General features: G+C 39.3%; 6 protein-coding genes across 8 annotated transcripts; 2 read left to right on the top strand and 4 right to left on the bottom strand.

The window, feature by feature from the left end:
• Positions 1–11: 11 nt before the first annotated feature.
• On the bottom strand, positions 12–2,080 carry pou3f2a (POU class 3 homeobox 2a). The gene is given in 3 exon segments (XM_037981468.1): positions 12–1,335; positions 1,337–1,470; positions 1,472–2,080. Coding segments are annotated over 3 exon segments (1,446 nt in total). The 5' UTR covers positions 1,514–2,080; the 3' UTR covers positions 12–65.
• A 32,731-nt stretch (positions 2,081–34,811) lies between these two features.
• LOC108247671 (G-protein coupled receptor family C group 6 member A-like) lies at positions 34,812–44,701 on the bottom strand. Its single transcript, XM_017435983.3, has 7 exons — positions 42,049–44,701; positions 41,765–41,931; positions 41,214–41,332; positions 40,275–41,063; positions 39,688–39,894; positions 38,269–38,395; positions 34,812–38,122 (listed from the first exon to the last, which is right to left on the bottom strand). The coding sequence occupies exons 1-7, from the start codon at positions 42,633–42,635 to the stop codon at positions 37,092–37,094; spliced, it is 3,027 nt and encodes a 1,008-aa protein (XP_017291472.2). The 5' UTR covers positions 42,636–44,701; the 3' UTR covers positions 34,812–37,091.
• Positions 44,702–47,891: 3,190 nt separating this feature from the next.
• On the bottom strand, positions 47,892–57,739 carry LOC108247686 (G-protein coupled receptor family C group 6 member A-like). 3 transcript variants are annotated; one of them, XM_037981583.1, is made up of 8 exons: positions 57,572–57,739; positions 55,150–55,267; positions 54,856–55,022; positions 53,945–54,066; positions 51,991–52,758; positions 51,247–51,459; positions 50,506–50,629; positions 47,892–50,377 (listed from the first exon to the last, which is right to left on the bottom strand). In XM_037981583.1, the coding sequence occupies exons 3-8, from the start codon at positions 54,989–54,991 to the stop codon at positions 49,341–49,343; spliced, it is 2,400 nt and encodes a 799-aa protein (XP_037837511.1). In that variant the 5' UTR covers positions 54,992–55,022; positions 55,150–55,267; positions 57,572–57,739; the 3' UTR covers positions 47,892–49,340. The 3 variants fall into 3 exon arrangements, with proteins under 3 accessions (XP_037837511.1, XP_037837510.1, XP_017291495.1); XM_037981582.1 differs by lacking the exon at positions 57,572–57,739 and having other exon boundaries at positions 47,892–50,239; positions 50,327–50,377; positions 55,150–57,543; XM_017436006.3 differs by lacking the exon at positions 57,572–57,739 and having other exon boundaries at positions 55,150–57,541.
• A 52-nt stretch (positions 57,740–57,791) lies between these two features.
• Positions 57,792–70,500, top strand: tmem63a (transmembrane protein 63A). Its single transcript, XM_017436007.3, has 23 exons — positions 57,792–57,986; positions 59,307–59,469; positions 59,780–59,859; positions 60,001–60,079; positions 60,297–60,334; positions 60,460–60,602; positions 60,794–60,845; positions 60,971–61,079; positions 61,166–61,236; positions 61,366–61,446; positions 62,014–62,131; positions 62,290–62,423; positions 62,826–62,969; positions 63,786–63,939; positions 64,029–64,135; positions 64,219–64,305; positions 65,145–65,210; positions 65,560–65,722; positions 65,947–66,052; positions 66,157–66,324; positions 66,571–66,686; positions 66,769–66,819; positions 67,812–70,500. The coding sequence occupies exons 2-23, from the start codon at positions 59,332–59,334 to the stop codon at positions 67,950–67,952; spliced, it is 2,346 nt and encodes a 781-aa protein (XP_017291496.1). The 5' UTR covers positions 57,792–57,986; positions 59,307–59,331; the 3' UTR covers positions 67,953–70,500.
• A 9,337-nt stretch (positions 70,501–79,837) lies between these two features.
• Positions 79,838–83,495, top strand: rsph9 (radial spoke head component 9). Its single transcript, XM_017435976.3, has 5 exons — positions 79,838–80,064; positions 80,154–80,319; positions 81,186–81,315; positions 81,570–81,716; positions 83,287–83,495. The coding sequence occupies exons 1-5, from the start codon at positions 79,838–79,840 to the stop codon at positions 83,445–83,447; spliced, it is 831 nt and encodes a 276-aa protein (XP_017291465.1). The 3' UTR covers positions 83,448–83,495.
• A 119-nt stretch (positions 83,496–83,614) lies between these two features.
• Positions 83,615–88,589, bottom strand: mrps18a (mitochondrial ribosomal protein S18A). The gene is made up of 6 exons (XM_017435977.3): positions 88,404–88,589; positions 87,462–87,493; positions 87,170–87,274; positions 86,952–87,075; positions 84,220–84,292; positions 83,615–84,112 (listed from the first exon to the last, which is right to left on the bottom strand). Exons 1-6 carry the CDS (start codon positions 88,549–88,551, stop codon positions 83,968–83,970), a joined length of 627 nt encoding a protein of 208 aa, XP_017291466.1. The 5' UTR covers positions 88,552–88,589; the 3' UTR covers positions 83,615–83,967.
• Positions 88,590–102,298: the final 13,709 nt, after the last annotated feature.

The following is a 102,298-nucleotide window of genomic DNA, read 5'->3' as shown; positions in this document are numbered from 1 at the left end:
CCCCCCCCCAGTGCAGCCTGTGTCCGTCCAAATGGTCCGGTTCTGGGCTCGGAGAATGAACCGGATTAAAGAGGCATTTCCTCCTGTAAGGGGGTTCGGACCAGAGGAGGTAACTGCACAGGAGTCTGTCCTCCGTGGTGAGGCGGGGTGTCCCCGTACATGTCCTCTCCTCCTCCCGCTATCTGCCCCCCGACGGGCGTCATCCGCTTCTCCTTCTGCCGCCGGTTACAGAACCAGACCCGAACCACCTCCTTCTCCAGCTGCAGGCTGTCCGCCAGCGAGTTGATCTCCGCCGCTCCCGGTTTTGGACACTTGAGAAAATGGCTCTCCAGAGCCCCCTTCACGCCAACCTCGATGGAGGTCCGTTTTTTCCTCTTCCTGCCCTGCGCCGCGATCTTGTCCAGGCTCGTGGGGCTCCCCGAGGTGGAGTCCGCCTCCTCCAGCCACTTGTTCAGCAGCGGCTTGAGTTTGCACATGTTCTTGAAGCTGAGCTGCAGCGCCTCGAACCTGCAGATGGTGGTCTGGGAGAATACGTTCCCGTACAGGGTCCCGAGGGCCAGGCCCACGTCCGCCTGCGTGAAGCCCAGCTTGATGCGCCGCTGCTTGAACTGCTTGGCGAACTGCTCCAACTCGTCGGAGGTCGGCGTGTCCTCGTCCGACTGGTCCTGGTGGCCCCCGTGCTGCTGCTGCTGCTGCTGGTGGTGGGAGATGGACTGCTGGTGGGCCCCATGCTCGCTGAGGTGCGGACTGTGGCTGTGGTGGTCCTCGTCCCGCAGGGGGTGGTGGTGCATCCCTCCTCCTCCTCCTCCTCCTCCTCCTTGCTCCCCAGCCGGCATCAGAGCGAAGCCGGACTGGGAGTAGACCAGGCTCTGGCCCTCAGACGTCGCCATGGCGGCGCTGGTTCGCCATGCTCTGGCGTCGTGATGCGCCTGCTGCTGGTGCGTTAGGTGGGGGTGTCGCTGCTGCTGCTGCTGCTGTTGCTGCTGCTGCTGCTGCTGCTGCAGGCTGCTGGAGTTCTGCAGCTCCTCTCGGTCACTGTCATGCAGGATGGGCTTCACGTCCTGCTCTCCGAGGGGACTGGAAGGCCACGGCGTCCCGCTGTCACCGTGCGACAGCGCCGCGATCCACTGGTGCGCGTGGCTGAGCGGATGCCCACCGCCCGCTAGCGTGCCGTAGTCGCTCTGGAGCAGGCTGTGCGCGTCCCTGTACGCTGCCGCCTGCTGCATGCTCCCGGACTCCGCGTGAGGAGGCGGCGGCGGCGGCGCGCTGCTGGGGGTGCTCAGGACGCTGTAGTGGTTGGACGCTGCGGTCGCCATCGCTCCCGGAGCCAGAGTGGCTGCCTTTGACGGGAACTCTTTTGCGCCACGGGGCAGCGAGGCGTCTCTCTCCAGCATCTCCCGGGCGCTGTGCCAAGGGGACGCAGAGGCGCGCACCTGTGGTCCGCCTCGCTCCGCTCTTTATTGGCCGAGAACTGGTTGACAGATGTGGTTACCCCTGACAGCACCCCGCTCATTGGTCACGGGAGAGCGTGGTGAAACCCCAGTCGCTCTGCCCAACAATGCGCGCAGTCCTGCAGCGCGCTGGCGAACAAAGTGGAGTTAGGCATCTGACGTTCGAAACGCGGAACAAAAATCAGCCCCAGAACCCGCGCCGCTCGGAGGAGTTTATCATCACTGATCTGGGTCAGTGGGCCACGTTTCGTTGGCGTCAAAACGCTGCGTAAAACTTTCATTCATCAAAGCTCCTGAGATTGAGTTTGAAAAAAAAAAAAAAAAACAATAAATAAATAAAAAGAACAAACTTTGCGCATCAAAATTCAGAAAGTTGGCGATTCTTGTTGTCGTTTCTGTCTTGAAGCGGGATATCTAACAGAAAGCAGCAAACTTCCAGCTGCCTCTCTGCCCTCAGGACTCTGTCCACAGAGAGACAGAGACACAGAGAGGACCGCGTGCTTCCAGCTTCTGCCCCGTTGCCATGGCGAACGCGCTGAATGGAACAACGAGGCCCACGTCACAGCTGCAACTCGCTGCTTCTTTTTCTTTTTTCTTTTTTCTTTTTTTTTTCCAAAAAAGGGGGCTCACTGGGGGCCGCGCGCTCCGGCCGTCGGAACAAATAATGGAGGAGGTGGTGGTGGGTGTGGGGAGCGGAGAGGGCAGCTCGGGGGCCAAACAGAGAGGAGGCTGCAAGAATGGATCCTTCAGTCTGCTGTGGCCCCCCTTCCACCTGCTTGTTGGGTAAACTTTGAGATGGATGCTCCCTCGGAGGCACGCGGGGGCTCTGCTCCAAAAAGTCACGAGCAGCAGCAGCAACAACAGGCCTCGGCTTTTAAACCAAACATTTCTGCTCTTCATGGCCAACATTTTGCATTTCGCTTTGTTTTTGCACAGTAGAAATAAGTTAATTGGAGGTTCGACTTGGTTTGACACAACTTATAAATCTAAATAATAGTCAGCTGTGCTTGAGCTGTAATTATTTTGTGCATTCTGTAAATTTATGCTGGACATGTTATGAAATCTTAATAAATCAACAAAAAGCAGCCAAACCAGAATGTCTCTGATCACACTATTATCATCATAAATAATCAGTTCGAGGTGTTAAATTACCCTTTACTTCATATAAAACGAATAAACTGATAAACAATGAAGGCAGCTTAATGTTAATTTGATCCATTAATTACAAACCAGAAGTTTGTTCATGAATTGTTGTATTTCCAGCCCAGTGCAAAAGTCTTAAATCATCCCTCATTTCTGTATATTTTGCTTCTAAGCAGCCAAATTTTCTTTGATTTTTTTCAAAGTGGTCCTGATCAATAGTAGTAGTAGTAGTAGTAATATGGGCACTTTGGCTGCTTTTGCCCTCATTTTCAGGTCAGAATACTTTTCCATCAGTCACTTAACTCAAACTTGGGATTTATTCAGACACTAAAAGACTCCAAAGCTCAAGTGATGAACAAGTTTTTGTGTTAACAGGTAACAGGCAACATTGAGAAAAACTTTTAAATAGACTTTTTAGGTTCCTTACCAGCAGCTTGTTGCTAAGATACAATTTGTTCCCATTTCCAGTTGAATCTATGGAAAGAAAAGAAAAAAAGACACAGAAAGTTTGACATAACCCTATATTTTAGCACCAACAAATGATTCTCAAACAGCTGTAGCTAAAAAAACTTGGCATACAGGTGATAAGATGAAAGATGATTCATCGCTCAGGTCCTGTGTTAGGTCTTCGCTGGATTTCCCCCTCAAGTATATGACTACTCTACTACTTTTAACAATATGGTGTCATGGGGTAGGTACAAGAACAGGACAGGAACTGAGTGAAGAAGCAGACAAAATTGAATGAAAAATGTCAATATGAGCGCTGGAGAGATCCAAAACATGACAAGAAGTTCTGGCTCTTTGGAAGCAAACTGTAAAGAGGTGGAGCATTTCTTTTGTAAATGTTTGACAACTACTATTTAACTATTAGCTTCTCATATTTGTATGAAAGGTGAAAATTTGCAGGTGTAATGTATTGCTGCATTCAAGCAACTGAGCTTTAGTTATTATTTCCTGATGCTTGAGCCTTTCAGTATGGGTTCCTTTTTATGTTACTGATTGTGCCACTATTTGCACTTCTTTTCCCACAGTTGTTGACAGTTCATCGTACCTTCAGTCATGTAAATTCTTAAAAACAGAGATTTATTATCTTTTCAACATAAAGGTGATCCGTGTTTGTAGAAAATGACAGAGAAGTTATGAAAAAAAATCATCAAAGCAAGAATTTCACAGTATCTGCTGCTCCTATCTGTAAATTAATTGAATGATATTGAAAATTAAAGTGTTTCTTATTCTACAGAGTCCCCCCCCCCCCTCGACACTTTCTTTGATGCCCGGGGCATCCCTGCACCTACTTTAGCAGCTATAACATTTAGGAAAGTGCGTTTTTATTGGCTCAATGTGGGGCAGGGGGTGTAAATCAACCCAACTATGAGGTTAAAGAAATCTCAAAGAACAAAATATATTAAGTCTTCGGGTCATGGCGCCCAACATCATGTCGTACTGTACAGCTGCACTCATTACGTAGTCAGTGCACACAAGGACTTTTATACGAGTGAATAAAGACTGGTGTATTGCACATATTAATGGGTTAATCAGTAAATCCTGTGAATGATCAAGCCGAGGATGCGCTGACCTCCTAAACTGACGCAGAATTATTGGGATGGAAGGAACACTGGCTTATGACTGGGGTGCAATTCAGAGAATCAGTAAATGTGTCACCAGAGGGTTCTGCAAGCCGTGTGTTGAGATGGCCAAAACATATTACTCTAATAGACTAATATGCAAACTACTGGCTGCCCAATTACAGAACTTAATAATGCATAAACGATGAGAGTCCTGTTCTTACAAGTCAAAGGGATCGCTGCTAATTCTGTCAAAGGCCCGTGTTTACTGTTAGCACACGCAGCTGCTGCATACACTGCCTGCATTCAACACCGAGGGTTAATGATGAAGATTCTGAGCGTTAAATTAACAGTAATTATGTGGCCCCCCCAATGCTGTAAAGATTTAATTTGTTTGGAGTTTAGCAGGTCTAAGTGTCTCTTTGTGCAGGCTGAACTCTGTGGGAGAGATTCGTGATTAAACAGCACGGAAAGAAAAGAAAAATAATACCAGAAACAAAACGAGAAGGACACGATGTCTTTTAATGATGATAGAAGTGCAGCTTGACCTTTGCACTTTTCCAAATCAGATGTGAAAAGCCGTTTCTGTTTGTTGTCCCTGTAAAAACTGCCACCTGCTCTTCCTCCTGTGAGCTGAAGCCATTTCTCTGAGTGAACCGGCGGAGTTTCTCCAGTCCGGTGCGTGACCCACTCCTGTCCCTCCCCCTGTGGGAACCCTAACACAGGGCAGCGAAGGTGGAGGAGGAGGAGGGGGGGGCTTCTTTTCATGCTGCCGGACACAGGGAGATAATGGCCATTCCTCCACAGCTGGCCCTCACAATCAAAGGAAGAGGGAGCTTGGAGGATTCCAGCTTTAACCAGGCCATTGTCTGGGCTAATTACATCTGAATGCAAGACCCCGAGAACCCCCCATCCCCACCCCACCCCCCACCCTCACCCACTCTCCCCCTGGACGAAACCTGCTCAGAAAACCCCAAACAGCCCTTCAGAGAAGACAGACACAGGGCACACATGCGCAGAAATATATAAACCCTGGACTAATTCAGGACCCTTTAATGTTAACACATACACACACTGAACTTGTTCATTACCCAGACTCTCTCTCTCTCTCTTTGACACACACACACACACACACACACACACACACACACACACACACACACACACACACACACACACACACACCCATCCCCAGCAGGCTCTCATCAAAGTGTTGTGCCTCACTCTCACTTGTGGCACTTGGCATTAGATCAGATCTCAGTTTGCTGCTCTCAGAAGAGATGAGGAGGTCTTAGAGGACTTAGGTTGAATAGAAAACACAGTGAAGAGCCTTTCCCTGATGCACCCCCATAATCCCAATCTATACGCTCCCTCTGCCCCCCTCCCTCCCCCTCCCCCTCCATCCTCCGGTGCTCCACTCCATCTGTGCCCTGAACTACTCAGCTTCGGCTTGCAAAAACTGCTTCAGCGTTAGAATAACATGAGCCAAAGTTAGGCTTCTCTCACGGCTTTTTTCTTCGCGAGTACTAAAATATGTTAGATTTGCATGTCAAGTATTTAATGATTTTTTTTTCTTCCTGCACACATGCACCCTTTTTCCTCATTGGCACCTGAAAGTATCCAGTCCTGCCAGAGCCGATGTGGAACTCTGCTGCAGATCTGGAAGAGAGGACGGCTTTTACAACATGAAAGTGTCCGCTTTGTTTTTTTTTCTGTGGGTGAAAAGGACAACAGCAACATCATGGCGAAATGCAAATTTTGACCGACTGATAGTAAATGTCTGATAGCTGTCAAGAGCTCTGCTTCACATTTTTGAGTGCAGGCGAAGCTCAGCAGGACCGCTGAATAAACGATGAAGCTAAATTTTCAAAATCTAACCTTTAGTTCGACTGAAGGTGTCACTCTCAGTGGAAATATCATGAGCATGTTTGCTTGTTACATGATTAAAGAAAATGGATGGATGCATGACTGGATGGATGGATGCATGCACTGAGTTCACAATCTACAGTTTCGAGTCCCTAACTTCTCCTACACTTACAGTCAAAATGTAGACACAGAAATTCGATAAAACTCACATTTTAGGTTTGAATAGCTGTGCTAAATGCTGAGATTGGTGTTACATATGTCTTTGACATACAGTAGCTTGATCTTTGCTGATTAGATGGTAGTATTTCATTAGGTTCTACAAAGTCATGGTCAGGCATGTGGAGGCCATTTTGTTTAGACTTTTAAAGTGACCAACTATGACTCATCATTCAATAAATAAAGGGTTAAAAGTTACTGCATCAAAGCTGTCACTTGTCTCCTGTATATTCTGTGTGGGGTTTGCGTAGATAAATGAGTGGACTTCAGTTCCCTCAGACGCATTTTGCATTTTGTGTTGTTTGTGTGTGTGTATGCGTGAGTGACAGCGTGAGGGTTAGGAGGTCTCAATGGTGCTCAGTTTAGCATTGATTTATTCTCTTTCTCCAATTTATTTCCCCTTCGCCTGATCTGCCTCCCGGAGGACAAATGGAGGAGAAACGCCAAGCACAGTAACTATCCCTCTCCTAGTTGCACACACAAAGACACAAAAACATGCAACACAAACACAGCGGAGAGCGTGTCCACATGCAGAGATCCATGTTTCTGCACAAAACTCCTCAAATGCACTTAGGTCTCTATTTTGGTGGTCATTCTGTAGAACTATAAATTCAATACAAGTCCCAAAGCTCCAATAATACTTCCTATGTTGTCTCGTATAAGTGTCCTCAAAGAACCCATAAAGATATAAAAGGGGCACCCGTACCTTTAGCTGAGTGGTCATAACTCACCAGCGAGTGTTTTTACTGTGACATTGCTGTCGACATGGACAGATTCATCTTGTCTTTGTACTTTACAGTGTCCGACAGGAAAAGCGCGAGTGCCGTTTTCATTTTACCGGCAGCTCACGTGATTCTGTAACACTTTGGAGCTGAAGGGCTGTGTTGGAAGAGGAGTTTACAAGCACGTCATTTCTCCTAAGGGGTGTGGTAATGAACCTCACCTCTTTAGTCTCCAGCAGGAAAAAAAAAGAAGGCATATCAGAAATGGGGGTGCGAGGGACGGGAGAAGGGGCAGGCAGGTCGTTAAACCCACTTGAAAGCTCAGCGCCCTGATCGATAGTCTCGGGCCGAGCAGGGATTAAAATCAGGCTAAGTCTGTACTGATCAATACTGATGGCTAACCCAGAGGTTAAAACACGAGTAAATCACCATAAATGCCCATACACAAATCTGCACTATGCGATACAGTACAGACACATTCAGATGCAAATGGAAAGGTAAATGGTTAACGTGTGAGCGGAGTCAATGTGAACAAGTGCTGTAGTTAGAAGATCAAGATAATAAATGTAGATTTGTCAAAGTTATGGATAAGACTGATGAAGGTTTTAATAGGTGTTTGAGGTACAGAATGTGGACATCGGCCCATGCATAGAAAAGAAAACTGTGTTGTTGCTGTATTTGCATCTGTACAAACAACCAGGCTGCGATGGAAGTGATGATGACTTATGATACATTACAATAAGATTCAGACCAAAATGATACAATTGGATATATTATATTACATACAAGAATATACAGTACAGTTCAAAACTATATACAATACAAAACAATACAAGACAACACAATACAAAATGATACAATGTCGTGCATTTAACTGTCTCCTAGGAAAAGTTTGTTTAAGATTTGGTCCAGTCTCAAAGCTTACATGTATAATTGACTGTCTGTTTTACACCCTGATTGTAAGTGGACATGATGACTGATCTGATTGATCTTACAAGTCTGCCCATCAGTAGCTAATACTAATCAATGTACTAACAGACAAATGGAGAAAAAGTAGCTAATCTAAATTTCGTCAGCTGACGTCTGCAGGACAGATGTGTATGTTTCTGATGAAGGTCTTGCTCTCACCTGCGATCATCATGCTTTCAAACAGTCAGTGTTTTATATTAAAAGTGCTCTAAATGTTATGTTTAAATATGCAAACAGGACAATGCAAATATTGAAAACCCATCATTCAGTGTCACCTGAAGCCTCGGCTTTTGGCTCTATTTACTGCATTATAAATAATTAACATCCATCAAGGTGACACCATATACAGTAAAGAGAAAAAGAAGGAAAAGTGTGGCATGTTTGCTTTATTGTAAACATCTGGCATATTTTTTACCTTTATCATATATTTAATTAAAAAATAACATTCTTTACCACATCTTATAACCATTTTCACACACTTCTATCAAAACAGAAACTAACAAAAACCTGGCAGCTCTGTCCGAAGCACTCAAAGCCAACACTTTTTTCCACTTTTCACTTGGATTCCAAATCACACCTTTTTTTTTTCCCCGCCACACACAGTTGGCCACATTTGGCACAGTTTTTATACCACTTGTGCACATTGTTCTTTGTGACACTGAAGTGTAGCGATCAGGTGACCTATCTGACAACTCACAGGTGCAAACACTACAGTCACCAAATCGGTGCATTACAAAATGAGGCTTCTTTGGAGACGAATGGGCGTTTGTCAGAGACGCAGCAACAACTGAAGAGTAGTTGAGAGAAAAAACAAGGGGGGAAAAGTAGCTTAAAAGAAGAAGGAGAGTGGTTGTCATTACATTTTGTAAACTGGGCCTTTTTTTTGTTTTCGCTGATCAGAAATGTGGGAATCCAGACTTATTTGCTGCTGTGCCTGTTTTGATGGTGATACAAAAGAAAGAGCAATTGTGTTTTTATTTGTTCACATATGAGCATGTATGTTTGCTTGTCTGAAGCGTCTAATTAACTTGGATTCAATTCAATTCAATTAAAGATGGCCACCACAACCAACTGACCCTAAGAAACACAAAAATCGCTATGACTCGGCTGATTTTAGAGATATAAAGCTAAAGTTTGGAGTGGATAGCTGAGAGTCGTTCCCAACACATACTCTGAACAGTATCAAATTGTACAACATCTGTGCTTACAACTTTGGCTTTAACAGTAGCATCAACAGTCTGTCTGTTAGCAAAATATCTCCTGAACCAGTTGGCAAATTTTAGGTAGGTACATTTATTTATATAGCACTTTTCAGCACAAGGCAACTCAAAGTGCTTTAGTGGCGCACTCAGAAAATAATCATTTCACAGTGCAGCCAAAACAAATTTAGACTCCTAAATGTGGTTTTAAACAGAATAATATTCACAATTAGTAATAAGATCTTTCCATATTTTAGGAATAAAAATACTTCACTTAACTTTGTACTTGTTTTTAATCAACCATACTTCTTGTGTCTTGCTTCTAATTTTTTTTTTCCCCAAGAAAATTCTGTGAATTTCTTTAAAGCTTCATAAAACGCTGTCTTTGTGCTCTTACAGGGTCAAAATGTACCGTACAGTGAACACAACCTGATAGAAACTTAAACCGTGATTACACATAAAGCTCTCTTCCTGAAATCCAGCCAAGGTGTCCGGGGATCGAACCAAGATGGATGGCAGAGAGACCTCTGGGAGCAATAATGTGTTGTTCTCCGAGTGGTAATCAAACTAATCTCTACCTTGTTCTGCTACTTGTTTTCTGCCTCTAACACACAGTTACAAACGATTTGTCTCTTATTCCAGACAAGATTTCCTTGTTCTTTCTGAACATGTTTTTTATTTGCAGTAACACGTCCTCCAGGTATCAAACCCCAGTATTTCCAGTCTCCAGTTACTACGGGCTACAGATGTGCCCCGGCGTCTCTTAGCGAGTGGAATCTGCGTGACTTCTAATGAACAAACTCACCCTCAACTAAAACGCTGAAGCCAAAAGGGAGCATTTACTTTTTGAATTATGCTTAATGCTCATCTGCTTACACATGGAAACAATTAGTCATACACAGGTTCTTTTTATTTGAGTGGCAGATGCTCAAAAACTGAAGGAAAGAGCACAAGTGATGCCTTTGTGGAGCAGAACTGCCTTACACGCTCTTCTCCCCCATGCATAACAAATATGTCTCAGCAATTGAAAAGCATAATCCAGGGTGGAGGAAACACAGAGGAGCTACTCTTGGAGGCACGCTCACCAATTAATTTGCAGCTCAGATCTCAAAGCCTCACTGGAGAGGTGCTAGGCTACATACCACTGGGCTAATTTGTGTAGCAGGTCTGTATTAAATATATGCATGAGGCTCATTCAGTTAGTGTCGTAGCCCTGTGGCTGCAGCTCCCATTAGCGATGTTTCTGCCTTCAGTGGAAATCAACAGAAGCCATGGTCGATTTTTTTTTTTTTGCATAAAGCAAACAAAATTAAATTTGCTTCACTAAATCAAAGTGCCAAATGTGGAACTCTCTCTCTCTTTCTGTTTATGTCTGTCTTTCTCTCTCAGAGGGATAAATTACTCCAGAATAAAAAAAGAGTCAAAAGAATTACACAGAAAGAGGAAAAGAAAGATTTTAGTCAAGTGGGATTCTTAGTCCCAATCAATCCCAGCATGCTTCAGTTTACTGTGATGTTGGCTCATGTTTTTCTAGCATGTGGTAAGAGTTTCTCTGATTACATGTTTCTTCCAGCATGTTTCCCCTCTGTGTCTGTTTGCATGATGCATGTGTTTAAACAATTTGTGTGTCTCTATCAGCTTGATCTCACAGGAAAATTCACACACATTTGTACAAAAAAAAAAATTGTGCAACACAAGAGCTCTATCGAGACTTTAACTGATGAACCATACTTTATCCAGAAAAAGGTTTTTGTTTTATGTAACCTGGAAAAAAAGTACAAAAACCTTTTTTTGCAAGAGAAACCCAGCAAAGACAGGCACCAGGTGGATCAGCAACAGTTACACAGCACTATTTACAATATAAGGAGATGCAACTGTATCAAAAATAAAAATAGAAACTTAAAACATGAAATTTTCAAGTTTATATGTTCAAAATATAAAACTAAAGTAATTTTGAAATTGGTCCAGAGTAAGTCAGTCATCCCAGTTGCAGCCAGATTCTTCATTCTGTCATTTAAAATTCCTGAAAGTCATTAACTGAGACGAGCCTTTAGGTTCAGTTTATCTGGTTTGATGACTGTTTTCCAGCAGAGGGAGAAGCAGGTTTTGCCCTTTTCTTACTTTAATTCAGACATTAGAGATGTATGAATCCTGTGAGTGAGGAATAACTTTTTTAAATGATGAGAAAAAGTCAGATGGAAGCAGATTTGTTGAGAGTGCAGACAGGTGTGGTTTGGAAACAGAAAGCAGTGACAGATGCTGCTTTTCATTTTCCTCAAAGGTAGGAACTCATATCTGGGAATGAAGTCGCACCCAGTGTGTTGCTTTTGGATTAGGATTTGCTAATTGTTGTTCTCAGTAACCAGGCTAACTACTATTAGCTTTACAAGATAGCAGCAATGAATTTCTCTGCATCTTATCCATTCTGTAGCAACATGTCACTCCTAGTGGTTATATAGAGTGTGTCTCCAACTGATTTACTGAGATACAAACTGACAGAAATGTTAAAAAAAAAAAAGTTTATTATCGCAGCTATTACCCCTTTGTCTGAGCAAAGCAGCCATATTGGATTTTGAGGTCAGGGTTGGCACAAAACCTCTGACTGGGGACCTTCCAGTATATTTTTCCAACTTGAAGCTCAGCATTTTCAACATCTGAGAGCAAACGGAAAATGGTAAAATCATCAAACCTAAGTGAACAGCTTGGAGCAGTGAGTCAAACTTTTAGGGTTTCTAATGAAGATTTTTATTTAGTGGAAGACAATATGACACTTAAGTATTTTAAGATTTACATATAAAGTATCCAACTTGTTCTTATTCACAGTATGTCAGATATCATGGAGTAAATAAAACATCCTGGACTCTGATAAATGGTAAATAAAACCCTGATTTCATTCTCTGACACGACACTCCTTGTTAGGTTTAGGTGTAAAAAAAATATTATGATTAGGTTGAGGATAAAATCCTAGCCAGATCTAAATTTACACTGCTTCATAGTATTTTGTGAACATTGACACAAATTCACAGTTTCACTGCCTTTAGATGGATCTTCATTTAGAATTTGAGACGAACTAAAACCCAAAGCCCTAAAAAGTAATGTTAGGAGGAACATTAGGTGGTTTCGCATTAAAGAGACCAAATGAGCTTGGTTTTGTTGACATTCATTTCAGAAATCACAGTGCATAGCTGGACATTACTAAAAATCATTTGTAACTAATGCAAATAAAGAATGACATTGTAAAAAAGACAACTTGGAGGGTGGATAAAACTTTTTAAACAATACTGACACAGGGTTTTAGTTTCACTGTAGCGGTCTGTCTGGGTGTGGAGAGATTCTAAGTTTGCTGATTTTAGCTAAAAAGTAAATTTCTAAAATGTTTTTCATTTACCAAGTTGTTTATGTTTTTTAGTTTGTTGGCTCAGGATGTATTTCACTTTCCTGAATATTAGACATCAGGAGTGTACCTAAAAGCTGGATTGATCCTTGCTTTTTACGAAATATAATTTACAACCAGACAGAGAAGTTCTACTAGTTTTCTTGATCTTTGTCATGAATATTACATCATTCAACCTAATAAAAAAAAGGATGTAATTATTTAGCTGGAAATGTTACAAACCTCTGCCTCAGGAATCATCTAATGCTGACATTAATGATGTCAAACAGAAACTTATAATTTTATCAGCAACTTTATATTAGTTTTTATTCTTTGTAATACTTTTCAACATTTGATTTTTTCATATTTTTTTTCTCCTCATTTAACATTTCTTCACAGTGACTCCACAGTGACACAACCAAGACCTTTCATTTGAAAAAAAAAAAGAAAAATTACTTTTATTTACCATGAAAATGAAATAATGGCAAATACTATCTGTCTGACAACATAAAATGAATATAAATAAATCAAACTGATAGAGCTTACAGTTAAAGGAAATGTAGCTTTTAAAAATCTATAAAACAAAATACACTTTATTAACAAGAGATACTGTGTATAAACAGACATTAAAATAATTGGAGAAATTATATTTTCTTCCAGACATTAACCTTTAAAATCAAGCTGGATAGCTGTGAGGCTTCGGGAACGTTGTTATGGACCTCCACCAAGAAGGTACATGTTTTTGGTAGCATTTATTTGTGTACAAGATTACTCAAAAAGCAATGAACAAATTAGTTGGATCGGTTTTGTTAGTTAGGATCTGGTTGTTTAGGGTTTTTTTGTGTTTGTCACCACATTATCAGCATCAGTTTGCCTAAAAGATCCTTTAATTAAGATTGGTTATATGAGTAATAAAAACAGTTTCATCACAAACAGACTGCACAATGATATGTAAATGACAAAAAAGAACTTTCCGCATGTAAAACTGTTCAGTTCTACATTTACAGGTCTTTGCATTGATGATATACGTCCAAAACATTGTAATCTAAGTTCCCTTTAATCAACATTAGGCTACTCACAATGCAATTAAAAAGCTCTCTGAAGGCCTGTTTGGTAAGAATTAGTTAGAAAATTTTATTCTGTGTTTGTTTTCAGAATCAAGTCTGTAAAAAGTCAGTATTAAAAAAAAAAAGAAAAAGAAAAAAGACAACCTGAGAGTGTGTGTTAGTTTTTGTGTGAGAATCAGACAGATAAGGAGTGAGAGCTCCTTGCAAAACACTGCATAGCTTGTCATTAAAAAACGAGGAGAGGGGGAAAAAAAAAAAGGGACGCTTGGCTGTTCCTATTGAACTTGACCTGCGGGCTAGATCAATGTGTGCGAGCGAGTGTGAGTGTGTGTGTGTCCACGAGCACGAGTGCAATGAGTGTGCACAGCCTGATCAATGTGTCTCTGTGTGCCACAGAATGAGAGAGCACACTGATTACCCAGGGGTGGCGCGAAGGAGGAGGAGGGTTAGGTGGGGGGTGTTGGAGGGGCAAGAGGATGGAGGATGATAATACAGAGGGGAGGTGGTGTGTGTGTGTGTGTGTTTGGTGATGGAGGGGGGGGGGGGGGGTGATGAGATTGAGTGGAGGACTGAGCAGAGACCAGGATCAGGAGAGAAACTCGGCTCATTTCATTTTCATTTTCTCTTCATTTCACAGCGAGCCGAGCCGTGTGTCGAGGCATTCCACACGGACCGGGTGCCAAAATTCAGATCCAGAGCCAGATGGCGTAGATCAGTCGGGATATGGCAACACAATCTGAATGAAATGGGGGTGGGGGTTCAGTGATTCCCGTTCTTCATCATTTTCTGACTGATTTTTTTTTTTTTTTTATCAGTAAAAAACCTCCTCATTCATAAACTCCACACTGACAGAGAGATGTGCTGCCCGTTTAAAATACAGCCATAAAATGCCAGCAGCCTCAAGGCTGTTGATGGCATTTTAAGATGTTTGCAGTGTGTGTCCTCGCCTTGTCTAGTTTCCTGATGTTTTCATTGTTAGGGGTATGAAAGATTGGAGACCAATCATCAGCTCTGCGGGGGCTCCTCTCACCTCTGACTGTGTAGTTCCCATCACTGCTTCTGTTTCCAAACCACAAGATCCAAGACAGCCAGCGTGGAGTGTGTCTCTGTAGGAGAGTGGGAACGAAGATACAAGAGGAGGTTGGAGGACCCTCTGCTTTGTTGAAGGGTTTTATATTATCGGGGATGACTACAGGGACAAGTAAGTTATTTTGCAAGTTCTCAACTTTTTTACATCTTACAAGATTCGATTTTATAGCAACATTAAACTTCTAAATAGAGGATTTCTTTGATTTTTAGTAAATTATGGCTTAAAAGACCTAAAGCGGCTAGTTTCGCAGCTACAAAAGAACTGAGACAGACTCAATCCCCAAAGTCATGATGGAAATAGCTCAACTAATGGAGATGATTTGGCTCTTGACATTGATGACCATATCTCTGAGGTATCAGACCATAATGTCCGACCTACACCTGAGGATCAAAGGAATGCATTCAAGGAGAATGGGAAGAGATGGAGGACAGGCTAAAATTGAAGCTAGAGTTATGGTCAAACATGTGGACGAGCTCGTGGAAGAGCCAAGATCTGACCCAGGTATTCCAACCAGCTGTCCACCGTCTGGGACATGTTGCCCCTCCTGAGGTGGACCTTAAATGGGCAAAAATGGAACAAAGTGGCAGACAAATCCTCCTTCTGCAAGTTGTAAACAGGACATCATCTAGTATTCACCGGGCATACAATAATAGAACATCTTTAAAATATATTTTAAAATATCTGAAAATACAAGGAGTGGCATCCTGTATGTATGATGTATACAAAGAAAACAAAAAACATTAGAAGAAAAGAATTCCATGAATGATCCCATTCAGTCACTTTAGTTGCTAATATTTCATTCAGTTACAGATTAAAACTACAATAATGACAATTATATATTAATCTTTAACTAAATTTACTCAATACTTATAGCTGACACTGAGAAACACAGCTATTTAAATTAATATGCCCTATAAAGCAATATAAAAGTAGCGATGCTTGATTTTGCTCCTAAGATGAGTCATTTTATTATGCGTAGAATAATGCATTAGTGTTTAATAATTACCAATAATTAACAACTAAAGAGACAAAGAGAAATAGAAGCTCTTGTTTCAGCATATAGTTGATGCTGAAGACATCAACATTTACAGAGCAGCAACAAATTCAAAATATGGCAAAAAAAAAATACACAAAAAACTAAAATGTTTCTAAGTAAATTACTTTTTTGAATAGTTGCAACTCTTTTAATGATCGATTCCCATTTGCTGCAGTTAGGGCATCTCCTCTGGAGTAAACCACTCATTATTTTCAGTATAGTAAGAATTTGGCTGACAGAAAAATCTCCTGTTGTGTGCAACACAACTACGCCTCGAGATGATGTGAGATAACAGTTATAAAGAAAAGGAAAACCTGAAAAGTGCTGGTGGGGAACTCCACACCCTTACAGAGACTGCCTCTGCACCCGAGGCTGACATTGGTTCATCTTTTCTCACTTTTCTTTTATTCAGAGGCAGATTTTGATTCACTTCATGAGACCAAACATATTTTGGCATTTGCAAAATAACCACATGGCAGATAACTAACCTTTCCACACTAACCCAAGATCCAAACTATTGCTTAAATCGAGCTATAGTTTGTTTACGAATGTAGTTTAGAAATATACAGATTTAAAAGATTAAAAAAATTCTACCTGCATGTGAGAAAACTGTTGTACTGTGGCCGACTCTCCTCAGACGCCCGCCCACAACAAACATCCACTCTTGCCCTGCTCCCTCTAACCCCTGTCTGTTTCGCTCCACCTCAGGAGGAAATTAAATTGGAGAGTTGACCCAGCCTGACACACGGCAAGCACCATTGATTTTTATTGAAACATGTGCCATCGATACTGAAATTGCTTTAGATTCACAGAGGCTCACTCACTCCTCTGTGTCTGTTTCCCCGACGAACAACACGATCTATAACTGACTGTCATTTAAGGCGCCTAGTTGGAGTCATCTGAGCTGCAGCACCCACAAATAAGTCCCTCACATCCCAGATTCTATTAGATAACTGGTCTCTTTTTTTTTTTGCAAATTAATATCAGATATAAAAAATGACTCAGGTTTTACTGATGAAGTCCTATTATTCTGAAAGTCTGTAAATAGTCTTGATGAGGGCATCAGCTAGAGCCACACAGCACAGCCATGACTTTTACAAAGTCTGAGCAGTAAGTTGATCTATTCCTTCATAGGTTTCATGGACAGATGTAGATTTTTCAATAACTTACAAAACGCTGCGTTTACATGTGTGGTCCGACTAGCTGCCAGAGCACAGATCACATGAACAAGGCATGCGGTGTCTACACAAAGCTTTAAAATACTTGGAGCCTTTAGAGCTGGCAGTTGTGTTGACGTTACGTTGACAAAACAATAATTCCAAAGCGTGGTAATTTCAGATGTCAGTGGGGCGTTTAAGCAGGAGAACACACCTAGAATAATTATTCAGAAATGGTTCAGGAAGCACACCAAAAATAGCTCTTGATGTTTAATCCCCCAAATCTGATCTGACATCGGTTCGATTTATAGGAGAAAAGGATCCAAAAAGGCCTTATGTTACAAGAGTTACCTGCTGCTAAACACCCCACAGGACACTGGGAGATCTTTGTGCAGCTGATCCCCTGACAGGTCAGAACTACAGTCAGCAGGTAGTTTTTATTGCTGTGGTTGTAAACTGTATTATTGCGGTTCTGCATCTGTAAAATAACATGCACTTGTTTCATATAGTAATGCTACATTAATTTTAAAAATGTAACACTTTCTGTGCACCTTAGTACTAGAAATTTACTCAAACTTTTTCTTGCATAACCTTCAAGTGTACAAGCATCCTTATTACCATTTGTCCATCATTCTTACATTTCCATCACAATTTTCAGTTTGCTACTCATGGTGCAGCTTTGGAAAAACTTGGGCAGAGAATACATCAAAACAGTACAGCGAGATCAGGATTTGTAGGCTCTGATGTTTGGTGGCTATGATGATACTAAAAAATGCTTAAGATTTCCATTTACACAACAGTGGGATTTTGCTGAAGCGAGTGAGACAACCCAGCCCTATTTGGAGCTCGTTAGACCTACTTCACAGCAGAAACATTTTTCAAAGTTTAAATGGATCACAGAAAGTTGGACTTTACGTGACTGAACTTGTCTTTTAATATAATTTAGGCTTTGCAATACTTTACGATTTTAGCTCAGATGGTTTTAACTTGTGATAATGTGTGTGTGATGATTTCCCTCGCACAAACTTTACACTCTTTATACAGTTTATACATCAAAACAGGCATTTTTATCCTCTTTCCCCCAGTGTTTCTTGTCATAGCAAAAAGACCAGGAAGACAAGAAGACCCAGCTTGTTGATTTTTTTTTTATTTATTACAAAAAAAAATGTCAAGCAGAACATCTCAAGGTTGAGACAGATCCAAGCAAGCAATGTCTTTTCAACAAGATGTGAAAAAGAACAAGGCTACCAATTTCATTATAATTGAGGGGCCACGTCAGTTTAAGAGCAGTATGACCTGGCATCAAACTGTGAGCAGATATGCATGACAATTCTGTTACCCTCAATAAGAACAGAGGGCCTATCAGTATCTTAACAGTGAATCTTATACATTATATATATTATAACATGTCTCTCACTGCTATAGGACTTGAGGTTTTAAAAAATAAAACAAAAAACACCAAGAGTGCACACCCAGACTCTCACTGAGCTCTACTGCATCTGAGCTCAGTTTTCTCCTCAAAACTGGAAGGGATGGGTCTTCATAACTTGTCATATCTCCTACATAAAAACACTGCAGACACATAAAAATGGACGTGTGAAACCACCAGACGCTTCTGCCATTTTCAATGCAACTGACAGTTTACGCACATTGACAGTTTGTTTAAGGTTTAGTCTTTAGTCTATGTTTTTGTCTGCCCGTCTTATTAAGAGTGCTGCCAGGGAGTGGCAGTTACATCGTGACTGAAATGAGCCACTGGCACCGGCTTTAACGTCACAGGTTTTTACATTTCTTACACATCGAAACGTTGGGATTTGGTCAGTTCAGATTATTACCAAAGTAAATCTCAAATGACTTTTGGTCTTTAGAGAAGAAAGTTGATGGATGTTGGCGTTTCAGGCAGTAGACCTTCAACATCATTTTAGAAATGTGGTTATGATGCAGTCAGTGTTAATGAGCCTTTCACAGATGAATCCACCTGCAGATTTATTAGCCCACGAACACAAAAACTGTTGCTTGAAATATCCATAAACTCTTGTCCAGTTTGTGCTCAGGTTCTTGGCTGATGAAAGCCATGGAAGACAAGATGCTGCGGTGCATATTGATGCCTAGCCAAAGGGCTCCCTCCTGGGCTTAACTTGATGCCAGCGTACCCCTGTTGGCTTTTCATCTCAGAAGAACAACCCAGAGTTAAACTTGTAACTTATAAACCCGCACATCATACAGACACATGCTTCCAATCGCTCCCTGCAAAGCTTCACCTCTGCTTTGCTTTATGAGCCTGAATTTGTCTTCCAGCACAGAGTCACGATTTACTGCGACCAGAAAACAAAACCCACCGACCTGTGTGTGCTGTATGGAGTTGTAAAGCTGCACTCATTTCATTTTTTTTTTATTTTTTTTTATTTTACTAACACATGCTGATAGACACTCATATTTCCTGCGGTAACAAGCGTGAAAATGGCCTCATAAATCCAAGGAGGTTTTACGGGGACCACATCAGCGGCATAAAGGAGATGTATTATGTAAATAAAACAACACGCCATCAGTAATAGCGGCTTGCTGCTACCAGCAGATCATAATGACTCAGTGGGAGACTTTTGGTTAAATGCAGCAACAGCTCGATTAGGTGTGTTGTTGTGCGAACGGGAGTGTGTTTGCGTGTGCAGACAAGCACCCCCATGCTGACACACTCCAGCAGAACATAATTTGATGTTTCATCATAAGTCTCTATCCCAGCGTGGTGTGGGTCTTTGCAGCCTGCCATGGTCCAACAATCTGTCAGCAAAGCACAGAGAAGGCAGGGCCCGGCCACTTCCTCTGTGTCATGTTCTCATACACACATACACACACAGAGACAGAGAGAGAGCGGCTACACTGTTTATTAAAGGTGAGAGAGCGAGGAAAGGTGTGTGTATGTGTGTACAAAACTTGCATACAAACATAAAAGCCCAGCCGTGCGTTTGCCGTGTGCACTGTTGTGCTGCTCTGATACACAAACATGGCTCTCTGACTCACATATTCAGTCATTCGCGCGCACGCCCTAACGGCTCGCCCAGCTCTGACCCGTGATGGATTGGCTGCACTCCTGCCGTGACAGACGAGCGATGGATGGAGAGCTGAGAAGATGAAGGGAAGAAAGAGACAAAAGGGAGGAGTGTGTGGGTGTCTGTGTGTGTGTATGCGTGTGGGTAGGGGTGTGTGTGTGTGTGTTGGATGATGGGGGGAAAAAAGAGCTGAGTGAAGTGTTCTTGGTGCCAGGGAGGACCTTACATGGGACCGAGCAGATCATTTCCTCCTCGGCAGCACGTGTCATTTCCTCTAAACAAACAGCCCTTCTGTGGACAGGACAGAACTAAAGGCCTTTCCTGTCAATCCATCTCTCGTCTCCTCTACCTCCTCGTGTCCTCCTCTGTCTCCTCTAGGAGCCTGTGAGAAGGTGTGTGTTTGGGGTGTGTGTATGATCTGCATATTGTGAACCAGAACAAGGGATAGTTCAGATTTTTGGAAGTAAGATCCTGTGGAAATATTAGGAACAATTAATATCTTACCTGCTGTAGATAGCTCTTTGAATGATCTCAATTTGAAAAAAAAAAAAACAGACTTTAATTCTGAACAAATTCATGAGCTAATGGCTAGTCTGAATCTAATCAAGACCAAAGGGTATGACTGCTGTCTTAAAACATCTCCAATCTTGAAAACTTCACAGTGGTTTATGCTCAATTATATAAACATTTACATTGTTGTACATTTCACATGACAAGATTATTGTCATTATTTATATTACAAAAAAAGAATAATTAACAATACTAGTTACAGAGATCATACAAATCCACTATTCCTATAATCAAAAACATTCAAATTACCTGATCTCGTTCACTCTTACACTGCACAATTTATGTATAACAGAATAAATAAGCTACTTCTTGACAACATTCTGTTTTGTACAACAGTACAGATTTTTGCATTTGTGGAGTGAAGTTGTGCAACAGGTGTGTAAATGTGTGTACATGTGTATGTTATATATTTGTATACACTGTATACACTGTACTTGCACATAACCAAGAAGCTGTATGCAATAATTAGTGATTACATCAACGCTATAAAAACAAATTCAGACAAAGTGGAGTTTCAAAATCAAACTTGAACACAATCAAGTGTTATTAGCTATTTAAATTCGCTATTAGCCTAGAAGCATGTGTGATGTTTCATTTCATTTCAATTTTATCTTGAAATTTGAAAAAAGAAAATAAAAAAGAACACATTAGACAGGCTTTGGTACAGTCAGGCCCACTAACAGGCATGCTACTAAATTCATTTTATTTCTCCAAACTTGGGTTTTTCAAAGAGCTATATATAGCAGGTGAGATAATAACTCTTCAAAACCTTTCTCAAGAAGCCAACTTCAAAAGATCTGAACTATCCCTTTAACACTATTGTGTAAATGCAAACTGCACAGTTCTATTGCTTGGTTAGACTTTTCTGGAACATCCTGTAGAGTCGTGGTGGTCACAAGGTGCAGGACAAATAGTTTCAGCAGCTCTTCTGGTTCCTGCAGGGATGTTCGACAGAGTGTGAGACATGATTTGTGTTTTCCACTAAGGAGTGTGTTGTGTGTGCAAACCAGCAGTTAAACTGGTTTCTAATTATACACTTAAAGATGTAATTAGGCCTGCTTGTTCCATTGCAACACAAAGATATCATGCAGTAACGAAGGAAGGCACTCAGGGAGAGAAAAGGTTCACACGCACGCACGCACACACACGCACGCACACACACACGCACGCACACACACACACACACCAACTGTGCTCCTTTTAACAGCATTGTGAAGACAAATGTAATAGCTTATTGTTGGCTTTAAGCACAAACAAAATCCTAAAAAAATACATTTTTTAACCATGTTTATTCATTTTATTGACACAAAGAGACAACTGATGTGCTCCAATGTCGAAGTCTAAACAACTAATAAACACATCAAAAATGCTAACAAAAACAGACAAATGGTATTTTCTTTGAATTCTGATTGCTGAATGACTTTAATAAAACTTACTAACAAAGAAAAAACTGAGTTGTTACAGCTAAACAAAGCAGAACACTAGCTAAAGGTGAAAAGACAAGCTAAAAATCGCAAAATGCTTGCTAAAAGCTAATACCAGTAAAAGGCTAGCTAAAATTAGCAAAATAGTAGCTAAGAAGCTAAAACTGGCAAAAACAAAAAAGCAGATAAAAACTAAAAGCAACAAAAGAAAACAAAAACAGAGTAAGTCAGCTGAAACAGAGTTTAAAATGATCAATGTTTTCGAAGGAACAAGATCTCAATGTATTTCTATGTGGGAAATTTTTGTAAACAAAGTTTAATATTTTGAAAAGTATAAATGTTATAAAATATCAAAAGTCACTGAACCCATCTCCCGACTAAGCTGAATGTTTTGATGTATGAATGGCTCAAAAAGCACAAAAGCAAAGAAAATAACAGAGTGAATGCCAAATCAGCGTTCACTCTGTTGTGGAGTCCTGTTGTGCACACTTAAACTAAAATAAAAAGCTTTGCGGTGTCTGGATGCTGCACAGAACCGGGAAAATGTGCAAACTGTGCCGATAAATTTTTTTATGTTTTTGTTTATCTGAGTCATCCTACAATTTAAATGTTGCAAATCTAAGGACATTTGTCGAAGCCTTTGGAACAAATTCGTATCAGTTTCAGTGCCCTTCTTTTCTTGTGTCTGAACTACACTAATAAACATGTCAGTCCCGCGAGTACAGCGGCGTAAAAAAGTCAATAAATGTGATCAAAACGTTGATGTAAGACTCTGTGAAATCACTGACAGAACTGCACAAACGCACCTGATCGTTACCTCAACAAGCGTGGTGGGGGCTCCGAGGCACAGAGCCTCAAGAGGAATGGAGCTCCAGCCTTCGTCTGAACCTTGAAGTAACAGTGTGTGTGTGTGTGTGTGTGTGTGTGTGTGTGTCAGTGTGTGTGAGAGAGCAAGTGTATTTAGCAGCCCTCACTCTCTGGCTGGCTGCTTAAGAATTCAGTCACATCTCTTGCTAGCAGGCAGGCAGTAAGGCGCTTTCACGCTCACAGGTTTGCTTTAGTTGGGTCTAATACCACTTTCCCTCTGTGTGTGTGTAAATGTGAGTGTGTGTTGTTGTGCACGTGAGCCTGAATCTGACTTCATGTGTGTCTCACACTCTCCGCTTCTTTGTTTCTTTACTTTCTGTCTGACAGTTTTGTGTTCAAGTTCATGGCGTGTGTGTGTGTGCGCGTGCGTGTGTGTGTGTTGGCTCTTAGCAGCAGTGATAAACCCACTTAGACTCTCCCCTGATCTGTGTGCTTTGGGCTGGCAGCCCCCCTGCCTTGTACGACACACACATACGCGCACACACACCGACACACACACACCCACACACCCACACACCCACACACCCACGCACACACACACTCAGAGCCCTTTGCTTTAGCTGCTAGCTGATCTGTGACGGCCTGCCACTCAAACGCAGCTCTGCTGAAACACGGCACAAAGGAGGAGAGGAGTCTGGGAGAGGGAGAAAGGAAGGGAGGAGGGGGAGGAGGTGATGGTGGGAGGAGAAAGAGGGAGTGAGAGAGGGGGTATCAGTGTCTTTCTTTCAGGTTCCTGCTAGCTCCCCACTCTCTGGCTGACTCCTTATCTCCCTGCTCCTCACTCTCATCCAAGTGACTGGCTTTGGCAGCTGCTCCTCACTCCCCTCCCCTCCGACTCTTATCCTCCATCCTTGTCTCTTTCTCTGTCCTTGTTTCTGTTTCCTTTCATTTATACTTTCCTACCGGATGAAATGTCAGCTCGTCCCCCCCACCCCCTCCTCATTTACGCCTCAAAACAGGAAGCATGAGGAAAAGGGGGAGAAAAACGTGAAGAAAAATGAAAGAAAGGCAGATCACAGGTGGAGACGGCTTGAGTGTTGGGGGTAAAAAAAAGTGCACAGAATAACTGAGGAAACAACCTGATAACACAGAAAGAAAGTCTGAGAGGGGAAGAGGTGGAGGCAGACTGTGGGAGCAGAAAACAAGCTGTGGTCTTACAGGGTTTGTGAGTTTAGGTTGAACTCTGCAGCTCTCAGTGCTCAGCTTTCTACAGTAATAAAAAAACAAACCCCAGATGATCAGAGGTCAAAGGTTTTGTTGTCTGTAAACTAATACTTCTTCATTTATTAAGGATAATTGTGTGTGCATTAGTGATGCATCAAATGACATTTGAAAAGAATTAATGTGTGTGCAAATGTCCACGTACATCTTAGGCTTATAAAAACAACAACAAAAACAAAAACAACAGAGTAAATGCTGACTCAGCATTTACTCTGTTGTTTCCCTGTTTATAGATTCTTCCGTACATCTTATGGCACCTAATGAGTTCAGCGTACTTTCAGCAATTTTAACCAAACATAAATCAAAATGTTCAGCTCATTCAGCAAATGGATGCTGTAACTTTTGGCTTTTGTAATTTTTCAACTTTTTAAAATATTTAACTTTATATCACTATTATAGTTTCATTGAAATCAATAGGGATCTTTATTTTTAGCTACAGTAACTTCACCATTTAGGCTTTTGTTTAGCTTATTTTAGGTTTTAGCTCTGGATTTGCTAATATTAGCTTTTAGCTACTGTTTTGCTAATGTTAGGTTTTAGGTATTTGCTTTGCTAATTGTACCTTTGAAGTGCTAACTTTAGGTTTTACCTACCACTTTATTGGTTTTAAGTTTTAGCTACTATTTTAATCAGTTTAGCTTTTAGCTACCGTTGAGCTAATTTTATGTTTTAGCTACAGCTTTGCTAATTTCAGCTGTTAGCTACACTTGACAAACACTGATTCAAGATGTCTGCTAACAGAAAAATCAGTCAGTTTTAAGGACTTTGAGCTAAAATTGGATGTCCTGGTAGCTGAGTCATCCCCAACACTCTGCATGTATGAGATCTTCATTTAAAACTTTTAACTGTTGGAGTCAACTTTGTCTGTTAGCAAAATATCTCATGAACCAGTGGACAGAAAGTAATCACTGGATGTTCATCTGCAACTGATGAATGTTTGGAGTCAACCTGATTCAGTTTGGCTTCCAAAGCTAATCATCCTAAGCAAACACAAAAACAGCTACAAGTCAGTTAATTTTAGACATAATGAGCTAAAGTATGGTGGTAGCTGGGAGTCACCTCCATCACATACTCCAAACTATAACAGATGGTGTTAAGTCTTTATTTAAAACCTTAGCATGCAAGGTGATGCATTTCTTCAAGGAGTGCTACTTTTATTGTTTACAGTATTTGACTTTAAAAGCTCTAAAGACCCGTACTAATCAACAGTCTAGAGAAATTAACCTCCTTTTCTTCCACTAACACAAACATTTTTACTTATTCATGGTAACCTAATTGTGTTATTTCCAGCCTTTGAGGTTACTGATTTGCATGTTTTGGGTAGACATTTAATGCTCACAGATAGAGGATTTTCTTTTATCTATTTTTTAAGCTGCAATGTCCTGAATTCTCTGAGCCATCATATACCTGTATATGTTCAGTTCATCAACTTTCCAGTGGTGAGCGTGTATTTGAAGCTCTCTGTGCTGCCCCCAAGTGGACAAAACACATCAGACCCTGCAGTATTTTATCTATTTTCTCCTCAATATATTGCTGGGAAACCAACAATACAGCAACATGTGCCAATGAGTTTCCTTAAGGTGAAGACTCTGAGAAAGGGAGGCAAAGAAAGTCCATACACGGTGGACAGGATGTATGAGTTGGGCCAGAGGGGGTAAAAGATAAAAGAACACTTTGTTAATGAGGAAGGTGATCTCCAACAAGCTGAGATGAATGACAGCAGCAAAGTTGCTGAAGGCTGAGGTGGAGAAAAGAGACAAAGAAAGGATGTGGAAGAAAAAGAGCGTGCTCAGCAATATGGATCCATAGCCCCAGGTTAGAGAAGACAGAGAACTCTTCATCAGCATCTCAGCTGCTGCCAATATCGCTGACTCATCATCACCCTGGTACACAGCTGCAGGCTCTGTCACTATCACCTTCTTCATCACCGCTGCCATAAAAGTTATCACGTTTCAGTATAAAAGAGAGTCCAAAAAACAGTTTAAATTCGTGTTCTGAATGATTCAGACTGTTGGTGGAGTTCAGCCTGTTAAATATTCCTCCCAAAGCCTTGTGGGAGAAGCCTGGAGCTGTTGGGCATCTGTCCCAGTGCCAGCGTTGCACCTGCTCTCGGCAAAAACAGAATAACTCTGCAAAAATTCTCTTTCAGAGCCCGTCTCCTTCCTTGTTTCCTTTTTTCCCCCCATTTTTTTATCGGTTTTTAATTAAACAGAAGCAGAGGGCTGCGAAAACCTGCTACTAATTACACAGTCGCTGCCTCCCCCACTCTTCCTCGCCCTCTGTTTGCTTCTTCCTCCTTTCCTCTCCTCTCCCTCTCACTTCTCCTGTCTCTGAGCTGGGCTGGAGCTCTGCCAACAGCCTGTGGAATCACTTACCAGCCTTCACGGCGGGGGGAGAGGAGGTATTGTTGGCGGATAAGCACAAAATGAAGGCATGAAGCCGCACTGTGTGCAATGCACGTATGAAGACAGGCGTGCGCAAATCAAAACGTGCAAAATGGCAACTTGGAAACACAGAGGTGCCGCTGCAGACTCCCTGATGTGCTCCTGCTTAGCAGCTTTGCTTTTGCACTGCAATTATTTGTATGTGTGTGTGTGTGGGATGGAGGCACGAGCATGATCACTTCCCTGATGAGAGAAATCAATAATCATATCCCACATCATCTGGACATGGGCCAGTTACCGTTTTCAAGGTATACCATGATGTTACGAAGTCAGGGAGTCAAAACCACAAAGCTGTTCTGTCATACCACTCCTACGGTTTAAATATATTTTAATAAGATACGAGAGATAAAACATTTGTATTTTTTCTCTTCTGGTCACGTGGAGCACCGAGCAGCACTTGTTGCTCCAAGCTGCCATTAAGTTGTGTCAGATGGCCAAGGGGGGGAAATTCCCTTAAACCTTTATGTTTAAAAAGATAATCTGTCAAGTGGTTGTACATTTTATCCTGAGGATAACCCAGTCAGTCATGGCTTATTTACCAGAGAAGCAACACCTGTCTCTCTTTTTTAAGGTAATGCTGTTTTAAAACAAAAGTTTGCAACAAGCTACAAAAATTAGCAAGCTGGCATCCTGTTGCTGTTAGCCTTGCCAAGGAGGCGAATAACCAGCTAATAGTGTGAGAGCTCAGTTAGCATTCACGCAGCTGTTTTCCTGTTCGTAGTTTGTTCTGTAAGTTTTTTACACTGTACTTCAGCATACTTTCAGCTGTTAAAACAGAAATCAAAACATTCAGCTCATCAGGACATTATGGCTATGACGTTTGATTTTTGTAACTTTGAAAAATGTACTTGTTTTTTCACAGTTTTCTCATTAAAAATGCACTGACAACTCTTAAAGACCTCAATAACCTTCGAGCTCTTTGAAATTTTTGTCAGCATATTTGCTTCATTTATAGCTTTTAGCCACTTTTTTGCTAGTTCTAGCTTTAGCGTTGTGCGTTGTGATCGTTTTGAACTTCTAGCTACTGTTCTGCTAATTTTAGTTTTGAACAGCAGTTTTGCTAAGTTTAGCTTCTTCTTTGATCATTTTAACTTGAACAACTCAGTTTCAGCTCCTTTAACTCATTTTAGCAAAGTCAGGCAGCACTCAGCATTCGCACAGTGTTTTCACAGAAAGTGCAAAATTTGTTTAGTTAATTATTAATGTGAGCTTGTCAGGCTACCAACTTTATTTTACAAAGAGCAGAACAGCAGGGAAGAATTACTATGGGTACAATTACTTTAAAATTATAAATGAATATTTTAAAAACAGCCTGTTGACTGTGGTGTTTTAGTACACTATATTTAAATTAAAAAAAATATTAAATTATAATTTCAGCTTTGATCTTTTCATAATAATCATAATTAAAAACATTGTAAATAAAGTGGTTTAACATCTGTCCTGAGTTCCAGAAATAAGCTGAAACACTGATTTTAAACAGAGTGACTGTCAGCACGTTCACTTATGTTCTCTGACTATATTATATTATTTAGGCAGAAAAAGTAACATTAATTGCATTTACACATTTAAATAAAAGCAATGATACAGGTGATGCATTTTTAACTTTTTGTTTTAATACAGTGAAATCATGGTATTCATGGTTATTATACCATCAGAATATTATAATGGCACATTTTTAGCAGGTTTTTAGCCCAACCTCAATTTCCTCACCCTGTTTCCTCCTGTCAACTTCCTTCTGTCTTCATTCCCACCTTCCTTCTTTTCTGCCCCTTTCAACCATTGACTCGTCTTTTCCTCTTTACCTCCAGACATCTGTTAGAGTAACACTAATTTAACGAGTTGTGCAATCCATCACAACTATAAAAAAAAACCCACTCTGAGTGGAGTTGGACGGAGGACTGAGGGGTAAAAGTGTAGCTTAATGATAGAAGAGGAAAAAAAAGGGGGAGCAGATAGGCAGTTTTAACTGAAAGTATCTGGACAGCAGGAGTGGGCAGGACTCTGAAGCCCCCTCTGCTGCAATCAAGCCTCCGTCACCATCTGGACGCCATTTTAAAACCATCAGCTCTGGCTCCCCCTGTAAACAAGGGCGTGACCCCAAACATGCTCCCCTCACTAAATGAGCTTGTTCTGGCATCTGCGGACCCCTGAAATGACTGAATGGAGGGGGATTGGAGCCAAAATGGCTGTTCTTCATGACTGCAGCAGTTCTAAATATGAGCAAAAGATGTTGAGTTCATCCAAAACAATTTGTGATTTGTTACTGTTGGTAGAGCAAAAAAACCCTCACAGAACTGATATTTCTGCAGGAATCTGCAGTTTACAGTTCAGTTGGATTTCACATTTTTATCAACGAGCTCATGTACTAAATAAGGAACAACATTATGAATCATTAAGTTATTTTTTAGCATGTTAATGAAAATAGAAATGGTGCAATCTAAACTTCAAGTCTAATTGGATGCTTAAACTCAAACCCAAAAGGTACACCAGAAAATATAATTCTAGTATGTGTTATAATAATCAGTTAAATTTTACTCAAATAAGTCAACAAGTGAAATCTATACTTTCAAATAACTTTTTTTTTTTTTTTCAAAATTAAAAAGAAAACTCCTCAACAAAATATTGATCAAAGTCGCATGTTAAATCTTAGTTGCAGGGTTAAGTAACGCTGGATAAATTATTCTGATTATATATTAGACTATACTGGACGTGTCCCAAGGTTTTACCTTGTAGAACTTTATTTTAAATGTTTGAGACATGAAATTGTGACTTGCTTCATCAAAGAGTATATTAGACTGTACTGCTGACTGCTTCTTAAATAATAATTAGAAGAACAAAAATGCCTGACATAGTATAATGTGATGTTTCATTAGTGATAGGAACATGTTATAGTGGCTGCATATTCATTAAGGATTTTCACCAAGATGCCATAATTCTTATGTAAGAAAAAAAAAACAATGTTTTGTCAATCTTACTCTTTCTTGGTTTTTGTTATCTTTACTTTTTGTACTGTCTCTGTCTCCAGTGTTTTTCCATTCATCCTCAGTCTTCACTTGATTTTCTGCCACGCCCACCTCCACCTGTCAGTAATAAGTTTCACACACCTGTGCCCACTTACCTATCATCGTCTGTGTTTTAAAAGCCCGGTCTTCTCCTCCACTCTCCGCTGGTTCATTGCTTTTGGTTCATGCTTGTTGTTCTTCGTCCATGTTTCGCTTGTCTATGTTTGTACTTAGTCTTAGTTTTTGCTGCCACGTTGTTTTTGTTTGTTTTTATTTAATAAATTAGTTTTCTTTAAGACGAGTCTGCACTCCAGGGTTCGTCTCCGTTTCCCCACACTCTGACATTAACAAGAGACACAAATGACCAAAGGTTTAAATAAAACACACAAATGAATAAACATTTGTAAATAACTAGATGAAAAATTGAGGAGAAATGTTGAGAACACATGAGTGGCAGAAAGTCTGGGAATCAGTTAAGTGGTTTTAAACCATTTTGGTTGAACAAGTTTAAAACCATGTAAATGATTGCCTTCAAAATCACAATATTTTAATGAAGATGTATTATGGGTGGGGGTGGGGGGGTGCATTCCTAATCACCTGCGAATATATATTTGGGTATGTGAAACAAATACCATCTCAAATGAAAAACTAGATTTCCCTGAAGGAATTCATATAGGCCATCACTTGTTATGCCAAAGTTTTAACGAAACATCTTGTGCATTTTGTTAGCACTCAGTGTATGTGTGGAAATGACTCTCAGCTACTACCAGACCAAATTTGAGCTCAGTATCTGTAAAACTGACTGAATTGTAGACAGTTTTGTGTTTAATAAAGTCAATTAGCTTTGGCTGTCATCTTGATTTGGGCTGACTTCAAGAGTTAAATAGCTGTAGATGTACACCCAATGATTACTTTCTCAGTCTTATTAAAACCCATCCATTGGTTCCTGAGATATTTTGCTAACAGACAACACACAATCGCAAACATTTACTTATTCACCTGGCTTTCACGGCTCTGGGCAATAAAAACTAAGAAGACACACAATCCTGTTGCTTTGCTAACATTTATCATCCACTGAGCCAAACTGCAGATTGCTACGTCACAAACTGAGCTTCCATTGTTCAGCCTACACATCTTTATTTCTTTTTATGATCTCCGACAATCTTCATCTTTAAATTATGCAGTCTGCTGAAGGTTACAAATCTTAATTTTCTAGACTACTGGTGTTCGGCACTGTCTGCAAATGGCACACAAATAAATAAATAAATAAATACATGATGCAAGCGCAAGAAAAGTTTCTGTCTGAAATATAAATCTTTGAAAACGTTCTCACCCCTTTCTACAGCCGAGAGGCTTTTTGTTTTGTGCCTTTGTCATAATTTAGTATGGCTGCACTGGGAAATGGACATGCGGCGTGATTGCAAGAGGAGAAGTATCAGTTGGGTCAGTTTTACACTCGGTGTGGGAGAGTGTGAGGTCAGTGTGTGTGCAAAGAGAGCGCTGCCTCTGATTGCAGGCGACCAAAGGAAGGTTTCACCTAAATGTCTTACAGAGCAGCTGTCAGTGGGAAAACTTCAACTCTGCTCTACCAGATGCGTTAATTCTTTAAACGGTCAGAGATGTATTCATATGGTGTGTAATAAAGGTGGGAATCTTTAGGCAACTTGAAATTTGATTTATTAAGATTTGATTAATAAACTATTAATAATGCATCCATGATCACGATTCAAACAAAATCCAGAGTATAAAATCTCTCAGATCTAAAGGGAAAAAAACAAATTTAGCTCTACATTGCAGTATTCAAACAGAATTTTGGGGAGCTAAATGAACAAAAAGTGGAGTCAAGATTTTTAGTGAGTGCACTGAGATAAGATTATGTGGTAATGGATGTAACAGGATCACATGTTAGAGCTATCTAACCTGCTTTCGTCAGTGTTTCCACCTCCTTGGTTTTGGTCCTGAGGGAGGGAATGGCTGTGCTAGTGTCTTTGACATGAGATGATCATGTTTTATTTTGGCTCCAGTGGTGCAACATAAGGTTGTGACTCACTAGGCTGAGACAGTCTCACTGAATTATGAGCGTTTGCAACAAAGTGACCAGCAATTTTTCTCCTCCCTCAGGGGGAAACATCTACATATTTTACATTTAGTGTGTCTCTTGTAAATGTCATTTTCCCTTTGACTTCATAGAAGCTGAAGTACTTCCAAACACTGGCATCCGTGCAGAAGGTGCCACTTGTTTGTTGCGTCTTGGTTGTGTGCGCCGTAATTGGTCTGGGCTTCATTTATGTACTTTAGAGTTCTGCCGTTTGTGTTTCTCAACTAGACATTATTAACATTAAATCACAATAACAGAATCATGTCTGTTTGCATCAAGATGTCTTGAAAAACAATTTATAACACCCACCCCTAGTGTGTGCTACAGCTGCAATCCAGGTAAAACTCTTTTTCCATCAATCACAATCGTATATTGAGTTTCTTTATTTTATGTTGATATCACTAAACAGGTTAAAATGTCGAGATCAAGGCATTTAGATTAACTAAACACTCATTCACCAGGAGTATAAATGGTAGATTATTGAGAGTTATGATGTGCTAGCATGAATAAAGAGATCGATGGATCATTTCTGATGGTGAAAAAGAAGAATGAGATGAGTGTATTCCTATAGGATGTGGGATGGATGTGTGTGTGTTAGCGTATGTGTTTGTGAACCTGAGAGAGAAACACAGCTGAAGCTCGGATGCAAAGTTCACACACATGCACACACACACACAGATACATCAGGCAGCTGAATGATAACAACATGGAAATGATATGGTAATGATATGGTAATCTGGCAACATTATTCTGCCCACCAGAGACTCAGGGGGAGAAGAACCTGCCACAAACTACACACACACTCACACAGGATGAGGAGAAATCTATGGACTCACATGGTTAAAGAGAGTTAGACCAGAAGGTGTGTGATGTGGCTAAAGTTAGGTTTACTGCTGATAATGATTTGGTATGCTACAGATATTCAATAAGGAAATGAGTCTAAATTACAGCATGACAGCCACTGTTGGCTTCCGTTTAAAGTTCCTCACATCAAAACAAGTTTATGATTTGCAGACACATGAGCTGTATTATATCTGGCACTATAAAAACTCTAAGCATGTGCTGGAAGTTGTTCATATATTGTAAAATGTTAAATTTTATTATATGTAAACATTGAGGCAACTAACATAAATAATAATAATCCATCCATCCATTCATTTTCTTACCATATTTTCCTTTCTGGATCGCAGAGAAGATGGTGCCTATCTCCAAAAGATATTATGTGAGAGGTGGACTACACCCTGGACAGGGCCTACTACTACTACTACTACTACTACTACTACTAATAATAATAATAATAATAATAATAATAATAATAATTACATTTATTTAAAAAATGCATGAATGTAACTTAGTTTTGATACTTATCCCCATTTTCTCAGTAGAAACTGTATTCATCTACCCATCTTTACCCACTTGTTCTATCTATCTATCTATCTATCTATCTATCTATCTATCTATCTATCTATCTATCTATCTATCTAAATATTAATATACAGTATATTTGAGAGTTTTTTGCACTAATTACAAGTTTTCCACGATGAGTACAACACTGCCACCTTCTGACAAAGTGATCATCCTACAACATTTGAACTTTACATTACATTTTACTGTACACAATGATGACTGCACCTCCACCTCACACCACCACCTCCAAAAAAGTGCTCATCATATTTTTGAAAGTCTAAGGGATTTTTTTTTGGATTGAAATCAGTTGATATCAACATGTAAATAAAATCTTCAATTAAAAAAGATACAATTGATCTAACTGATGGCTTTCTTTGGTTTTTAGTGAATTTAGTTTGCTTGACAGATATATCAAATTAATTTAATGTTAAGCCTAGTTTCATAATTCAGTGAAAATAGCATTCCTTGAAGGAACACATATCACCTGACATGCCAAGGTTTTAAACCAAGATCACCCATTTGTGTGTGTTGAGGGTCAGCTTCAGCTAGTACCACGCCAAATTTTAGCTCAATATCTGTAAAATTGACTGAGTTAGAGCCATTGTTTTGTTTGATAAGTTCAATTAATCGTGGCGGCCATCTTAAATCAGGTTGACTCCAAACACAAAGGCAATTTAATGATTGCTCGCTGCCAGAAAAGATAGGCAATCATGTAATTGCCTCTAGAGCATAGTTCAAATTACGGGGGAGATGGAGCCACCTAATAGACTTGGAACACCACCACCACCCCTCCCCACTCCTTGTCCATCCATGTCATGCTGATGGTGATGTTTTTTTGTTTTGTTATGTTATGTGTTTTTGCGGGGAGGGGTCCATCAGGTAGGTTTGCTTTTGTTGTATGTTTAAAATCTGTTTTGCTGGCATTGCTGCTGCTTGTATACTTTATTTGTGATCCCAAAGATTTTGATTTAACTGGTCGAATGAATGTAATTTATTGCATTATTTATAGATGGAATATCTCACATTAAAACAAGCAAATAATTGAAAGGAATTTAAAGGCTATCCCGTAGCTGTATGAGACTGCCACACACCTCCGCTCCCTGTCCTCATCCCCATTTGTTCACATTATGTATAATTTGCACTCTGATAAGAAATTCGATGGTTCCACATTTCTAATACCCCAATCCTACTTTCATACAAAAAAACCTAACTAATTAAGAAGATTTTGTTAAGTGTAACTGTTCACTTCATCACATATGCTGTGGGAAGAGTTAGGTGAGAATGTTTCTGATGTACAGAAAAGAGAAAAAATCAGGCTTTATCCAAAAAAGTCAGCTGAAGCTTTAAGCTCCTTAACTGACAACAGCCCTGTTCCTTCCTACCTTTCTTTTACTCTGTTCCTCTCTGGATGTCACTGTTTGCAAGTTGCTCTTTTTTAAGTGGCTGTGATTGACAGCTGGGCTATATCCATGCAATATCACCCTGCGCACGTTCCTATTCCCTCCTGGAGCCTTCATCCGTCGGTTAAATTAACCTTCCGTGCCAACGGGAGGGGGCCCTGCGCGGGCCAATCAGCAGGTGATTAGGCCGGGGGTGGGAGGGGTGAGGGGTCACTGCGATGGGGCCATCGTAAGCCTGATTGGTTTCAATCAGCAGCCAGCCGCAAGGACAGCTGGGAGCTGTGCCGCAGCGAGCACTAATCAACGCATCCCACTGCGAGGCATGAACAGCCACCACACACACACGCACACTCACAAACAAACACACACCAGCAGATTGATGTTTGTATGTACACACACTGAAATCACTTACTTCTCTGCATGTACACACTCAGAAACAAGACGTACACAAATCCTCGCAGCAGGAAAGGAACAGCCAACAGATAAACAGAAAATGTCATCATGAAAACTGGAGAAAAGAGACATTCTCAGAGGAACCACAGAATCTCACAGTAAACCGACTAATTGCATCTGTTAAACCGAGCACTGGTAAATCTGGTTGAGACCCAAGACATTGGTTTTATTTGCTTTGCAACCCACAATAACATAATAAATGTGCCATCACCAATGTCGACAAATCCAAATTTCCTACATTTGATTACTGTTTTGCAAATTATTGTTCAAATACAAGTGAAGTTCAGCACTGACAATTTTCCGAGCAGATAAAATAAGACATATCAGAAAGAGTTATTCATACAGTGGCTTATCTTTGGTGTGTGTAAACAGAAGAAACACTGATTTGGTTTAGCCATGTTGCCTGGTGGGATCATTAAGAGGAAAGTAGACAGCTACACAAGAACTAATCTAATCTAACTCAACAAATTTCTCATTTGCAGCAGGAAAGGAACAGCCAACAAATTTCTCATTTGTTGAGTTGGTCAATTTTTTCAGTTTTTTGACCATAATAATTATATATACCACACTGGCTTAGTCTGTCTTCTATTTAAACCTGCACATAACAAAATTACATCCAAAATAAGAAAGACAAAGATGAGACAATCAAAAAGCAAAAAAACCCCACAATTTAGAGGTTTAGCTGACATGAAGTCATCCTTTTCAGTTTTACAATATTATAAGACACCAAACAAAAGACACTTGAGTTGATCATTGTAGTTACCACATGGTCAGTCACAACTTTCCATTTACTCATAATGTATAACAACACTGGGTGAGCCTGCTATTTATTTCATATTCCCTATTTTACCAGTAAAAATAAACTTTGCAGATATATTTACAATAAGATGTTGTGTATGTAACATCAACAAAACTGGAACGACCCATCAAACGTTGCATCAGTTACTGCACATTTATACAATTTTACAGTACCTCAGTATTGATTATCAAAAGGAAAAAGAAAAATAAGTAAAACATTTATATTAAAAAGTATCACATATTATTTCATGTTACCTTTGGTAAGGTATTATTGTAACAGGTCTTGGTAGTGTTTGAGAATTTTCAGTCTATGTTTACTACTTATTAATGCCAAACAATTCATAAAATGCAAGATTTTAATGTTCTTGGCCTCCAGATGTTTGGTCAAATAGGCAACAGGAGCAAATCAAAGAGACACAATTTTGTAAACTGTGCTTGATTTTGAAAAGTTCTTCCATTTTATTAAAAACAACTTGCAGAAGTAATAAGCTTTGAGCTCTGAATAAATAATTTCCCAACTCTTGAAACGTGGCAGCTCTAACATTGTTTAATACACTCACAGTCAAAAAGGTGAAGCACCCAGAAGGAATGATTTGGATCTAATTTGCTGCACATGGCAACCAGCAATGGGTATGAAAATGATTAGATTTACCAAAAGCTGGCACATTCAGAACAATCACTAGAAGGCATATGTGGTGGCATCATGAGTGGGGAAATAGTGTTATCAAGCAGTTGCCAGAGCAATTGTCAGTCAAAACAGTGGGTGAAGGTCACCAAACACAGATGAAGCCTCACAAACATATTAGGCAGCATTACTAGCACTTGATGGACAAGGGTCAGATTGTGGCTTGGCATGAGACTGCGTGGTTATTTTTTGCAACTGCCCTTTATGTGGGGTGTACGGATGTCACAGTGGCCTGATGTTAAAACCAGTAGGTATGTGTGGAACTAGTGGGTACATTTGTGCACCCACACATGTTGTCAAGGTTCTGGTTGCTCAAGACAGACCAGACCAAGGAAGCATCATTGTATTGTGTGCCAGCATTACAGAAATCTGGCATCAGGCATCAACTCTAACCCAGTGCCAATCTCGAATGCCTCTTACAACAGCTGAGGGCAGACTTGCTGCAGGAGAACGCAAAAGCTGTAAGACTGTTAGGTAATGAAACAATATTTGTATCCAGGTCCAAGGAGGGGCCACATCTTACTGGCACCAGCAATATACCCATACCTCCAACTTATACATTTGATACAAAATTGGATTTTTTGCAGTACAGTCACATGAACTTTTCAACATGTGCGGCTTCATTTCATTTCCACCTCTCCATCTGGGTGCTAATCGTCTTTGTCAGTGAGTGTGTTTTGTGTTGTAGCTGCAAAAATGTTTAACAAGTTTTGTAAATCTTTTTTGTACCATCCAGCTTAAACATTATAAAGTTAAGGTGTTTTGCATCATGATATGTTGAGGGTTTTACACTGGTGCAGGAAAGAATGGCATCTCAGAGTTTATGGACCCTTATCTGTCAGTGGCTTTGATGGCGCTGGCTCTGACATTGATTCCATAGATAAAGCAGGGTTTGGGATTCCATCAGAGATACATGAAGATGGAAACCAGTTTTCATCTTTGTCTTTTCCTATGGAATATTTTCTAATATCTCTGCAGAAAGCAACTTCTGTGTTTGCTTCTCGCTTGAACAGGATAATGTAACACTTGGTGAAGAACTGACAAAACAGGATGCCGTAGGCTGAGAAGAGGATGACGACCATTTCAACAGCTGGAAGGTACTTGCCTGTGACATTGATATATACTGGGCCAAAGATGATCCAGGCAATGAAGTAAATCAGCATTGAAAAGGTGATGAATTTTGCGTCATTATAACTTTCAGGCAACTTTCTTCCCTTGAAGGCAACAACAAAGCAGATGATTGCTAACAAACCAATATAGGCTAACATGGCTCCAAATGCTGCAGGTAAGCTTTCTTCACAATACCAAAGACGTTTAGAATCCATTGGCTTCCATTCCTGTTTTGGAGGGTTGACTGCAAGCCAGACTGCACAGATCAACACTTGACCTGCCATGCACAATGCAATGATGGCATAAGGCTTGTAGAGCTTCTTGAGAACATCTTGTGTTTTAGGGTCAAACTCAAAGGCCAAGATGATTTTAAAAGACTTGACCAAGATGCAGGAGACACACAATGTGAAACTCAAGCCAAAGAACACTTGTCGTGCTTTGCACTTCCAATCATTGGGTTCATCACCAAATAACACTACACTTCCAAATGTGCTCAAAAGAGAAAGGAGGAGAATGATGCTGATAGGACCCACACATGAACGTACAACCGGTGTATTCCAGCAGGCAAGGAAGATGATGCCAACAATGAGGGTGAGCAAAACTCCTAGAGCAGTAAATGCCAGCAGCACATTATGATATGGATTTTTCCAACGCATGAACTCATCTTCTTTTAGAGTACAATTTTCTGTACCCTCAAGTGAGTAATGGGTTTCAGTGTTACACTTATAACACTCAACAGAATCTGCAAACAGAAGGCAAACACTAATCATCATTTAATTTTAGAGGAGCTAAGATGCCAACAGGCCTCAAAGAAACAACTTTTGTCATTATGATTTTGCTTTTACTGAGATTTAAAAGTTGCGACTGTTGTTTTATTTAAATACCCACCGGTGGTGTTGGAATATTGATTCTCAGGACACTTTCTGCATTCAAAGCAGCAAGTCGGCTGTCCTGTAAGTGACATTTTCCTTTCACCTGGAAGACAAGTCCTTGCACACCTGGAGACCACTTTTTTCTGTGAAGAAAAATGTCATAATTATGCAAGGGATTTTTTTTTTTGTTTTAAGTTGTTGTTTGCTTGCTTTTAAGTCACAAATATATAGGAAAATCTTAGCTTTGACTCATAGATTGAAAAAAATCTTAAAAGTTCAATTCATTGCTGAGTTGCTCAAATTATACAGGATTTGTGGGGCAGCCTTGATTAAGTATTCTAACAAAGAAGAACCCGCTGAATAAGATTTAGTGACACAATATCTTTTGAAGCACTTGTTGCTATAATGATTCCTGCATTTTCTGTGGAGCAGAGGGAAGAGGTGAGGAAGAAACACAAACTCAAAATTGAACCTGAAACAATATGCTGCTGTACAACAACAAACTGCAAGTCTCAGAAACCTCTGGTGGCCATGAGTGTAAATTTCTATTTAAGTACGATGCATTATGTAGGACAGGATAAGCAGGCCCTCCACTTCAGGGTTTGTAGTGAAAATTCTGAGCTCAGATAATTTTGTAATCAATAAGATTCTCTGTACTCTGCAGTCCTAAAGGAGTATGAGACATTCTGGGTGAAAGAAAACAAAAATCTATATATTGTGGTCTACAAAATGCATAGAATTTGTGGTATTTTGAGGAGTTTTTGGCAAAAATCTTGGAAGATTTAGAACAAAGTTTGAGTGCATGATATCACACACGAAGCTGAACATGACTTGGTAAAATTTCAAAATATCATAAAACTTTTTTTTATATGGGTTTTCAAAAGCTTTCGTAGAAGTGCTGAATTGAAAAATGTAATGAAAATAAAACAATAACAGACAAATTACAATGAGTGATTCAACGCTTAGGCGTTGGTACCCTTAATAAATTGAGTGCTCATTTGTTTGATATTACATTATGCATAACGTTAAAGGTGAAGGACACAAAATTATGGTATTTGCTTTATTTAAGAGAGACATTTGACTTGAATTATGCCAGGACTCGAGATCTAAGTAATTTGTAATTTACAGGTAAAGGTAGGACAGAGTTACTAAAGGTAAATCAAAAAGTTTATGAACAAAACTAAGTTAATGTTATGTCATAGTATGAGCTACTTCCTCAGATTCAGCTCCAATTGGTTATTGGTTTGTGGAATATAACTCAATATTTTCTGCATTTGGTTATTTCATTATTAAAAGACACCACATGACATACAAGGAGTATAAAACAAATAATTAGCTAAGATAAAGACCTGATAAACAGACATTGTATCCATAAAGCTACTGATGAATAAAACGTACGATAAATTTTAAAAAAGATAAATAACATAATACTTACGGTTTGGATATTTAGTTCATTTGAGGTGAAAGTCATCAACTTGTGTACTATGTCATAATGACCAACAATGTTGTTCATGTCCAAATCAGGAGGAGAAGCGTACTTCCACAGGATGATATCATAACCTGAGTCAATGTCGCCATGCACATCAAATGCATAACTTTTCCCATTATATAGGAAATTGGCTTCTTTTAAGGCACCTCGGAACTGAAATTGCAAAGTGTTAAAAGTTGTGATTAGGACTGGTATACCTAACAGATGTTTATTAAAATATGTTATATTGATGAAAGGTTGAGCTTTTTAAATTTAATTATTTCTACATCTATCAATAAATAAAGTATTTATACACCATAAATGTTTCTTCTACGGATAGCAAAATACTAAATTAATCAATTTTGTAAAACAAAAAAACCACACACACACATATATATACATATATATATATATATATATATATATATAATCAACTTTTGGTGCTAGAAAATAAAGTTAGTTAAAGTTATGTACTCAATCACAGAAAACAGAAATAATAGTCATAGTAAACATAAAAATACATGGTATTAATCTATGTGTGTTTGGATGCATACCTGTGCTGGTTGTAACGTGGATGTGTCACACTTCCTGGTGATGCAGAGGTCTTTAACAACTTGGGCGACTGCTTTAACTGCCAGCTCAATACTGAACACAGCGTATGGCTGTGTCATGCTGATCAGTTCCTTGATAGCTGCATTCACAGACTTGTTGGACACACTTGATTCATTAGTAGAGTACCTTTTCTTGTTTAGAAAGTCCATCAAAAATGAGTTGCTCTTGTGGTGGTCAGCATTCACATCAAGGGTACGAAGATATTGCTCAAACTTGGATGTGTTTCCAGATTTAAGAGTGATCCCAAAAACTGTTCCAACATCTGTCAAACTCCATCTTTTGGTATCCAGTATTTCAATTGATTGGGACCAGCTATCACTGGCCACCCAAACTTTGTTTCTCCCCCTGGAACTTTGGAGAGCCTTCTCAAAAATGTACATCATATGGTTGGGTTTTGCAAAAGACACAATGACTGAAACATTTTCATTGTCAGTGATGAATTTGACTGCGTCATTAACGTTGTGTTCAAGGTTTTCGTCAAAAAGGAACTCTGGCAGGAAAGAACTGAAGGCAAAGCAGATGTCGTACTCTGCTGCATAACGTCGGAGGCGTTCAACTGCGTAACGACCATATTCTCCATCAGTTGCCAAAACACCAATCCAATTCCAGTTGTGACCTTTAAGAATCTCAATGATGGCACGGGATTGGTGATCATCCTCTGGAACGGTTCGCAGAAAGCTTGGGAAACGAGTTTTATCACCCAGGAGACCGGAAGTTGCACCATAACTTATCTGTGATGGTATTACAAGAAAACCGTTAAATCAGAAACAAATTCATCAGAAAAATAAGAAATTATAGTATCACTGTGTTTATATAGTTCTCTTTTATAATACAGATATAGCTTTTAAAAAGGCAATGAAGTGTTTTCAGCTCAGTCGTACCTCAGGGATGCTCTCCAGGTTAAGTAGCCTTGTAACCGCGATAGATACTTCTGAGTGGTAATCACCTACAACAGCCAGCACCGGTGGAGAGGAGTGCTGTCTACCATCCCCGCTAATGCCTGAAAAAAGTCAATTTATGAATGAAGTTACTGTATCAAGTAAATTCAAGTTCCCTTGAGCTCAAATTGTATGTGTTAATTCTTATTAATGTTGTAGCTTGCTCATAAATCAGTATTTGACCAAAGAAAAAAACAACATACAGTACATGCTCAAAATTCTCTTAGTGATATTTTTGAGTCAATTCCTGAAAAATTAACTAAAATGTGGACCCTTACAAATGAAAAGCATTCATTAGTCTTTCTTTACAGTGAAGCTTGATAAACTACTGGGTTCTTTAAGACAAATTGTACTTTGTGAAACATTTCATACTGCAGGAACATAGCTAACTTAATCAAGGATGGTTTAAATTTAGAAGCTTAAATTAAAAAACTAAATAAAGTCAAGTATTTTCCTTCGTCAGTCATGTTTATTCTGATCTTGAGGGTACTTACTGGTTTCTCTCATGAAGGACAGAGTGTTGTTCAGTGCAGTGGTAACGTCACTACAGGAGTCACGTATGAGATATCCCAGAGTGATATTCCCCAGCTCACCACTCTGATTTATCTCCTCTATTGCATGAACCATAATCAGGGACTGGGCCAGCCGGGCAACATTGAACCTGAATTACAAAAACAGCTTCAATATAATCAACTACATTTTATTTTAACAGATGCATTCACACCCAGTGTTAAAGAGTAAGTGTATAACAACATTCATAACATTTTTAAAAAATTACCTGTTGCAGGTCCATTTTATGTCTCCATTCATATTGACAGCTTCAACACTGTCGTGTATTGGGAACAATCCTCCAATAATAATGTCACCTGGAGCCTTGGCTTCATTTACGCATTCAGCACAGAAAAGTTGGAGTGAAAAAACAGCTAAAACAAAGCCAAAACTGAAAAAATGTTTCATCTTCGTTTGTCTACTTTGCTTAAATTTTCCTTTGAATATCTCCAGTAAGCCGATTCTGAAATGCAGCTGTGTGTGCGCCTCTGGTGTGAATGAAAAAGACAAAGCTGGCAAACTTCCTGAGCTTAAAAGATAACTTATCACTTTCTTGATCGTTTTGATGATCACATGGGTTACAACAATTTGCGTGAGAACCTGTGGAATGTAAAAAATGTTGGTTCTCTTCCTGATTTTACCAGAATACTTTTGTACTTCTGAATGACAGTAGCTGGACACAACTGACATTTTGATTTGTAGTTTACTTAAGTTATTTCTGTCCACACTGTTGAAAAGAATACTTAGTTTCAAAGAGATAATGTAACAAAATGCATTTAACGCATCAGTTAGATGCACCTCACCTAAAACTGGCATGAGAACAAAGCCATGACATTCCAAAAAAAAGGTCTAAAAATAAAATTTGGACAAAGCCAAAGGAAGCAAAGAAGTTATTGTGCACTTTTAACTGTTACTGTACATCTTGAAGCTGTGTGTTGGCTACAGTTAAACCAAGAGAAGCATGATTTATTTGTTGGGGAGGTGGGATGGTCATTGAATGTATTATTTAACCTAAATTCTCAGAAAAATAAAATGTCTTGAGCTTTATTCTATTTGTATTTAGAAGAAATGTTTGTAGTAAATTTGAAACTTTGCATTTTAGTATTTTGAGCTCATTTTTGTCAAATAATTGGTTTCCTTTTTAATACCATGTATTGATTTTACTTTTGATTTGCATTTTTATGGGGTGACTTGTTGTCCAGTGCCTTTGACACCATCAGACTAGCTCTCCTGGGTCAGAAGCTGACAGCGATGCAGGTGGACCCCCCACTGGTGTTCTGGATGATGGACTATCTGACTGATAAACCACAGTACATGCATTTGCAGTGCTACAAGTCTGACAGGGTGATCAGCAACAACGGGACACCACAGGGAACCATCTTCTCCCCTTTCCTCTTCACTCTCTTCACCAATGACTTCAGTTACTGCACAGAGACTGACCACCTCAAACACACAGGAACTGGTGATGGATCTGAGGAGGACCAAGGCTCTGGTGAGCTCTGTTAATATTCAAGGGTCATTGTTGAGTACAAGTGCTTCGGGGTGTACTTGGACAACAAACTAGACTGGTCCAAGAATGTGGAAATGACCTACAATAGGAGCCAGCTCTATTTTCTGATACATCTAATATCTTTCAACCTTTGCCAAAGCATGTTGTGAATGCCTTATGAGCCTGGGGTGGCCATTGCTGTCCTGTATGCTGTTGTCTGCAGCAACTTGAGGGTGAGGGACACCAACAGACTCAATAAGATTATCAGGAAGGCCAGCAATGTTGTGGGTGAGAAACTGGATTTTCTGTGCTCTATGCTTTTGGGCTTCCATCTTCCCTGACTGGTCCCCTTCACCGTTGCCACATTCTCTCTCATACTCATTCAAGCTTCAAACCTCCTTTTTCTACTGAAATATCTGGCTTTATCGAGACATCAAAACCAACTACTGGTCAGCTCTGCCCCTTCCCCTCTGTTGTGGTAAAAGCCTGCCTGCCCTCTTTGTCACCCTCTTAATCACAATTATTATCCACTCCTCCCTTACCACTGGTACAATTCCTTCTTTGCTTAAGTCACTATAACTTCTCAAGAAACTTAGAGCAAACCCAACTGATTTAATTAACCTGCATCCAATCTCCAACTTATCTTTTATTTCTAACATTCTTGAAAAAAACAGGTGTATTTCAGGTTTAAAGCTACCTGAAATTTCAGTTTGGTGTCAGCTCCTCACACCGCACAGTAATAACTATTGTCAAGATTTTGGAAGACTTACTTACGGCAGCTGACTGACTATTACCTTTGACACTGTTTCCCATGATGCCGTTCTCCAGATTAGCTTCTATTGGATTCATTCACACACCTTTCAATTGGTTTAAAGCTTATCTCTCTGGCTGCACTCAGTAAATTTTGATCAAAAGATATAAATGTAAGCCATTTCCAGTCACTATTGGTGACTCAGGGGTTTGGCCTTGGGCCACTCCTTGGTAACATTTTTTCACATATTCAATATAATTTTTATTGCTATGCAGATAACACCCAACTCTGTATTTCTTCTAAGCCCATTTCCACCCTTTCACCTACCTCCTTCTCTGATTGTTAATATGAAATATAATCTTGGTTCACCTCAGATTACACAGCAACAAAAATGAGGTTCTTCTTGTTGATACTAAAACCAACTGTTTCCAAAGCTGACAGCTGTTTTCTCACTATTGGCAACTAAATTATTTCCTTCTCTCTTCAGGTTTAAAGTCTGTATGTCCTTCTTGATGGTCTTCCTTACAATCCAGCTCACATAAATAATGTCATCCTGTCATGAAAAGGCAGTCTGTCCTTTCATCTGCATGCTCAAACCGACAGAACCCTGAGCACAAGACACAAGGTTACTAAGTTGCAGCATCTGTGCATTCATAGATAACAGTGACAGCGAAGTAGTCCCGCTTCCATTTTTTTCTTTACAGTACAAGGAAATGGCACTTCCCACCAAAAACACGAGTCATTTACTGGTAAGAATGAGTGCATGCCACAAACTTATGAGCAATCTGTCAGTTAGGTATTTGCTCTTCCCAAACAAGAAAATCAAGTTAGAAGAGAAGCACATTCTTGTTTACTTGATGAGCAAAGTTTTGCGCAACTTCTTTAACAGTTTAACCAACTAGTTTATAAACTAGCAGAACATAGTGAGAGTTAGTGTGATTTGCAACTTGGTGAGTGTTTATTAATGAGCAGAGGTAGGTTTTGTTCTGTTCATTTACTAAGTCAAAAAAAAAAAAACTGTGCCAAGCAGCTGTTTGACACACACACAAATGTTGCTATTTGGTTGCAGACAGGCTAAGAACTATGCCTGATATTGTCCCTCTGCTATGTACTGACTTTTAAATGTCATTATCAGCAGTTGAAGGCAGTTAGATTTCGTCCTCCTTTTAGTTTCTTCAGTGACAATAATATCTAGAAAGGTTGGGTTTGAGAGATGAGTGGATTACTTGTTACTAATAGAAACTGTACTATAACTTACCATAGATTTCAGAGTAGAAATCAGTCACTAAGACTTTCTTTTTTTTAAATCTTGATTCAAGTCCAGATTCTTTCTTAATGAAAATGAAAAGTTTACAACCCACAGATTTAACCAGTGTTACACATTAAGTGTTTATGGACCAGACTAAAGTATGATTTTTGATTCTCTCTTTAATGGCTAGTGTTTTTTAATATTCTGATACAGATAAATCTGTTGATGAATATGATACAAAACATTACGAAAGAACAGTCAACCCATGTCAGCTGAGGAAGAAGTGAGGGGAGGGCCTTGTTCTCGGGGCAGATTCACCAACCTAATTGCTGACTAATCACCTATAAGTGAAAGTATGAAGAAAATAAAACTGACAAGGCGGCTCTATGACATTGTTGCCTGTTGTTTTTGGCTTGGCATCAGGCATGTAGGTGCGGCTCTCTGCAACTTTGAGTACTGAAGATACTGTAGTTAAATGGAAGAGTTGCAGTGAGAGCAGGGAAGAGGCCTTCTTAGATAAGAGACTACGAATTAGTGCTTTTCAGAATTTGTGTGCACATTACTAAAATTAGGGTAAAATTCAGAGTAGAATTTAAAAAGTTACTTGACATAAAACACTCTCAACAACCAAGCTCCGGGTTATATTAAAGATCTCATTGTTCCAAATCTTTTTAACGGAGCACTTCGCTCTTAGGCTGCAGGTTTACTTCGGGTTCCTAGAGTTTCTAAAAGTAGAATGATAGGCAGAGCTTTCAGTTATCAGGCTCCTCTCTTGTAGAACCAACTTCCAGTTTCTGTCCATAAAGACTTTCATTTCTGATAAATCCTTCAGAGTTGGTTTGGGTTTCCTGAGCTCTCCCTTAGTTCTGCTGCTATAGGTTTAGACTGGAGGATAAATTGACCACATTTCCTCACTCTGCTGCTGTTTTTACTCTCTCTACTCTCTATGTTTGTATTTGCAGTTATTGTTGTCAGTAATTTTGTGCTCTTTGCTTGTCTTCCCATAGAAACTCCACCGTGCCCAGTGGGTGCTGTGTTTGTCTTTGTCTCTTTCCTTCTCTCTAATCCCAGCCACCCATTCTAACCCCGGTTCAACTGGAGGTTTCTTCCCGTTAACAGGACGTTGTTCATTTTCACTGTTGCGTACTTGCTCAAGATAGGGGCTTGCGTCAAAGTAAAGATTTGATGCAATCTGCTGGCTTCCTTACATAACTTTACTTTCTGTTGTGAATTTTTGTTGCTATATAAACAAACTGAGCTGAATTTAGTTAAATGTTTTGAACTAAGCACACTGTCCACCTTCATACTGTTTTGCCAAGCAGGAATCTGTTGCTAAAAATGATAGTCTTATGTCAGTCAAGCTTAATCCGGTCAAAGTCTTCCTGTGCAAAAGGATGTTCCATGTTGTCTCCCTATTTCAGCAGATTGAACTCCAAATAAGTGTGTTCTACTTAAGATTGTTGCATTGTTTTTACTTTTATTAACATAGAGTGTCAGCTTATCTTTCCCTATTTCAGCCAACTTTCAATTGTCATGTTTGTTTTTACTTTTAAAATAGAATTTTATTTTCTGTCCAATGTTATCTTTCCAAATGATTTTCTAATATAGTTGTTTAGGATGCATCACATTTAAAGATGAAGCTTTGTTGCTAACAATTTATTATTTTTCTGACATTCTAGAAACTAACAAATGACTGATTGTTGCAAGTTGATTTGTGAATGACAATATTTACATGGAGGTTTCTAATTACATGAATTAGTGTGGTAGTAGTTTTACCTTAAAGGCACAGTACTGCGATCTCTGTGCTGGTCTCACAAACTGCTGGTCTCACTGCAGTGATGTTTTTCCTCTGGTGTCCTCTGCTGGACTCAAATGGTACCTCTCCCAACCTAAAACATTGTAACTGCTGCTGAGCTCCTCTTTTCATTGTATGTTTCTTCATGCCTCTCATTTTATTAGGAACAAATAAGAGGTTAAAAATTATCTGACAGAAATTATGCCTATAGCTCTGAATGGCAGAGTTTATAAACTAAAATAAGTTCTAGTTGTTTTTTAAATGTCGTGTTTTAGCCTAGGTTATTTAAAATTTTAAATTACACCTGGCTAAATTTGCACTGTTTTTGTCTCGTTGTGCTATCAGAAAAGCACATAAAAGTTTCTTCTTAACTATGTTTATCTTTTGGAGTCATATAATATTTCTTTTTCTGTTCTGTTTTTCTGCTCTTGACTGCCTCACATTCTCAGAACGGGGTGAGTGTTAATCCTTAGTCTTATTGAATGCTTTTGTCTCAATAAAATATAAAATCACTTGTTGCAAAGAAGGTAAAATATCTGAAGTTGGATTTCTCACTAAGTAGCACTTTTATTATGTGTTTGTGTTTCACTGAAGACAAGGAAAAAAGAGATGTGGCATCAACACTGTAAACTACCTGTCCTTACAGCATCATTTCGATAATGCTGTCAGTGGTCAATAATAACGTCTCCCTCACATTCATCCTTCCACTGACCATGACTGTAAAACTGTTTAACGTCACAATTTTTATCCTCTGTCTAAACCAAAAACACAACAAGAGATCATAGCTGTCCAGTGTTCAGTAATAATGACCGACTTCGCTTTTTTATTTTAAAAAAAGAGAAATCACAGTGGCTCTGAGGTACAAGGAAACAACAAAACAGTCCAAGAAAGAACAACTTAACCATATTTAAATACATGAAACTTAAAAAGGTAAACACGAGGTCATTAATAAATGCAACCAGTTATCGTATACAACAAAAAAACACAGTAACAAAAAATATGACAAAACCAAAAACATCTTTAAAACCACAAAAGAAGAGTAGAGGATTCTTTTCACAACACCGCAAAACACAATGTAACAGAAAATACTACAGAAGCCCAGATGCCCTTAAAAGAACAACAACAAAGAACTATTTGGCGAAGAAAACCATAACATTTCATAAATCTTGAGTTTTAAATGTAAAAACGTTTATGACAATATATATTATAGTTGTAAAGAAAAGTGAGATGGTTTTATGATTTGAAAAGTGAGGCTTTGTAAAAATCAATAACATTGCATTTAATTGAACTGTTAAGAACGTACATTATTTGAATTACTTTAATTGCTGTAATTTCAATTTATATTAGTTTCTCTACCTAGTTAGGTGTAATATTTTATGTTTTACAACATATTTCTCACATACTGTATATTAATAATTAGACACAGGAACGTGTTGTGAAAGCCAAAACAGGGCAAGCGCCCCCTTGTGTCTGTCTGCAGTATAAGTTTAAGTTCATGTAAATGAATGGGACTAAAATATAAATGTACACCTCTTTTCCAGGTGTTGACTTCTGCTGATTTACATAGTTCCTACCTTGCTGTTGTAGGTTCAAATGTTTTGTTTTGGGTTTTTTTTTTTTTTTTTGTTATTTGAAGCCTAAAAAAAACCCATGAAGTGTGCAGGGAGAGTAGGCAGGACTTACAGCCGCACATTTATGCTGCACCAGCTCCAAAAATACAACGAGGCAGCATCTAGATGCTGGATTCAATTTTGAACAATAGGAGGCAAACACACTTTGTCAATATCATGATATAAATTATGTTGATGTGGTGAGCTCACGTCACAGAAACGTAAATAGCTTGTGTGGCTGTGCAGTCAGTTTACTACATATGAAATGGTGACGGTTGCTTTACGGCTTATAAAAACAGCCAATGCCTTTGTATTGTCTACCTGTTATATATATATTTTTATGTCCATGCAAACTTGCATGCATGTGGTACGTGTTTGGGGCTTGGAACGGTAGAGATGGGCCCGCCTCACCACTATAAGATACTGACTGCTGATAGCAACTCCACAGAACCACACTTTAAAAATTTTATTTCTCTTTTCAGTGACCATTTAAATTAATTTTGGGAGCTGTGCTGGCAAACTTAAATATTGTTCTACCAGTTTCTTACTGATAAAGTCGTCCTGCAGCATGGTCGGTTGAGGGTTTGAGATTGTAGCAGGAGAGGACGGTGTCTTAGTAAAATGTATTTATAGCTGCTGATGAAGGTGTGGATCTGATGGCTCTGGGTTTGGCACCGACTCCGGAGAAAAAGCTGGGTTTGGGATTCCATCAGAGACACTTGAAGATGAACACCAGTTTCCGTCCTTGTCCTGGTCTTTTCCTGCAGAAAAGTTCCGAATATCTTCACGGAAAGCAACCAGTGTGTTTGCTTCTCGCTTGAACAGGATAATGTAACACTTGGGGAAGAACTGACAAAACAGGATGCCGTAGGCTGAGAAGAGGATGACGATCATTTCAACAGCTGGAAGGTACTTGCCTGTGACTGTGACGTGTACTGGGCCAAAGATGATCCAGGCAATGAAAAAAATCAGCATTGAAAAGGTGATGAATTTTGCATCATTGTAACACTGAGGCAACTTTCTTCCCTTGAAGGCAACAACAAAGCAGATGATTGCTAACAAACCAATATACACTAACATGGCTCCAAATGTTGCAGGTAATTTCTCATCACAATACCATTGACGTATTTCTTGCTCTGGCTGATAGACCTCCTCTGGAGGGTTGATTGAAAGCCAGACAATACAGATCAGCACTTGACCAATCATGCACAATGCAATAATGAGGTAAGGCTTGTAAAGCTTCTGCAGAACGTTTTGTGTTCTTGAGTTAAATTGAAAGGCCAAGACAATTTTAAAAGACTTGACCAAGATGCAGGAGACAGACAATGTGAAACTCAAGCCAAAATCCACTTGCCGTGCTCTGCACTTCCAGTCACTGGGTTCACCACCAAAAATGAATACACTCCCAAATGTGCTCAAAAGAGAAAGGAGGAGAATGATGCTGACAAGACGCACAGAAGAACGTACAACCGGTGTATTCCAGCAGGCAAGGAAGATGATGCCGACAGTGAGGGTTAGCAGAATTCCTAGAGCAGTAAATACCAGCAACACAATGTGATATGGATCGTCCCATTTCAGGAACATGTCAATTTTCTTCTCACATTTTGCACTACCTTCTCCTGAGTATTCAGTTTTTTCATTACACTTATAACACTCTTCAGAATCTGCAAACAGAGAAGAAATGTTCATTATCTTCAAGTTAAAGCTAACAGGCCAATAAAATGCACAGAAGTGGATATTTGCTTTCATTATTTTGCTTTTACTTATGATTTTTCTTTACTTAAACACCCACCTGAGATGTTGGAATAATAATTCTTAGGACATTTTATGCATGCATAGCAGCAAACAGACTGATTCTTGTACGACAATTTCCTTTGACCTCGAGCACAGCTTGGACATTTGGAAGTCACGTTTCTCTGCAAAGAGAAATTATTTTCATCATCCAAGAGAAAGAAAAAGTTTAATACAACTCACTGAAAATTTGCAAAAGTTACTTGTGATACGTCACTATTTGAGCAACACAAACACAACTTGCAAACGAAACTGAAGTGTCATGATTATCAGTCTTTTAGTTTGTCAATGTCCCAGAGAAACCTGTTTGGAGTCAAAATATCTACTAATGTTGTAAAAACATGCTCATCTGTGAAGACAACATCTGTGTGCAATGTTCTGTTGAATGTGTATGCTTACTGCCTAGGAAATAACTAAAAAATATAAGTTGGCCCACAATAATGTGGGTATTTTACTTCATAAGTCAACAAAAACCTCAAAGATGGACATCTGGGAAATATATTTGAACAAGCATAATATTGTTTCAAAAAGTTCAGGCAGCCTCTGGATTTCATTTGAATTTTTTACATTAAAAAATGCTGTATATTGTGCTTGTTTACATATTTGTACCGTTTCAGGTACTTCAAAACCTGGTTTACTATTGATATCCAAAAAAACATGCCTTATGGAAAAATGTAATACATATAAAAAACTGGGATAAATGATAACAGAATAACTAACTTATTGAAAGGCAAATACTTACAATCAGGTTGTCAAAAACTGGTGTTTCTGAGTTGTTGATCAGCTGCTGGTTGCCTATATCATAATGTTGAACAATATAGTTCGTGTCCAGAATACCATCTGAAGTGTATTTCCACAGGATGACATCATAACCTGTGTTGAGGTTGAAGTTCTCATCAAATGAATAATTTTTCCCATTCAGGGTGAAATTTGCCTTTTGTAAGGCATCTCGGAACTGAAATTGCAATGGGTTAAAAAGCTGTGGTTAAGAATGACACAGCCAATAATTGCTCATTTATGCGTCCCAATTACCAAAAAACATGATGTTTCCTAAATTTTCAGTCACAGGGACCACTGTCACCTCTCCTACTACATTTGTTTTATTCTCCACCAACACATCTAACATACAGTATTAGCTAAAATACCCATTTTAGTTTTGCCATTAAGCTTGTTTGTTAGTAAACAGTTGGCTGTCACAGGGCAGCATTTTTATTATATAAGCACTGTTTTCATCCATTTTACATTTCTATCTACGGCAATTCTGTGTTCTTTGAATAGCATGATAGTAAATAAATTAGACTGTTATGAATTTATTTTTTTCACAGTAAAACCAGGTCCTATAAAGGCCTACAGCTGAGAGACAGACTTGTGTCAGCTCATAATTCTCAGAGATTGCAATGAGGAGTTTCTTAAAAGTATGTTTTTATTCATAGAAAATAATAATTCTAGTCACTGTAAAACAATGAAATGATGTTTGCGTACGTACCTCTGAGGGTTTTAATGTGGATAAGTTACAGTTCTTGTTGATGCAGAGGTCGCTAACAGCTTGTGCAATTGCTTTAACTGCCAACTCAATACTGAACACAGCAGACGGTTGTGTCTTGTTGATTAAGTCCATGATGGATGGCTTGCCTGACGTGCAAGAGTTATTTTCATTTAAAAAATCCATCAAAAATGAGTTATTTTTGTAGTCAGTTGTAGAGGTTTTATTAAGATGATGAAGAAACTGCTTAAACTGGGATGCATTTCCAGATTTTAGGTTGGTCCCAAAGACTGTTCCAACATCTGTCAAACTCCATTTACTGGTATCAAGTGCATCAGCTGACTGAGACCAGTTATCACTGGCCAACCAAACTTTGTTTCTGCCTCTGGAGTCTTGAAGAAGTTGATCAAAAATCTCTTCCATATGGTTAGACTTTGCAAAGGATACAATGACTTTCACATCTTTGTTTTCAATGATGTTATTGACTGTTTCATTGATGCTGCCTTTAAGCTTTTTATTGACAAGAAACTCTGGTAGGACAGAAGTGAAGGCAAAGCAGATTCCATGCTTGCTTGCATGTTCTTGTAAGCGTTTCACTGCATAACGACCATATTCGCCATCAGTTGTCACAACACCAACCATCGTCCAGTTGTGTTCTTTGAGAATCTTAGTGATGGCAAGGGTTTGGTGATCATCTTCTGGTACAGTCCGCAGAAAGCTCGGGAAACGGGTTTTATCACTCAGAAGACCAGAGGTTGCCCCATAACTTACCTGTGACAATAATGCACAGATAATACTGTTAAACAAGAAACAAATTCAGCAACAAAATAAGACATGTTGTCACTTTTTATGTTATACGTGACTAACCCACCTTGGTCCAAGCATAACACAAAGAACATAACAGGTGATTTATTTTTTTTGTGTGTCATTTTGTCACATGCATCCATTCATCTGGAATATACATAAGCAACAATGCTATGATCTATTTATATTTGCAGTATTAATTTCATAGTATTTTCCTGCAGTACTTAAATACATTAAATGCAACTACACTGGGTTTCTTCTAAGGTCAAATCACTTATTCTCCTGACCTGATCTTCAAGACTCTAGACCTAGGAAAAGAACCCAAAATTTAAAGCTGGAACAGGGGCCAAACCTCCCTGATGGCTGGTTCCAGCACAAGTTTTAAGTAAAAACTCTGAGTCTGTTAGGTTTTATTTGTTAGCCCTGAGCAAAAACTGCTACATAAAAGACACTACACAACTATTCCTTTTTGTCTGAGGGATTAATAACAACTATGAGATCACAGAGAGGGTTTTTGTGGTGTTTGTTGTAAACATATTGCCAAGCATGAATGGGCTGACTGTGAAGCTACAAGGAAGACAACAGTTTGTTGGTGAAACATATTCAAATGTGAAGGCCTTCTAGGTCAGCCGGACTTTGTTTTCTAAACAAATTACAAACTAGTCTTTTGCACATTTTCTCATGCAAGCAAAACTGAAAAAATCCTTTCAACGTGTGAAGAGATCCAGTGGAATGATGGAAAATCTACATGGAAAGTTCAAACTACAACTCTTACTATTCTGAAATAATACAAGTTACATTAATTATTCCATATGATATTTAACTCATACCACATAAGATTAAAATAAAACACGTATGTGTTGACTTTTTGTACATAAACAATATGAAATTGGCAAGAGCAGCTATGTGGTCTCTTCCTGTTTTCCACTGTTTTCCACTGTCTAGACTTAAAAGAAATTATCATGACTACTGGATGAAGGTTCCCAGTTAACACAAATGCACATGAAGCAGTAACATCATATATGTTTTAAAAAACAAATGTGACCCTTGAACCAAACAGTTTGCTCACCCCTGCTCTTTGTAGGTTATTTATTACTGTTTGATAAAGTTAAAAAACTTTAATAAAATGTAATGTGTTTGTTCTCAGTCGTACCTCAGGGATGCTCTCCAGGTTAAGGAGTCTTGTAACTGGTACAGATATCTCTGAGTAGTAATCACCTATAACAGCCAGGATGGGTGACGAGGACTGGTATGTATCTTCTGTGTTGATAAACTCTGCAAAAAAAACATTTGTGTGTGCAGTTACTATATTTACATTTAACGTCCACATGAAATCAAACTTTATGTTTTAATATTTATATATAAAAACAGCATGAAAAGTAAGGGAATTTGTGTTTAGTTTATTATTTCTTTATTATAACAATGATTCTTGGCATTAAATCTTATACTTTTGGAAAGCCTGCTTATTTCCCTTTAAATGGTGCCATATTTAATAGGAGAAATAATCGAACCGATAGATGGATGGATAGACAGACAGATGGACAGACAGATGGACAGACAGACGGACGGACGGACAGACAGATAGATAGATAGATAGATAGATAGATAGATAGATAGATAGATAGATAGATAGATAGATAGATAGATAGATAGATAGATATTTATTTATTTATTTATTTAGATCTACCAAAAAAGTACACTGTAGGCAAACAAAAAGAATTTCTCTAAAATGTTCAGGTACCAGACTTAAAATGAGTGAAAGATTTGCCATACACTACAGTATAGCTACAGGATCACCTCCACTGTCCACAATACGGTAAATGGTGCATGAGTAAAATTTAAAGAAAATATGGACTATATGGACTGCTAAAATATGATCAAAAGTGTGGATAAGAAGCACTTTGTTCAACCTAGAAGAGGCATTTACGTATGGGCAATTATAAATCAGTAGAACTCCCACAGGGGCCAAAAACTGCCCTGATAAATTACTGAAATCTGTCAAAGTTGTAAATTTAAACTGATGTGTGGCTCACTTATGTTCATACCAGTCTTGAGAGTACTTACTGATTTTGCTCATGAAGGACAGAGTGTTGTTCAGTGCAGTGGTAACATCTCCACAGGAGTCCCGTATGAGATATCCTAAAGTGATGCCTCCCAGCTCATCCCTCTGATTTATCTTCTCTATTGCATGAATCATCATCAGAGACTGAGCCAGCCGAGCATGGCTGAACCTGAATAATCAAACCAACAGTATTATGTGCTAATATATCTTGTTTCAACACATGCATTCACGCTCAGTGTTGAGTAACAATATGACAACATTCAAATGGATTTGTAAAAAAAAATTTAAAAAAATACCTGTTACAGTTGTTGTTTCCAAGTTCAACGCTTTCATGTATTGGGAACAATCCTCCAATAATAATATCACCTGGAGCCTTGGCTTCCTTTACGTATTCAGTAAAGGAAAAATACTGAGCTAAAACAGCAACAAAGAAACAGAAAGTGAAAAACTGTTTCATCTTCTTGTTTGTCTAGCTCGCTCAAGTCTTCTGATAAGAACACCTCTGAAATCTCAGCTGTGTGTGTTTCTCTAGTGGGGCTGCAAGAATAGAGCTGTCAAACAACCTCAGCTTGAAATATAGTTTAACCTATATTAAACATATTCCTGGTTCCTTGACAATTTGCATAGAATTCTTTTGGGGGGAAAATTGCTGTCTCTTTTCCTGGTTTTATTTAATCACTTTTGAATGGCATTGACTCAACAAATCGACCAAAAATATTTAAATCACACGGCAAGTTGTGTTTTAGTTTCCTGAAGTGATTCCATTCAACTTTGTGTAAAAGTCAGTGAGATAACATGCACCAGCTACATGAATTTCACCTCACTTTAAACATGGTCAAAGACAAGAAAGCTATGGAATTCCTACTGATGGCTAAAACTAATTCTGTATAAAACAGAAGGAAGTAAAAAGGCTCCTCTCTTTGTGAATGTGTGTGTTGTAATTAAGACTGGGAGTTATTCTCTGGTCACAAATGTGTTTGAGTGCAAAAAGTTTCACACATGCCTGTATATGGCTTCACTGAGAAAATTTATTCTCGACATATGTCAGCATATCTTCCACTGTGCAAACCAACTCTCATTTGTCAAATTTGCTTTTAGCTTTTGAAGTAGAGGTTTCTAATTACATGAACAAGTAATGCAGTGCCTTCCCTCTGGTGACCTCTGTTGGACTCAAATGGTAGCTCTTATAGATGCTTTAGCTCCAAGCAGACATTGTCCTCAAGAGTCAACTGCTGCTGGACTTCTGGCTTTTCATTGGACGTTTCTCACTGTCTGCCTCTCTTAACTTTAAAAGCTAAAGGTTTAAATCTTGCAACTACAGCTATTGGAGGTTCTTCCTGATTTGCACTGAATGACAAGGATTTTTTTAAGGTTAAGCAATGTCGTGTCAGTAGGTGGCGGAAATCTGAGGGGGGATCTGGTATTTAACTAGGCCACACATAAATGAGGAAATAAGAAAAAATTGTGGTAGCGTTGTAAAACATATTCAAATGTGAAAACCTTTAAGGTCAGACTTTTTTCTTTAAACAAATTACAAACAAATCAGTATCACATTTTTCCACGCAAGCAACACTGAAAGAAGCCTTTCAATACTCAAAGAAGTACAGTGAATTCATGAAAGGTCTGAACAGAGAATTCTGCCACTGACTTTCTGACTTAGAAAACCTTGAGAAGTCCCTGCAGCTTGTTTCGTGTCCTCTTCTCAGCAACTTTTGTTAACCAGCAGTAATGGGAATGCTACTAACTCCTGTGTGTGACAGTTACTGTAACTCTTACCACGCAGCATTACAATCAAACATGCATGTGACAAACATGCACATTTTAACAAGTGGTGCCCTAATTTTATCTTTGATTCAGCTTCCTGAAGTATCATCTGCAAAAATCAGAGACGAGACCCTGAGGTTCCCAAACCAGACACGCAACTCTCCAAGACTGCTTCTCAAGATCCTGTCCATTAACATCACAAACAGGATCAGAGACAATAGACAGCCCTGGCGGAGTCCAGCCCGCACCAAGAACAAGCTCAACTTTGTGCTAAGAATGCAGACACAGCTCCTGCTTTGGTTATACAGTAACCCTGACCCCCCACATAACGCCTCGGGGAACACAGTCATAAGCCTGCTTCCGATCTACAAAACACATGTAGACCAGGGAGTCAAACTCCCATGGCCTGCTTAGCAACCCTTCAAGGGTGAAGATCTGGTCCACTGTTCCACGACCAGACTGAAAGCAACACTGTGTCCTCCTGGATCCGAGGTTCAACAGTCGGTCGGGGCCTTCCTTTAAACTTTCCCAGGGAGGCTGAGAAGTATGATCCATCAATAATTGAAACAAATATCTGATCCCCCTTTTTTAAGCACGGGAACCATCACCCTGGTCTGCCACTCCGCACACAAACCTATAGAGAATATGGACATTTTGGTCTTTTTTCCATTTGCGTTTCTAAGAATAGCACTTCACAGAAATCCTTAAAACTTTTCAACTTGTTTGTTCCAGCAGACGAAAAATAACAAATTGCACATCCTAAAGGAACAGTCAATATGCACCAAAGGCATAGCCTGATAAGAAATTGCTGTCAACCTTAACAGTGACTAACTTATTGAACTTTATTAAATAGTTTAGGTTTATCTGTTTATTTAGGCTGTTGTAATGTTTAAGGCACAAATCCATATATGTTATAAACCCTATTCACTCGTAAAAAGTTAAGATTTTACAGACCCTCTGTAGCAGGGGCTGGTAGATTTTCCTTCTTTATTTGTTTCGATAAGTTCCATTTCTATCTTTTCGTGCCAGTTTTACCTGTCAAAAGTCTAAATTTAACACCCAGAATACGCTTGACTAACTAAAGTTTCGAAAAAATAAAAACACTTTCTTTTCCGGTGTTACGTCGGCCTCAGAGCACGAGACCGTTAATGAGTTGCAGGACCCGCGCATGCGCAGAACACTGAAAGGGAAGGGACAGAAAGGAATGGTAAAGGACTTACTTCTCATATTTACAGTACATGGAAATATACTGCGCCGTGAAATAAGGACAGAGTTCACCAAGGACCGCAAGTGTGCCACAAACTCCTTAACAATATTTTCAATGCGGCGTTTCGTCTCACCCCACAAGTAAATCAAGCTGTACCAGCAGGTAAGCACTTTGTTTACTCATTAGTGTTAGCAAACTTCGTGTGCAACTTACGTAGCAGTTGTTGTCAAATGTTTTATTTAACGGCACCACACAGCAGAGTGGACTCTCCGCTCCGGTGAGTGTTTATAAATTACCATTATAACTGAATTATTTAATATTATAATTACTGCTATTTTCGTTGTGTTAAGTGAGTGAAAGTGTCTGCCAGCTGTTTGAGCAGAAACTGCCTCTGTTTGTCTGTCGCCAGGCTTTAAGATCTGTACACCACGTATGGTGATTCTGGAGGCTTTTAAAATGGATTGTTACCGTACGAAAACAAGAATGTCAAACTTTATGACTTTAATTTCCTCCCACATGACTCAGTCTGATCCAGGAAGCGTTGGGCGTGACAGCAATTGGGGGAAAGAAAAAAAACACGACCACGGATATGAGAACAGAAAGCACTCTCTGTCAGTCAGCCCTTCTCTTTATCTTCATTCTGATCGGGAGATTTTAAATTCTGTTTAAAACAAAACAAACACAAACCAGCCTCCCTCAGGCCTGTTCGATGCAGCACATTATCTGTCCAAATAAACTGCAGAGAAATGACAAACCAAGCAAGGAAAAAAAGGCTGACCACAGCTTCACACTGGATGGATCTGATCCTCTCAGTATTGATTTTAAAATTATTTTTGGTTTATTTGTCAGTTAATAAAATCCAATCCAGTGTTGTTACCCCGCAGAGCGATTTGCAAGTAAGAATGCAAAATGTGTTTTCTTTCAAACCTGCAGCAGCTGACACTTGTTGTGAAATTAGTCCTTTTTTTAACGTTTTTCATTTTGTTTTCTATGTGGCTTTACACAAACTGATCGTTTAGTCTTCGCCGTGAATTCCTCGCCAAATTCAAAGACTAGTTCAATCCTCCCAGTGCTGTCCTAAGTGTTTAAAAACAAGTCAACTGGACCTCTTTTCTGTTAGTTCAAGACGTGTTTTCCAACACTCGCCGACTTGTTTTTAAGCTCTTAGGATTTGTTGTGTGCTAGATGACTGAGAACCTGTACAAACATTTACCCAGAACTGTATTATTACTACGTATTTGCAAATGGCTATTGCAAACAACATTACAGTTCAGTTATTACAACATTTTGTAGCGATGAAGCCTCCTGGCCAACACATTTTTAGCAACAAAACAATGAATGAAAGCATGTTACATTCAAGAATAAGATTATTTATTATATGTAAGTTTTTGTATTCATTTTTGTGGTGGCAGATATACGTCTGGCGGGATACTTTTAAATGTATATTTGTCTGACGGGATACTTTTGTGATTTTTTTTGCAGATAAACTGCTGGTCTTAGTCCAGTGATGTCTTTCTCCCTGGGGTATCTGCTGGGCTTCAATAATTCCTCCAGCCCCAACTGCTTCAACCAGAGCACTGTCCTGACAGGCCATGACTTTGGAGGGGTGCCACTTGTCCTGCTGCTGAACTTCTGTGTTTTCATCGTACGTCTCTGTCAGTTTGCCTCTCATATCATTGAGCCTGAGTTGTGAGATTGAAAAATCTGCTGACTAGGGTTGTCATAGCTTCGTCCTAATTGGCTCTGAATGATAGGATTTGTGTAGAAAACAACCTTTTAGTTGCTTTTCGGTAAGTCAATTCAAGACAGCTGCCGCCACAGCTAATCAACCTTAGCCAACACAAAAATGGCTATGACTTAGTCAAATTTACAGATGATGCAATAAAGCTTTTTGTGGAAGTAACTGAGAGTTGGTCATAGCAGTCCTAAATTGCCTGCTTTCTTGTCGCTCACAGGTGTTGCTGTTCCTGTTCTCGGTCATCAGAAAGAAGTTCTGGGACTATGGTCGTTTAGCTCTGGTTGCAGACAATGAAGGGTTGGTTTAAAAGTTTAACTTGCAATTAAAGACGGCAGGTTTTTGTAGACATCTTGACTACATTGTGAAAAGCTAGAAGTATAGTAAACCGGATCATCTGGTTTACTGAGTAACCCTTTGGCATTTATTTTTGTGGATCAGGTTCACCGAGTCGTCACACCGTTGCTATGGGCGAATGTCATCCACTGTGTCCAACGTGGAGGACCCTGACTATGAAATGGTATGTAAAAATAATTTTAAAAAACTCTGTCATTGTTTTAACACTGAACTAGATAATAATACAAACCATAAGACATACTACTGTACTAGACAATGACTTTTTCTTGACAGATCAGTTTCATGTTGTTTTTTAAACTACAGTTCTCTGTGGCTTTTATTCATCTGTGTCATATCCCTCTTTTTTATTATTATTTCTTTCTTTCTTTATTTTGATTCAGAAATTTTGCTCATGGCTGCCTTACACCGTCAGAATGGAGTGAGTGTTGTTCATTTTATTTAACGCCTTTTGTTTCTGCATGTTGTAATCACATGTTGCATAAAACTCACAGCGTCTGACGTCTGGTTTCCTCCTCATAAACGCCTCACGTCTTTGGGTTTCAGGGAGGAAAAGATAAAAGAAAAATGTGGCATCGACGCCGTCCACTACCTGTCCTTCCAGCGTCATTTGATAATCCTGCTGGTGGTCATTACCATCACCTCGCTTGGAATCATTCTGCCTGTGAACATGACTGGAAAACTGCTGAGTGGGTTTAACATCATGCTGTTTATCTTTTAGCTAAGGCAAAAACACAGCAAGAGACTGCAGCTGATGTGTTTTTGTTTTACACTTCAGAACCACTGTACAGAATTACTAAAGAAAATGAAAAACACTTTTCTTTCCACCTGTAGAGATTGCTTTTTAAAAAAAAAAACTTACTTAGATTTCTTTTTTTAGGCAACGAACCTCATAGTTTTGGAAGGACAACTATTGGGAATCTCAGCACGAGGTAATTACCATAGAAATGCATGATAAGTCATCAAATTGTCTGTTAAAGCCAACAAATTTATAGCAGAGATTTGTCCAGCCGTACCAAAATTCTTTATAATACCTACTGTTTGTTTTTTATTGCAGAAACAACCTGTTGTGGCTGCATACGGTGTTTGCGGTTCTCTACCTGTTCCTGACAGTTGTGTTTCTGCGACGGCACACGTCAAAAATGAAATGCACGCGCAGGGAAACCGTGAGTCTCCTGACCACACGGTGCTGACAGGCTGGACGGTAGGAGAGGAGAAATTTGTAAATATTTTTGCATGTTTGTGTCTGCAGGTCAGAAACGTCTTACTTGTGTGTTCGATCCCTAAAAAGGCAACAGAGGAAGATGTAATGACCCATTTCAAGTGAGTAGACCGCAGTAATAAGGATATTTTGTTTAATATTTGCTTAGATTGTTGTCCCAATACGGGCATGTTTATACACACAGTTGTGATAGCTGCTTTACTGTAACTTCCAGTTCTGTTTGCTCACAGGGAGGCATATCCTACTTGTGACGTATGTGCTGTGACTTTGGGCTATAATGTGGCCAGGCTGATGAATCTCGATAAGGAAAGGTGAGACGTGTGAATAAAATAAAGCTGTCTTGCTTTTGTGTGTTTGTTTTGCACTTGGTCTCAACAACAAGAACAATCTATAAGTTGCATTTAGGTTATTCTTTTTGTAACTTGTAAGCGTTGTTGTTGGTTTTTTTGCTGTAAAATACATGTCAGAAATTGGCTTTTTCTTAAAACGATGTGTTTCGTCTTCCCACCCCTACTGTCCACGTCACCTGTAAACAGAAGAAAATGTCAATGTGCTGCTGTGGAAATGCGCCTTTTTAAAATCACATTTATTGCTTTTTTTAAACGCAGCTGAAGTCACACATCTCTTTCTCTGTGAGTTCTAAACATGTTTATACACAATGAGAATAAAGTGATCAAGTTTCAGTGTTACGTTTGGAGGCAGTCACAAAAATTGTGGCTCTCTGTGCTTTTAAACTTTAAACATAAATTAATATACATATTTACAGCTGTGCTCAAAGACTCTACCCTATTCAAAGATTTATGAATAATTGACCTAACTTTAGGTTTTAGTTCCAAGCTTGTATAATAGTTTTTTTTTTATTTTTCTTTTCAACCTAGGATCCGAGCTGGAAAAAACCTGCGGTACTATGAGCGTGTCCTCAGTAAGACGGGGATACGTGAGTTGATCAGCCCTCGTTTATGCGGCCACTTCTGCTGCTGCTCCAGCTGTCAGAGGGTGAGATGGACCAAATGACCTGACTGTTTTTATCTTGTCTTTCAGAAGTTCAAAAAAAAAGATAATGACTCACAATAACGCTGTAGTGAAAAAGAAGAGCATACAATGCACCGGACACCAGATGGTTTCACTTTAATTCCGTTTTTCATCTCTCCCAGGTTGATGCCATCGAATATTACAGCAATAAAGAGAAGCAGCTGCTGGAAGAAATGAGACAGGAGGCAGAAATGGTGCCAGACCACTCGTTGGGGATCGCTTTTGTCACCTTAAAGACCGAGGCTATGGCCAAGTAGTGAGTTTCAATGTCGCAGTGTTTCCTTTTGAGTTTCTGCAGCACTCACTGAAAATTTAACCATAATTTAAAAGAAATAATCCACTGATCTAATCCAAATTCATAGTAATTATTTTGGCTTTTCCTTTATAACATTTGTTAGTTTATATACATATTTTATTGGTGCAATTTGTTCTGACAAGAGCACCAGAACCAAAATAAATTCTGTGAAATTGTTTTGTGAGAGCAGCAATATCACATGGAGTTCCTGTAACTGTTCTATTTTTTTCTCATCGGTAAACCTCAAAGTTGTGGTCACCGCATGACTTTTTTTTTTTTTTTTTAATTTTACTGAGAAGATGTCTTATAGTTTGAAAAACTAGTTAGCATCTGTCACTAACAGCTGCTGTTTACTGACTGCAGCATTCTGAAAGACTTCAATGCGATCCAGTGTGGAAGCCCAAAGTGCTGCTGTGGGAGGGAACCGCAGCCTTCATCCGTAAGCCAAACGCTAAAAGTGAACAAGTGGCAGGTCAGCTATGCTCCACATCACAAAAGTGTGTATTGGTAAGTCAACATTAGCAACTCTTCATAAACTGTGTGTTCCCACTACTTAGTATTATAAATGCTAAGGATAACAAGAATGGAAAATAATTCAGTACTATAACAAAATGATCTTTAATTGAATAATATGGGACTGTTTAAAGAATTTATGAAATGAAGAGAATGCATTTAAATTGCAATTAAACAAAATAATCTCTAAGTATTATGGAACTCTGCTACTACTGTTACGGGTCGATAATAGTTCCTTTCTAGAATGTTTAATTATATATATTCAGCCTTGTCACACAAAGTTTGAATGGTTTCAAATGTTACGCCACAGAAATGCCAGAAAATAAGCATATCTGTATGTGCGCGTGCGCGTTTGTCTCTCCCGTTAACAAAACATCTCATGAATCACTGATTTTAATGAAACCTTCAGAAAGTAATCATAAGGTTGACTTTTACAAGTGATTTACTTTCGGAGACAACTCAATTCAAGATAGTCGCCACAGTCGCCTGACCTTAGACAAACAGAAAAATGCTCAACTCAACCAGTTTAGATAGATGTTAAGCTAAAACTTGGTGTGGTAATCGCTGATGGTCATTTGCAGCACTTACTCCCAAGCGCTGACAGGTCATGCGTGATCATGTGAGATATCTCATGACATTGAGGATAATGTTGATTTTAAGGTATGACCAAAACGGCTACAGCTGTCATTTTTCAACACAAAATGATCCTGGCTCTTAACTCTGGCCTGAAAAGCAGAGGATGATATGCATTAATTTAAGGAATGTTATTTATTTTGTCATTAATTCCCTTTAATTTTTTATGCTTAACAGGGAAAACCTTTCAGTGCGGGGCTTTTGTTGGTTCCTCCGTTTCTTGGGAATAAACATCTTACTGTTCATCTTCCTCACCTTTCTGACAACTCCCACCATCATCATTAACACCATGGACAGGTTCAACGTGACTAAGCCCATCTACTATCTCAATGTGAGTCTGAAACATTCAGGTGTATACTGTAATTATCACAGTTTTCAGAGTTTTGAAGTCTTCAGGGTGCTTTCTTTTTTTATTTCTAGAGCCCTGTCATTAGTCAGTTCTTCCCAACTCTTCTGCTGTGGTCCTTCTCAGCATTGCTGCCTACAATAGTGTACTATTCTACACTAGGAGAGGCACACTGGAGCAGGTATTACACACACACAGTGGTAATTTGTACTACCAAAAGTCTTTTTTTTTCTTTATTTTAACTTTACTGTACCTAATTGTCAGGTCCAGTGAGCAGCTGAGCATGATGCGCAAGTTGTACTTCTTCCTGCTCTTCATGGTTCTGATTCTTCCCTCACTAGGCCTCACCAGGTAATTTTGATAAAGCAATAGCTCAGACAGAATATAGCTACACTTGAAAATGCACAACAATTTGTTGATGAAGTCACTGTTTATCAAACAACCAAAAGGTCTGGACTTGGGCCATTGCAATACCTTTGTTATTTTTCTGCTGTTCTATTGGTAATTTTCTGCTGTTTGGTGTCACTTCTTCAGTTGTTGGAGAGGCAAGGCCTAACATTTGACGTTTGCCCAAATCACTACCACTCCATCACAGTGTTTGACATTTGGTTTTAAGTTGTTTACTCTGAGATGCTGTGTTTGGTTTTGGCCAGATGTTGGTGTTGTGCCTTACAACCAAACCCCTTCATTTTGGTCTTGTCTGTCTGAAGTACATTGTTCCAGATTTCTCTCTATTTAGATGCAACTTCGCAAACAAAATCATGGTACCACGTTCTGTTTTTAGAGAGAAGAGACTCTCTCCCGTCGGCCCTTCTTAAAAAGTCATACGGTCCAGAGTTTTTGTAATTTCACTCTCATAAACTTTAACATTTTTGGTACATAAACTTTCTAGCACAAATCCTCCTCAGAAGGTTGGAAACTATTATGTTTTTTTTTTCCTCCCATCTGTGAAGTCTCTTTCAGTCTGGAAGAATGGGCGCTCGATCGTTTGGGAAAGACCTTCCAAACATTTCCAAACAATTGCCTCAAACGGAAATCTTTTATGAGAAGTCTTTCAATAGAGTTTCCATTTTCTTCTTTTATATTGACTGTATAAACAATAAAATACCAAGCAAATAAACAGATTTCTTTTCAGTCACTAGTTTCAAGATAAATTTTAATAACAGGTGTTTTTTGTATTTCTTCTTTAGTCTTGCATGGTTTTTCCGCTGGCTGTTTGATAAGAAATTTATCATTGATGGGAAAACAAGGTTTGAGTAAGTAATCCTTGTTTTGTTTTTTCAATTGTATTCATTTTCAGACTTTTTACCTTTTAGGAAACGTACAAATTTATTTAAATAAATTTTGAGGTTCATGTACATTAGAGACATTCGTAGGCGGTTTTATTTGACTGGTATCTCGTCTCGCAGGTTTTATTTCATTTAAACAACGCTTGCTGTAATCAAAATTTGTTTAATTCAAGAATTTAATTTATCTTTTGAGGTGTAGTCAAATTAAATGTTTTAACATCAGAATATATTTGATTTATTAACCATTTATTAAACTTTTGTCCCCTTAACTTGGTTCCCCATTTTTATTTATTTGTTTTTGTTTTCAATGCACCAGGTGTGTGTTTTTACCTGATCAGGGGGCATTTTTTGTCAACTATGTGATCGCGGCCGCCCTAGTGGGCTCTGGGATGGAGTTGTTGCGGTTGCCCGGGTTACTGCTTTACGCCATACGTCTGATGATGGCTCGTTCCGCTGCCGAAAGAAAATACGTCAGACAGGTTTGTATTAAATTTACTTACTTTAGCTGTTCCTGTTTGATCATAAATTATTTCTTTATCTACATTATTTAATCAAAAATGAAAGCCAAATAACGATTTTAGACTACAGTTTCCATGAAAAGACACGTAGGAAAACGCTTGGTTTATTTACAGTAGTATTTGTTATGTATTGAATAAATATCAAATGTTTCTAACAAAACCTATATACTTTGCTCTGTTCATAGCACCAGGCCTACGAGTTTGAGTATGGAGCCATGTATGGCTGGACTCTGTGCATCTTCACTGTCATTATGGCTTACAGCATCATTTGTCCCATTATTGTGCCTTTTGGTAAATAGTTCGTTGCACAGTCTACCTACAACTTCCTGCTTGTTCTCAGTGAAATATAACCTTTGCAGTGTTTTAATTAAATACTTTGTGTTGAACTCCCTCAGGTCTCCTTTACATGCTGCTCAAGCACCTGGTGGACAGACACAACTTGTACTTTACCTACCTGCCAACTCGCCTGGACCACCAGGTCCACCTGGGAGCTGTCGATCAAGCTCTGGCCGCACCGATCATCTGTCTGATATGGCTTTACTTCTTCTCTGTCCTCAGAGCAGGTTAGAAAGAAAGGAAATGTGTGATAAAGCTGAAGGAAGCTGTCATTGTTAAGGGTCTCAGGATAGGAAACTAAACTAAACTATTATCTAAGAAAAAACCTGCGCACGCTTAATAAAAGTTGGACATTTGAACATTTATGAGTAGTTTATAAATTGCGAAATTAAACACAAACATTTTTGACGCGTTCACGTAATAAGTTGTGGGTCCGGGTCACTGTCTGAAATCTTTGTGTTCATCGTTTTCAGGTTTTAGGACTTCTACTTCTCTGTTCACCTTAGTCGTCCTGTGTGTCACGGTCTGCATTTGTCTCTGCTTCACCTGCTTTGGCTATTTAAAGTACCTCAGTCCGCATAACTATGAGGTGAGTGTTGAGTGCGTGAATACGCTGTGCTGCTGTGTCATACGTCACACTGAGTCCTCGTTTTGTTTGTTTCTTTTCTCAGGTCACAGAAGAAGACAAGGATACAGTAGAGGGAGTGGAAGAAAACATTAAGGTAGAGTACTCGGGCCTGTTCTTCAACAAATGCCACAACGATTCCATAGAGATCAAACACACTTCATGTTGACCTGAAGTTACCTCGTTAGTTTGCCCTATTGGTTTCTGATGCTAGTTATTAACAGTGAAATGTCTGTCATCGTGACTGATTGTTTCTGCGCCCACTTCCATAAAGAATACAGCTATTCTAAAATACCACTTTAAGGGGATTAAAAGAACAGAATAAAGAAACAGAAGAGTAAACCAACATCGTAGTAGATCAGTAATAAAGTGATAGTTCTTTTAAACTGGGGTTTTGTTGAAAAGTTGCGAACAATTAATGTTTTACCTGTGGATAACTCTTTGGGAAGGTCTCAGTTCCAATAAATAAAGTTTATTTCTGATAAGATTGATAAGTTAATGACTTGTCTGAGCGGGGCCAATTTAAAAAGCTCTCATAGCAGTTCAAGTTGTTTTATAAATCTTTGCATTGTCGTCAGTTTTGAGTTGATCCAGCAGAGATTTTATGGTATTCCTGCTACAGCTAGGTGCTGCTGCCACTATGTTGTTGTAGAAATCTATGTACGTAACAGGCTGTGTATGGTTCTTCACGAGTTACTGAGGCCACTGTTTTTTAAATGAATAAATTGCCTACATGTTTTGGTTCTTCAGACTTTAATCATCCAATCCACTAAACAACACCAAACAAGCAGAGTAAGCTGTTCTGTATTGCAGAGGAGATTTGGCAAGTTTTTCATGGACGCAACCCACATACTGAACTCTGCTCCTCAACCCACAAATGCAATTTCCTAACAAATGTGGCTCCATTTAAGACTTTCCAACAGTTTGATTTATTGCCTAGAAGCATTGTTACAGCAAAAAAATAACCAACCAAACACAAATTGTCTTATTTTCCGTGCTGTTTATGAAAGGGGAAAGAGGAAAATGTGGAAAAAAGAAAAACAGAAATAATATTCACATTGTTTGTGCTCATCTCTCTGCTCTTCACAGGTTTACCTTCCAAGAGTGCTTAATACCAAATCACCTGCCAGCACCACGAAAAACCCTCAACAACCGCGGGCTTACGGCTCGACAGAAGGAAGTCCAGTTCACGACTTCAGCACAGTGAAGAGCACCACGTCAGAGTCTTGACTTCATGGAGTTCCACACCGAGTAAAAAATACGAAGTCAAAATGTTTCAATCTACTGCTTCCTTTGAAAGTCTGAACGGACGTTTCCAATGAGACCTTCACTGTGTTTACAATTCAACTTCCATTTTGGGTACAGAAAGTCTTTTATATTTTTTTTAATGTTTTGATGAATCATTTTGCGTTTGAGCAAAAATAATTAGGACACAGTTTTTATATAGTCACAAAGCACAGTTAATTTCCTGAGACTTCTTTCGTAAGGACCGACTCGCCTGTTGATCTTTTAACCAAAAACTGCCATTCGGATCAAGCCACAGTGTTTGCTTAAGAACAATGTAATTAATTTATTTCATGCACTAATGATCAAACCTGCAACGTGGATACCTAAAAGGTGGGTGAACAAATCCTGCCGGGTTTCTTTTTTTTTGAATATTCAGGGAGTCAGTTTCGATTGATCCAAAGTGCTTGTTTTGATATATTAGCGGCTCCCAAAGGAAACATTTATTATTGCACTTTTATATGTATTTTATGTGTCTACTAAAATAGTTTTTTGTTCTTGTTTAACCCTCCCGTGGCCTTTAGGTCAAATTGACCCAAAGTTTCAAGGCCTTCTCTACCGCTCTCCATCTCTCTCGCTCTTGTTTTTGAAAAAGTGTTTTATTCCGGATGCCCTTCCTGACACAAGCCTCACCTTTTACCCGGGCTTGGGACTGGCTCCTGCTCTGTAGTGGCTGGTTTATTGTTCTTGTTTAATTAATGAGACGAAAATGTTTTTTAAGTAACAAGTATGACAGAGGGTTTACAATTTATTTTTGTTTTGTTACATAAGGTCAAACAGCCATATCATACTTTAAATGAATGAAACTTTTAACCAGGTCATTGTTTACTTGCTTTAAATATGATTAGGGTTTGTTTCCTTTTTATTTTTATTTTTTTAAAACTTTAACTAAATTGTTTTTTTGAAAGGAATTACCTTGAATAGAAGATTTACTCAAAATGCAGAGTTGGACACTTTGAAGTAAAATAGACTTTTTTTTTTTATTTAGAGGAGCTTAGTAAAAGGTGATAAAGAGTTCAGTGTTAATTCTGATGAAAATGTTAATGCAAATCTAAGGAACAAGTTTATTTAAGTTATTGTTTTGACATCGGGGGGCGCTGTTGAGCTGTAGTCAGGTCATGTAACCAATGAAATATTCATAAAGCTGTAACAAAAAGGTAAAATCCACAATGTTGCATTCAGATTTTCTAACTATTCGCACTGGTATGAGCCAGTTTACTGGGTTACAATTGAGGAGCTCCGCCTCCTCACCTGATCCTTTATGATTGTCTCCTTTTCACTTCGCTTTTCTTGTTCTCCCCCTTCTCTGTCTTGCCCTTTTCCCCTTTCTCACCACGGTACCTGCCTCAGCAGGGACATGCCACTGTTGTCAAATAAAAGGCTTTTAGGGTGCTGCAGTGATTAGCGCAGTTGTTAAATATGGGCGATGAAGTGCCGCACTATCACATTGAGGTTTAGTGGCTGAGGTGAAAGGGGTTTTGACGAGGCTCAGCGCGCTTTAAAGCTCTTGGACAACAAAAACCAGTTCAGGAGCAGAAACGGCTGAAAGGGGTTTGCAGTCACTTTCTTTCTCAAGGAGCTCGCTGACTTTGCTATGATCATGCAGACACGTTTCCTTAAAGGTCTGACCTTCAGAGAAGTAATTAAAGCAAACTTTACTCTTCATCAAGCTGCATATTTAGTTTGAGGTTATGCAAAATGTAAAGATGATCCTTTTTAACATTTAATCCGGTACTGACTGAGTGCACAAAAGGATACTGACTGTGCTCTACTTTTGACTTCACTCCGAGATCACTTGTTGCAAGACTTTTTCCATTTGTTAATGCTCTCTCAAGTCCTATTTTGTCTGTATGTGACGCAACAATAAATGGGTTCTTGTTTTCGTGCCATGCAGTTTCCAGCGAAGAGCTCAAAAGTGATAATACACCCCATAAAATATCGTAATGAGAAAAATCTTAATCCGGTAAGCGTTGCGTGGCTCTCGTGCGAAGAGTTTTAGAAAAGCATTCCTCAGAGTGACATGACAAAGCTGTTCAGGGTTAGGATGCTGGGCCACTAACACGTTGCAGAGATCCTCATGTGGCTCCGAGGATGAGAGTTTTGATGTTGGACACCTGATACGCTATCTGCGCTTTGTGTGTGTAATGCACCGTCACTGTTAGAGAAACATCCTGTGTGGAGCAGAAGTAATAAAGATGTTGAGGCTGCAGGAGCCTGGGAAGCAGCTGTGGCCAGCAGCTACGGCTACGCTGCGCAACTCTCTAAAACCACACAGACACAGAGATACATGCACCACAAATTCACTGTCTCTGCTTTGGCCCATGTGGTTTTCCGAATCCTGGGACGTGGGAAAGTTTGATCCAGTTACATCCAACCTGAGAGTGGCTTGTTGCATCTTATGTTCAAATAGATTTATGTTTATACACACTTGCAGGAAGAAAAAAAAAAACGTGTCTTAACCAGCACCTCTAAATGTCTCTCTTTTCCTCTTCTTCACGCCTGCTTTATTATCAAGTTCATTAATAAAACATATAAGCATCTACCATAAAAATGTAAAAGTTTTTTAAACTGCGTCCTGTGTTTCATGAGATCTGCTCACAGACAGACAGGGTTGAAGTTGAAGTTAACGGCAAAGTTGCCATGTAATGTGTAGCGCTCAAAGCATGTGTTAGGGATGACTCTCAGTCACTGCCACATCAAATTTTAGCTCTGTGTCTAATATTGACTGTTATAGTCATTTTTGTGTTTGCTCAGGCTGCTTAGCTGTGGTGGCCATCTTAAATGGATTCGATTCCAAAAGTAAATCAACTGTAGATGTACATCCAAGGACGGCTTTCTGAGAGTTTCGTGAAAATCTGTCTGGTGGTTTGAGAAAGTTTGCTAACAGACGGACAAACAAACACAGACCCAGGCAAAAAATATCCTTCTGTGGCAGGGAAGAAATATTTATTTACAGAAAACTATTTTCTTCTGAGATGTTTTTTTTTTTTTTTCTTTTTTAAGAAAAGAGCTCTGTAGTTTGTAACAAAGGACAGATTTGGCCATTTGAATAAATGTTCATACTGTATTTCTTTGTGGTATACTTGTTTTCTGTGTATAGCCTTATTTTAAAAGTTGAGATTCTGAATGATATGCAAGTTAAAACTTTTTCAACCATAGCATCATTTGATGAAATGCATTCTTTTCCAAATCTAAAGCTTTACATATTAGGAGGGAGTATATCTAATCTTTGCCAGGTCATAAAATCTCAGAAGTGAAACAATATACTGTAGACTCACTGTCCAAAAAACATTAACCACCAAGATGGAATGGTCTGATTTACATTAAATTTTGGCCACATGTCCCACACCAGTGAGTATGTATAGAAGCTGGCACGTCTAGAATGAGCACTAGAGACAATACGTAGTGGCATCACGAGTGGAGCAATAGTGTTATCAGGCAGTTGCTATAGTCTCTGATGGTCAGTCAAAATAGAGAGTGTAGGCCACCAGACACAGGAGCCCTATACATGCATCAAACAACATTATTAGCACTTGATAGCGGTCACACTGTGGATTTGCATGAGCCCGGGTGGTTGTATGATGCAGTCGCCTGGTATGTTGAATATGCAGATGTCACAGTGATCTCATGTTGGAACTAATGGCTACATGAAGGTTCCAGTTGTCCAACAGAAACCACACAGAGTTTAGGAATCACGTAAGATCATGCACAAGCCAGTAGGTGTCACTGTTCAGTTTCTATAAGGTCGGAACAGGTGTGGTAGACTAAAAGGATTAAACCCATTTTTTGACTGTTTACACTGGTGTGACAATGAGTACAGTCTACTGTTTGCTTATGGGCTCTAAGCAAATGTGCTGGCAAATAAGCATTCTCTTATTTTGTTGTTTTTGGACCTATTTTTTTTACCAACGGCCAAGAAGTAAGTTTTAACACAAGTGGCATGTGTGTCTGCCCCATCTGTAAAACAATTCATGGTTTAGCCATCACAGCAAGGGACAACTATTGTATTGTGTGTTAAGCATTACAGAACCCCATCACATCTGCACCTGTCATCCAGATGTAGTAGGTATTGGATTATTTTTGTCCCATGTGCAGGTTGCTATTAACACCAGAACAGAGACAGCCTAGTTTGGAGTGAAGTTGAGTGGTGTTGTATCGCGCTCAGTGATGAATCTCAGTTCTGCATCACCATGGCTGACCATTGTATGCAAATATTGTGACACCTAAGAAGGAGGACCAATCCTGCTAAATTTTCGAAGAGGCACGTCAACATTACTCTTGGCATCATGGTGCGGGGAGCTTTTGGTGTTTTTTCTGGGAGACCCTGATGGTACACCACCACATGTCGAGACAGCATCCTGATAGTCTTTCAACAAGACAGCACTTGTCCACATGTGGCACGCATGTCCATAGACTGCCTGCATCAATTTGAGGTCCTTTCTTTTCCCAGCAAGGTCTTTCCCCAGTCAAAGATATGGGATCAGCTCCTACAACTCTGATCCATTGCTGTTTGCCAGATCTCGAGGGCCAGTTACCACAGTTGTGGATTGACTTTCTGCAAGAGGATACAATGGCTGCAACAGGCCCGAGGGAGTTCCTCCATTATCTATTTGAGCTGATAGTTTAATCACTGCAATACTGTCATTCCAAAAGTTAATCAGGCATGACCTTTCAGCACTTTTAATTTTACCACTCTGTCTGGGTGTTTAGCTTACTTTTGTCAGCGTGTGTGTTGTTTTGCCAGAATGTAACAGAAAGCTAAGCCAAAAGGCAGAAGCAGTTTGTGGGAAGAAAGGCAATTTCAGTAGCAATAACTCTGTAATTTTCTTCTGCATACCCTTATCAGTCTCTCACGTGTGTGAGCGAAATTTATTTGATAATATTACAAAGTCAGTTGGTGAAAGTGAGAAATGTCATGCAACATCAGTAAGTAGGCAGACATGACTGAGTTGTGGAAATCACTGCAGGGGTTTTTAGAACATCTCCACACATGCAGCTAAAAATTCATCACGAAAAAACACACACAAGATCCTTAAAAGCCCCCAACCTGTCTGGGCCTGAGTTTAATTAAGGTTGACTAAGTTGAAGCTGAGTTGAAGAGTTGGAGTCAGACAAGGACGTGACTGTGTTGTGGATAACACTGCAGGGGCTCTGGAGCACTTTTGAAATACTGCTGTCAGGTGGACCCGTTTGCTTCCACAAATTCCAATAAAACAAGTGAATCTGAATTTTTAATTCTTTTTTGACCCTTCATTAAAGTTTAGAGAGGAACCAGATTGTTGTTGGTGCACAATTTAAGACGCTATGAAGGTATATTGGTGTGCGTGAGTAACTGGGATATTTGTGCTGATTCAAACACAAGTTTTAAACCAACAAATGAGATTATCTAGATCAAAACTTTCCCAAAGTTGGTGTTGGGACTGTATGTCATGAAAGACCAAGATGACCTCCAGAAACCAAATCAAAATTAAAAATAATTAATGATGGTGTGTTTTTGTCACAATCAATACAAGAGATACAAAAAAAAGCCATAAATTAATAAGAAGACTGTGTTGTGGATTGGCGTGTTATTATTGTTTTTATACTTCAAAGAGTAATAGTTTGAGCTGCAGGTCTCTGTCACTGTAATTTATGAGGGCCAGAATTTTACAAAGTTTAAGAATCTTTGATCTTGATGACTTTTTGAGGACTTTGGGGGGGTGGTGAAGCTCTAACGACATTCTACAAGAATGACACCATAAAGAGCCCAGTTGCTAAACTGGCCTGTCTGCTGTTCAGAACTGTCACCTACTGGAAATATATGGTCTGTAATTACGAAGAGGCACGTAAGCGTTAAGAAGCTGAAATATTAAACGTCCACGTACGCCATGGTGAGGCTTACTCTCCAATACACTGAACTATTTCACAGTTTGTTTTAAACAAGTTGTTGGACCAACGGGTCAAATGAAGCTTTGCTGTAAGGTATTACAAAGATATGCATTTTGTCCTTTTCCTAGATCAACATATTATTCAGTGTTAATCCAAAACCTTTGTGGAGACACCCAATGAACTCTGTGCCCTAAATGCATTTGTACTATTGTTCCCATTCGAGCTTTTGTATACCAAAGGCGCTATTATTTAGTCACCTTACTTGAACATTCTCAGTGTTCACTTAATTCTGGTCTCCCAGGCCAGTGAACTTAATAAAGAATCACAATCACTGTTTGTGTGTGTGTGTGTGTGTGTGTGTGCGTGTGTGTGTATCAAATAAGGATTAAACCCATTTAAAACTCTGAGAATTTGGGGTCAGATTTCCTCCTTGTCAGCACTAAGATCGATGGATGTGACCTCTGACCAATCTGCGCCAATCTGTTTATAAACACCGCAGCGGCCAATCACAGCATCGCGTGGGATAGCCCCAACCAATGAGAAGCGCTCTGGCAGTATCATGCTCTGTGGCACTCCTATCTTTTTGTCCGTCAGGATTAGTGCCATGGCAACGCTGGCCGCCTGGGAGGTGAGTTTCCCAGAGCAGCGGGACAAGGACAGAAACAGGCCGCCTCAGTCCAGGCCTCACTTCCTTCCTGGGCCAATGGGGGAACAGGACCAGAGTGCTGTATATATATATATATGTGTGTGTGTGTGTCAGCCTCTAAGTCCAAAACTTCCACCAAGTGTGCCAACTCTAATGAGGTGCCATCCTGAGCCACAAGCTCAGAGTGTGTTTGTCTGAGTGGGTGAGTAGGTGGGTTGGTGATGGGCTGTCCTTGTGTGTTCTCTTCTGTATGGGCTACTCTGTAGAAAAGTCACACCACTCTCCCTCTCTTTTTTTTCTCCTCAATGGACTACATTAGCCAGAAGGGCAGAGGGCCAAGCAGCTGAAATCACCGCTGCTGATGGAGCATATGACTTCGGACCGAGGCCCCTTTGTTTGGACAATTACAGCCAACACACAGAGGCCTGGAAATGTCTCGTGACATGAGAGTCGAAAAGCAGGAGAATGAATGGACCTTGAGAATAAATAAAACCTGAATGTGCGTATTGTGACTGTGTTGTCCCTCTGCAAACAGCCTCCAAAGTTATAACTCTTAAGGATTTTAAGCCATTTTTGATACCACAGATTTGTTGTTGGTGTATTTGCCTTTTATTATTTTTCTTCTGTGAACAAGGGGATTCATAAGAAATAATTGCCAACATAACCTGTTTTCTTTCACTGCTGTTTCATATTAAATCATTTAAATGCAGACTATGCTGTAATTGGATTCAAGTCTGATATGGGTTTAAGTGCGAGAACTGTGAACAATGAGACTGATATCACATTGCAAACCTTTAATACTTGAATACACACCTGCTTCCCTTTTCTGTGAATGAGCAGGGGAGTAAAATACAGTGGGTTGCAACAACCTCATCTGATTATTAGTAATAACTCTGCAAAAAAATACTTCAGACTAATTTAAAAAAACACTTGTTTTAAATACATCTAAATATATATATGAAACTGAAAAATTGTGCTTGCATGTATATTCATCCTTTTGCGTTGAAGCCCACACCATTTGCTTTAGAAGCCTAAAGAACAATGCTAAAAAAGGCCAACTGTCTGAAATTTAATTTCTAAATTTATGGAAGAAGGAACTGTGGTCAGATGGGACTAAAATGAACCATTTTGACCATCAAGAACACCATTTCTGAGGCAAATCTACCACCTCTCATCATGCTGAGAGTATAGTGAAGCATGGTGGTGGCAGCATCATACTTTACTGTGAGGATATTTTTCATTGTCAGGGACTGGGAAACTGGTAAGATTTGAAGGAAAGATGGATGAATGAAATACAGAGATATTCTTATATAGGAGAGAGGCACCAGCTCCCTCAGGACCCTGCAAGGTAAAGCAGGTAAAGAAAATGGGTGGATGGATGGATAACACTATTAAAAGGCCCGTGACTGCAATAAAGGGAGTGTGCTCACAGATGATACAGCTTCAACATGTAAAATACTGATAAAACAATCTGGTCTGGCTCTAAGAAATGGCAGCTTTTCCAAGAACAGCTTTGAATTTCTTGAAGATTCAGATTTTTGTCATACACACCTGCTCTTCAAATCCTAGGTCATTTAAAAAGGGATTCTGATTTAGACAGAGATGTCTAGAGATGGCTAGTGTTCTGTTTCTTCTAGTTTTAACAACTCAGTTTGTTTTTTTGGTTTCTTTTTCAGCACTCAATATTCACAGTACATTTTTGCAGAAAAGGCAATTTCCCTTGTTTTGTCGTTATTCTCCATTCCTGGGCTTTAAAACTTTAAGGACCAGTCAAATAGTTGCCCACCTCAAATAAAATGTTGGCATAGACCTATATTTTTAGTGATAAATATAGGTGGTAATATTCGTTTCCAGTTCTGTGATTATAGCATAGAAATTAGGTAATTATTTGAGAATTTTAAAGAATTCGACTGTGCTAAATGAAAACAACTGGTTTATTGCCTCGGTTCTGTTTTCATGCTTGTAACAGTTCCCATCGCAGAAACCCACACATGCTTGTATTTCTGAGATGTGTAGTCATATGGCAGAAATTAAAATAGTCCAAAGCTCCACTGTCAGGCAAGGTATAATGGAATCATCATGGACAAGATTATCTCCATACATGTGTAAGACTGTCCTAAATCATTTGTTGGACAGCAGCCAATCGTGTTGTTCTGAGAGGAACTCAAGCCAACCTCATGCTGCTTCTACTGGCTGAGGCCGTTGGATACGAGCCACGATAAGCTCAACAACTGTTGCTCATTCGGTGTCTCCTAAACGGCTCCATGAACTGCTCAGAGGAGCGAGGTTTCAACACCTCTGCTAGTATAGGTTCTATAGCTTCTTGCTCACGTCAGATGACGGGAGCTGCATCAGTGAGAGTCAATGAACTGCTAATGAAAACCAGCATTACAAATGTAAACAACATGTTAATTTAGACAAAAGCGGTTAGACCGACTGAGTTAAAATGAAAGGATTATTTCAAGACAGCTGGATGATTAGAATTGTCCAGTCGTAAAGTAAGTATTATAAAGATGCTTATCGCACGCCGCCAGAAGGGGAAGGCAGATGATAAGGCTTTAGTGAGTGTGTATTTGTGTGTTGGCCTGTTACCAAAATATCTCATGAGTTATTCAATGAATTCTCAAAAAACTTGCAGAAAGTAGTCATTGGATGTTCATCTACAAGTGATAAACGTTTGGAGTCAATCCCATTGAAGATGATTGCCACAGCTAAGCGACCTTAGCGAACATAAAAATAGCTACAACAGGGTCAATATTACAGATATTAAACCAAAACCTAATGTGGTAGCTGAGAGTCATTCAGAACACATAATCTGAGAGTGACATCTCAACACTGCATGAGATAGCGCATATCGTTACTTTCAAGGTTTGTCCAAAATGGTTACAACTCTATCAGTTCTCATCATTAGACAACTGCAGTATAAACCTCCAGCAGGAAAGGTGGCGGGCAATATGCATTCCTTTTAAGGAATGCTGGGCCTTTATTTAAAGATCGTATTGGGAGATAATTATCTGACCAGGTATTAATTAAATCTGTGAATGACAAAAGTGTGTAAGAGTAAAACTGGCCATTAAATGTCCCCAAAAGAGGGAGAAAGTACTTTTCTTGGTAAACATTGGAAAAACTATTGCAGGGTGATGAGGTGACCACTGGAAATTTCCAAAGTTTGGTCATGCCTCTAACAACAACCTGACCTTAAAATTCCTACGTTGACTGAGTCACGTAGGCTCAGACGCTCAAAAAGAGGCCTTTCCCCATAACAATCCCCACAAAATATTTGTTGCATAACTCAGCTAACATAACTGACAGCAAATATTCAGCTCAATACCAAATTCACACTGCACACCCATGCTTGTTTATGTTCCATAATTACCTCAATACTAAAATATGCACTCGCGGCTGGCTGCTCTATTTATTTTCATGAAGAAAATTAATAAAGTCGTTAAAAATACCATTATTTACACATGTTAAAATTGAACTGTAACACATAAAAAACCCTCACAGCCACTCTATGCGAAAAAGAAACACACCCAAGGTTGATTTCATCGCTCATCCATGTGCCATGCAGCCACGTCAGCGGGATCTGCACACGCATCCCATCACAAATTCCTTTAGCTTACCCAATTTTATCTTCTTTTTACTTGGTTAAAAGCGCCAGAAACCAAAGTGCCTTTGGCCCTTTCTTTCCTCTGTAGGCCTTCGTTTTCTCCAAAATTCATGGGTGAAAGAGAAGGGAGTGTCTGGGGCAAGCAAAGGAACGACTTTCTGTAACGTTTTAACAGGCAAGTGTCTCATTTTTCTGTGAAAAAAAAGAGAGAAATCAAGTGTCAATTTTCACAAAACACATCAAGTTTGTTAATGTGAAAAAACTATCAAGAAAAACACATAGGATGTGCTGTAATTGGTGTTTCTCAGATGTAATGTCTTTAATAATTCAGGAACCTGCAAATAATACAAATGTATGTTGAAAATACCATGCCTACACTAGCACCCCATGAAAAAATGCCACTACCAAAGTTTTAAGCAAAGGTGTTGCATGTTCTGTTAGCGCTCAAAGTGTGTGATGGGGATGACTCTCAGCTACTACCACAACAAATTTTACCTGTAAAATTGGCTGAGTCATAGCCATTTTTGAGCTTGCTGTGATTAATCAGATGGGGGCCATCTTAATACGGGCTCATTTAAAAAGTTAATCAGTTGGAGGTGTAAATCTACTGATTGCTTTCTGAGAGTTTCATTAAAAATCCATCCACTGGTGAAGGAGAAACTTTCAGTGCTCCACATATGCAAATCACCTGCGATCTTAATGTCCTGTTTTTAATAACTCACTCCTCTTAGCTTCATCAAAGCATCTCTAACCTGTCAGGATCAGAGGGGGCGTCCTGTGGTGTTTGGCACAAGGACGTTCTCGATTCGTGCTTTGGGTCTTTTTGGTTGCAGCATGAGGCCTCCATGGATCAGGCCAGTTCTGCTTGGCAGATGTGTGATTTGTTTGAGATCTGTATAGCTTAAACGTAAAACATCTGTACTATGTTTCTGATTAGTATGTCTCAGTGTATTGTCCTGCTGCTGGTGGCCTCAGCTGCACTGTAAGATGAATAATGTTATTCACAATGTCAGATCCCTCACATTTGACTTTTTTATTCTGGTATTGATAAATGGCATTAAAAGTGGTTCTGTTCCAATTTATTATCTCTGTAATCTTCATTAAAAAGCCATCATGTAACACATTGTTGGCCCTACTAAACATGTCCAGCTTAACTGGAGTCTGACTACAGGTGTACTTTTTAGCTAAAGCTAATAGAAATGCCTGCTGCTTGTCACGTCCCTGATGCTAAACATCTTGTGGAAAGATTCAGGGCGAGTCATGTTTTTTTAATCACAGTCATCGGACCGCTCCGTCTGGACAAACGTAAACGCTAACAGTCACTCGGAAATGACGTAATCTCACTGTCAGCAGCTGGCACGCACGTACGTAAAAACGACCGCTAATGACGTAAGACGCTTGCGGTCTGGTTTTTAGAAAAATATTTCGTAAATACGCACAGTGACCAAAATGAGTCATTAACGTTTGTTAAAGTTTGCTTCCGTATTAGTGGTTTGTGTGAAATCAAAAAATAAGTGAAGATAAAAGTGTAAAAAAAAAAAAAAAAAAAACCCAGCCAAGCTGGACACCCTGGCAACGAGGTTTGTTGTCACAGCAACCAAAACGAGCGTCCGTGGCCTTTATGTTAGCCGAACGTTAATAACTTGGCAAGTAGCTTGGAATGAAAATCCTGTAAACTTTAGATAATTATCTTTAAATAGTACCATAATGGACTCGGATTCACTGTACTACTCTTTGGACCTCGTTCCCGGCTGTGGGAATATTTTAAGTGCCGAACAAAGAGCCGCCCTGCAGACTTCTTTGGCCATTCTAAAGAAAAACTACAAATTCCAACGAGTCTTGTTCTGGGGCAAAATAATGGGTTTAACGGAGGACTACCTTATTGCCCAAGGGAGAGGAGAAGATGAGATGAAAGACAGAAAGTATCTGTACAGGTAAGGCAGATACATGTGTTCCCATGGTATTTTCTCGCTGCTGCATGTTTGTCTTCACACTTTTCTGTCCTGTGGACTGTCACCTCCAGCTTCAACTGCATGGACTGGTTCCTCCTTCCCACCATCACAGACTCTATGATCGAGCAGGTGGCAAAAGCTGCAAAGGGTTGCTTCACGGGAGACCCCTCTTTTGTGTACGAACCTAAGACCCACAGTTATACAGCAGCAGATAATGCAGCAGATGAGGATGCAGAGGTAAATATTATCACAACACCAACTGAGATGTTCATCAAGGAGAGCATAATCCTGTATTAACTACACATGCAAATGACTCAATCTATTGACATCCAAAGAAAATATATTTGTCAACAAAACTATTTATATTAAAGGCAAAACAAACAAGAGTTAAACAAATAAAGTGAGTGTCCAACCTTTTCTTTAAAAACTATCTTTACTAATGCCTTATCAGCCCTAATTTTATTATCATTTATTTGTAATATTTTATAGTAGGTTTGCTCAATGTATTTTTTAGGCTTTCAAACATTTTCTTTGGACTTTGGCAGCTTATTCACTCATTTTTTTTGTCTGAATTAACACAACACAGACTCACCCTTTCAGTTTATGAGCCTTTTCTGCCTTAAAATTAACAATATGCACAATATTATATCACTCATATATCGCTATTTTAAGATGTCATGCTCAGAGTATTTGTTGTGAATGACCATCAGCTACTACTACATCAAGTTTTAGCTCAATATCTGTGAAACTGACTAAGTTATAGACATTTTTGTCTTTGTTTTTTTTTTTTGGTCATTAGCTGTGGCAGCCACCATGATTTGGGTTGACCCCAAAAGTTTGTCAGTTGTAGATATCTGTCCAATTATTACTTTCTGCACGGACACACACACACAAGAAAATCATTATTGCTTCACCTTTTTCTTTCAGAAAGAGGTGGTAATAAATGAAGAATGACTCATGGCCTTTGCACAGTATCACATATCATACACAGGCGTTTAAACTTTTACATTCTGACTCGGTTTTAAGCATTTCATTTTTTGGAAGATATTCGTGTACGGTGCCATGAGATCCCAGTTTAGGAGCATAAATGTTTTTGGTTTCAGACCAAAGTGACCGAGGAGAAGAGGCTGGCGGTGACAGTTCACCACATTGATGAAGAAGTGTCTGTGGTACCTCGGGGCGCCTTCATCAAGACTCCACACGGCCTTGTTCAGACCAACTGCAGCTTTGGTGGTAAATTTGCTGCATACCCGTGCGGTGCCAATGTCAGTGTTTAACTATGGATGGCTGAAATTTGCAGCTGCATGGAAATGACTCATGCATTCATGACTCAGTTTTGTTTTAAGTGGCTAGATAATGGATATTTAGAAGATGTCTTTGTTCAACATACTCATCCTCGTGATATTTATTTTAGCTGCAGATCACTGGATAGCTGCCTCCCCACTTTGTGATTTAGCCTCAATTAATTGTTTACCCCCCCTCCTCAGGTCTGTCTGACTCAGAGGCAAGGAAGCTTCACAATTTCATGCACTTTAGTCAGCCAAGAAAATCACAGAAGAAATCCATCCTGAAGATGGGTGAATGGAGCCCAGCCATCGACTTCCTGGATGTGCTTACCGACGACACCCCCAAAGGTGAAGCCACAGAGCTCCTCACACCACCTGTTACCGGATTGTCTTTAACTAAAAAAAAACATCACATTTTGCATTTGCTGCAATCACTTTACTCTCTGAAAGGTACACGAGAAGGTAAAAATGTGATCTTTTCGATCCATCTGTTCGAAATGCCACATTACAAATAAAAAAAGGCTAGGAATCTAAGTCGGTGTGGTGATTCATCCAATAATGACAAACTGAATCATTTTACCAGTAAAACGGTTGCATGAAAAGGTTAAACTGATATCTTAATCTGAGAGCTGTTTGACGGTAGATTAATAAGACTTTCCGGGAAGATGTTGCAATAATTTCTCTCAGGCTCATCTAAAACAGATTATTTCTGTTGGATTTGAGTTCGACTCTTAAATGAAATCCATTCGTGAATGAGGATGAGTCAAATTTAGAAAATAAATAAGTCACAGACACTGCATGAGTCTTTAAAACCTCCTAAGATAACCCTAGATTGTTTAACTCCTGATTCAGGATACTGTATTTTCTTTTATAGTTAATATTTTTTTTTGTCAACTGTCATTTGGTAGACTCTCAGGTCCGGAGTTCAACAGTTAGTGGCGAGCCCAGACACCGACTGTGCTGCATGTAATGGAAAAAATCAAACCCAGGAGGCAAACATTAAGCCATAAATACTGTAAAACCAGTCATGCGAATTTATTTATGTGCAGTCATGTCAACAAGACGGTGTGGTTAGTAGTTGGATCCAGTCCAGACCAGATTGAACATACACGGCAAGGTCCTGGGTGTAAAAGTAGGTTTGAGTCTTAGAGGTAAAGAAAAGAAAAAGAAAGAAAAAAAATAAAAGTTGTTTAGCAGCCACAAGCAAACGTCTAGCAGATGTCTTTTTTAAGAGCGCTTCCACATGTGCATTTGTTTATGCGCTCTTTGGATGTCAGCGGTGTCGTCACCGCAGCGGATAGCACACAGCTGCCTCGGTGCCACACTCGCCGTTTCAGTGCTCTCACTGAAAATGATGAAGCGTTATAACATTTTGGAGCGATACTCCGGCCTCCATCAAAATACAGGTGCCTTCCTTTGAAACCCTAAACTGAGCTCCCTCTTCTTTTCCAAAATAACAGCTTCCAGCTCCTGATTCACACTTTTGCTTGCCCTCCGCTAAAACCGCGCACTACATGTTGCGTCTTACATAACAAAACACCTATGGCGGTTTCCCTTGTAGTTGCATCAGATTCTGAGACGAGTCCAAAAACAAGTGTTGTAACAGCTGTCCTATCTGTTCGAATCGCCTCCTTTTTGTGTAATTAAATGTTTTCATAGTAGCAAATCCAGTTCTCGTTTAACTCCCATGGTCCTCGTGTTGTCAAGTCACACCCAGACATTAAGAAACGAGTTCAAAGATAGACATCAAAGCGCCATGGGCTGATTTATTAGTGTCTCTTTTGGCGGTTTGTAGCGTGTGAACGGCAACAGTTCTAAAGATGACTGCAGAGCCTCTATTTTAAATGAAGGTAACACAACGAGGGAGCTTCCTGCGTTTAACATCAACTGTTTATGCGTCTCCTGCGTTTGTGTTTAGGGTCGTGGAGTCTTCAGTTCCAGTGTGCCAGCAAAGTGTGCGTGCTGCACAGCCTCCTGTGGCTCGGGCTCACGTTCTACCATGTTCCAATGACCCCACAGCACGGATACATCTACATCGGTGATGGGCTGAAAAGTTTAGACCTTCCTTTCATGCTGTAAAATAATAAACATCCTGCCTCTCCTTTAAGATGCATTTTCTGTACAACTCTGTTCTTTTTTTTGTCATTAAATGACCAAAAGTGGTTCATTCAGCAACAGTTTGTGTCGACAAGCTTTTTCGTTCCCTTTCACCAGAGCTATTGTTACACAGTAAACATGCTGAGAGGCAGAGTAAACATGCACATTTTATTTGAACATCTGTCTTGTCTTGAGTTTACACAGCCAACATACCACCTACTTTGAAATCGTAACACTGACCCCAGTTGTTGCTCGCATTAAGCTGTCAGTAAGTTCACTTCAAGGCCTTTTTTTAAAACAACGGATAGATGGTTCTGGGTGTGGCCGATTACAGTTTATTAAAAGACTGACGCAGATTATTAAACAAAAGTTTGAACAAAGACGGTTGGTCTTCTTGCACCATTATGGCATAAATCCAGGTATGCTGCAGATAAGTGAGCCTAACCTCCTCTTGTCCTCCTTCAGCAGCTGTTGCACTGATTTTTTCCAGGCTCTATGTGCTTCAGTGTTTAAAGCACAGGGGCTTTACACTATAACGCACATTATTCTTAAGTGCTGGGTGACCTACAACCATGGGCTTCTTACACCACTTCAGTCCTTTTTTATAGATGGGCTTTACGGAGTCAATAGACCAGCGAGTCAAGTACCTGTAAAACAAAGACAAGATGTAATTTTTTTTTTCCTCTGAGGTATTAAATTCACTGGGTATGCAAGCAAGTACTAGAGAGAAACATGATCAAACACAAAGCAGCACCTGTTAAGTTGGGGCTTTGAACTCTTCCGAACGTGGCCCTCTGGAAGTTTGGGTTTATGGTCAGGAAGCAGACCTTAAACACAAATGAAAACTGTATTAATTTTAATGCTAAAATACTGTAAGGTTTAGAAATTACTCGTCACATTTTAAGTCCACACTATCCAACCACCAAGGCAAACAAAATTTAGCTTCAGTACTTTTTGTCATTAATAACTATCTTAGAGGAAACTGGCAAGTGAAGACAGGTTTTTAGCCCTGACCATCCATCTTTAAACAGCAACCATTTTCACACAACACTTTCAAGCTGGGCCTGGTGCATCCTTGTCATGTGTGAAAGTATAGAGCCAGCCTAAAGAGTCTAAGGTATTCTGATGCTTCTAAGGCCTTTGAGCCGGCAACCTTGGCCGTCATGCTGTGAAATGAAAGGTGGCATGTGCGGAACATCAATCTTACAAACACCACTCTTGTCACTCTGCTGATTCTGCAAAGCCAGCCTGGTCTTTGTGAGCAACTCGGAGATGACGCTCTGAGAAACATCTGTTTGGTCTGCATGCTTTAGCGAGGCAAAAGACAAAAGGCTTGCGGTAAAAAGGTGGTAACTCACAGAACGGAGACTACTTGGAGACTAGATGGCGACTAAAAATTGAAAGAAATTACGTGAATTTTCTGTTGCAGCCTCACTGTATTGTGTTTGCAACAAACAAGCCATGTGGCAGCATTTTGAGCTGCCACTTTTTGAAAATCACAACCTATTTTCGTGTGCACAGCCTGCAAAACTGCATTTTTGACTGTCCTCATTATTTTGTTGTCCACCTCTGCTACCTTGGCTCATCTTGTACCCACCCCAGCACCCTTCCTCATGTTTATGATTTATTCTGCTGGAGTACACTTTTGAAATAACGTCAGGCAGATCTGGACTAGTTTTTCAATGATAATGATCTATTATTAGCCTGGTTTTTAGACCTGGACATTTGATTCAGAAGGTTTTTGTTACAGAAGAGTGCCCGTACATGTGTCAAAATACAGATCTAGTGATCTTGAGACAAGTCGGAGAAGCCCATGACATAATTCAGATTTGTTAGAGCCTCCTATGACGACTTTGTGACTATTTTGGGTGGGGGGACAAAAAAATCTGTTGCACAATTTGTTTTTTTGAACAAGTTCAAAATTCAAAACTCAAACGACCAGGGCTGCATGTTTCTGCAACTCACATAAGAAACTTGAAAATCTTGCGAAAGACTCAAGGCATTCTGGAGACATTCGGGAGACTCCCTCATGAAGACCATTTGCCAACTAGCCGTAGCCCAATGAGATGCCACCTTTACAGACCAACCAAGACTTCACTATTACGACTTTTTGTCACCGAGTTTGTCTTGATTTTAGGGTTGTGGATTATTCACCTTTTATTGTTTCAAAACATTTTCAAATAGCAGTTTGTAGTTCTTCATTTAAATATTTCACCAAGTAAACATCTGAAAGGTATTAAAACCACTAGTGTCTTTGTATTTTGCACTGGAAAAACAAAAAATGTTGTTTTGTCCTCATGTTTTTTTTGTAACTACACACTGATACCGAGTCAATGAAAGACACCCCATTTAGCTTGCCAGATCTGTGATTAGCTGTCTTTGTGTTATAATTTATAGCCACACACTGATTTGTCATTGACCCAATATGACAACAAATCAGCTCCATTCTCAACAACTAATAACAACTAAGAATCAATTAACCCAAACCAGACTTGACCCCACAAGAGCTGTAGCTATTTTTAATCTCAATTACTATTATCTCCTCATATCCTAATGGTATTAGTAGGCCAATTTCTAGCAAAACAATGCAGATCAGCAAGGGAGAGACTGGAAGGAATGTCTGACACGCATGCCCCCCCCCCTCCCCCCCNCCCCCATTAATCTTTTTATTTCTTCTGATTAAAGATTTGCCCTAAATAGGTTAAAAATGTAGAGTTTTGTTTGTGGGAAAACAGAGACTGCACTGTGAGCCAGAAAGTTGGGAAAACAAATCAGCTGACAGGCTAATAAATTTCATCACTATCCTGACAGCGAAACTGATTAATACTTTATTATTGAATATTTTACCTGAAAAGTTCAAAAGCCTGCTGAACTGAACTGGGCTTCTAGGACCTCAGCCATATAAAATACAAAAGCATTTCTTTTATCTTCTAAAAGTACACAAAAGTCCAGGCTAATTTCCAACACTTTACTGTCTAAGGTGGTGCAGAAGGCAGAGGTCAGAAACATCATAAAGAACGTTCAACAAACCCTCCACTCATGGTGATGTCTGAGCTCAGCTCTGCAACGTTACGTAAAAAAGTTACTAAATTCATATCAGAAAGTAGAACTGAAATTTAAGGATTTATGTAATCAGATATCTCCATGTGTACTTTGTCCCTGTCTGTCCAAAAGACACCGTACGAATGGGTTTGCAGTTTGTTCATTTGACCCAGCCTTATTATTCAGTCTTTCGATAACTGCACTGTTTTAGTGCAAATTAGTGTTATAGATACTAATTTGGAGTGTCTATAACACTCCAAATTAAACAAAACTGTTTCATATTTAGCCATGAGGCTAAATGCAGCTCTGCATCTATAAATCTGAATAAATAACGTCTGATTGTACAGACCACATTTCAGTACAGCTGAGGGACTATCTGTATGCAAACTAAAAACCCAATCAGGCCTTTTATTGCAGCAACTACTAATCCAGCGCCAAACCGACCTGCTCTGTGAGCCATCTGCACACAGATGGCAATCTTGCGATGCTCCTCAGGACAAAGACCTGTGATTCGTTTGGGCAGCATCCCTCCATCTGACCTGATGAACTGACTGAGCAACAAAACATCCTGGGAAGAAGGAAACAAACAAGGAAAGTCGACAACTTCAAAGAACCGACACACTTATTATCAGCAAATATTTAATCAAGTGTGTAACACTTACAGTGTAGTTGTATTTATGCTGCAGGTTCCATCTGTAGATCGGACACTTGGCTGAGGCATTCGGAGGCTGGGGTCCTTCGGTTACTTCTAAGATTTGTCCCTCGATCTAAAAGAACATTTAACATTACTACAGTTAGTCAAACAGCGCGTTTCTTGTCAATATTGACAAGTGTTGAGGACAGTTGGTATTGTAACAAGTGAAAAATATAAATGAGAACACAACTGTATTTATTAATCAAACAACCAAAATAAACAAAATGAATAATTGAGGTTACACCAATTGTTTTGCTTACAGTTGTTGTGCTGCCTTCTTTCTTCTCCACCACTGTGTACGACACATTGGATAATTAGGCTTTATCATAAATCATTACATGAAACAAAAAGACAAAGCTTTTTTAAAAAAGGAGATTAAAATAAAGTAAAATATACATATTATTTAAGTAGTTTTTTAAAACGATATTTCATGGAAATTCAAGAACCTTATTGAAAACATTTGTCATGCTGTTTTGACAGTAGAAACACTGGAAAAGAAAGAATAATAACATTTCACTGACAGTCATACTAGAATTCATTTAAAAATAGAACAAAGGGGTATCAAATTAAAAAAGAAATTAAACATTTAATAATTCCAACACGTTTTCACCCTTTTTTAAATAATGAAACTTTGCACTCAGAAAGTTTAAATTTATCCCCCATTTCCTTAAACTGATGGCTTTTATTAATCCATTGTTTTAATTTTCAAAAATTAGAAAAAGAACACTAAACTCATCCCATAGTTTAGATTTAATTTGAGTTTTTAAATCAGCATTTTCTTAAAGGATTGAGTTAAGAAAAACATTAATTACTTTGTGGTTTGTGGTCGAACTGTTTTTATGATATATGGAAGTGCGTGTGAACTTAAATAAAATGTCTTTGTACTGTGGCAAAATTCAGGTTGACTACCAAGTGACATTATATGGATATCAAGGTATAAAACAACAAAACAAATACATTTTTTTCCCTAAACTGTTGACACTAACTAGCAACAGCTAAATCAAATCAAATGTAGAATAAAACCTTTAAATAATGTCATTATAATAATGTCATATTGAAGACACGATGTTGCAGGATTAAACACAAACCAGAGACATTTTATTTATTTTTACGGACACATTTTCTGGGTTACATGCTAACGTGCTAGCTTCATGCTAACATAACTGGCTGCATGAAATCGTAACGTTTTTGGTGAAGCTCACCTTTGCGAATCCCTCTGCTCTGGATGGTTAAAGCGGACAGCTGGGGAACATTAACCCTTAAAACTGGACTGCAGTTGGTACCTGTGGCACAAAGCTTTAAGCCCGCAAACGAGGTCCAAACAGACCTAAACACACTGCGGGCCGCCATGTTTAATCCTTGACCTTCTCCTCTCTCGCTTCCTGTGTTGAAATCTCGCGATAGTTTGAGGAACACCCGAAGCCAAAATCTTAGTGAAAAGACTTGTAGAGCATACTTTTTCATCCCCACTTCTATATCAAAAACATCGCACTGGGACTGATATAATTTATCATAAAAATGAAGGATATTTTAAAAAATAAATCCAATAATATAATAAAATTTTTAACTTTTTTTTTCTTTTTAAGACAATAATAGAGCAAATTACTCTGCAAAATGGCAGAACAGTTTCTAGTAATTCTGCAGGCTTTTTTTCCATCCAAATTCTTTTCACTTATTTTTCCCATCTGATACTGAGGGCTCTTACATAGTATCATCCTTCTGGTGCTTTTATTCAAGCAGAGATAGGCTCAGTGTCCGTACTTCTATTCATACCAGGCTCATCAGATGAAAGGATGAGAGGGACCTACAGAACCATTGTCAGAACATGCCAGAAAGTTCAAGATGCAGGTAAACTCTTCATGCTCAGATAAAGTGGCAGATGAAGTGTCTGATGTTTGATAATGCTATCAAGACAAAAATTTTGCCATTGTCCACTTGTGGTGTTTTTCGTTTTCTATATTTCAGCATTTATCTTGTGTTTTTATCTGTGTGCATAAAAGGGGGCTTTGGGAAGACGGGCCTGCAGCTGCAGATCTGCATGCAGATGTCCCTCCTTAAAGAAATGACATGAACATAAGCAGAGTTATGAGGTCATTTTGGCAACAAAAGCCCCCTAAATGCAGGCAAGTGTGCAACCTGAGGAAAGAACTGCACATGAAGGGAACATCTTTATATTGTTGGTAGGGGGTCACAAACAAACATAGTGAGTAAAATATGACAATCAACCTTAGTAAGAGAGATGAAGCATATATGGATGTAAACAGCCCATTTTAGATATTCCAAAATGGACTTTCTAAATGTTTAAAACTTAGCTGACCTGGTATATTATCATTCATCTTGGATGGTATCTCACTACTGGATACCTCTGTGTGCAGCTGTGTATGCATAATGAGGACGTTTAGATAACAAACATTCCAGACCATCGCTTTAGAAGAAAGTTTTAGGAGGATAAATGTGTCTGCAGCTGGTGAAGAACAACAGGGCATTTTGTCTTTGCAAAATAAAACAATTTATCAAAAAGTAACAAAGATTAAAATATTGTTTTCTCTCTTTCTCTCTGTTAACATGTCACTTGTACTAATGACACATCTTTGATTATGTTTCTGCTCAGAACTGTTAAAGTTCAGTTTGTAATTAACAAGAGGATTCCAAGTTTCTTGAATAGAACCAGATGAAAAAGCCAATTGCACTTGTAGAAAACCAGCATGAAAACTTAATTTGCTTTGTAAACCAATATATAAACCTCAAAATAACTGGTGAAAACAAGTAAACAAGAAAAACTTCGTTTTGATAAAACGAATGGATGGATGGATGGATGGATGGATGGATGGATGGATGGATGGATGGATGGATGGATGGATGGATGGATGGATGGATGGATGGATGGATGGATGGATGGATGGATGGATGGATGGATGGATGAATGGATGGATGGATGGATGGATGGATGGATGGATGCAATAAATCTTCCTGGGCTCCATATAAAATTTCCAAGCGATGGATTCTCACTTTCTGAAAAGCTGAACTGAAAATGTTAACACACTGAAATTATAACAGACTTCGTGTTTGTGAGCTTGAGAACATGTGATCTTGAGCTGAAAATAAATGTTCCATCAGCTCAATTTCTGTTTAGAATTTTCTAGGAACAATGACATGAAAAAGCAGTGGGCTACATTTGTGAAGAACTAATTAGATTAGTTTTAATGGCAATAACAGGATAGAAATAGAGTTACTGTGGTTAAACTGAATTGTTCCTTTATAAAGCCAGTTTTGGAGGGCTGTAAATTATCTCTAACAAACACCTCTGCAGGCACTATTTTCCATGAGATAGTTTTTCAAACTATTATTGGAGAAAACCAAACCGAGGACTTGGCAAGAGCATCAGTACCTCTTATTTGTTTATTTTTTTAAAGAGTTGGTGTGTGACTCCACATAATTTAGGTTTTATTTTAAGATTTTGCACATTTTTTTTATCTTATCTTAAAGATACATAATAACTCACATCTTCTCACCAAAACAACTAAAAGCTTGGAGGCATTTTGTTCATTTAAGCCCCTTTCACAGTGAACACACAAACCGCCAACACCCACAAAAGTCTGGCTTTTGTCTTCAGTGGGAAAGGGTTCAGTCAGAATTCATGCAGGTCAAATGACTTTTCTGTAGTCACGGGTAATTATCCGATCTAACGTTGACTTTCAGAGGATGAGCACATGTGTTTAAGAGCCTTTTTTAAAGACACGGTGTTGTCAACTAAAGAAAACCTGTGACTATTGTCTCTAACCTTTTGCAGAAAGTCAACCCTTTTCTTTTTCAGCAGCCTACAAACAGATTCATTCTTTCAGAGCTGCATTTAAAGCAGGCTACTTTGACTCTGCGTATCGAAGGGCCACACAATAAACTGATGGACCCAGCGTGTCACCGGCATCTATCATGTAAAGCATCACATCACCAGTAAACATACAAGGCAAATGGGTTTGTTCTGCTTCACTTGTGTGACAACATACAAGTAGTACCTGTTGCATCTTTGTTCATTGTGGATTGCTTTGTAAAGAATTAGTTCAGGTAGTTATGCCTGACAACAACATTTTTTTCCCAATAGGGACAAGTTTGCAGCATAGGTGGTATGCTTGGCCAAAATACGACAATCCTTTAACATATTAAACAGACTTCCTGTGAAGTTACAGCTAATTTAATCATCAACTCAAGAAAAACAACATCTAGAGTCTTTTTTTTTTGAAGCCTTCATTTCTTGTCTGTCTCTGTCAATGGAAACTTTGATTTGTACAACAGTTAATTGTTGTTCAAAACAAACAGTGCTTTCTGTTTTTCTAGTTTCTAGTTTTGATTTTTGGTAAAATCCTCTTTTTCTTTTTGTTGTTGTTGATTCTTGCTTTAATTGATGACATAAAGGAACATATTTACCTGGTCTGGGGCTACTTCTGGCCCAGGGGCCATATTTTGCCCTTGTATTATGTAAAGACAAGGAAGTGAAAAAAATAATAGCTGTGATATATATATATATATATTTAGAAAATGTCTCCATATATGCATTGACTTTTGTGTATATATATATATATATATATATATATATATATATATATATATATATATAAGGTAATAAGATTGCTAAGATTGTACAAATACTGTATGTAACTCCAAAGAAACTACAGTTTTCCAGAGTATGCATTCAATTTAATTGAGTTTGGTGCTTCTACTGTTGTTGCAGTTGTGTTTTTAGTTTTAAATGTTTCCTGATATTTTAATTGTGAGACTTTGTTCTGTCAAAACAGAGGCAGAATTTTCCCTTGGCCTGTATCTGAGTTAAGTTCATTTGGACCAATAAATATCAGGAGGTTAATAGGTTTTTTTAAATTGTTTCCTTTTCCTTTTGCGCATTGCTTGCAGGTGCAGCTATACAGAGCTGCCAAGTAATGCAGTCGTATGCCAGCAAAACATAAAAAAAACCTTATGATGAACCAAATGTATTTAGTGGAAAACCATGTTGCATACAGATAACGCCAAAATAAACAGAGAAAAAAAAAAACCCTGCACAGAGCAACTTAAAAGTCAGATCATTCATGGAATGTCTTGCGTGCTTCTTTGAACAGATTTATATACATTTGACATATTTGTCTTTACACGCTGCATGGTTTAAGAAGATGTAGGCCAGAAATGTGTTCTTTATCACAGTTCCCTGGTTTCACGGGCAACAATGTGTGCAATTTCTCAAGTGCTGTCGAAGCGGTGTAGCCCAGAAAACCTCACCCTGGGATGCAAATAGACATCTGTGTTCATTTCATCTATGAAGCAGAGAGATTTCGGTCACCCTGACACCACAAAGGCTGCTTTGTAGCACTGATAAGGTCCCTTCGTCTAGGACACTTAGGCAGTCACATTCCTTGAGAGAAGCCCCCAAAAATGTCATTTAAAGCGTCTGGCCACCTCCTCACAGGCTTTGATATTCAAATGAAACATGGCCCTGTGCAAACAGGCGCCTCAGCTGAGGAAGAGGGGGTAGAGTAAATCAGATAGGATTTCCCTTAGATGAAAAGAGCATGTCTGACACTTTCACAGCAAGCAGTGAGGGACCCTGAAGCAATGTTGCTTCGATGTCATGGTGGGAAGTTACTGCCGTGTGGAAAAGGTTAGCGTTTTTTTTTTTTTTTCTCCTGGACAAACTGCTCCAGCGCAGCATGGAACGAGGAGATGAGATGAGAGCGGAGCGAAGATGAGTGGGGCATGGCCACATCACACACAAAAAACAACCCACCCTCCAGCATTCGCCCTTTTATTGTCACACTGGTTCGTTTGTTTGGCTTGTAATGTTTTGGTGAGCGAAGACGGGCCCCTGCGGAAAGCTTCTGCCGAAGAGCCTAAACAAAGAGGGTACGAGCAGCGATACCGTGGGATCTGAATCAAAGAAATTTAGTCAAAGTTCCTGAATTACAAAATGTGACTCGTGTGATATGGTTTTCTGTTTCCATTGCCTTTTAGCAGAGAACTTCATTCCCATGCTGATGGAATCTGGATTTGCTGCATCCAAACTGATGGGCCCGGTCTGGTATGCAATTAAGGCATAGCTGTCACTAAGAGGCTTTCCTGGCTGATTAACTTGTAAGGCTTGTTGCATCCAGGGAAGTCAACTGAACACAATTAGCCTATTTCAGGGAGGAATGAGTTTGGTTAAAGGCCTCAGTTGCTGTAAAATGAGACAGAAAAAGGAGGAAAAAAAAGAAAACTTGTCAAAGCAGACAAGTGGAAACAGGAATCCAGCAACCGTAGAGTGGGGATCAAGGTCCGGATGGACTCTCCTCTCTAATGTTAGGTAAAGCTTTCATGCAAGTGACAGGAATCTTTATCCATCCAAGTGTCAACACGATTCCCCGATACCCCCCTGTTTCTCAGCCTTCTCACACACAACCTTCCTCCTACCTATTTGGGCGTACGTGCTAAACAGCACTGGGTTCTTCAACACACTCATTACTCTTTGAAGAGACTCTTATCCCTGTTTTGCTCCTCTTGGCTCGCTGAGAATGCTGGCTTCTGTCCGCTTTCTCTCCCACACATACTAAGCCTGCACAACAAACTACACACACACACACGGGTAATCACATGCTTTCCTGCAAGCTGTCTTTCTAAAATGTTTTCAGCCTATTTGTACAGTTGTTTCAGTTATAATGCAGATTGCATTAAAGCAGCTAATTGGCTGCTGTGTTTCAGATGTTTGAATGCATTTCCTGTCTCACTTTTTTTTTCCAAGTTTGTAACTGGTGCTGCTCCTCTTCATCCCCACTGGGTGAGTTGTGTTCAGCCTTGAATTTGAATGGGTCACCTCAAATGAAGGCTGGCTAATGCACCATTATGATGGCAATCTGACTGGATTGCCATCATAATTACAATCCAGTGTAGAGAACAAGACTAACTCTGACAGTGAATCTTTATTTTTGTGTTTGCTTAAAGGCAAAGAGTGGGGGATTATGTTTTCGCCTGAGTCTTTGTGTGTGTTCAATTGTCTGTTGAATTAGCAAAATATCTCATGAAACATTAAGCAAATTTTATTAAAACTCTCAAAGAGTAATCATTGGGCGTACATATACAACTGATTGACCCTTTAAGTGAACCTGACTGAAGATGGCCACCACAGCTAATCAACCATAGCAAACAAAATAATGGCTGTAACTCAATCAGTTTTGCAGAGATTGCGCAAAAATTTGTTGTATTAGTAGCTAAGAGTCATTCAGAGCACATACTCTGAGTGCTATGCATAGCAAAGGATTTAAAACTTTGGCATTAATTGTTGGTGTCAACCCTGTCTGTCTGTTAGCAAACTATCTTATGAACCACTGGACAAATTTAAATGATTCTTTTAGAAAGTAATCATTGGATATACATCCGTAACTGATTAATGTTTGGATTGCATTCCTTCAAGGAATACCAGTCCTTTAATTTAAAATGAAAAAGCCCTATTATATCAGTGAGAACTATCAGGCACGCAACGTAAACTGGTGATTCATAGAGGAGCTGAAGGATTTTTAACGGTGTATGGAGTTGTTTCATGCTGTGCTGATTAGTGCTGTGGTGCCCAGATCAGTTTCCCACAGTGGCTCTTCCCTTCCTACCGCTGCATGTTGCCATGACACCTGCAGCAGCATTCTGACACAGACCAGATGGTTTCCAGTCATCTGCAGTTGTTTTTATATGTAAAAAAAAAGCTGACTACAGGTGGTCATTTGATTTATGACAGGACTGCTGCTATTACAGGAGCTGCTACTTTTTCAGAGTTTTGCTGGAATTAAACACTTTACACCTTTACGTGTTTGATGTAATGTTTGTATTTCCAGCACTCACACGGGGACTTCAGACATGTATGAATTTACTTTTCATCTGTTCCGTTTAGGCTTGCATTGGATCATTTTGACAGGGGAAGTGTACCTAACGTCAGAAAGTCTATATGGGCTGAAAAATTAATTAGCAACTTATACTTATATATCTATACATCGACAGCATATGTCAAACTAACATGAGGTAAGATTCACAATCAGGTGACTGTATCCACCTGAAAAACATCAACCTCTCTCTTTTACGCTATATTTAATCTCAGCAGAATGCCCGATTTGTTAGGGTATGTTTTGTGTTTTCTGTATAAACTTGTGAGCTTGGTTTCACGCCAAGCGTAACATGTGGCGTTGCTTCAGGCCTCCTCTGTGTGAGATTTTGACACACTGGGTATCCTTCAGGATCATTTTTCAATGTGCAGAAATTAATATTGTGAAAGAGTGTATTTTGAACAGACAGCAAGATTTTAGAAAAAAAAAAGAAGAAGAAGAGAGACATTCTAAGTGCCAAAAACTGCAGAACTTCAGTTTGCCTTCTCGTATCTGATTTCCTCATTTATGAAAACTTCTCTTTAAATCGAATTAAGGCTATGTACACAACATCCCTGGGATGGCTGTCAGATCCATATTCAGCTCTGCCTCCATCAGCAAAAATCTCAAACTCAAGACTTCACCTCTGGTTTTTAGCTAAAAAAAAAACAAAAAAAGTTTTTTGGTTTTTTTAATGCTAGCTAAATCCTTTTGGAGCCCATTTCCAGTATATGTAAAAATTGTGCTTGTGCTTTTTGGGAGATTATAAGAGTGACAACTGCATCACTTTTGCCGTCCCCAGTCCAACAGATACCTGAAACAATCTTTCACTTGGTGATGCAAGCACCAAATTTGGTACAGAGGTGCTTCAGGACCTACTCTCTGAAGAAAGTACGCTATCCAGGCATGAAAACAAAATGGCAGATGTTTTTCAAGATGGCTGCCAATTGAACTGGTTTTAAAGCTTGTTTTGACTAGAATTTCATGTAATAATCCTATTTTGAAGGTCTATACATTGAAATATCATTTGGAGTATGAGAAATCCAATCCCGCATTTAAGGAACCAAAAATATGGAAAATTGTGATGAATTAATGGGAATTAGATGTAGAATCTCTTCATATATGTTTCTAATCTTCAAAGTTTTACAAAATAAACCTTAATGATCATGATTTGTTGTTTGGCTAGGAAACAAACTCTGTTTTGATACACAGGCTGGATAAGTTCTTTTAGTCCTCACGTTTGCAGGAACACAACTGTGTACACTTGAGACAGAAGCGATAGCATTTGCATCTGCCTCGGCAGTCAGTCTTGCATCCACATTTTGTCAATTGCTGGCAACTTTCAGCAATTGCAGGAAGCTTTGACGAGACAACTTGCCAGACCCCTCCATCGGCTTTCAATTTGCATTTTGCACACAGTAGCCTGGTCACATATGCAGGCAGCTTGAAAGACAGACCGTTTTACATGCTGAAAGAGAGATGCACTTGTCGGTGGAATGGTATCATATGATCTTTGTTTCTGAGCAAACATGTCCAGTCTTGCCTCGTCAACCTTGAGTGCAGTCCTGTTCTTGTCATACATATTGATGACAAATCATCTTCTACATCTTCTACGACTGCTGGCTGGGTATACAAGCCGACACTGAACCCCATGTCACCAGTGTGCCCTGGTTGTGCTTTGACATCACTCTAATATAGAACAATGAAAACCAAACCAGCTTGTCACTGTATTCCAACAATAATAGCAAGGTTGGAGGGAATTAAAAACACACATTTTCAGACATATAATAGCTGCCATCTTGAAAACTGATGGGCAGTTTGTAATGAGGTTAATACTACTTAGTTCTCTTGGTAAGAATATATACATTTTATATTTGCATCACTCACATATATTGATTATTTGACATGCTGTGATGAAAACAGCTGTTTTCACATTTAAAAAGGTGGCTGTCTTGAAAAATGGCAGCCAGCTTGTTTTTCAACCTGGATAGCATAGTTTTCTGAAAGAGTAGGTTCTGAAGCACCTGTGTACCAAGTTTGGTGCTTGTATCACCAAGTGAAAGATTCTCATGGGATATTGACTTAATCTGCATCACTACCCTGGCCCTCTTTGCTCTTGGTTTTTGAGTGGTTTATATAGAAAATAGTCTCACTTTAGCATCTCATGCAGATTGAACACTATGGTTTTGATAAATATATATATATATATATATATATATATATATATATATATGAGAGAGAGAGAGAGAGAGAGAGAGAGAGAGAGAGAGAGAGAGAGAGGGATGCATAAAATTCTCCAGAATGTCAGTGAACTGTAAACTCGGTTATGTAAATCTCTAATAGTTTAGACAGCCCTAACTTATTCTTTTCAATGTTTACACGGTGCCTTTGAGTTTGCTGTCGTTTAACAAACCTCTGAGCTTCTCATTTAACTTTGACCCTGTCTGACCAGTCAGCCAATCTACACACGTGAGTTGTTGACAGTTCCTTGTCAGACTTTGCAGAACACAGCGCCGCAATTTCTGGTCTGCAATGTTTCCTCCTTATTTCACCACCGTGCATTTCATCACACTCTTTCTTATCTCTGCATGGTCAACGTGTGCCAATCTTTCATTCTTTGCACGGGTGAGAAATCCAGGTCAAACTCCATTGTGAAACCAGACAGTTTAATGTAATGTCAGCAAACATACCTGCATCACACAACCGGAACATCAGACCCCAATGAAACAAGTCAAACCCCGACACCCTTTTTTTATGTGAACTCTCTGTGACTTCGGGTCACTGCACCCTTTTCTTCACCCTCATTAGTCTGTCTCTTTTTCCTCTGAGTGAGCACATATAAAACAGGGTGGACTGCAGGCAGGTGGAGCCCAGTAGGGGGCACTGGTGATCATCAGGTGAAAGCTAATTCTGCTGACAATGGTTGTCTGGAGCCCCCCTTCCCTTTGCTGCCCTCCAGCTACCAGCCAATCACTGAGACCTTGAAGATAAAATAATAAAACAGTTGCTCTTATCTTGGGGGCATGAACACTTTTTCTTTTTTTTCACAACCTAAAGGCCTGGTTGGCTTCATTATTAAAACACCTCCTGCAGCTGAAGAACAAGTGTAAGTGAGATGAGAGAATATTAACTGTTATAAATGAGACACTTAATGGTTTTTCCTAAGGTCCCAAGAGGCTTTATTTTATACCTTTGAGACATGTTATGTGGGTTCCCTGATGGGGAACACAACCTCAGTCCCTTCCTCTCCATTTGTCCCAGTTGGGGGTCATTCATTAAAACAACTTGAGACTGACTTTTTTCTTTCCATTGATTTTTTTGTTGTATCTTTAACACCATGTCCAATCCATCTTATCCACTAAATGTAAAACCCCCTCACTTGTGTGTTTGTGTGTGCTTGGTTTTTGTTACCTTTCTGGGCCTTTTCCAGTATAATCACCTACTATGTCAGGACCAGTAGTTTTTCTGGGGACCAAATCCCATTCATAATCTGGGGAAATGGCCTTTTGAGGGTTAGTGGTTAGATTTAAAGTGTGAATATCATTCTGGTTTGGTTTATTTAAGGTTTTATCTTGATGATCTCCCCCTCACGCTCAATGGAGGCTCATAGTTTGGTATGGAGATCAACTGAAGGCAAGCTCAACTCAAGATCAGGTTGCATCTTGAGTACTTGGTTCCTACTGTATGTTGTATATGGTGCATGGGTTAGTCCGGACACCCTGATTGTCTCTGATATGTACTGTGTCTGGTAGTGGTACAACAACCAGGTGAGTGCATGTGAGGATAGGATTAGTAAGGGTTAAGGTCAGGCTACAGAAATGAATGGAAGTCAACACAATGTCCTAATAAGGATAGAAATACAAGCTTGTGTGTGTGCCTTGCCCTGGTGAGAAGTCATACAGTGAATCGCAATTGGTCAAGAGTTTCTCCAGTCTTTATGCGTCAGGCTTAATGAGGAGACATTCAGTCAGACAAAGTGACATGATGCAACAAAAGAGTGGACACTGAAAAAAAAGGGGCAAATTTTGAAGTCCTTCCACCTCCCATTCACTCGCATGTATAAGTACTGGGCAGTCAAACACAAGACAAACTCTCTCGAGTAAAATTCCAGCGCCGGCAAACAGAAGACCGAGAGCAGTCAGGGAGGAAGGGCTGTTTTTCCCAAGTGCTGCTTTGTGATCAAGTGGAGGCACACTCGTGTGTTTAATTCTTTCCGCTTACATTAAATAATCACATTTTTTAAAAGTAGGCTTTGTATATTTTTACATCAGTGTTAATGTACCATAGCAGGTGTTATGGCTTAGTTTTCACCACGTTCTTATATTTAATCAAATTACCTGCAGCACTGACTGACCCTTGTTTCCAGGCAGGGCTATAAAACCCAGCTAGAGTCAAGACATCATCACAAAGTGAGGTTACTGAACCATTTGAGATCCCACTGCGATTTACACATTGACTTTTTTATTAGGCATTTCACACTCTGTCTTTTGGACATGTGATAATTCCCTTGAAAAATGATAAAACTGGAGTCTTTGTGTGATTATTTGGTCCCTGGTAACACAAGCTGACAGTCTCTCTGATGGAACAGGATGATAAAGATCGCCCGTGGGGCCTGTTGTGTATTACTTCTTGTCTTGTGATAAAGCCCAACAAATTTATCAGTTTGGTGCTAAAGTGTAACGTAACAAAGACAGACATAAAGAGGAGTCATTGAGTCTCAGTTATATCAGATATCCAACTACAGATTGACTGCATCAACTAACATTTAGCCATAATAAATAAATGTGACCGTACTTTGTGACTCTGTAAATGTTTTTTTGTTCTTTTTTCGTATTTATTTCCTTTTTGTGGGATCTAAAGTTTACATTTATTCCTGGTTATGACAGGTAAAAGCACAAGGTTGAAGAATAAAGACCAAAATACATATTCATCACAATTTATTAGTATTAAATATCACTTTTTGAAACCAAATGTTTTTGTCCAAGTCATTTTAAAGTACTTATTTGAAAGTAATTTTGAAATACATTTCAAGAAGAATAGGCAGATTTAGAAATACCTTTGTTCTTCACTTAAGTGCAAGCCTTACATTAGAAAGGAAATGGTTCAGATCTTCTGAATTGGGGTTCTTTGGAAACGTTATGGGTAATTAATATCTTCTCTGTTGTAGTTGGCTCTTTGAACGACATCAGTTTTCAGAAATCAAGTTTAATTCTGACGAGCTAATGATTAGTTCAAGCAGGGCAAAGATCAAAGTGAATGCCTTCTGTCTCAAAACAGCTCCAATATAAAATTTCATACCAGTTAATGCAAACGCTATTTTTTAAAAGAGTTTAATGCGATCAGTTTTTACCTTATATTGATATTCTGGCAGAAATATGTAAACATTTGGTTTCGTCTTTAGTGGCTAAAGTAGCACAGTAGTTACAACGGCTGTGTGGTCAATAACTCACAACCATACTGGATTTCCTAAGTGCTTGTCTTTCATTACAAACTTTTCATAAACCTTACAAAGCCCAGCTGGATGGCTCATGTTAGACAGAGTGCAAACAGCCTGTAATGTTACTTTGAGTTAAGGAGTCCAGTTTCCTTGTAGAAAAACTACATGAGCTTCATGTGTGGAAATTCCCGGGGTCTTTTCCCAATAGGGCGTCTGGAAAACCTACAGTGAGAAGCACCCAGGAGGCATCCTAATCAAATGCCCCAACCACCTCAGCTGACTCCTTTCAACACAGAGAAGCAGAGTTGCCTCCCGGATGCCCCCAGGGTCAGCTCATTTTAGTTGCTTGTATCCAGGATCTCAATCTTTCAGTCATGATTCATATCTCATGATCATAGGTAAGGGTTGGAACACAGATGAACCAGTAAATCAAGATTTCTATTCAGCTCTTTGCACCAAAAGACAAACTAGAGCAATGGCCTCATTACTGTGCATGAGGCCCTGATCTGTCGCTCGACCTCCAACTCTACCAGCACTTGTGAACAGGACACCCAGATGCTAAATCCTATTTGTTTGAGACAAAGGCTCATCCCCAACCCAGAGAATCCCCACCTTAACGTGGTGGACTATGTTATGGGAATTAATCCCTGGTAGGGCCCCAGGAGAGGGGTCAGAATAAAATCGGTTCAAAGACCTTGTTGGAGAAAAATCTAATTGTTCAGGATATTTTCTCAGGTAGAGAAAAACCGGGGCACTCCTCTCGAGTTGGGCATGGGGCGGGAAACTTGCTGGACAGTGCCTGTTGGTCAAGTTTTGGCTACTGGGGCTTGGCTGGGCCAAACCCAAGAAAATGTAAGGAAGCAACCTCCCCGTGGGCCTAGCATCTGCAGGGAGAGTTATCAAGGTTGGGTGTCAAGCAAGCCAGATTGCAGACGAGGGTGGGGCGCTGGGCGTGCCAGGCCCTGATCGCACAAACTGGCTATCTGCAACAGGTGAGATAAAAATTGTTCACAGACTTTCAACAGAATCCCACTTCAAAAGATCTGATTTGTCTTTAATTATACAGGAGCTCTCCTTCTGTATCAAACAGACTATTAAATTGTTGTTCACGAGTAACATATTTAGGCCTTAAGGGCAAGAAGACTGATAAAATGCTATTACACTCAGAGGAATGTATTAGGAACAAGCAGCATGTCCCAACAGTTCTGTATGTTACAAGTTTCTCTGCATGAAAACCTCACTTAAGTAAAAGTATGTAGGCAATAGCAGTAAAGTGAAAGCACTGGCTAGAACAGTTGATGAGGCGCAAGATGTGAGATGATTAATGGGAGAGAAGAAGAATCAAACTTCCCATGCACAAATCTGTTCGTAGTTATTGATTTTTTTTTCTCTAATATTTGTTTTTTCGAAACATATTGGAACCTTCAAACATTTCTTAACATGAAACAGCATGTTTAGTTTAAAGGGAAAATCAAAATGTGGTGCAGCTGTTGATGAGTTATAGACATCTGATTTACAACTCCAGCAGCTTTTTGTATAAATCTGAAAGCCTGAAATACAACAGACATGTTGTATTTTCAAAGTGAGACAAATCACCTGCTGTGTACAAATCTTAATTTCAAAAGTAACACATGTCTAAGGTTGTAAATAAAATTTAGTTTGTCAAAAATCATTGTGAAGTGGGAGGTTTTTTAGCCAATCTCACGCTCCCTTTTCACCGTAGTTAAACGTTTTTTTTTTTCCTACTCTCTAGAAATAATGTTGTTGTTTTTTTTCTTTTTTTTTGGCTATTATA

The sequence above is a fragment of the Kryptolebias marmoratus genome, linkage group LG19 (assembly GCF_001649575.2).
Source record: "Kryptolebias marmoratus isolate JLee-2015 linkage group LG19, ASM164957v2, whole genome shotgun sequence".
In the NCBI taxonomy this organism is placed as follows: domain Eukaryota; kingdom Metazoa; phylum Chordata; class Actinopteri; order Cyprinodontiformes; family Rivulidae; genus Kryptolebias; species Kryptolebias marmoratus.
Note: the sequence above shows the minus strand (reverse complement) of the source record. Positions and strands in the feature narration are given on the sequence as shown.

Coding starts and splice junctions, on each gene's coding strand:
- LOC108247671 (XM_017435983.3), bottom strand. CDS start 42,635: ATGCCAGTTTTAGGTGAGGTGCATCTAACTGATGCGTTAAATGCATTT. Junction 41,932..42,048: donor ATAAAATGGACCTGCAACAG/GTAATTTTTTAA, acceptor TTTGTAATTCAG/GTTCAATGTTGCCCGGCTGG. Junction 38,396..39,687: donor ATGAACTAAATATCCAAACC/GTAAGTATTATG, acceptor TTTTCTTCACAG/AAAAAAGTGGTCTCCAGGTG.
- LOC108247686 (XM_017436006.3), bottom strand. CDS start 55,310: ATGAAACAGTTTTTCACTTTCTGTTTCTTTGTTGCTGTTTTAGCTCAG. Junction 55,023..55,149: donor GGAAACAACAACTGTAACAG/GTATTTTTTTAA, acceptor TTGATTATTCAG/GTTCAGCCATGCTCGGCTGG. Junction 52,759..53,944: donor ACCTGGAGAGCATCCCTGAG/GTACGACTGAGA, acceptor TTATTGTCACAG/GTAAGTTATGGGGCAACCTC.
- tmem63a (XM_017436007.3), top strand. CDS start 59,332: ATGTCTTTCTCCCTGGGGTATCTGCTGGGCTTCAATAATTCCTCCAGC. Junction 59,860..60,000: donor CTGGTTGCAGACAATGAAGG/GTTGGTTTAAAA, acceptor TTTGTGGATCAG/GTTCACCGAGTCGTCACACC. Junction 66,687..66,768: donor TCAGTCCGCATAACTATGAG/GTGAGTGTTGAG, acceptor TTCTTTTCTCAG/GTCACAGAAGAAGACAAGGA.
- rsph9 (XM_017435976.3), top strand. CDS start 79,838: ATGGACTCGGATTCACTGTACTACTCTTTGGACCTCGTTCCCGGCTGT. Junction 80,065..80,153: donor GACAGAAAGTATCTGTACAG/GTAAGGCAGATA, acceptor TGTCACCTCCAG/CTTCAACTGCATGGACTGGT. Junction 81,717..83,286: donor TACCGACGACACCCCCAAAG/GTGAAGCCACAG, acceptor GTTTGTGTTTAG/GGTCGTGGAGTCTTCAGTTC.
- mrps18a (XM_017435977.3), bottom strand. CDS start 88,551: ATGGCGGCCCGCAGTGTGTTTAGGTCTGTTTGGACCTCGTTTGCGGGC. Junction 87,494..88,403: donor GAGCAGAGGGATTCGCAAAG/GTGAGCTTCACC, acceptor TGTCGTACACAG/TGGTGGAGAAGAAAGAAGGC. Junction 84,113..84,219: donor TCAAAGCCCCAACTTAACAG/GTGCTGCTTTGT, acceptor TTTGTTTTACAG/GTACTTGACTCGCTGGTCTA.